General features: G+C 43.0%; 1 protein-coding gene across 3 annotated transcripts; it reads left to right on the forward strand.

Moving 5' to 3' along the window:
- Positions 1-1,099: 1,099 nt before the first annotated feature.
- LOC148031119 (phytochrome 1-like) lies at positions 1,100-66,526 on the forward strand. 3 transcript variants are annotated; one of them, XM_087684667.1, is made up of 4 exons: positions 1,100-3,765; positions 3,930-4,746; positions 64,947-65,240; positions 65,736-65,870. In XM_087684667.1, exons 1-4 carry the CDS (start codon positions 1,659-1,661, stop codon positions 65,773-65,775), a joined length of 3,258 nt encoding a protein of 1,085 aa, XP_087540793.1. In that variant the 5' UTR covers positions 1,100-1,658; the 3' UTR covers positions 65,776-65,870. The 3 variants fall into 3 exon arrangements, with proteins under 3 accessions (XP_087540793.1, XP_087540792.1, XP_087540791.1); XM_087684666.1 differs by having other exon boundaries at positions 65,733-65,866; XM_087684665.1 differs by having other exon boundaries at positions 1,102-3,765; positions 65,846-66,526.
- The last annotated feature ends 77,653 nt before the right edge of the window (positions 66,527-144,179 follow it).

Raw genomic sequence — 144,179 nt, forward strand, 5'->3', positions numbered from 1 at the left:
GCACGCGCTCACACATACATAGAGAGCAAAGGGGTGTAGCTCGATTGGTTAAGTTGAGAGTGTGGTGATTAGAAGGTCTTGGGTTCAACTCCTACATTCTACACGATCATTTAGTGTAGGTGTAGCAAAAAGGGATATTTGAGCTAGGGTTAGTGGGTTTATAAAATAAGTGGCTCCCTTGCCCTGTGTGCGTGCACACATATACAAAGTGTTGCTTGACACCATTTACCTCCTAAACACTCAAAATAGCACAACTCAGCCTTAAACTAGAGGCTAGAAAGGCAAAAAGCCACATCACCTAGTTTAATGGGGTCAACGTGGGGCAGTGTGGCAAACTTTAGATTGCTTGTTGTGTGTCTCCAAGCAAAACAAGGACGCATTATTGCACGCAAGTGCATTGCCCTTTGAGAGAGAGAGAGAGAGAGAGAGAGAGAGAGAGAGAGAGAGAGAGAGAGAGAGAGAGAGAGAGAGAGAGAGAGAGAGAGATGAAATGATATATTAATGTCTACAAAAGGCCAAAATGACCTATGAGACCATGCGTTACAATTATGTGTATGATGGTATAACTATCTGGGCAAAACATGTAGCACAAAACAAAATAGGAAAGGAAACTAATTATGGCTATGTGTAAAGAGCTCTAGATGGTACAATCTCATGTGGGTGTGGAGGGCTTAGCTCTAGCCTGAACAATAAACTCTTCTATATTGAAGAACAAAATATCCACACAGTTCAAGGCTAAGTGGATCACTTAACTAAAGTTAACAGCGACCAATTTTCTTGTTTTGCAACGTACACCACCTTGTCACCGCACTATTGTATACACGTGCCTTTCTAGGCAATGCTAACAAAGTTTTTCCCACAGATGGCCCCTTTAACCCATAGTGAAGGTAGTACGTGACATATTCATATTCAGATGGATAGCTAGGCTACCTTGAAAAATCTCAAAATGAGAAATAGAATAGTCATAATAGGAAGTGGTAGAGATATCCATATGGATAATGCTCTACGATTTGCCTTGAATTAATAATAATAATCGGGCCTTTCAAGTTCCCAACGTAGAGTACCACTACCGTCGTGTTGACGTACTATCTCGCTTTACCTGCCACCGCCACTAGGATAGGCCATCCTCTTCATGGTCGAAGCAGAAAGAACGAGTAACGAAAGTCCACGAGTGACGCCTGGTTGTTGATGATGAGAGGTTATCGCTCCCGCCATCGCCACGCCTGTACACGTGCAGTGACCGAAACCCTAGGCTTGCCACCGGCACACACGCCGCGCTCTCCTCGCAGATGTTCGCCCTTCTTTCCCTGCAGATACCGTATCTCCGCCTTTCTAAAACAAACTCATTTTTTGGATGAGGTCAGGTCATCGTCGCTCTAACCTCCCTTCCAGGCTTGTGAATGAATCTTGCAACACATGATGGCGCAAAACCCTAGCGCCGAGTACCTGGTTCGGCTCTGACGGCTGTCGGCTGTCACCGGGGAGCTGGTAAGCTCTTCGCGGCTGCTTACATCGAACTAAGTCGCAGTGGTCTGATGGAGCTGCGAAAAAACGCCAATGTTCTGTTCAGTCAGCAATTGATAGCGTCTTTCCATTCCTTCCATTCATATTAAGCGCAGGGCATCGGGGTAGAGTATCACCTGCGGTAACAGTCAGTGATGTCCTCGAGAACCATGACATACTCCTCTTCTGCTGCTGCCGCTGCACGGAGCAGCTCCTCTGTTGTGCGGTCTAAGAGTAACAGGCGGGTTGTAGTAGCGCAGACCACTGCAGATGCGAGATTACATGCAGTTTTTGAGCAGGCCCAGTCAGGTGGAGACACAGGAGGCAGCTCTTTCGACTATATGCGTTCTATAGAGGATGCACGAGATTCTGGCCTAAGTGAAAGTGTACCTGCACAAGCTGTGACAGCATACCTGCAGCGCATGCAAAGGGGAGGTCTCATTCAGCCGTTTGGATGTGTGCTTGCAGTGGAGGAAGGGACCTTTCAAGTCCTCGCATACAGTGAGAATGCTGTGGAAATGCTCGATTTGATGCCTCAAGCTGTTCCCAGCGTGGGAATGCAAAATGTTCTCTTAGGCATTGGTACTGATGCACGAACATTGTTTACGCCTTCAAGTGCTGCTGCTCTTGAGAAGGCCTCTGGTGCAGTGGATGTTTCAATGTTGAATCCAATCACAGTGCACTGCCGCAGCTCTGGCAAGCCATTCAATGCCATTGTCCACCGCATTGATGTGGGCCTAGTGATTGACTTTGAGCCACTGAGGGCATCTGATGCAGTGGTTTCTGCCACTGCAGGTGCTCTGCAATCTCACAAGCTGGCAGCCAAGGCAATTTCAAGGCTGCAAGCACTCCCAGTTGGTGACATTGGTTTGTTATGTGACTCTGTTGTAGAAGAAGTGCGAGAACTTACAGGTTATGACCGTGTGATGGCTTACAAGTTTCACGAGGATGAACATGGTGAGGTTGTAGCAGAGATTCGGAGGTCAAATTTGGAACCATACTTAGGACTCCATTATCCTGCTACTGATATTCCTCAAGCTTCTCGCTTCCTATTCATGAAGAACAGGGTGAGGATGATCTGCGACTGTTCAGCTCCTCCTGTTAGAGTTATACAAGACAAGGAGTTGAGGCAGCCTCTCAGCTTGGCTGGGTCTACACTGCGTGCTCCACATGGCTGTCACAGCCAGTACATGGCCAACATGGGCTCCATTGCATCACTGGTTATGGCCGTGGTAGTGAATGACAATGACGAAGAACCTAGCAACCGACCTGCACATCAACTGAAGACAAGAAGGCTTTGGGGTCTGGTAGTTTGTCACCATACCACACCCAGAGCTGTGCCCTTTGCTCTAAGGTCTGCCTGTGAATTTTTAATGCAGGTATTTGGTCTTCAGCTGAATATGGAGCTGGAACTTGCTGCACAGATGCGGGAGAAACACATTTTGCGCACACAGACTCTTCTCTGTGATATGTTGCTTAGGGATGCACCTATTGGTATAGTCTCAGAATCTCCAAATATAATGGATCTTGTGAAGTGTGATGGGGCTGCACTATACTATGGCAAAAAGTTTTGGTTGCTTGGAACAACTCCCACGGAGGCTCAGATCAAGGATCTTGCAGAGTGGCTCTTAGATGTTCACAAGGATTCAACAGGTCTAAGCACAGACAGTCTTGCTGATGCGGGTTATCCTGGTGCCTCTGCATTGGGAGATGCTGTCTGTGGAATGGCTGCTGCAAAAATCACTCCCAGGGACTTTCTATTTTGGTTCAGATCTCACACTGCCAAAGAGATCAAATGGGGTGGAGCGAAGCATGATCCTGAGGATCGAGATGATGGTAGAAAAATGCATCCAAGGTCTTCTTTTAAGGCTTTTCTGGAGGTGGTCAAAAGAAGGAGTTTGCCTTGGGAAGATGTTGAGATGGATGCAATTCACTCATTGCAGTTGATATTGCGAGGGTCATTTCAAGACATTGATGACAGTGACACAAAGACAATGATTCATGCACGGTTGAATGATTTAAAGCTTCAAGGTATGGATGAGCTGAGCACTGTTGCTAATGAGATGGTTCGGCTGATTGAAACAGCCACTGCACCAATTTTTGCTGTGGATGCCAGTGGCTTTATCAATGGATGGAATGCTAAGGTAGCAGAATTGACAGGGCTTCCAGTTGAAGAAGCGATGAGTAGGTCATTGGTTAGAGATCTGGTTGTAGATGAGTCAATGGAAACTGCTGAAAGGCTCCTCTATCTAGCATTGCAAGGTGATCTTTCTTCCCTTTTTCAGATTATCAAGGTTTTTGTGGGTACTGCCGATGTTAAAGCAGTATCTGGTGATATGTAATTTGTAAATGTTTAGCCTTTTGATGTATGTTAACATTTGTGAATTCTGGAAGAGCTACAGGTTTGGTGTTTCTTTTCTTTACAGGGGAAGAAGAGCAAAATGTCGAGATAAAGCTTAAGACACATGGTGATCAAATTGACAAAGGTCCAGTTATCTTGGTTGTCAATGCATGTTCGAGCAGGGATTTCACAGATAATGTGGTTGGTGTCTGTTTTGTCGGGCAGGATGTAACTGGACAAAAAGTGGTGATGGACAAGTTCACTCGAATACAGGGTGACTATCGGACTATCGTTCAGAATCCTAATCCTTTAATACCTCCCATCTTTGGTGCGGATGAATTTGGCTATTGCTCTGAGTGGAATCCTGCTATGGAGAAACTGTCAGGCTGGAAACGAGAAGATGTAATGGGCAAGATGCTGATTGGGGAGGTTTTTGGAACTGAGTTGGCTTCTTGTCGACTTAGAGGTCAAGATTCAATGACAAAGTTTATGATTATTCTCAACACAGCAATGGGAGGACAGGACTCGGACAGATTTCCTTTTGGTTTTTTTGATCGCCATGGGAAGTATGTGGAAGCACTTTTGATTGCAAATAAGAGAACTGATGGTGATGGGGCTATTACTGGAGTATTTTGCTTCCTGCACACAGCAAGTCCAGAGCTTCAACAAGCTCTGCAAGTGCAGAAACGGTCTGCAAGAACTGCATTAGACAGACTCAAGGAGGTTGCATACATGAAGCAAGAAATTAGAAATCCTCTGTATGGGATCATTTTTACACGGAAACTGCTGGAGGGCATGAATCTTTCTGAAGAGCAGAAGCAGATTATGGAGACAAGTGCTCTCTGTGAGAAGCAACTACAAAACATTCTGGATGAAGACAACTTTGAAAAGCTTGATCAAGGGTATGGCACAGATCAGACTTTTATTGTTACGCTTGCTGCTAAATATCTGTAGTCGTCTGTATATCTAGATAAGTAAAGTAAGTATTACAGTGATGAATCATTTGATGCATCCACATTTATCAATAGTTCATGGCATTTAAAAGTCTTAGATTTAGGCAATCACTTAAGGCAATGCTTACGTTTTAAATAGACTCATACAGAATGGGACAGTGGGATGTGTGTAGTCCTCTGTGCAGGGATGTTTGAATTTTGCATTTATTTGCTGGTTACACAAGCACCCTTTGACAATTCAGTATCAGCCCTGATCAAGCTCTCAACCTCATCTGTTTATTTTACCTGTCCACAAAGGGCTGATAATATGATAGCTAACAGCTCCCTGATTGTGCGGATTTTTTCCAACATATCAGAGTTATATAGCTTGTCAATTGAGGCAGTTTATTTATTTGCTGTGTCAAACTGTGACCAACCTGTGCCACACAAACTTTTGAGCCCACAACAAATTTTAAAACAAAGAATTCAATGTTTAAAATGAGTGGGCATTGTAAGAACAATGAGAAGCCACAAGGTAGTGTAGGGGAGGGATGGACTATGGTAGGGGGGTACATAGTCACAACTGACAGGGGAAGGGGATGGGGACGTATTGGGATGGCCAAAAATAGGGGATGGGGGACTGGGACGACATTAAAAAATACAAAATATATTTAAAAGATAACACATTTTTTGTCTTAACTTTGAAATTCAGAATGTGCATTATCAAGTAACATACAAAGTTGTAACTTCAACAACTATACCCAACTTGGAACCAGCTTCTTGCAATATGCAAAGAATTATGTCCAAGAACTAATGGACTAGGCTATGATACTCAAAAGCCACTGAAAGAACATGAGCTCTCAAAGGGCCTTGAATCAATCTCAATAGATGAGGGCCTAGCTGTTGGGCTTGAAACAATCCTAGTAGACAAGGCTACAACACTCAAAATAGTTCTGAAACAGTCTCAATAGGCAAGGCCCTACCATCCTTGAAAGGGACCATGTTTCAAGGCCCTAGTTTGCCCCTCAAAACAATTCTAAAACAATCTCAGTAGACAAGGCCCTACCTGCCTTGAAAGGACTAGTCACCATGGAAGGGACTATTGAAGAAGAGGACCATGAGGAAGAGGATAAAGATTAGGAAGATGATGACAAAAGTAAGAAGGGGGAAGATGATGATAATGGGTCCGTCCCAAATGCTGTCCCCGTTCTGTCACTTAGTGACAAATGCTAAAGTGACATCACTTTTGTAAGTGACGTGTCCCATCATGGATCCATTACCAGGATGGTGTCTCAACGTCCTAAGGGTATGTCTTGCCTATCACTTGTGACTATGTGGGCCATCAGTTTATTGGGTCCCCTTACCCTTTGGCTTGAGTTGCAAAGTGTAGGTGTGAAGCTTTGCCTGTTGTTTTTTAACTAAAAGCTCTCTTTGTTAGAGGTTACTTTCATAATTTGGCACCTGAAAATTTCCTCTATTAGTTGAACTTTGCTCCTTGTCATGGTGCACTCGTGCACTCAGGTTTTACCTTCATACACTTGTCATGGGCTCCCCTCTTTTATCCTTGTTCTTTGGCATCTCATCGTGAAGGTCTTGTTAGTGGTTTACATTTCATGTGTTATGCTCTTTTTAGGCTTTGTATTGGGTGCCTGTATGTGTACTTGGGTAGCCCATGTAGGGCTAGCTCATTTGTCTTGGTGCTTGCCCTAGAGTCTATATATAGTCCACTCCATTCTTATTACATTGGATTACATGCACTTGGATAGAGGGAGTTTGGAGGTACTGCTGGTTAGTGGTCACCATGTGCTATTCACTTGTGTGGCTTTTATGGTACATTTCTTTCATTGTATTATCGATTCTATTGCCAATTATTCATTTTATGAGTTCTTGTTTTCTCTATTTCACTATTGATTCTTTCATTTCCATTGCTCATTCTCCATGGTATTAGACAACCAATATTGTTGGTTTTTGTGCTTGGGCTGCTGTTATTCACCGTGGTCTTAAATTGTTGCGTTTTGCTGTCCCTGAACGTGCTGCGATTGGGCGACCTGTTATGCTGCTGGTCTGAGCTGTGTACTTTGTGCTTTTCACTATCGGAGCTTGTTAGATATGATCAATGCCCCACCCTCATTAGGTACTACCAATGATCCATGGTGCTCAAAGTTGTAAGGCCCCCATTATGAGGAGAAGCCAAATGTGAGCCCGGACATTGGTTGAGTCCTGACTTGTATATCAGATGAGGTCTATGTGACCGGATGGCAAAAAGGTGACTGTTGTGGGTCTAATCTTTGGGTTAGACGGAGTGGTTAAGCTGGTAGCAACTCGAGGCACATTGCATTGAGTTGCGTGGTAAGGGAGTTAAAAGGGGCCCCTATTGTGGGGTCCGGGGGCCGCGGAAGCGGCCCCTGGCTGGGGGGTCCCAGGGGGGCCAGCCCCCCTGGCGGGGGTCCGGGGGCAGCGCCCCCGGCCCGATGGTAAAGGGAATATTCCCTGGAATATTCCCTGGCCGACTAGTGGAGGCTCATATGGTAGGTCGGTCAGCAGGCCGACCTAACGACCTTCGCGAGCTATAAAAGCTAAACCCCTTCGCAGCCATCTGACACTAATCTTTCACCCAGTTAGAGTTGTTGTTCCAGCTAGCCTTAAGCTCTTCACCTATCTTCTGTCTAGATCGCCATCTAAGCTTCACACAGTGGAAGCGCACGGGTGGACAGAGCCATCTTTGTATCAGTTGTTTGGAGTTAAAGAATTTTACTGATTCTCCTCTTATCTGTTGTGTACTCTCTATCTCTTTCTCAGATTCTGTTCGCTGCGCCGTGTAATATTTTACATGGTATCAGAGCCCAGGGGGCTCTAGAGATCGGAGAGCGTGCAAGAGGCAAAGGCTTCAACAGCAAAGAGAAACGATGTCGACTCCGGGAAGCAGTTCTGGCGCATCAGGAAGCGGTGCAGGAGGTGGTGCTGCTGTACCGGCTATTCAAACACTGAGGATTCGTCCACCAACCTTCAGCGAAGGCAAGTTAGATGGTACAAACTACACCTTGTGGAAGTTCAAAATTACAACTATCCTTGATTCTTATGAGCTTCTGGAGACTGTGCTGGGGACTGACGCAGAACCACAGCCTACCCCCGACCCATCAAATCCTAGTGTGATGATTCCTCCGAATGCAGATCTTCTACGAGCTTGGAAACGAAGGAATGCAGATGCATTGTGTGCCTTAGTTACAAGCTGTTCTGACAGTGTTTTGACTCTGATTCAGCATACAACCAAAGCGTCAGAGGCTTGGAATGTACTAAGGAGTCAATATGAAACACGAAACCAAACAAGGATTCAAAACTTGGAGAATCAACTAGCAGCGGAGAAGTTTGCTGAAGGAGAGACGGTTGAAGCATTCATCACTCGGATTAAGAATCTGCGCGACCAGATGGCTGGCGCTGGGATACAAAAGACTAGCGAAGAGCTAGCTCGGAGGTGTCTTCGGATTTGTCCACAAAAGTTTGATGGACTAGTAACTGCCCTTAATACTCAGGTGAGACCTCAAGCTTTGACTTTTGAGGAGTTTTGTGCATTATTAATGGAGGAGGAGTTGAGGCTGAAAGCCCGAGAAGGAAGCAACAATGGAGATGCTGCATTCTCTGCCAATGCAAAAGGCAAAGGTGTTTCCTCCACCAAAAATGATGGTGACAAAAAGAAAAAGGGCGGCAAGAAGAAGTTTCAAGGAGAGTGCTTCTACTGTAAGAAGAAAGGACATGCGATTGCAGATTGTCGTGTCAAGAAGGCAGATGAAAAGAATGGTACCCTTAAAACTAAAGGGAAAGAGACAGCCAATACGGCTGAAGCAGAGTTGGAATTATTCATGGCGACCATTGAGGAAGTGTGCTCCTCGGCGCAAGAAGAATCTACCACTGACTCTTGGGTGTTGGATAGTGGGGCCTCCCGTCACATGACCAACAAGAAAGGTCTATACAGTTCTATGCAGCCTCTACAAGAATCCATCACTGTGACGGTTGGAAATGATGCTAAATGCCCTGCTGCGGGCACAGGTACTATTTCTTTTGTTGCTGCAAATGGTGAAGTCAAAAAGCTTTCAAATGTGTTGTATGTTCCCGAAATCAGGAGAAATCTCTTATCAGTTGCTGCCATAACTGATCTTGGTCATGAAGTGAGGTTCAAGAAGACAGGTGCAGAAATTATTGATAGTGCTGGCACAATTGTTGGAAAAGGAGAAAGGAGGAACAACCTGTATGAGCTAAGTGCTCTTACAGCCACCGCTGGAGTGGGCACAAGTAAGCTTTGGCATGAAAGGTTTGGACACATCGGATTTGCAGTATTGAAGGAGATGCAAAAGCAAGGTATGGTTGCTCACCTACCTACAATAACTGAATTGAAGGAACCATGTGAAGCTTGTATGATGGGCAAGCAACAGAGAAAGGCATTTCCACAAGAAAGCAAGAATAGAGCACATGCTCCTCTAGAGTTGGTGCATGCTGACTTGTGTGGTAAGATGCCTACACAGGCCTTGGGGGGATCTTCTTATTTTATGTTGATTGTCGATGACTACAGTAGGAAGATGTGGGTGTACTTCCTTCGTGATAAGGCTCAAGCTTTTGGTAAGTTTAAAGAATGGCTAATACTTGTTGAGAATGAAACAGGGAAAAGTGTGAAGAAATTTAGAACAGATGGTGGTGGTGAGTTCAACTCAAAGGAGTTTGAAGGCTTTTGCAAGAGCAAAGGGATCAAGCGTCAATTGACGACACCTCACACACCTCAGCAGAATGGTGTTGTGGAACGCAGGAATCGTACCATTGTGGAGATGGCAAGATGCATGCTAAAGGGCAAGGGATTGCCTAACCATTTTTGGGCTGAAGCTGTTAATACTGCAGTCTACATTCTAAATCGGAGCTACACAAAGGCTCTCAAGGGAAAAACACCTCATGAGGCTTACACTGGTAAGAAACCATCTGTTTCACATTTCAGAATTTTTGGATGTGAATGTTATGCACATGTTCCAGATGAGAAGAGAAACAAGTTACAACCAAAAAGCAGAAAATGTATCTTCTTGGGTTATAGTGATGAGCAGAAGGCTTACAAGTTATATGACCAAGAGGCAAAGAAGATCATCGCGAGCCGTGATGTGGTGTTCAAGGAGGAGCCGCATACAGTGGAGGAGGAGAAGGCAAGGTCTTCCACTTTATCATCAAGCGAAGAAGTAGTCCACTATGAACCTGTCCCGAGAGCTATCCCTATCCTTAAGGAGGAGGAAGCATCATCTTCAGATGATGAGGAAAAAGTTCACCAACCTGACATCACCCCACCGGAAAAGCCATTGCCGCGCTGGGTGAAGCAGCTCTATGACCACAATAATCCTATGCCTGCATCTGTTGAGGAGAAGGCAGACGGACCAAGGAGGTCTCAGAGAATAGAGGAGCAAAGGAGGGCTTCTGCTCACATAGTCAACATGGCCTTGATGGTTGAGATTATGAGAGAAGTAAAGGAGCCAACTGACTTAGAAGAAGCACTTGCAGATCCATCATGGAAGGCTGCTATGCAGGCGGAGTATGACAGCATAATGAAGAATGACACTTGGGAGCTAGTGGATCGGCCAGCAAAGCGGAATATTATTGGCACCAAGTGGATCTGGAAGGTAAAGTACAAGGCTGATGGTACCTTAGAAAAGTACAAAGCTAGACTGGTTGCCCAAGGATTTTCACAAGTTGAAGGGTTTGATTTTCAAGAGTCATTTGCCCCAACTGCCAGAATGACCACTATTCGCACGGTACTTGCAGTGGCTGCCCACAAGAAGTGGCCAGTGTACCAAATGGATGTTAAGTCAGCGTTCTTAAATGGTGACCTCAAGGAGGAGGTGTACGTGGCTCAGCCACCAGGGTTTGAGGCCCCCCATTCTGAGAACAAAGTGTGTAAACTGAAGAAGGCATTGTATGGGCTGAAACAAGCCCCCAGAGCATGGTACCAGCGGATAGATAGGTTCTTTTTAAACCTAAACTTCAAAAGATGTGCCTCAGATGCTAACTTGTATGTTTACAGGGATGGTAAAAAGTCTGTAGTGATTGTCCTATATGTGGACGACCTTCTTATTACAGGTGACTATGAAGATATGATCAACCAAACTCGAAAGGCTTTGAGTTTTGAGTTTGAAATGACAGACTTGGGCTTGCTGCACTATTGTTTGGGGATTGAAGTCTGGCAAGAGCCAGGAAAGATCTTCATCTCTCAGAAGAAGTATGCATGGGAGATCTTGAAGGCATTTGGCATGACCGAGTGCAAGGAGATAGCTACACCTATGGAGGTGAATGTAAAGTTATCCGTTGAGGATACATCAGCACTAGCAGACATTGGGAGGTATAGGAGGTTGGTCGGCAGTCTAATCTACTTGTGTAACACCAGACCAGATATCAGTTTTGCTGTTGGTGTTTTGAGCAGGTTCTCAAACAAACCTCATGAGAGTCATTGGAAGGCTGGGATGCGGGTGCTCAGATACTTGAAGAAAACTCTTGACTATGGTATCACATACAGTTTCGGAACTTCTCTTGTGGGGAACTGTGACTCAGATTGGGCAGGAGACATTGATTCCAGGAAGTCAGTTTCTGGTTATTGTTTCTCTTTGGGTTCAGGAATTTTCTCTTGGATTAGTAAGAAGCAACCAACAGTGGCATTGTCTTCTACCGAAGCAGAGTACAAGGCAGCTTGTTTTGCTGCATGTGAGGCCGTATGGTTGAGAAGGATTCTATGGCATATGGGAGTGCAGGATGAAGAACCAACTGTGCTGAGATGTGACAATCAGAGTTGCATCGCCATTGCCAAAAATCCAGTGTTTCATGCACGCACCAAACATATAGAGATCCAATATCACTATGTGCGTGATTTGATGGAGGATGGGATAGTGGAATTGGTCTACTGTCCAACAGAGGAGAATGGAGCAGATATCTTCACCAAAGCACTTACGAAGGATCTGCTTCAAGTTCATCTTCAGAGACTCGGCATTGGGCCGAGGAGATAGTTCACCTATGGGTGGACATTGAGGGGGGGTGTTAGATATGATCAATGCCCCACCCTCATTAGGTACTACCAATGATCCATGGTGCTCAAAGTTGTAAGGCCCCCATTATGAGGAGAAGCCAAATGTGAGCCCGGACATTGGTTGAGTCCTGACTTGTATATCAGATGAGGTCTATGTGACCGGATGGCAAAAAGGTGACTGTTGTGGGTCTAATCTTTGGGTTAGACGGAGTGGTTAAGCTGGTAGCAACTCGAGGCACATTGCATTGAGTTGCGTGGTAAGGGAGTTAAAAGGGGCCCCTATTGTGGGGTCCGGGGGCCGCGGAAGCGGCCCCTGGCTGGGGGGTCCCAGGGGGGCCAGCCCCCCTGGCGGGGGTCCGGGGGCAGCGCCCCCGGCCCGATGGTAAAGGGAATATTCCCTGGAATATTCCCTGGCCGACTAGTGGAGGCTCATATGGTAGGTCGGTCAGCAGGCCGACCTAACGACCTTCGCGAGCTATAAAAGCTAAACCCCTTCGCAGCCATCTGACACTAATCTTTCACCCAGTTAGAGTTGTTGTTCCAGCTAGCCTTAAGCTCTTCACCTATCTTCTGTCTAGATCGCCATCTAAGCTTCACACAGTGGAAGCGCACGGGTGGACAGAGCCATCTTTGTATCAGTTGTTTGGAGTTAAAGAATTTTACTGATTCTCCTCTTATCTGTTGTGTACTCTCTATCTCTTTCTCAGATTCTGTTCGCTGCGCCGTGTAATATTTTACAGAGCTTTGAGAATCAAAATCTTGCATTTGCTGCCTCTGCTCTTTCATTTACTGATGGCAACTTGTCATACAGCTGAGCGGTTTATTTTTCTTGCTCCAAAGATGGTTGAAACCTGTGTTTTGATTGCTGCTGGTGTTGGGCGAAGTGCTTAGTGGAGAGATGGAAGTCGGGCAAGAGTGAGCGAGAGTGTGATGGCTGGAGAGAGAGTGAGCAAAGTGAAAGTATGATTCGATAAGAGTGTACCAACAATGTGTTGGTACACAAAGAATAAAATGTATTTATACTTAGGGCATGTAAGGGTGCATTCACATGTACAATGTGCGTGTACTATACACGGGGGTTAAACCGGGCCTTTATCCCAACAACCTCCCACTTAAAGGTCCGATGTGAACCTCTAACTAACCAACTCCCACCAGTTGTATGCAATGCTCGTGCTGAGCTTTGCTTAGACTTTTAGTGAGTACATTTGCAGGGTTGTCTTGTGTTTTGATCTTGGTCAAAGTGAGTTGATCATCTTCTAGAATTTGTATGATGAAGTGATATCGCACATCTATATGCTTTGTGTGTGAATGATACATGGCATTCTTAGTCAGATACACAGTACTCTGGCTATCACATCCCAAAATTGCAGTACCCATAGACATGCCGAGATCTTCTGCAAGCGTGCTCAACCATATAGCTTCCTTAGAAGCTTCAATAGTTGATATGTATTCAGCTTCAGTGGTACTTAGTGCAACGATGTTTTGCAACTTGGAACACCAAGAAACAGCTCCACCAGCAACTGTAAAGACATACCCACTGGTGGATTGTCACAACTCTATAGAAACAGAATTTGTATCCTTTTTCATTAATTTGTCTATATAATGATTTATTAAATTTGTTTCCTTTGCACTAATTAGATATAAAGAAAAGTGCATTGGAGCTGGCTATTGATGAGTGGTCACAGGTTATGGTGGACCCATGCGGTGGGCTAGAGAAAAGATATATCACACTTCCACCTATATGGCCTGATTGGGCGCCTATGACCAAAACTCGCATATCAGGGTTAGACTCACACATAGAAAGGATTGATGCCTTGAAGTGTGGGCTAGATCCGCCAGAACAAATAGTTACAATCAACAAGATGGCATGATCATGAAATGCTTGTACAAAGTGCATGTGTGGGCTGAAAGCTTGAAATGCACATTTCTTTGCATAGGAAAGTCACATGAAGATTCTGATACTGTTTTTGCGATGTACACAGAAAAGCTTTCATATGATATCCATATTGGGGGGTCCCTAAATTATAGGAGCCTTGAATTAGCCTAAAAATACTAGTCCTAATAAATAGGGATGTCATTCTAAAAATAGTAAATTCTGTACTCTGACTGTGCTTACTAAATTTGGTTGTTTCTATTCTTGATAGTATTCAGTCCAAAAAGGAAGGCCGTAGAGAAGAGACAAGTATCAAGACACTTGTCACATAAGTTTCCAAGTGTCCCACCACTTGTCATATCTCATGACATGTGGCTAGACACTTGTCTTGTGTTACTCCACTTTTCCCTTTTGTACTAGCTCTTCCCTCTCCTATAAATAAAAGCTCGTTTTTCTTCATTCAGCATCATTTTTCTTTGCTGTAAACTCATGTACAGCACCCACAGATAGCCAGAAACTGGCCCCATCCATCCCCATCATCATTCTCCACTTCTCCATTATCAAATTCCTCCATATTCCCTCTTGTATCACTGCTGTTTTACAAGACAGCAAGCCTATTTAGCAACAAGAAGCAAGCCCTATCCATGTACTGCTGATCAACGATGGAGAAAGGCTGATTTCCCCTTTTTCTTCTCTCATACTGTAAATAAATCAGTTCTTATCATTGCATAATAGATAATGCATGTGTGTTTGTACATCTTTGCATGATCTTGTGAGAGTGAGAATTACTTCTTCTCACTCTCAGGTTGATTGTAACTGAGCTCTTCCCTAAGGGACTTGGGTTGAGTAGAAATACATTCTTTCAGGGGGGGGTGGGGGGGGTTTTTGCCCATCTTCAACCCTCAATCTTATCTCCATTACTTTTTCATTTTCATGGCTGAAATTTTGTGAGTAATTTTCATTTTCAGCTTTAAGTGTTCATTCTCTTTTATAATAAGTCTCGAAAACAAGCGAATTTCATAATTGTTAAGCATACTATGCTGTTCGGGGCGTTTACATGGACCTACGAGTGGTCATCTGCCATGTCTACATCACAATAACCCTACAAACTAAGTGCACCTTGCCCATAGCAAATACACTTTCTTTGTGTAGCTTTAAGGTATTGAATACCCTTGATAGCCTCCCAATGTGTTTTGCCAGGATTTGACATAAACCTGCTAACCACTCCCACTGCATGAGCAATGTTTGGACGAGTAGCAACCATAGCATACAATAGAGAGCCACAAGCTGATGCATAAGAAACTCCCTTTATAGCACTTGCTTCCGTGTCATCTTTCGGGCTGTTGGCTTTGCTAAGCTTGAGATAAGGAGGTAAGGGTGCCCCAAAAGGCTTAGCTTCAGCCATGTTAAATCTGTCCAGTACCTTTTCAATGTACTTTTCTGGAGATAAAAACAACAATTTCTGCATTCTATCTCTATGAATCCTCATGCCCAAAATACGCTATGCATTTTCCAAATCTTTCATGGAGAAGGCTGATTTCAGTTGATTTTTGAGAGCATCCAAGCTAGTCTTTCTTTTCCCAACTAGCAACATATCATTCACATACAAAACAAGTATGATGGGGCTGCCATCTGTATCCTTTTTCATGTACAAGCAATGATCTACATGGCTGCGTGTAAACTCATGAGATAGCGTAAAGGTGTCAAACTTTTTGTACCACTGCTGTGGTGCTTGCTTCAGCCCATATAGGTTATGTTTTAGTTTACACACCATTTGCTCTTTTCCAAGAACTACAAAGCCCTCAGGCTATTTCATGTAGATTTTCTCATCAATGTTACCATGCAAGAAAGCTGTTTTTACATCCATTTGATATAGCTCTAAATCTAAACATCAGTGAGAGTAAAAAGCACACGTAGAGTGGTCATATTCACAACAGGTGAAAAGACCTCTTGGAAGTCAATCCCTTCCTTTTGTGCATACCCTTTGGCAACTAGTCTTGCCTTGTACTTGGGTTTCCCATCAACTGTCTTTACTTTGTACACCCATTTGTTTGGAAGTGGCTTTCTTCCCTCGGACAATGACACTAGATCCCAAGTATCATTTGCATATAGAGATTTAATCTCTTCTTGCATAGCAAGCTCCCACTTATTGTTGAACTCACATGACTTGGCCTCTTTGTATGTAAGAGGCTCACCCTCATTTGTAAGCATCACATAATGCAAGGAGGGGCCAAACCTATGTGGTTGCCTTCTTACGCGTGTAGATCTACGTATCCACTGATTAACATTTTCAGGAATTGGCTCTATATCTAGAGGTATATTATTTTCAGCATTTATTGGCTGTTGTAAGTGTTAGCAGAGTATTTGTCAGCTCATGTGTGAGTCTGAGCTTGATCTGGGCTGGGCATTTTTTATTAGGTATTTTAGGTATTTTTCTGGTGTGGCATTTTATGCCAGTGTAGCATTTTATGCACCAGTCGGCCAGCTTTAATGCTGTCCGACCAGCATTATTGCTCCCCACTTTTTTAGCCTATTTATACTCAGTGGCTCCTCCTCAGTCAGTCACTTCATCTTCACCATTTGCAGACTCTGTGGAGAGAGGAGCCGGTGCCAGTGCCCACGCAGCCAGTGACTCACTGTTGTATGCGACTGTCTCGTGTTCAGATATATGGATTCCATTTCCCGTGCATACATCAGAGTTCTCATCTGTATTGTGTTCTTTTCTTTTTCCTCTTTTTGTCTTGTGTTTCAGCAGTTTATTTCAGCACATGTTTATGCTTCCACCGCTGCTCCACTTCTGACATGGTATCAGTTTTCAGGATTTGTGTTTCTGCTGTGTTTTCTTGCTGATTTCAGGACTGTTTTGTACCCCTGCTGATCAGACGACTGCTGTTGCAGCCAGGCGACCTGTTTTGGGGCTGTTTTCAGCCTGCGTTTTTTGCAGTTTTGCCATCGGCTGCTGCCTCCGCACCCTGTGCTGCCTGCGTTTTTCATCTGCAACTGCTGGCGACAGTTTTCTACCTGTTTTTCTGCAGTTTACAGCCTGCGTTTTGCTGATTCAGCATCTCTCGTGGCTAGGTGACTGTTACTTCAGGCCGTTTTCTCTGTTTTTGGCATTTTTTTACTGATTTTTTGACTTTCTGCAGCAGATTTTGTCTTCTATTGATCAGATTTTGGGTTCTATTGCATGTGAACTCTCTTTTTTTGTAGTTTGTGCTTGTGTTTTGGCTGTGTTTCCTCTCTAAATTCCATCTCTTCTCTACTTCTCTCCTTATCCTCTCCATATGGCTCCTCCGTGCACTTCCACTGATGATAAGTTACATGGACCTGATTATCTCACATGGAGTACTGTCATGAAAGCTTGGTTTGTGCAGACGCGGTTATGGTACATCGTCTGTGGAGCTACTCCTCGTCCTCTCCGTCCTTTTCCTCTTCCTGAAGACTTTGATGAGGACAACCATGAGACATCCTTGAGATTACAAGGGCGGCTTCCGGCACATTATGGAGGTGAGGCTTATGTAGCTTCAGAGAGGGGTGACGGGAAGAAGAAGTCGAAGGCCGAGTGTTACCACTGTGGCAAGAAGGGACATTTGCGGAAGGACTGCAAGAAGTTAGCGGCTTCCAGGAAGAAGGAGCAGAAGACGAAGCGGGATGTTGACTCTACCAATGAGTCCTCTCCTTCATCAGACTTCGACTCCGATCCTCCGACCAAGGTGAAGTCCAAGGCGTGGAAGGGATCCTCTTCTTCGGATCGCGGGAAGGGCTTGGTGGCCCCTTCCTCGGCTGCTTTCTAGTGGTGGTGATGAGGTCATCCCTCACGACTCTCTTGTGCCAGAGAGGGAGTGTGAGCGGGTGTTTAGATGGGGCAGCCGCGCCTCATCTATACTTTTATACAGGTGCACAGGTTCCAGAGAGGGACATCCCTGACGCATCGACTTCAGTCTGGCGGAATCAAATCCTGGAGCTGGGATTGACATCCAGGTTCATGCTGAGCTGGTTATCTGACAGAGAGCGGGAGGCTTTTGTCTGGAGCTCACATGAGGGGACACTTTGGCGGTCTGGCCAAAGGCGGGGACTCCATGGTCACATATGTTCAGAGGCATTTTTGACAGGATGCTCTTGTATGCTACTGCGAGACATTGGTGATGGACACAGAGACATGCTATGATCTTCTCTATTTTCAGGTGTTTGGTACACTCGACATCGACATCAGGTTCTCTCCGAGGCACCTTGGTGGTGGCTTGATCACCCACTACTTGGGTATCCATGGTTCTACTTGGTGGCTCTATGTTATATAGTTTCTGATCCCTTTTCATTGTACTATTGTATTGTATCAGATCACTCATGATCTGAGAGAGGGTGTTAGCAGAGTATTTGTCAGCTCATGTGCGAGTCTGAGCTTGATCTGGGATGGGCATTTTTTATTAGGTATTTTAGGTATTTTTCTGGTGTGGCATTTTATGCCAGTGGAGCATTTTATGCACCAGTCGGCCAGCTTTAATGCTGTCCGACCAGCATTATTGCTCCCCACTTTTTTAGCCTATTTATACTCAGTGGCTCCTCCTCAGTCAGTCACTTCATCTTCACCATCTGCAGACTCTGTGGAGAGAGGAGCCAGTGCCAGTGCCCACGCAGCCAGTGACTCACTGTTGTATGCAACTGTCTTGTGTTCAGATATATGGATTCCATTTCCCGTGCATACATCAGAGTTCTCATCTGTATTGTGTTCTTTTCTTTTTCCTCTTTTTGTCTTGTGTTTCAGCAGTTTATTTCAGCACATGTTTATGCTTCCACCGCTGCTCCACTTCTGACAGTAAGCCATTTTCAGCATGCTGTTCGTGCTGTACAGCACCTTCATTTTCATTTCCAGCACCTACATTTTCATAATCAACAAGCCTATCTTGCTGTCCATGACCTCCTTGTGCTCCTATTTGCTGCTCATCATCATTTGGCTAAAAAATAACCAGCTGATTATCAGTTTCAGCTTGAGGTATAGCACAATGAGGCTCATTTTCTGTAGTAATAGGTGGTTGTAAACTTTGAAACTTCACCTTTTTTATATCTTCATTAGAGGCTAAAGTATCTTTTAGCAATTTTGCCTCATTAAATACAACATTACAGCTGCGAATAATTTTCTTGGATTGAGGTGACCACACTTTGTAGCCAAATTCACCCTCATCACCATAGCCCATGAAAATGCCTTTGGTGGATTTTGGGTCAAGTTTATTTCTCAGCTCATCCCTAACATGCACAAAAGCATCACAGTCAAATATGCGTAAATGGTCATATGAGGCTGATTTGCCAGACCAAACTTCCTCAGGGATGCCATTATTTAAGGACCTGTTTGGAGAGCGGTTGCAAATGTGAAATGCGGTTTTGAGTGCCTCTTCCCAAAATTCATGAGGGAGATTAGCAGTGGATAGCATGCATTGCACTCTTTCACATAAAGTCCTATTATATCTTTCAGCCATCCCATTTGAAGAAGGGCTGTAAGGAGCTGTAAGCTCCCTCTTAATACCATTTAAGTCACAAAAGGACTTGAATTCAATCGATGTGAACTCACTCCCGTTATCAGTTCTCAAGCATTTCACATTTCTACCTGTCTGAGTGGTCACAAATGCATGAAAAGTTTTAAAGACAGCAAACACTTCACTTTTCTTTTTCAGCAAGTACACCCAAATCTTCTTGGAATAGTCATCAATAAAGGAGACAAAATATACAGCACCACCCAACGACTTCAGAGGAATACTACATACATCAGAATGCACTAAGTCCAAGACATTGGACTTATGAGAGACACCAGAGTAAAATGAATTTTTTATTTGCTTTTCAAAGTGACACTCATTACAAAAGTCAAGTTTAGAGCATTTTCCATCAACCCTCTTCAGAGAGGTAAGGACATCAAGTCCTTTTTGGCTCATATGACCTAATCTCTTATGCCGTAACTCCAATTGGTTGCAAGTTTCTTACTCAAGACTTTATAGTGTAAACAATACAAAGTGCCCTTCTTGGTTCCTTTTGTCTAGCATGGAACCCTTTTTTACTTTCCACAAACCACCACCAAACAGTGTGATGTAGCCATGCAAGTCGAGCTGACCAATAGATAGTAAACTCTTTTTAATTCCAGGCACATATCTTACATCTTTCAACAGAAGCTCTTGACCATTGTCTAAAGACAAGTGTACAGTGCCAATCCCATCAATGCTGCAAGCATGGTTATTTCCAAGATACACCTTTCCATAATTGCCTGCATTGAACATCAATTGACAAGAGTGCATCAATCACATCAGCCTTGGTAATCTGCATATTTTGCATGTGACATACAAGGGGATCATAATCAACTGCACATAATACATCAGTCTTTGTATCTGAAAGTTCCCCTATGACCATACTAGAGGCCATGTTGGCCTTTTCTTTGCCTTTGGTTACCTCAGATGCATCTATTTTGTCTTTCTTCTTCTTTTTTTCTCCTGCATTCTTCTTTCTCTCTTGTTCCTTCTTGTAATACCTGCAATCAGGTTTCTTGTGGCCCTTTGGACCACAGTGATAGCAAGTAATGTCACTCTTTTCCTTTCCTTTGCTGTTACTCCTGTTTCTGTGCCGTGCATTTGCATTTTTCTTTTCAGCCCTGCCTCTTACATTATAAGTTGAGTTGCTGCCTTCTCCACTAGCATAGGTCTAATTTCTTCATTCAAGATAGAACCCCTCACCCCATCACATGAGAGATTGGGGTTTTGTTGAGTGAAACCACCAAGGTCTTGTGAGAGTGCGCAACGAAAGAAGAACACGAACACAGAGGAGAGGAGAGAGGAAGCAGAGAATGAAGGAAGAAAGTCTGCACTGACTGAGATGAATGCTGAATACACTGGAATGGACAGAACAGTCCCTGCACGCAGCCCGGAGCGTCAGTGAGGGAACCAGGACAGACTGGAAGCAGAGGCAACACCAATGCCGGAGACGGAGACGGAGGTAGCAGTGCTGTACCTGCAGAGAGTGAATGCTGGACTGACTGGGGGGGCTGCTATAAATAGCCCCCAGCCAGCAAACTGGCCGACCAGCCAAACTGGCCGACCTGGCCAGATTTGGCCGACCAGCCAGATCTGGCCGACTATGGCCAGATCTGGTCCGACTGACCAGAACTGGTCCGACTGCCCAGAAAAATGGGCAGTCAGGGCAAAAAACAGCCCAGATTGGGCTGGAACAAACCAGAACTGCATGCTGCCTAGAGCAGCCACAAAACTGTCCTGACAGAGCTCCTCTGTCTCCTGTCAGACTCTGACAGGAGCTCACAACCAGGAGATGACAGACTGAGACTGAAGAAGAGCAGGCTAACACCCCCTCTCAACTCGTGGGAGAGTCTGAAGACCCAAGAACCGCATGTGATGAAGCAAAGAAGCCTGGGGCAACGGCTTCGTAAAGAGATCAGCTGCATTGGCCGCCGTAGGACAATAGACCACCACCAGCTCCGAATCCACGATCCGCTCTCGAACATAGTGATACTGAACCTCAATGTGCTTCGTATGAGCATGAAACACCGGGTTCTCGGCCAGAGCAAGAGCACTCTGGTTATCCACGCGCAGGTCCGTAGGTCCGGTCTGGGAAAAGCCAATCTCCGCGAGTAAGCGACGGAGCCAAACTGCCTCCATAGCGGTCGAACATAGGGCCCGATACTCAGCCTCTGTAGAAGAAAGTGCCACAATAGGCTGCTTCTTGCTGCTCCATGAGACAGCACCAGATCCAAGGGTGAAAGCATAACCTGTAGTGGATCGTCGCGAATCCACATCACCTGCCCAATCAGAATCACTCCATCCAGAAAGGGTAATCCCATCTCCATACATGATCCCAAAGGATCGAGTCCCCTGCAAATAGCGAAGAACCCGCAAGGCCGCCTGCCAGTGATCTTGGGTAGGAGTCTGCATAAAGGAAGACAATAAAGCCACCACAAAAGAGATATCCGGCCGAGTGTGAAGCAGCCAGATAAGAGAGCCGACAAGGCACCTGTAACGGGTGGGATCTGTAAGAGGAACTCCAGCTGTCAAAAGCTTGGACTCAGGGTCCATAGGGCATGAGATAGGCCGACACTCAGCCATATCAAACTCCGAAAGAAGCTCGGAGATGTACCTGTGCTGCGAGATAAAAATGCCCTGTGCCATCTGATAGATCTCCAGACCTAGAAAGAAGTGAAGAATCCCTAGATCCGTCATGTCAAACTCCTGCTGTAGAATGGACCGTGTATGCTCCACCTGCTGAGTGTCGCTCCCTGTAATGATAAGATCATCCACATACAAGATGAGGAACACCGAAAGAGAATCCACAACCCGTAAGTAGAGGTTGGGATCATAAGCGGAGTGCGCAAAGCCACTCTGTAGAAAGAAGCGGTCAATCCGCTGGTACCAAGCACGAGGAGCCTGCTTTAGGCCATAAAGAGCCTTCCGCAGCCTGTAGACATGATTCTCCTTCCCCTGCACAAGAAAACCAGGAGGCTGTGAAACATAAATCTCCTCCTCAAGAACGCCATTCAGAAAAGCAGACTTGACGTCCATCTGATAGATAGGCCAACGGTGGTGAACAGCAAGAGCCAAAAGCACTCGGATGGTGGACATCCTAGCTGTAGGAGCAAAAGTCTCAAAGTAATCCAACCCTGCACGCTGGGCAAAACCCTTGGCAACAAGCCTAGCTTTATGCTTGTCTAAGGAGCCATCTGCAAGATATTTGGTCTTAAAGACCCATTTCACACCAATCACCTTCCGTTTCGCGGGACGCGGTACAAGCTCCCACGTATGGTTTCGCTCGATGGAGTCGAGCTCGGCCTGCATAGCCTGTCTCCAAATATCCTGTGCAAGAGCCTCCTCCACAGTGGAAGGCTCGGAATCCTGAAGAATCTGTGACATAAGAGCATAGTTCACACATAGTGAACTGTTCCGCTGGGCCTGTAAACGTGCTGATCGACGGGGACCTGTAGAAGAAGCAGGAAAGTGAGTAACACCTGAATCCTGCATGAGCCGGCGATACCATAAAGGAATCCTGAGAGACTCATGCTGCTGTGAGGGAGACCGGGGGGTCTCCGGAACCTGTAAAGCACCCAAATCAGAGAGGGACTCCCCCTCACCGAGTGAAGGTAGATCCTCCGCATCTGAAGAAGGCTGTATATCCCGTGAAGATCCCGAAGTGGCGGTAGAAGAGCTCGTAGAAGACGAAGGCACATCCACCAAAGGGGAAAAGGAAGCCGAAGGAGGAGGAATAGGGGGGGTGCTAAGAGGCATCCTGGAAGGAAGTGAAGGGAGAGAAGGTGGGGGGGGGGGGGGGTCCGTCGATGATGAAGAAACATCTGAAATAGAACCATCAATCGGATCCTCAGAGGCCGAAGCCTTATCAAAGATCACATCCCTGCTCACCTCAACCTGCCGCGTCGTCGGGTCGAAGAGCCGATATCCCTTCGTGGTCGTACTATAACCAACGAAGATAAGCTTTCTCGACTTAGAGTCGAACTTCGTCTTCCTCTTTTTCTTGTCCACATGGACAAAAGCATCGCACCCAAAGATGCGAAAATGGGATACGGAAGGCTTCTTCCCAAAGAAAGCCTCATATGGAGTCATGTCCTGTAATGCCGAAGTCGGAGAGTGGTTGCGTATATGCACCGCTGTAGCCACCGCCTCACCCCAAAGGAAATGAGGAAGACTCCTATGCTCCAGCATAGATCGGGCCATCTCAAGCATGGTCCGATTCGCACGCTCCACCACACCATTCTTTGATGGTGTGTTCGGATGGGAATACTCCACCCGAGTACCATGATCCCTGCAAAACTGAGAGAAAAGTGAGAAGTGAACTCTCCACCGTGATCAGCTCGAACACCACGAACCTTGGAAGTTGTTTGGGTCTCCACAAACACCTGCCACTCACAGAAACGGGAGTACGCCTCGCTCTTGTACTCCAAGAAATAAGGCCACACATAACGACTAAAGTCGTCCACAATCAGCATCAAATACTTGGCCTTCCCAAGGGAGGCCGTGCCCATAGGTCCGCAAAGGTCGGTATGAACCAACTCAAGCGGAGAAGTAGCCCGCCTAGAAGCAACCTGCGGGTGAGGCTGCCGGTGCTGCTTGCCCCTCAAGCAGCTAGGGCACAAAGTGTGAAGAGGAGGGAAATCAGGAAGTCCCTCCACCATCTTCCTCCTAGAAGCCCGGCGAAGAGAATCGAGGTTCAAATGACCATACCGAGCATGCCAGAGCAGCCCAAGCTCATGGGAAGTCCGCGCAGCCAAGGCTGTGAGCGTATAAAGCCCACCTTCCTGTGTACCTGTCCAAAGAGTATCACCTGTAGAAGCATCCTCCACTGTGACTGCATCCTGAGTAAAAATGACTCGGGTACCTAACTGAGTAAGATCATGCACAGATAATAGGTTAAAACCCAAATCAGGCACATAGAGAACTTTGGCGGAGGAAGACCGCCTGCCAGAAAACATAGGTAAAGTCCCCACTCCTCGAACAGGAATTGTAGAATTGTCACCAATGGTGACTGTACCCCCTCTGGAACGAAGATCCTGAAGCCAATCCTGACGGAAGGTCATATGTGAAGATGCTCCACTGTTGACGAGCCAAGGCTTCTCCTGTGTGGTAGAAGCTAGGGCAGTGTCTTCCTCAACAAAGAGATGCACAAACGCAGATTCTGTTGTGGCTGGGGCCGCCTTCGAGTCCTTCTCCTTAGGCTTCAAATGGGGATACTTCTTCCAACACTTCTCCTCGGGATGAGTGCCCTTCCCAAAATGGGGACACTTGGGCTTCTTCTCCTTCGCATCCTTCTTGTCCTTGGCCTTCTCCTTCTTTTGTTTCTTCTTCTTGCCACCACCTGTGCCAGCCGTAAATGCCTTGGTGAAGCCACTGGCTCCCACCTCTTTGAGTCACTCGTCATGCTCCAAGACAAGCGGGGAAAGCTCCTCCCATAGGAGAGTCTCACGGGTCCTCGAAGTGATGAGGCTGATGTAGAAGACATCATAACGGTGTGATGGCAGCTGAGTCAACAGAATCATCGCCATATCCTCAGACGATATTAGACGACCAAGAGAGGCTAGCTCGCCTCGCATATCCTCCATCTTCGTGATGTGCTCCTTCATGGAAGAAGAACCATCAAGACTGAGCATCCGCAACTTCTTCTCCAGGGAAATCTTGTGGGCAAATGTCTTGTGTTGATACAAAGACGCAAGCTTTGTCCATACTTCTGCCGCGGTCTTTAACCTGTGAACATGTACAAGAACAGAATCATGGAGACTCATAAAAAGAAAGGAACGGGCTCGAGAGTTGAGCCTATCCCATAAGGCTGCACGGTCCATAGAGGTGCCATCGGACGAATCCACGGGGGGTCGGTCGATGGGCGAAGAAACAAGCTCCCACAGATCAAAGGTATCAAGGATGCAAGCCACCTTGCATGACCATAGGGAGTAGTTGGAACCATCCAACTTGTCTTCCTTCGGAAAGGAAGGGAGAATCAGCACCTGTATAGAGGGAATCAAGGAAGTCATTCGCACATCTGATGCAGTCTTCACTGAAGAAACCTTCGCAGTAGATGGAACCCTCTGAGATGCATGGACTAAAGAAGGACGAGTGCGAGGAGGGTCTTCCCGATGTCGAACTTCACGATAGTCCCGCCTCCGCTCAGAGGAATGATGAGAAAGAAGCTCATCCTCTGAGTCTTCAAAGCCTGAAAACTGGTAAGACATCTTCCAATCTGCAAAATACCAAAGAAAATTGTGCCGCTGACGAAATAGGACCAGCAATGTGGTCACCAACCACCAAGACGCAGGCAGAGAGTGCCTACAAACACCTGGATCTGCAAAACGCAAATAGATCTGATGTCGAACACCGGAAAAGAGACCACCAGCACCGGGAACCAGCCCAGACAGAGGTCGCCTGCAGGAAAGGAGCAGCCTGGGGTAGAAGCGACCTGCAGAGCAGCAAAACGCAGCCTCAAGGGAGGTCGCCCTGCAGCAGAAGAGGTCGCCTGGCAGCAAACGCAGGCTTGCTGCGTCGCTGGATGACGTGGCAGCCCCTGTGGACAGCAAACGCAGGCAGTACAGCCTCCTGATGCAGTTGCCTGGCTGGGATGGACCTGTTGGCAGCCGCCTGAAGCAATCGCCTGGCTGTTATGGATCTGTTGGCAGCAGCAGTAAGGTATTTCTCTCGTCCTCCGTGCTCTCAATCAGGCGATGATACCATGTGAGAGTGCGCAGCGAAAGAAGAACACGAACACAGAGGAGAGGAGAGAGGAAGCAGAGAATGAAGGAAGAAAGTCTGCACTGACTGAGATGAATGCTGAATACACTGGAATGGACAGAACAGTCCCTGCACGCAGCCCGGAGCGTCAGTGAGGGAACCATATCAGATTGGAAGCAGAGGCAACACCAATGCCGGAGACGGAGACGGAGGTAGCAGTGCTGTACCTGCAGAGAGTGAATGCTGGACTGACTGGGGGGGCTGCTATAAATAGCCCCCAGCCAGCAAACTGGCCGACCAGCCAAACTGGCCGACCTGGCCAGATTTGGCCGACCAGCCAGATCTGGCCGACTATGGCCAGATCTGGTCCGACTGACCAGAACTGGTCCGACTGCCCAGAAAAATGGGCAGTCAGGGCAAAAAACAGCCCAGATTGGACTGGAACAAACCAGAACTGCATGCTGCCTAGAGCAGCCACAAAACTGTCCTGACAGAGCTCTTCTGTCTCCTGTCAGACTCTGACAGGAGCTCACAACCAGGAGATGACAGACTGAGACTGAAGAAGAGCAGGCTAACAGGTCTCCCAAGAGTCAAGCAGTGTCATGATAAAAAAGATCGCTCTCAACTTATCATCAAAGTCCAAATTTGCAACTTTGAACTGATTTAGAATCCTTATAAATGCACTTAAGTGCTTAGCTGCAGGCTTTGACTCATCCAGTCGCATATTCACCAACTTGCGCATTAAATGCACCTGATTAACAGGTGTGGTGATCTCATAAGTAGTTTTCAGCTTCTCCCATATTGCATAACTTGTATCTAAACCCTTAATGTCTATCAGAAGCCGCAACCTTTTTATTTACTTTGACCCAATCTGCATCAAATATTAGTGTGGGTTTACCTTCCTGCAAAGCATCCTTACAATCCTTTAGGAACAAAATGCCCTGCATACGGTCTTTCCAAAGGTCAAATCCATGACCATCAAACCATTTGATCTCCATCAAACTCTTGATGTCTGAAACTGGAAGAAGTTGCAGCCATTTTATCACGAACACAAGAGTAAATACACTAATCTGCAGAAGCACAAGCTGAACCAGCAAAATACATTGGTGTTCTTTCTCAACTAGAAATAAATCTCTGCTGCCTGTGCATGAAACAACCACCACACAGGTAAAAAATGCAGAAATTTACCAAATTATGCGCAAATCCCCAAAATTTCAAGTCCAAAATTGCATAAATGTCAGACAATCTGACCCAGCTGAGCAAAACTTTGCCAATACATGAAAAGCCCCAAATTTCTGGGATCCAATGTTAGGAAATTTAGCTCAAAGGAGTAAAATTCTAACTAATTTGGCAAAATCCCCAAATTAATTGAGATCACCGCTCGCAATGTTCTCAATTTTTGACTCAAAAATCACTAATAGGCATAAGCAGAGTCAATTCTGAGAAAAGCCCCAAATTTTTGGCTTGATTTTTCACAAATCTGAGATTTGTGCCTCCATTGTGTGAACTCCCACCAAGGCAAGTGGTAATTGAAAATTAAAGGACCAAAAAAAAAAGAAAAGAAAATTGATGGGGGTTTCGTTGACCGTCGCGTGACTGATGCGATTGACATTTGTCGCTGGTTCCGTCCGTCGGTCAGGTCGTCGCCTGCCCACTTCTTGCTATGCCCAACCCCCTGTAGCCGTCGCCTGGTTCACGCTTGCTAGTCGTGTTCGACTGGTCCACTACACAAATGCCCAGTCGCCAGTCGCGTACTTGTTGCCTAGTCAGCTGCGTGTTATGTTGGCCTTTACGTCGACCTGCAACCGTCACTTGTTGGACTTGCCCGTTGCAGCTGTTGCTTGATTTCTCTGGTGCCTAGTCAGCTAGACCTGACTGGCCTTCTGCCTTGAGCTGCCTCCATGACCTGTCAGCTACGCCTTGGTCCTCGGAAGTGTGCAGAACCTTGGGCTCTGATACCAGTTGTTGGGCGGTGTACAGCTGAGAGAGTTGGAAGTCGAGCAAGAGCGAGCGCGAGAGAGTGTGATGATTGGAGAGTGAGTGAGCAGAGTGAAAGTACGATTTGATAAGAGTGTACCAACAATGTGTTGGTACACAAAGAATAAAATGTATTTATACCTAGGGCATGCAAGGGTGCATTCACATGTACAATGTGTGTATACTATACATAGGGGTTAAACCGGGCCTTTATCCCAACAACTGGTGTTGTGGGGGGGAGGATGTGGATTGTGGTGAACATTGTGTTTGTTGCTGATCTAATTATATGTATACTTTCGTGTTTTGTGTTTTGTGTTTTGCATCTTCAATTGTAGAGAGAGTCTAATGTGTTGATGGTTGTGATTTCTCACTACATTCACTTGACTTTTACTCCCATCCTAGTGTTTTTCTATTGCTTGGCTGTGTTTTTTTTTGGTGTGTGTGCATGTGTACATGCGAATAGTGTTATGAACTGTGGAAGTTTCAATTGGGCTGGTTGACCATGAGTACCCCTGGTATCTCGTATACCCTCTATTCTTTGTCATCATTTTGCATATTGCCCAATCTTTTTATGACTTATCTATTTGAGTGACTTGAGATTTCTTCACTATGGCATAACCTTGATTTTTAGAGGCTTTCTTTTCAAGCTTGGAGGATGCTTGGTCTTTGGTTTGTACTTGTAGGTTCTTTACCTTTTGCTTTGATTGTGTTTTAAGTATTGCGGATTCACTTTGCATCTCTAGCTGCTCTTATAGTCATCTTTAGAGGCTGGTGATTCTTGGCATGTTTCATTGAGTTGCCCTTGTGGTTGCTTTCTAGTGGTTTTGGTGACTCCATCTCTATGCTATCCAGATGAGATGGTGTCATGCTTCTCTTCGTGGCACTCTTGCTGCCCAATCAATGGTAGTGACCCATGCAAAAAGGATCACTATATTCTTGGTGGCTTGGCCGGTTTTGTTTGGCTATTGGACATTTGGTTGCTCCATCATCCCGTATCCCCTCGGATTGACTTGGATGGTAGGTTCATGTGAGGGAGAAAAGTTGACTTCTCTTGTGGCATGGCTAGGTAGGATGAGTGCCTTGCAAGTGTACCTATGTGGGTTCTAGCATTCCTTGATTTTCTCTACCGTGACACATATTTTCCTTGGGTACATGACTAGCCCATACAAACTTCTTTTGAGTTTACATACCATCTTCTCTTTCCCTTTTTCCACAAACCCTTTAGGCTGCTGCATATATATATCTTCATGCAGATCACCATGTAAGAATGCAATCTTTACATCCATCTGTATGAGTCCCATATCTTAAGCTGCAACCAATCCCAAGATGGTTCTTAATGTAGTCATCTTGACTATAGGAGAGAAGATCTCATCAAAGTCAATTCCGTGTTCCTGCTTGTACCCCTTCGCAACCAATCTTGCTTTGTACTTTGGTGAGGAACCGGAAGTGACCTTCATCTTGTAAACCCATTTGCATGGACGTATTTTCTACCCTTTAGGCAACTGCACCAAGTCCCAAGTGCCATTTTTCTCAAGAGATTCCATTTCTCACAACATGGCTTTATACCATTTCTTGTTGTCCTGTTTGTTCATTGCTTCCTTGAAGCAAGATGGTTCATCACAGTCTGTCAACATGACATAATCAACCACATTGTTTGCACTAGGAATGAATCTATCAGGTTGTCTAGTAGCCCTAGATGATCTCCCAACCCAATGATCATTGTTTACTGGTTGTTGAGCATTTTCAGCTTGTTGTCTTAGCATTTTAGCCTGCAAATCAGCATTAACAGCTTGCTGTCCTGGCTGTTCCTGCACATGTAGTGGCTCATTATCATGGGCAATAGCTGATTGATCATTTCCAGCATTATTTTCTGCATTTACAGGTTTATTTACAAGAGGTATTTGCTGCTGTACAACGGGCACATTTTGCTGTCCAAAAGGTATTTTTTCCCGGAATACAACCCTACGGACTTCCTCTATTCTTTCGGGTTGTTTGTGCATGCAATCTTCTCGGAAGATAACATCATTGACGTGTATTACTTTCTTTTTCTCGGGATCTCATAATCTATACCCCATTTCACCCTCGTCACCATATACTAGGAAAATGCATTTACATGACTTTGGCTCAAGTTTGCTGCGTTTTTCTTTACGAATGTGCACAAAAGCCTTGCAGCCAAACACTTTCAGATAAGCATATGAAGGTGGCTTGCCCGACCATGCTTCTTGGGGAACTTCTCCTCCCAAATACCTGTTTGGTGACCAATTAATCAAGTGTACAATTGTCATAATAGCCGCTGTCCAAAAACCATGGGGTAATGCAGCATGAGACAGTATCGTACAGACCTTATCCTGTATGGTCCGATTCATACGCTTTGCAACTCCATTTTGGGGTGGATTATGAGGGGCAGTGAGCTCCCTCTCGATCCCTTTGCTGTCACAAAATGCTTGAAAGGCTTTGGACACATATTCCCCACCATTGTCAGAGCGAAGACACTTGAGTGTCTTATCAGTTTGATTTTCAATCAATGCCAAGGATTTTTTAAAGTTGTCAAGCACTTCATCCTCGCTATGAATAGAATAAACCCATATCTTTCGTGTAGCATCATTGACAAAGGCGACAAAATATTTCTTTTCCCCTAAACACAGTCCTGGCATTTGACATATATCGGAATATACTAACTCTAGAGGAGAAGATTTCAGTAAAAGAGACTTTTTATGAGACGTCTGTGCATGTTTACCATAAACACAATGATCACAATGCTCAAAATCAGCATAACAAAGACAAGGCAAGTAACCAAAACGAGAGAGCACTTTCATTCCAATTTGACTCACAACCATGTTAGCGATTGTCAGTCATCCCCTGGCGAAGTAGGCAGCCACGTCACTGCCATGTCAGCTGCCACGTGGCAGTCTGGTACAGTCGGACAGATCTGTATCAGGTGGCTGCATTTAATGCAGCCGACCTGCCATATTTGATCGCATTATTCTTGGCTATTTATAGCTGGCAGTCAGCACATTATTCCACACTTGTGTTTTGCAGATTTTAGGCTAGAGATTCGTGCAAATTGTAGCGTACTTCGAGGTGAACAGCAGGTTGCATCGTCGAGGTGGAGACACGCAGTCCCGTGCACTGCGCCTGTGTATATATCTGCATATCTTCGTATACAGCACACCTTATACAGCAGATCTTCATCTTCCACTGTCTCTTTCTCTCTCTTCTCTCTGTGTTCACTCTCTCTCTCAGTCTTGGTCCCACGCTTTTGCATCGCTGCACTCTGACATGGTATCAGAGTAGTGAAGAAGGGCCGATTGAGTGAAGAATCTGCCTGAAGAGGAGTCTCCATTGTGACACAAGGCTGCGTTTCCAGTGTTCAAGGGTGAGCGGGAGGACTGTGCATCGGAACAAGGCTGAAGCGAGCGTGGAAAAGGAGTCCAGTTGGTGAATTTGCTGCTGTTTGAAGAGGAGGAAGGCTGTGTTTTCAGCTTTCAAGTGCAGGTTTTACTTTTTCATCGCAACCGGCGGTTAAAGAAGGTTCGAGACGCGGAAGAAAGAGCCCTAGCAAGGTGCGTTTACAGGGGCTGCTTTTGCATTTGTGCAGGCATTACAAGTGAAGATGTCTACAGAGATTGACTTGGAGTTCCAGACGATCATGGATCGAAAGGTGCTTGTCTTACCAGCTCTTCCCTCAGATCAAAAACTCGATGGCGACAATTACCGCATCTGGCACATGATGATGTTGGCTATCCTTGAGTCTTACGATTTGGCAGAGCTTGTACAGGAGATCGATCGGTCCTCGGTGAGAGATGAGTCCAAACTCTCTTCCGATGCTCGTGCGGAGTTGGCCAAGGCCTAGTCTCACCAGGACAAACTGAATGTCTGGATTCGTTCTTTCTTTTTCTGTCTTGTACTACAGCCGTGATAGCCCATATCAAGCACTTGACGGTGGCTCGGGAGATATGGCTGGAGCTTGACCAGATGTATAACCGGATGGACATCATGCTTCCAAGTCGGAAGCTTTGATAGGTCAAGCCTCTCAGAAGAAGGGGAAGGACCAAAAGAAGAAGAAGGAGGACAACAAGTCAAAGAAGGACAAGGACAAAGAATCCACATGCCATATTTGTGGTAAGACCGGCCATTGGAAGAAGGATTGCCTCGACAAAGACAAGAAGGACACCAACAAGGACTCGAAGGATTCTGGAGCGGTGGTTGCACCCTCATCAGCTGCGTTTCTTTATCTAGCAGTCATTGAGAACTCTACACCGAAGGCTTTTGATGCTGCGATGATAGCCCCCCAAGCTCGAGAGTGGATCGTAGATAGTGGTGCCTCCCAGCACATGACTCCTTCATCAGTTGGTGTTGCCCAGTTGCGACCTTCGCGTGGGCAGATTCTCATCGGAGATAGCTCTTCGGTGTCTATTGTAGGACGGGGTGAGATGCAGCCTATTCCAGATAGACGTAGTGGTACCCATACCTCAGAGGTTTTGCATGTGCCAGGTTTAGGGTATCATCTACTTTCGGTTCATAAGATTTGTTCACTTGGACTTTTGGTGGAGTTTGACAGTGATTCGGTACGAGTCCTTGATCGTGGATCCCAGAAGGTTCTCTCATCCGGATATGAGGAGAACGGCATCTATAAATTGACGTCTTTTACTGCTCTCCCTACTCTTCTTCTTACCTCTCAGACACAGTCAGAGCTATGGCACGCTCGGTTTGGTCACCTCAACTATGATTATCTTCGGAGGACGTGACTTGGACAGCTTGTTCAAGGGTTGACGGACATAGTGGTGAGCCAGCAGCCATGCATCTGCATTTGTGGAAAGCAGCATAGGGATGAGATTCCCAATAAAGCTTCGCGGCGGTCTACTTTCCCGATGGAGCTTCTATCTACGGATCTTTGTGGTCGTATGCGGAACGAGTCCTTGAAAGGGAGCTTGTACTTCATGTTGATTGTAGATGACTACAGCAGGATGACTTGGGCCTACTTCTTGGCGTTGAAGTCGGAGGCTTTCTCCCACCTCAAGGATTGGCTTTTCTATGAGGAGAACCGATCGGGCCGGAGATTGAAGACCTTGCGCTTCGACAAGGGTGGTGAATTTGTTTCTAATGAGTTTGCTCGTTTTTGTGCAGATAAAGGCATTCACCAGGAGTTTGCTAATACCAACACTCAAGAAAATGGCATTGTTGAACGGAAGAACCGAAGTGTGATTGAGATGGTGTTAGAGATCATAGCCAGGCAGGTCAGGTCAGTGCAGTCGGACTGCACAGTTGGACTGCCACGTGGCAGTCCGACCTGTGCAGGCAGTCGGCTGCATTTAATGCAGCCGACAGGCTATTTTCTGGCGCCTTGTTTTTATGCAGATTCTGGCTATAAATAGCCGACATCTCCAGTAGTCTCCTACACTTCTTTGCTCGCAAATTGCAGACCGGTGACACGCGCAGATTCCGTCTCTGTTCGCAGATTTGAAACAGGAGACAGTGCAGACTACAACGGACTTCGAGGTGAACAGCAAGTTGCATCGTCGAGGTGGAGACACGCAGTCCAGCGCATTGCGCCCGTGTATATATCTGCATATCTTTGTATTCAGCACACTTTATACAGCAGATCTTCATCTTCCACTGTCTCTCTCTCTCTACGTTCTCTCTCTCTCTCAGTCCTACGCTTCCGCACCATTGCACTCTGACATGGTATCAGAGCAGTGTTAGAGGGCTGACTGAGCGCAGAATCAACCTGAAGAGGAGTTTCTATCGCGACACAAATTTGTGTTTTCAGCGTTTGAGGGCAGACAGGAGGGTTGCACCTTGGAACAAGGCTGAGGCAAGTGTGGGCGCACAGGAAAGGAGTCCAGGTGGTGGATTTGCTGCTGTTTACTGCTGTTTGACGCGGAGGAAGTTTGAGTTTTCAGCCTACAAGTGCAGGTTTTGCTTTTTCATCGCCTCGGGCGGGTGAAGAAGTTTTAGAACGCGGAAGAGCCTTAGCAGGTTGAGTTTTCACAGTTAGAGGGGGCTGCTTTTGCGATTGTGAAGGCATTACAGGTGAAGATGTCTACAGAGATTGACTTGGAGTTCCAGTCGATTATGGACCGGAAGGTGCCTGTCTTACCGGCTCTTCCTGCAGATCAGAAGCTCGACGGCGACAACTACCGCATTTGGCGCATCATGATGTTGGCCATCCTTGAGTCCTATGATTTGGCGGAGCTGGTACAGGAGGAGATCGACCGGCCCTCGGTAAGAGATGAGTCCAAACTCTCTTCCGATGCTTGTGCAGAGTTGGCCAAGGCTCAGTCTCATTGGGACAAACTGAATGCCAGGATTCGTTCCTTTCTTTTTCTATCATGTACTACAGCCGTGATTGCTCACATCGAGCACTTGACGGTGGCTCGTGAGATATGGCTGGAGCTTGATTAGATGTACAATCGGATGACCCTTATGAAGCGGGTTTCTTTGGAGGTACAGATGCGGACCTTGTCCGTCAACAAGTCTTCTTCGCTACGGGAGCACATTAACAAGCTAAGGTAGCTTCAGATGCAGGTTCAGAATGCGGGGAAGCCGATTTCCTCTGAAGACATGGCGATCACACTATTGTCCCAGTTGTCGCCATGATTCGGTACATTTTACTCTGCCCTTATTGCTTCGGGGCAAGAGTCAACTCTTTGGTGGGAAGAGTTGGTTCCTGTGGTCTTGGACCAAGAGGAACAGTTAAAGGGACAGAATGCTTCCAAGTTGGAGGCGCTGACAGGTCAAACCTCTCAGAAGAAGGGGAAGGACCAAAAGAAGAAGAAGGGGGATAACAAGTCCAAGAAGGACAAGGACAAGGACAAAGATTCCACATGCCATATTTGTGGAAAGACTGGCCATTGGAAGAAGGATTGCCCTGACAAAGACAAGAAGGACACCAACAAGAAGGACACAAAGGATTCTGGAGTGGTGGCTGCACCCTCATCAGCTGCATTTCTTCATCTAGCTGTCGTTGAGAACGCTTCACCGAATGCTTCTGATGCTGCGATGACAACTCCCCAGGCTCGAGAGTGGATCGTTGATAGTGGTGCCTCACGGCACATGACTCCTTCATCAGATAGTGTTGCCCAGTTGCGACCCTCGCATGGGCAGATTCTCATTGGAGATAGCTCTTCAGTATCTATTGCAGGTCGGGGTAAGATGCAGCTTATTCCAGATGGACGAGGTGGTTTCCATACCTCAGAGGTTTTGCATGTACCAGGCTTAGGATACCATCTCCTCTCAGTTCATAAGATTTGCTCCCTTGGCCTTTTGGTGGAGTTTGACAGTACTACGATGCGAGTCCTTGATCGTGGATCGAGGAAGGTTCTATCATCCGGATATGAGAAGAACGACATTTATAAATTAAAGTCTTCCATTGCCCTCTCTACTCTTCTTCCTACCTCTCAGTCACAGTTAGAGTTATGGCATGCTCGGTTTGGTCACCTCAACTATGATTATCTTCGGAGGGTGTCACGTGGACAGCTTGTTTGAGGATTGCCGGATATAGTGGTGAGCCAGCAGCCATGTGTCTCCTGCATTCGGGGGAAGCAGCATAGGGATGCCATTTCCCACACAGCTTCGCGGCGGTCTACTTCACCGATGGAGCTTGTATCTACGGATCTATGTGGCCCTATGAGGAATGAGTCCTTGCGTGGAAGCTTGTACTTCATGCTGATCGTAGATGACTACAGCAGGATGACATGGGCTTATTTTTTGGCATTAAAGTCAGAAGCTTTCTCACACTTCAAGGATTGGCTTCTCTTTGAGGAGAACTGATCGGGCCGGAAGTTGAAGACCTTGCGATCCGACAAGGGCGGTGAATTTGTTTCTAATGAGTTTGCTCGGTTTTGTGCAGATAAAGGTATTCACCAGGAGTTTGCCAATACCAACACTCCTCAAGAAAATGGCATTCTTGAACGGAAGAACCGCAGTGTGATCGAGATGGCGCGCACCATGATGGAGCACCAATAAACCCCTCAGGTTCTGTGGGCCGAGGCTGTGGCTAGTAGAGTCCATATCCTTAATCGATCCCCTACTTCGGCCGTGGAAGGGATGATCTCGTTTGAGGCTTACTTTGGGACGAAGCCAGATGTTTCTTACTTTAGGGTCTTTGGGTGTGATGCCTATGTTCACATTCCCAAGGCTCACCGCGATAAATTTGACGGAGCTTCCCGAAGACAGGTATTTGTTGGCTACAGCTCCTAGTCCCAAGGCTATCGATTGTATGATCCCGTCAAGCGGGATGTATACACTAGCCGCGATGTGCGGTTTGTGGAGGTTCTGGCCATATCAACGGGTGAGGAGCATCCTGTTCTTGGAGATCCAGGGGAGAGTTGGGCTCCTCCTATAGTTCCACTGGAGCTCGTGCCTTTTGATTATGATTCTGTTTCTGACACAGAGTCTACTGTTCCATCGGACACCCCTGTCGAGTTACCACCGGTGGATATTCCAGAGTCTTCTGCTGATGGAGAGAGACGAGGGGAGGTTCGGCCTCCTCCTCGATGGGCCCGTGACACACTCCGTGATTCAAGGATCGAGGGGGTTCCTGAGGAGTGGGGACCGCAAGATGGTCCACTGCGGTCACGGTGGCACCAGGCACATTCAACGGAGCTTGTATGCTCTAACTATTGTTTGATGACCCGTGTTTTGCAGGATCGAGAGCCCACTTCCGTGAAGGAGGATTTCTAGTCCGCACCATGGAAGAAAGCTATGGAAGCCGAGTTGGAAGCTATTGAGAGGAATGGCACTTGGTCACTCGTGCCCCGCCCCCCGAATAAGAAGGTGATTGGCGTCAAGTGGGTCTTCAAGACCAAATACCTTAGCGATGGTTCTTTGGATAAGCACAAGGCTTGCCTTGTTGCTAAAGGTTTTGCACAGCGCCCAGGGATTGATTGTCATGATACTTTTGTCCCCACAGCTCGTATGGTGACCATTAGAGCTGTTCTTGCCTTGGCTGGCCATAGGAGATGGCCTGTTTACCAGCTGGATGTAAAGTCGGCCTTTCTCAATGGTGATTTGAAGGAGGAGATCTATGTTGAGCAGCCTCCTGGTTTTGAATCCTTAGATGGAAAGTCTACAGGTTGAAGAAGGCCTTGTATGGCCTCAAGCAGGCACCTCGTGCATGGAATGAGAAGATTGATTCGTTCCTCCAGTCTTAGTTGGGATATCGGCGTTCCAAAGCCGATCCGCAGCTTTATGTACACACTTCCGAGGATGGTTGTGTGCTTTTTGTATTATATGTTGATGATTTGATTGTCACAGGTGATGATACACAGCAGGTCCAAGAGACGAAGTCAGCTTTACATCGGACGTTCGAGATGACGGACTTGGGTCTACTCCATTTCTTTTTGGGCCATGAGATTTATCAGTCTTAGAGGGGGATCTTCATCTCTCAACATAGATATGTACAGGAGCTCTTGGTGTCTTTTGAGATGGAGGATTGTCGGGCCGTTTCTACTCCTATGGATCCGAACTGGAAGGCCACTTCCCATTCAGCTTCTCCTATGGCGGATGCTTCCCGCTATCATCAGTTGATTGGGTCCTTGATTTGGCTTCTCAACACTAGGGTTGATCTTTGTTTTGCTGTTGGGCTCTTGGCAGGGTTCATGAGTGAACCTAAGACGGTACATTGGCAGGCTGCTCAGAGGATACTTCGGTATTTGAGGGGGACGTCTGATTTAGGGATTCATTACCCCGCAGGGACAGATGGTTCAGATCTTGTACTTGCAGGTTGGAGCGACTCGGATTGTGCCGGTGATGTGGACCACAGGCGGTCTACTACAGGTTACTGTTTTACCTTGGGTGCTGGTGTTATCTCATGGATTAGCAAGAAGCAGCCCACGGTAGCTCTTTCGTCTACTGAGGCGGAGTATCGGGCCTCGTCTTCCACCACATGTGAGGCTGTGTGGCTTCGGAGATTATTGGAGGAGCTTGGGTACCCCCAGACTCATCCTACTTTGCTACAATGTGACAATGAGAGTTGCATTGCCTTGGCACGGAACCCTGTTTTTCATGCCCGGACGAAGCACATAGAGATCTAGTACCACTTCATCAGAGAAAAGCTTTTGGATGAGACCATCACTGTGGAGTACTGCAAGACGGAGGACAATCTTGCGGATTTGTTTACGAAGGCATTTCCCCATGCTCTACTTTGGAGACATTCCAGATCCCTCAGGCTTCTACCCTGCCCCGGCTCTGAGAGGGGGTGTTAGAGATCACAGCCAGGCAGGTCAGTCCAGTGCAGTCGGACAGGCAGTGTGACTGCACAGTCGGACTGCCACGTGGCAGTTCGACCTGTGCAGGTAGTCGGCTGCATTTAATGCAGCCAACAGGCTATTTTCTGGTGCCCTATTTTTGTCCAGATTCTGGCTATAAATAGCGGACATCTCCAGCAGTCTCCTACACTTCTTTGCTCGTAGATTACAGACTGGTGACATGCGCAGATTCCGTCTCTGTTTGCAGATTTCAGACAGGAGACAGTGCAGACTGCAGCGGACTTCGAGGTGAACAGTAGGTTGCATTGTCGAGGTGGAGACACGCAGTCCAGCGCACTGCGCCCGTGTATATATCTGCATATCTTTGTATTCAGCACACTTTATACAGCAGATCTTCATCTTCCACAGTCTCTTTCTCTCTCTTCTCTCTCTACGTTCTCTCTCTCTTAGTTCTACGCTTCCGCACCGCTGCACTCTGACAGATGGCGCACACCATGATGGAGCACCGACAGACACCTCAGTTTCTGTGGGCTGAGGCTGTGGCCACTGCAGTTCACATCCTCAACCGATCCTCCACTTTGATTGTTGATGGGATGACACCTTTTGAAGCTTACTTTGGGACTAAGCCCGATGTTTCTTATTTTAGGGTTTTTGGGTGTCATGCCTATGTTCACATTCCCAAGCCTCATCGTGATAAATTTGAAGCGGCTTCCCAAAGACAGGTGTTCGTTGGCTACAGCTCTCAGTCCCAATGCTATCGTTTGTATGATCCCGTAAAGCGGGATGTGTACATCAGTCGAGATGTGCGGTTCGTGGAGGTTTCGGCCATAGCAGCGGGCGAGGAGCATCCCGTTCTTGGAGATCCAGGGGAGAGTTGGGCTCCCGAGACAGTTCCTTTGGAGCCAACGCCTTTTGATTCCGATTCTGTTTCCGAGACAGAGTCTACTATTCCATCGGTCACCCCCGAGGAGTTACCACTGGTGGATATCCTAGAGTCTTCAACTGATGGAGAGTGACGAGGAGAGGTCCGACCTCCTCCTCGTTGGGCCCGTGACACACTCCGCGATTCAGGGATCGAGGGGGTCCCTGAGGAGTGGGGACCGCAGGATGGTCCGCGGCGGTCACGGAGGCACCAGGCGCATTCTACGGAGCTTGTTTGCTCTAACTATTGTTTGATGACCCGTGTTATGCAGGATCGAGAGCCCACCTCCGTGAAGGAGGCTTTCCAGTCCGCACCATGGAAGAAAGCTATGGAAGTCGAGTTGGAGGCTATTGAGAGGAATGGCACTTGGTACCTCGTGCCTCACCCCTCTTATAAGAAGGTGATTAGTGTCAGGTGGGTCTTCAAGACCAAGTACCTTAGCGATGGTTCTTTGGACAAGCACAAGGCTCGCCTTGTTGCTAAAGGTTTTGCACAGTGCCTCGGGATTGACTATCATGATACTTTTGCCCCCATTGCTCGTATGGCGACTATTCGAGCTGTTATTGCCTTGGCTGGCCATAAGAGATGGCTTGTCTACCAGTTGGATGTAAAGTCGGCCTTCCTCAATGGTGATTTGAAGGAGGAGATCTATGTAGAGCAGCCTCCTGCCTTTGGATCTTCAGATGGGCAAGTCTACAGGTTAAAGAAGGCCTTGTATGCCCTCAAGCAGGCTCTGCATGCATGGAACGAGAAGATTGACTCGTTTCTTCAGTCACAGTTGGGATATCAGTGTTCCAAGGCCGATCCGCAGCTTTATGTACACACTTCCGAGGTTGGTTGTGTGCTTTTTGTGTTGTATGTTGACAATCTGATTGTCACAGGTGATCATGCACAGAAGGTCAAAGAGACGAAGGTGGCTTTACATCAGATGTGCGAGATGACGGACTTGGGTCTACTCCATTTTTTCTTGGGCCATGAGATTTATCAGTCTCAGAGGAGGACTTTCATCTCTCAGCAGAGATATGTAAAGGAGCTCTTGGTTTCTTTTGCGATGGAGGATTGTCGGCCCATTTCTACTCCTATGGATCCGAACTGGAAGGCCACTTCACATTCAGATTCTCCCTTGGCTGATGCTTTCCGCTACCGTCAGTTGATTGGATCATTGATTTGGCTCCTCAACACTCGTGTTGATCTTTGTTTTGCTATAGGTCTCTTGGCGGGGTTCATGAGTGATCCTCAGACGGTGCATTGGCAGGCTGCTCAGAGGATACTTCGGTATTTGCGGGGGACCTCTAACTTAGGGATTCATTATCCAGCAGGCACAGGTGGTTCAGATCTTGTACTTGCAGGTTGGAGCGACTCGGATTGGGCTGGCGATGTGGACCACCGGCGGTCTACTACAGACTACTGTTTTACCTTGGGTGCTGGTGTTATCTCATGGAGTAGCAAGAAGCAGCCCACGGTAGCCCTTTCCTCTACTGAGGCGAAGTATCGGGCCGTGTCTTCCACCACATGTGAGGCTGTGTGGCTTCGGAGATTGTTGGAGGAACTTGGATGCCCCTAGACTCGTCCTACTTTTCTGCGATGCGACAATGAGAGTTGCATTGCCTTGGCACGGAATCTTGTTTTGCATGCCCGGACAAAGTACATAGAGATCCAGTATCACTTCATCAGGGAGAAGCTTTTGGATGAGACCATAGCTGTGGAGTACTGCAAGACGGAGGACAATCTTGTAGATTTGTTTACGAAGGCGCTTCCCCAGGCTCCACTTCGGAGATATGCCAGATCCCTCGGGGCTTTTACCCCGTCCAGGCTCTGAGAGAGGGTGTTAGCGATTGTCAGTCATTCCCTGGCGGAGCAGGCAGCCACGTCACTGCCACATCAGTTGCCACGTGGCAGTCTGGTACAATCGGACAGATCTGTACCAGTAAATGCAGCCGACCTGCCATATTTGATCACATTATTCCTGGCTATTTATAGCCGGCAGTCAGCACATTATTCCACACTTGTGTTTTGCAGATTTCAGGTTGGAGATTCGTGCAGACTGCAACGTACCTCGAGGTGAACAGCAGGTTGCATCGTCAAGGTGGAGACACGCAGTCCCGCGCACTGCGCCTGTGTATATATCTGCATATCTTTGTATACAACACACCTTATACAGCAGATCTTCATCTTCCACTGTCTCTCTCTCTTTCTTCTATCTGTGTTCACTCTCTCTTTGTCTTGGTCCCACGCTTCCGCATCGCTGCACTCTGACAAACCAACCATGCCACAAAGAAACACATGGCTGCTCGGTCATGGAAACAACATGATCACGCACACTAGATATATGAAGTGGATACAAAGTATCACTCTTGCAACGTTTGGCAATAACCCTAGATCCCTTACAGATCTTTCATTTTCCATCACCAAAGGTGGTATGAAAACCATCGTCATCTAGCTGCCTTGTGCTAATCAAGCTCTTCTTGAGCTGAGATACATGCCGTACAAGTTGAAGTGTAAAGATAGAACCATGCTGAAATTGCAACTGCACATTGCCAATACTTGCAATGTCACATGCATAGTTGTCCCCAAGATGGACAACACCATGTCGACCCCTTGTATAGGCAGGGAACCACTCATGATGAGGGGTGACATCAAAGGAAGCACCTGAATTAAGAATCCAGGTATGCACCAAAGTGTGAAGAGACAAAGAGTATGTCATTTCCACTGTCACTGTCATGAGTGACTACATTTACCTCTTCAATTTTGACATTGCTCTTCTTAGGCAGACTCTCTTTCTTCTCTTCCTTTCTATCATCTATCTTCTTGCTCTTTCCTTTTTCTTTCTTCCATTTGTAGAATTCATGTTTAAAGTGACTCTTCTTGCCACAATGATGGCATTCAATATCTTTGGTACGTGATTTACTACGTCCCTTGCTATCAGATTTGCCTTTCTGCTGTGATCTGCCTCTAGTATGCAAAGCACTGGAAGACTTATTGGATGCATTGTTTTGCCGATTCATTTCTTTCATGAGTAGAGCACTCTCTACATGAGCATATAGAAGAATTGCATTAGAATTGCTCATAGCAATCCTGAATGTATCCCAACTCTCTGGTAGAGTGCAAAGCAAGAACGTAGCCTAAAATTCTTCATCAATCAAGAACTTCAGGGCAACTAGTTGGTTGAAAATGGAGTTAAACTCAATCAAGTGAGTAGACATTGTTGTACCCTCTTTTATATGCAAATCCATAAGCTTTTTCAGCCAATACACTTTGCTTGCAGCACTCTTCTAGGTATATAGTTCTTCTAGTCGAGTCCAAATAGCATATGCAGAATCCAAGGCATAAAAAATTGATAGCTCGATGGTTGAGCGTGCAAGCTCGTTTAACTCATCTCAGTGGTCTTGTTTTATATCTGCGGGTTTTTCCCCTTTTGTCTTAATCAGCTTTGCCTACTTCTTTTGCAATAGGATATTGTAGCACTGCTTTTACCAAATTGCAAAGTTATGTGCTCCTTTAAGCTTCTTATGTGCATGCGATTACTTTGTCATTGCTGCCAGCCATGATTTTCAGCCCAAATGTGACCAAAAAATTCTGCAATTTCAGGCCCAAACTGTCACACAAGTGACCAAGGTACAAACAAGTACCAACCAGCAATAAATGACCATGTAGAAGTAGAAATTTCAGATCTGTAAGTAAATTTTCAGAAGCCTTAAACCATGTGTTACAGCATTCAGCATTCCACAACTGATTACAGTTGTTCCAAGGGCAAATGTATCACATTACATGAGAAATCCCAAATTTTAGCTGCAATTTCTGTTGTACATGTACCCACAGGCATAAAATTTGACACGCACAGCCAAAAGCCCCAAAATTTTGTGCTCAAAGCATTAACCATACATCAACACTGTCTCTGACATGCATAGAACAAGCCAATTTTGCCAAAATAGAGCAAATTCAGCAAAATTCCCAATTTTTTGAAGTGCTAGGTGTCCAAATTGCATGGATTTAAACCCACATGTACATAAAATGACCAAATGGCACACAAATTTTATCCAAATTGCAAAAGCCCCAAATTGCGGGGGGTTTAATGTGCATCAATGTCAAGAAATTTGGTAAGTTTCAGCCCAATTTTTGCATATACATGAAAAGCCCCAAATGTCAGAGGCAAAGTGTCACAAATTCTTGCAATTTTTGAGACAGATATTACGGTTGTGTCTTACTCACACCAAATTTGGACAAATCCCCAAATTTCTTAGGTTTAGTGTGCACAAATTGCAGTGAAATTGAAAAACTTTCGCTAAAATGTGAAAAGCTCCAAAATTTCGGGCCAATGTGTACAAATTTTGCAATTTCTGAGTGATTGTCTAGTTCTGCGTTAAGGTCCCCAGATTCGGGAAAAGCCCCTATTTTCCAAGTGCAAATGTACACAGATTTCTATTATGTGCTTATACACGCGAACGTCCGGTAGGGAAAGTGAAGAAAACACTCTTTTTTTTTTAATTTCAAAAAAAAAAAAACGTTTACGACAACCCGCCTCTGGTCATGGATGACTTGTCCTGTCGAGCACGTCGCAGCCTGTCCCGTTGGATTGCCAGTCGCAGCCTGTCCCGTTCGCCGCCCTGGTCCTTGGTCGCTTGCGGTTCGTTGCTTGCCTCGTCGCCAACTCATCATTAGCTTGTCATTGGTGGAGCAGCCTGGTCGCTCTCTGCATGCAACTTCTGTACCTGCCCACTGGTCAACTGCCTTCGTTAGGCACTCGAGTGTTGACTCTAATGTGCGTCCTGCTGCTAAGCCTACACACGCTTGTCAGTTGTCTTGAGACGCATACACACCTGAGCTATCTCTTGTCCGCTTTGATACCGGTTTGTAGTGACAAGAGCGTGAGGATCGAGACACTCAGTGGCTGTAAGTAGCAAAGAGAGTGAGAGAGAGTAGAGTAGTTGAGAGAGTGAACACGATTTTTGGGTACAATGATGAGTGTACCACTTTAGGTTTTTAGATAGATATAAATATGAAAGTACAAGTGCTAAGGGTGTGTTCACTCTTGAGCACATTTAAAAGGCTCGAGGGCCTTTATTCCCAACATAGTGTTAGCTAATCTAGCTCTAGGTATTTGCGTTTTGCAGCCTGGGAGATGTTGCATTTCTGCTATCACCATTTGGTACTTGGTGTCACCATTTGGACTGCTCTCCTTGTATTTGACAACTCTGACACACTTTGGCATTTGCGTTTTGCAGCCAGGCTGCTTCTTGGTATTTGAGGATTGCGCTTCGCAGCTGGTGATCATCTTTCTCATCTCCGACAACATTAGAGGATTGTGGTTCTTGCTCCCTCAATAGCTGCCAGCCCATTGCTCAAAGGATTGTGCTTTGCTTCCTTCATTGTGCAGATTTTCCGTAGGTATTGCTGCTTGATTCAGACAGGACAATGCAATTATCTTTTGAGCTTTGGCTTTGATGTATTAGCTTTCCTTCATAGCACGATTTAGTGCAACATCACCGTGTTCTTGTGTTTCTGAGTCTCTCCTCTCTTTGAGTGTTTGCCGTACAGTTTCTTTGTTTCTCCTCGCAAACCCTACTGTCTCTTTGGTCTCCTAGTCATTTTTTGACATGGTATTAGAGCCTTCTTTGTCAAAATGACTAAGTGACCAGAGAGACAATAGGGTTTGTGAGGGAAAACAGTGTGTGTACAACAAACATTGAGAGAGAAAAGAAACATAGAAGATGATGAAAGATGAATCATGCTGATGAAGCGAATTTGATACAAGGGTGCCACAACACAAAGGAAGCCCCAGGAAGATTGCCGAAGAAGCCTCTGAGTCTGCAAACGCAAGATGAGAAGGTGTCGCCTGGAGCAGGGAGGCTGTTGTCGAAGGGTGAGGAGTCTCTAAATCTGCAAATGCAGGGATGATGAAACCAGCCTTCCTTCTTGGAATGGGTGGTGATAACCTGATTTAAGAGTTAATTACAATAATAAATAAATGCACATAAAATGAAATACATACTTTACCATAACATTCTCTGACAGTAGACACCCTGTTGGCCCCAAAATCGGCGCCCCTTGCCATATTTCTTTAGCTTTCATTCAATTGGAAGGAGTACAACTTGGGATTCTTCAATCTCCTCCTGCTAACCAATTGCTCTTGCTGTCGTAAATGACCAGCAAGCCTTTTGGGTTATTTGCCCCTTGATTCACCCAGGACTTCTTCTTCAATTTGACCCTTGGCTGGCCAAATGCTGCCCCAAATCAATTTGGGATGGGTTGGCTCTTGAATTCCCTTGATAAACTTCAATTATCAGCTGCTGATTTCAGTCCCTTGAGCCTTCAATCTCTGGCATGGATCCCAAGGTGGTTGCTAAACCCTGATTTTTGCTATAAATTAGGGTTTACTACAAAAATTATAGATCAGCCCACCAAAAATGGTCGAAATCTCCTCCAAATGGCTGAGAATTGCTAAGAATGGCTGAGCATAGGCTGAAGGAGATGAGAGAATGCTGTAAAGAGAGAAAATTTTCAAATTTGTTGCGAAGAACTGATCAAAATCAGTTGTTGCCCTGCTGTACCAGCCCCAAACGGATGCATCAACAAGAATAGAAGCATCAAAGATTGTGATCTTCAAGAGAAAGTGTATCAGCAGCAATTGTCAGCTTCCCAAGGTGAAGAATATGCAATCTTCATCACCAAAATGGTCTCCAATGGTTGGGAAATGGCCCCAAAAGCTGGCAGCAACAGTCCAACACCTCTTCCTAACAGCTCCAAAATGAAAAGACGAGATTTCCCTCTCCCTTCAGCCCTATTTAGCCTTTCCTCCATTTGCATGGGAAAGTTTTGCCAAGTGGTAGCTTTCTTAATCCATTTTCAGCAATTTCTAGCCATTTAATTTTTTTCAGAATTAATTAATTTTGAAAATTAATTCAGCCCTTAATCCATGCCTAGAAAATTGACCTTGCCTATCCATAAATTAATTGGCTAGGCCATTTGCAACCCAAAGTGGTCCCATGCATTAATTGACACTTGGACAAGCATTAATCCATTAATTAATGCCTAGTCCTTAGTGTTACCATTGACACTTAATGGCCAATTAATGGTCCTGGGGGCAAACTGACACCAAAATTCACCTAGAATCTAACAAGTGTAACTTGTTACGACTTTTGCCTTTGACACCCATCTTTTTCACAAGGTCCTTCGGCCTTCAACTGTAAAAAACGTAGCTTGCACCTCACATGTGTATCTTTTAATTGCACATTTGATTAATCCTTTAATCAAATGTCAATTAAACATAAGCAAAGCATCAAATTTTCATGTTCTCGTGACAAATGAAGAGTGGTACCTACGAGTAGGGAGACAGTCGATGAAGCCTCCGTCTGCAAACGCAAGCCTGATGAGGTGACGCCAGGTGGTGAGGATGAGTCAAATGCTGAAAACGCAAATGAAGATAGCCTCTGGGAGTGAAACACCAGTTGTGGAGTGACGTCAGAAGGGTGGGAAGCAGCCAATAACCAAACACAAGGTGCAATTGCCTCTAATGAAGGTGATGCTTGTTGGAGAGAGATGCCAGATGGTGAGGAACCTCCTTGGCAGCCAAACACAAGAAGGTGGAGTTGCTAGAAGGGTGGAGGATGATGCCAAATAGGGTGGATACTGACGCCAAAAGAGTATGGGCTCCAAACGCAAGGTGTAGGAGCATAGAAGATGTTGTCGCCAACAATGGAGGATGGATGCCAGCTGAAGAGGATATAGATGATGGAGGAGAAAGTGTTAGAAGACTGACGAAGAGAGGGGAGGGTCTTTTTTTGGGGCTGCAAACCCTAAACACAAAATGCAGAAACACAAAAATGCAAACTATGGGTGAAGGGTTTCTCAACATCCCCTCTCAAACCCAAAAAGGGGAACTAGAGAAGAGTGAGGTGGAGATGCAATGCTACATGCTGAAGATTGCTCATGCAATAGGTGCCACTTGGACAATGTTCCTGGTGGGAAATTTCTTCACTTGCCCAAGTGCCCTAGTACAAAGATGATGAAATCAGGCAATGCATAGGAGGAATGTCGGACTTTGTGTGGTGTCGAGAACCATAAGGATATACCCATACTTGATCTCGGGAGGTGGCTCTATGCTGACCAAGGGACGAAGAAGATCCACCTTGTAATTTGAGAATACCACATGAAAGGAGACCTTTGAAGATAATCAAGAGGCTCAATGAGTTGTAGAACCCAAAATGCAACCTCGGGAGAGAAGCCACTAGCTCCGTGACTCCATGCTGGAAGGAATACGAAGGCCTAGTCACCAAGTTGCTGCTAGATCTAAGTAGGTCCTCTAGATCCTGGGTATGAGTAGAGGAAATGGCTGCTCAAAGGAGAGCTACTTTCCGAAAGTGAAAGGTAGTGGTGTGTGAAGAACTTCATGGCACATAGGGTCCCTCTCTCTGAATCGGAAGGAGTAGAAGTAGGAGCCTCCTCTGAAGCCGAAGAAGAACTGGAAGCCCCCTTTGAGGGTGAAGTAAGAAAATCCCCTCTGAATCCTAGTTTGAGAGAGAAAGGGAATCCACACTCATGGCTCATGGACTGCGAAGCATCTGATGACGAAGGAAGTGCCATCGGTCGTGCTGAAGAAGATATCTGGGGCTCGAAAGAAAAAGTCGGAAAGCACCCAAAAGTGGCCTCTCGAACTTGAGTGGAAGAGGGTGGAGAACAATCGCGGGCTCTCAGAAGAGTGGACTGTGGAGGAGATGTGGGCCGTGGAAGCCACTGTATCCGGAAGTGGGTGGGGGAAATCTTTGTGCAGTGGGGTGGTCTCTGGGAGGGCTTATCGCCTCATAAGGTCTTAGAGCCTTTGTGTGCTCAAAAGGACTTAGTGCGCGTTGGTTGCGGCTTATTGCCTTGAGCATTATACTCTGACAGCCGATGCAGAACGATCTCTGTGGCCCAGAAAGGAGAGGTGGCACAAGGAGTGTCAAGTGGAAAATGCATATATTCCGGGGGGGTGGGGAGCAAAGGTCAAAGTCGACAGTCTTCAGTGGGATGACCGTTTGCGCCGCAATAGTAGCACCCAATAGAAGGGCAATCTGTCGGTGGAGACACTGGTACCTGTGTGGCAAATTGGAGAAGGGAGGGTGGGAGGGAGAAATAGGATATCTCCCAATGCATAGCGGAAATGATAGAGAAATCAAATGTTGATGCTAAACCCGCCATTGGTCTTTGTTTTCTCTGATGAGGAGAATCTTTGTGGCTCTCTGAGCACCTCTGGCTTTGATACTATGTCAAAATGATTAAGTGACTAGAGAGACAATAGGGTTTGCGAGGGAAAACACAGCGTGTATGGCAAACACTGAGAGAGAAAAGAAACACAGAAGATAATGAAAGATGAATCATGCTGATGAAGTGAATTTGATACAAGGGTGCCGTAGCACAAAGGAAGCCTTGGAGTGCAGGAAGTCTACCGAAGAAGCCTCTAAGTCTGCCAACGCAGGATGAGGGGGTGTCGCTTGGAGCAGGGAGACTGCCGAGGAGCCTTTGAATCTACAAACACAAAGATGAAGAGTGGTACCTACGAGTAGGGAGATAGCCGATGAAGCCTCCATTTGTAAATGCAAGCCTAATGAGGTGACGCCAACTGTTGGGAGTAATGCCAGGTGGTTAGGATGAGCCAGATGCTGAAAATGCAAATGAAGACAACCTCTGGGAGTGAAACGTCAGTTGTGGAGTGACGTTAGAAGGGTGGAAAGCAGCTAGGAACCAAACACAAGGTGCAACTGCCTTTGATGAAGGTGACACTTGCTGGAGAGAGATGCCAAATGGTGAGGAACCTCTCTGGTAACCAAATGCAAGAAGGTGGAGCCGCTAGAAGGGTGGAGGATGATGCCAGATATGGTGGATACTGACGCCAAGAGAGTGTGGACTCCAAACGCAAGGTGTAGGAGCACAGAAGATGCTGTTGCCAACAATGGAGGATGGACGGGAGCTGAAGAGGAGCACATTGCCACCATAAACACATCCAACTGGAGATGAAGGTTGGTGCCAGGAGTGTGGAGATGGTGGTAGGAGAGGGGAGAGAGAGATGATGAAAGAGAGTGTTTTAGAAGACTGATGAAGAGAGGGTGGGAGTGACAGACTAAAGGATCAACCATAAGGGATGAATGAGAGAGTAGCCTATAAATAGGCATAGTTAGTCTAGGGTGGTGGTCCTTTTTGGGGCTGCAAACCCTAAACGTAAAACACAGAAACGCAAAAACGCAAATTGCGGGTGAAGGGTTTTTCAACATTCTTTTGGTAGTCATTTTTGACACACTTTTCACTATTATTTGTATTGTAGTGATACATATGTTTTTGGTAATCATTGCTGTGGTATGAGACATGATGATGGTTCCTAGGGCTTGTTGCTCCCTCTCATTGTACACTTTATTGTATTGATCACCCATGATTTGAGAGGGGGTATTAGTGGTGTATCTTTCATGGGTGTTGGGCTTTTTTAAGGCTTTTTATTGTGTGCCTTTATGGCAATTGGACAATCCATTTAGGGCTAGCTTATTTAACTTGGGTCTCACTCTTGAGTCTATATATGCTCCACTCCATTTTTGTTACATCAAATCACATCCACTTGGAGAGAGGGAGTTCAGAGGTTTTGCTGGTCACTAGACACGCCATTCACTTTTGTGGTTTGTATACTACATCTCTTGTATTATGTTATGGAATCAATTGTCCATTTTCTTCATTCTTTGAGTTTTGTGTTCACTTTTTCATAGTTTATACTTTTGAGTGTTCAATAGTTGTGATTCTTTTGCTTGAGTGCTCAATAGTTGTGATTCTTTTGCTTTCATTGCTCATTCTCATAGACCTTGGTTTGAAAGTTACTGTTTGTGGCATATCAAAGGCTATTGGTGCTTCCTTCTCACTTATGGTGATGACTATTGAATCTTGTCATGGTGCACATTGATGGATTTTGTTGTTGTGTGTGGTGTTCTTGCTTCAATGCATTTTGTTATACACGTGTGATTTGGATGCATCTTCAACATCTAGTTTCTTCTTGATGTACTAAACAATATCCTTTTGCATTTCGAGGTTGTTTTCTTTTTTGACATTCATGGACATGTTCTATGACTTCATTTTGGTAAGCATGCTATTCTCTCGTGTATTTAGTGAATGCATTTTTATGTAGAGTTATGTTTAGTGCTATTCTTGCTTGGTGGCGTGACTGTCTAGACTATTGGTGAAGTCTCTTCTTGCTAGATGAGACGTGGTTGCTTGCTTTGGATCATGTTTATGTTTTTCTTGAGCGCCTTATGCCTTGCATGTCATGAGTGTGGTCCTCTTAGGTTGGACTATTGTTTTGAATTACTCAAAGAAGAAAATTGGATTCGCCCTTGGTTTGCCTCTTTGCAATCATCCTTTGCTTAACACTTTTTCATGTCCAATCATTAGTATCTTTGGGAGCTTCAAGTGAAGGCTTTGGCATTACCTTCGGTGCACCTTATTGTCCCTGAGGTGTAGAAGATGATTTCTTTTTCTTGCCTTTGTTGTCCTTCTTCGGAGTATTCAAAAATTGGGTGAATTGAGGATCCTTTGCTAATTTAGCAAAGAGATTTGTTGTTGTCCTCATTGGATCTTTGAATTGTTCATCAAATTCCTCTTCACTTTACTGGTCATTAGCCTCATTATGCCTTGAAGGCCTTGCATCTTGCCCAACAACAATATTTTCAGCTTGTTGTCCATGGTCTGAGCCTCGTCTAAGATTAAGCATTGCATTTCTTTTTTCCCCTTGTGAGTGTCCATACTGAGAGGCATCATCACTGCTTGATTGCATCTCACTGCACGAAGACATATTGCTGTAATTTCTCAGCTGAGAGCAAAAATCAGCACTAGCACAAAGCTTTGGGTTACAACCAAATACCTCGGGCCCACCAAATCAAGGGATTGAGTGGTATCTCGGTTATGGAATCGTGAAACCAGCCTTTCTCTTTGGATAGGGTGGTAAAGCCTGATCAAGCACTTAATTACAACAATTAATAACCGAGCATAAATTGAAATGCACAATTTACCTTAATAATCTGAGACATTGGACACTCTATTGGCCCCAAAATTGGTGCCTCTTTCCGTATTTCTTTAACTTTGATTGCTAATGGAATGAGTACAAGTTGAGATTCCACAATCTCCTTTGCTGTTCCAAAAGCCCCTTGTTGCAATAACAATCAACAAGTAATTCGAGCCATTTGCCCCTTGACTTTTCACCCAGGACTCACACAATTGGAACCACAAATTGGCCAAATTTTGCCCCAATTTACAATGAATGGGCTGGTTGTTAGCAGAGTATTTGTCAGCTCATGTGTGAGTCTGAGCTTGATCTGGACTGGGCATTTTTATTAGGTATTTTAGGTTTTTTTCTGGTGTGGCATTTTATGCCAGTGGAGCATTTTATGCACCAGTCGGCCAGCTTTAATGCTGTCCGACCAGCATTATTGCTCCCCTCTTTTTCAGCCTATTTATACTCAGTGGCTCCTCCTCAGTCAGTCACTTCATTTTCACCATCTGCAGACTCTATGGAGAGAGAGCTAGTGCCAGTGCCTACGCAGCCAGTGACTCACTGTTGTATGCGACTGTCTCGTGTTTAGATATATGGATTCCATTTCCCGTGCATACATCTGAGTTCACTCATCTGTATCGTGTTCTTTTCTTTTCTCTTTTTGTCTTGTGTTTCAGCAATTTATTTCAGCACATGTTTATGCTTCCACCGCTGCTCCACTTCTGACATGGTATCAGTTTTCAGGATTTGTGTTTCTGCTATGTTTTCTTGCTGATTTCAGGACTGTTTTGTACCCCTGCTGATCAGCCGACTGCTGTCGCAGCCAGGCGACCTGTTTTGGGGCTGTTTTCAGCCTGCGTTTTTTGCAGTTTTGCCATCGCCTGCTGCCTACGCACCCTCTGCTGCCTGCGTTTTTCATCTGCAGCTGCTGGCGACAGTTTTCTACCTGTTTTTCTCCAGTTTACAGCCTGCGTTTTGCTGATTCAGCGTCTCTCGTGGCTGGGTGACTGTTACTTCAGGCCGTTTTTGCTGTTTTTGGCAGTTTTTGACTGATTTTTTGACTTTCTGCAGCAGATTTTGTCTTCTATTGATCAGATTTTGGGTTCTATTGCATGTGAACTCTCATTTTTTGTAGTCTGTGCTTGTGTTTTGGCTGTGTTTCCTCTCTAAATTCCATCTCTTCTCTACTTCTCTCCTTATCCTCTTTATATGGCTCCTCCGTGCACTTCCACTGATGATAAGTTACATGGACCTGATTATCTCACATGGAGTGCTGTCATGAAAGCTTGGTTTGTGCAGAAGCGGCTATGGTACATCGTCTGTGGAGCTATTGCTCGACCTCTCCGTCCTTTTCCTCTTCCTGAAGACTTTGATGGGGACAACCATGAGGAAGCGGTGCTCACATGGGACTCGGACAATGCCCGTGCTTACTCCGCGTTGCTTCGGTGTATTTCTAAAGCGGTCTTACCGGCAGTTACCTCCTGTAGGACATCTCTTGAAGTATGGCAAAAGTTGCAGCAGATGTACGAGGCACCTTCCACCATGCGGGCCGTCACACTTTATGGCCAGCTCCAGCAGATGAAGTTTGAGCCGAAAGATACTATTTTGTTTTTTCTTCTTCGTGTTACGCAGGTACAGGACCAGCTTCGGCACATGCAATCTGCTCTTCCCGAGGTGCATCTTGTCGGGACGGTCCTCTACAAGCTCCCCCCGGAGTTTGATGGAGTGGCCAATGCTTTGCGGGCGCAGACATCATCGACTCCTGTCAGTTTTACACATATGACCTCGATGCTTCTTGAGCATGAGGCATCCTTGAGATTACAGGGGCGGCTTCCGGCACATTATGGAGGTGAGGCTTATGTAGCTTCAGAGAGGGGTAACGGGCAGAAGAAGTCGAAGGCCCAGTGTTACCACTGTGGCAAGAAGGGACATTTGCGGAAGGACTGCAAGAAGTTAGCGGCTTCTAGGAAGACGGAGCAGAAGATGAAGCGGGATGCTGACTCTACCGATGAGTCCTCTCCTTCATCAGACTCCGACTTCGATTCCTCCGACCAAGGTGAAGTCCAAGGCGCGGAAGGGATCCTCTTCTTTGGATCGCGGGAAGGGCTTGGTGGCCCCTTCCTCGGCTGCTTTCTAGTGGTGGTGATGAGGTCATCCCTCACGACTCTCTTGTGCCAGAGAGGGAGTGTGAGCGGGTGTTCAGATGGGGCAGCTGCGCCTCATCTATATTTTTATACAGGTGCACAAGTTCCAGAGAGGGATGTCCCTGACGCATCGACTTCAGTCTGGCGGAATCAAATCCTGGAGCTGGGATTGACATCTAGGTTCATGCTGAGCTGGTTATCTGACAGAGAGCGGGAGGCTTTCGTCTGGAGCTCGCATGAGGGGACACTTTGGCGGTCTGGTCAAAGGCGGGGAATCCATGGCCACCTATGTTCAGAGGCATTTTTGACAGGATGGTCTTGTATGCTACTGCGAGACATTGATGATGGACACAGAGACATGCTATGATCTTCTCTATTTTCAGGTGTTTGGTACAATTGACATCAGGTTCTCTCCGAGGCACCTTGGTGGTGGCTTGATCACCCACTGCTTGGGTATCCATGGTTCTACTTGGTGGTTCTCTGTTTTATAGTTTCTAATCCCTTTTCATTGTACTTTTGTATTGTATCAGATCACTCACGATCTGAGAGAGGGTGTTAGCAGAGTATTTGTCAGCTTATGTGTGAGTCTGAGCTTGATCTGGGCTGGGCATTTTTATTAGGTATTTTAGGTATTTTTCTGGTGTGGCATTTTATGCACCAGTCAGCCAGCTTTAATGCTGTCCGACCAGCATTATTGCTCCCCACTTTTTCAGCCTATTTATACTCAGTGGCTCCTCCTCAGTCAGTCACTTCATTTTCACCATCTGCAGACTCTGTGGAGAGAGGAGCCAGTGCCAGTGCCTACGTAGCCAGTGACTCACTGTTGTATGCGACTGTCTCGTGTTCAGATATATGGATTCCATTTCCCGTGCATACATCTGAGTTCTCATCTGTATCGTGTTCTTTTCTTTTCTCTTTTTGTCTTGTGTTTCAGCAGTTTATTTCAGCACATGTTTATGCTTCCATTGCTGCTCCACTTTTGACATTGGTATCTGAATTCCTTGACAATTACACAAATTTTAGGTGCTGAATTTAGTGTACAATGCCTTCTCCTATCGGCATGGGTCTCAAGGTGGCTGTTAAACCCTGGTTTCTACATAAATTTAGGGTTTACAGCAGAAATCTTGTTGCTGTCCACCAAATGTGGCTGAGATTTGTTAGCAGAGTATTTGTCAGCTCATGTGTGAGTCTGAGCTTGATCTGGGCTGGGCATTTTTATTAGGTATTTTAGGTATTTTTCTGGTGTGGCATTTTATGCCATTGGGGCAATTTATGCACCAGTCGGCCAGCATTAAATGCTGTCGGACCAGCATTATTGCTCCCCACTTTTTCAACCTATTTATACTCAGTGGCTCCTCCTCAGTCAGTCACTTCATTTTCACCATCTGCAGACTTTGTGGAGAGAGGAGCCAGTGCCAGTGCCCATGTAGCCAGTGACTCACTGTTGTATGCGACTGTCTCGTGTTCAGATATATGGATTCCATTTCCCGTGCATACATCTGAGTTCTCATGTGTATTGTGTTCTTTTCTTTTCTCTTTTTGTCTTGTGTTTCAGCAGTTTATTTCAGCACATGTTTATGCTTCCACCGCTGCTCCACTTCTGACAAGATTTTCTTCAAACGGTTTAGAAATGCTGAGATCTTTTGAGAAATTTATGGAGACGGTGAGAGAAAGCCAAGATGAGAGAGAGCTGATTTTCTTTGTGAGAAAATCCTAAAATCAGCTTGTTGCTTGCTCCAGCCTACATTTAATGCAGTCACTTGATTAGCATTGCTGTTGGCAGCCCTTGGAAGGTGTCTCCCAATTGTCCCCTCCTTGCCTGAGGCCCTAGATGGCTGTCGTTTGTAACAAATTGTTGTTCTTTGATCGGAAAATGGACCAACAGCTCCCTCTCTCTCTTCCAAGCTATAAACTAACTGAATGGCTGAGACTCAACCCTCAAAAACGTTTTCTCAGTTTGCATGGGCATTTTTGTTCAGTGGCAGCGTTCTAAACCTATTTTTCAGCATTATCCAGCCATTTAATTAATTTTTAAAATTAAATAATCTGGAAATTAATTTCAGTCCCCTTTGACCTTGCCCAAAATTAAATGTGTCTATCCATAATTAAATTGGCTTAGCCATTTGTAGCTTGGAGTGGTCCCCAAACTCTGTTGACCCTTAGAATGGTATTACTTAATTAATTAGTACTAGTCCCTAGTATCACCATTGATATTCATTGGCCAAATAATTGTCTTAGGGTTAAAACTGACACCAAGTGACCCCAAAGCCCAGTTGGCATAACTATCACAACTTTTGCCTTTGATATCCATTGTATTCTCGAGGTCCTTGGCTTGTTACCATGAAATAACTGCCATGTGCATCACATGTGCTAAACAACCTTGAACATTTGATTAATAACTTAATCAAATGTTATTGGCAAGATTAAAGCATTTTAAAAATTCACATCCTTGTAACAAGCTAGCAAGGCATAGACGACAAGCTTTGCATCTCTCAATGGTTGTGTCTAGGGTGGTCTCCCGTGAAGGGGGTGTGCAAAGTAGGAGTACTGTTGCACAAGAGAGAGCAACAATATGAGTAGGGTGTGTACTAGTGTGGTACACACAAAGAATAAAAGAAAGTATTTATACTTAGGTATGGTACACTTGTAAGGGTGCATTCACATGTACAAGTAAATATATACATGGAAAGCGTAACAAAGGGCCTTTATATTCAACAATCTCCCACTTAAAGGTCTGAAGTGAATCTTTAACCAACTCCTACTAGTCGAATGCAATGCTTAAATTGAGCCTTTGCAATGCTCTTAGTGAGAACATCTGCAGGGTTATCTTGTGTTTTGATCTTAGTCATTATGATTAGACCATCATCTAGAACCTGTCTGATAAAGTGATACCGCACATTAATATATAAAGTACATGCAGGAAACATGGCATTCTTAGCCAAGCATATAGCACTTCGGCTATCACATCCAAGTACAAGTGTTTTGGTGGTCAGTCCGAAATCCTTGACTAGACAACCAAGCCAAATAGTTTCTTTTGAAGCATTAGTGGCTGAAATACATTTAGCCTCAATGGTAGAGAGTGCTACTATCTTTTGCAATCTAGAGCACCATGAAATTGCCCCACTAATCAAAGGTGAAAATGTACCCGCTAGTAGACTTGCGAGTATCCAAGTCACTTGCCATGATGTCATCACAATATCCCTGTAGATCTAATGTACCCTTTCCATAGCATATACATCTTCTTTGTGTGCCCTTAAGGTACCAGAAGATGCATTTCTAGTGGCAACCACACCATATATGAGTGACCCCCAAGTTGAAGAATAGGGAAAACCCTTCATGGTATTGGCTGCCTTATCATCTTTCCTAAGCTTAGTGTATGGTGGTCATGGTACACCAAGAGGCTTAGCATCAGCCATAGAAAACCTGTCAAGTACTTTGTTGATGTATTTTTTTTTGTGAGAGAAATAAGAGTTGGTGCTCTCCATCTCGTTACATACATGCCCAAAATGTGTTTAGCTGTACCCAAATCCTTCATGGAGAAGGCTGAATTCGATTGTCTTTTCATTGAATTAACTTGGCTCTTAGGCTTACCAGCAATAAGCATATCATCCACATAAAGCACAAGAATAATAAGGCTTCCATCATCAGCCTTCTTTGTATATACGTAGTGATCTGCATTGCTTCTCTTGAATCCATGTGAGAGTATGAAGGCATCAAATTTCTTATACCACTGTCTAGGAGCTTGCTTTAGACCATACAAGCTTCTCTTAAGCCTACACACCAAATGCTCCTTTCTTGGCATAACAAAGCCTTTTGGCTGCTTCATGTATAACTCTTCTTCTAAATCACCATGTAGGAATGTGGTTCTAACATTTATCTGATTAAGCTCCAAATCCATAGACGCTACAATGGCAAACAATACATGGAGAATGGTCATCTTGACAATAGGTGAAAACACTTTCTGAAAGTCAATCCCCTCATTCTGTGTATATCCCTTAGCTACAAGCCTGGCTTTGTATTTGGGTTTGCTATCTACACACTTGATTTTACAGACCCATTTGTTAGGAATGGCTTTCCTATCTTTGGGCAATGGGGACCAAATCCCAAGTATCATTCTGATACAAAGATTTCATTTCTTCGTGTATAGCTAGCTCCCACTTTTTCTTTAACTCACAAGATTGTACCTCTTTGTATGTGAGAGGCTTACCCTCATCTGTGAGTAAAATGCAATCCAAAGAGGGATCAAACCTCTGTATAGGTCTTTTGACATGTGTAGACCTTCTCACCCAATGATCTATATTCTTGGGCAATGGGTCTACATCCAAAGGAATGTCAATAACCTCATTATTTGGCTACTGAACTACTTTTTCAGGCTGTTGTAATTCATTTTCAGCATGCCGATTATGCTGCCCAAGCTGATTTTCAGCATCCCTTTGTTGCCCATTTTGAGTTGGCTCAATAATTTTCATTTGGCTCAATAACGACACATTAATAATCAAAACTAGCATCAAACGGGCCTGAATTTTCAATGGCTAATGGTTGTAGCATCAAACAGGGTTGAATTTTCAATGGGTGATAGTTGTTCAAGTGGTTGATATGCTGAAATTTCAATGGGTGAAAGTATGCAGCACCACCCAATGATTTCACAGGCATGCTACATACATCAGAATGCACTAAGTCCAAGACATTTGACTTACGGGAGACACCAGAGTAAAATGAATTTTTCATTTGCTTTCCAAACTAACAATCATTACAAAAATCAATTTTAGAGCCTTTTCCATCAACCCTCTTCAAAGAGGTAAGGACATCAAGTCCTTTTTGGCTCATATGGCCTAATCTCTTATGCCATAACTCCAAATGACAGCCAATTTCAGCAACTGCAAGAAACTTGCCATTCAAAGCTTTACAATGTAGACAATACAAAGTGCCGTTCTTGGTTCCTTTAGCAATCAGCATGGAACCTCTTTTTAATTTCCACAAACCACCACCAAACAGTGTGGTGTAACCATGCAAGTCAAGTTGTCCAACAAATAGTAAACTCTTCTTGATGCCAAGCACATATCTGACATCTTTCAACACAAGTTTTTGCCCATTATCCAAAGACAAGTGTATAGTGCCAATCCCATCAATGCTGCAAGCATGATTATTTCCAAGGTAAACCTTGCCATAACAGCCTGCATCAAAAGTAGCAAAGCACTCCAAGCATGGAGTCACATGGAAAGAGGCACCAGAGTCTATAATCCAAGTCTGAGTGACACCATCATCAACTGACAAAAGTGCATCAATCACATCAGCCTTGGTGATGTGCATATCCTGCATGTGACATACAAGGGCATCATAATCCACTGCACATAATACATCAGCCTCTGTATCCGAGAGCTCCTCTATGACAACACTGGAGGCCACATTGGCCTTTTCCTTGCCTTTGCCTGCCTCAGATGCATCTGTCTTTTTCTCTTTCTTCTTTTAGTCTCCTGCATTCTTCTTTCTCTCTTGTTCCTTCTTGTAATACCTGCAATCAGGCTTCTTGTGGCCCTTTCGATCACATTGATAGCATGTAACATCACTCTTTTCTTTTCCTTTGCTCTTGCTCCTGCTTTTCTGTCCAACATTTGCATTTTTCTTTTCAGCCCTGCCTCTAATATTATAAGGTGAGTTGTTGTCTTCTCCACTCGACTTACGTCTAATTTCTTCATTCAAGATTGAACCCCTCACACCATCATATGTGAGATTGGGGTTATTACTAAGAGAAACAACCAAAGTCTCCCAAGAGTTAGGCAATGTCATGATAAAAAAGATCGCCCTCAACTTATCATCAAAATCCAAATTAGCATCCTTGAGCTGATTTAAAATACTAGTAAAAGCACTCAAGTGCTCAGCTGCAGACTTGGACTCATCCAGTCGCATATTCACCAAATTGCGCATTAAATGCACCTGATTAACAGGTGTGGTGATCTCATAGGTAGTCTTCAACTTCTCCCATATTGCATGACCAGTGTCTAAACCCTTAATGTCTGTCAAAATATCATCAGTGACACCCATCTTTATATAAGCCACAGCCATAGTTACCTGGAACGGGGAACAGGAACGGGAGCGGAACCCCCTGGAACGGGGGGGACGTCCAAGGTGGGGGAACGGGAACGGGGGGGAATGGCACATATCTTAAGTGCCCCAAATATGCCCTGCATGATCAAGTTGCCCCAAAGAATGTCCCTCTAATTGCCCCAATACCCCTCAATGCTCCAAATTGACCCAAATGTCCCAAAATTGACTTGATTATCCCCATAGCTCCAAATTGCTCATGAATTGCCCCAATTATTCTAGTTTTCCTTGAAATTAGACAATATAAATGGATGATTACCTTGGAATTGAGAATAGGCTGAATTTTGATTGTGATTTGCAAGAGTTCATAATGCATCAAATTTGAGCTTTGCATGGACTCCTAATTGGCTTGTGGGTTGTCTTGACACTTTGAATATTCAAAAGAGAGAGAGAGAGAGAGAGAGAGAGAGAGAGAGAGAGAGAGAGAGAGATTAGTATGTGCACATTAGGCAATGGAGATAGGTGAACATGTAGTAGGAGTGTGATATAAGCAAAAAGAAAAAACATGAAAAAATGTAAATTTTTGGTCAACAGGCCTGGAATGGCCGTTCCAAACAAGGAATGATAGGGGGAACGGCAGGGAACGTTCCTTGGCCGTTTCACCTCCTCCAAGGATCTGGAACGCGTTAAACCGTTCCTATAGGCCGGAACGGCCGTTCCCTGTTTCTATGGCCACAACCTTTTTATTGACTTTGGCCCAATCTGCCTCAGACATTTGTGTGGGTTTATCCTTCTGCAAAGCATCCTCACAATCCTTTAAGAACAATATGCCCTGCATACGATCCTTCCAAAGATCAAAACCCTGACCATCAAACCGTTTGATTTCCATCAAACTCTTAATGTCAGAACTGGAAGAAGTTGCAGCCATTTTTATCACAAACACAAGTGTAAGTGCACTATTCTGCAAAAGCACAAGCTGAACCAGCAAATACACTGCTGTTCTTGCCCAATCAGCAATAATCCTTTGCTGTTTTTACATAAACCAGCCGCTGCACAGACAAATAATGCAGGAATGTATCAAATTCTGCATAAAATCCCAAATTTCCAGGTCTAAATGTACGCAATTGTCAGCCAAATTAACTCAGCTGAGCAAAATTACATCAATACATGAAAAAACCCCGATTTTTATTGGTCCAATGCTAAGAAATTTTACTCGGATGAGCAAAATTCCAACAAATTTGTCAAAATCCCCAAATTAATTGAGGTTAATGCGCACAATGTCTGCAATTTTTGACATAGATGTCACTGTCGAGCATAAACAACATCAAATTTGGGAAAAGCCCCAAATTTCCAGGCTCAAATTTGCACAAATTTGAAAACTGTGCTTCCACGCGCGAACCCCTGTCAGTAAGAGGCTGCTTGCAGGAAATTAAAAAAAATGAAGGAAAAATGCATGAAAAAAAAGTGACAAATTTGCTGCCGTTGACCGGCCGCATGCTGTTGTGACTTGGAAACTGCCGCTTGATGCCACGGAAGCTGTCGCCAGCGTGTCTCCTGTTGTCGCCTGATCAAACACGACTTGTCCTGCTGCCGCCTGATGAAAAACGACCTGTCCTGCTGCCGCCTGATAAAAAACGACCTGTCCCTGCCTGTCAGGTCAAAAACGGCCTGTCGCTAGACTGAATCTGCTGTCGCCTGTCAAAAACGACCTGTTGATTTCGCGTGAGCGAACACTGGAGATGTCTCACCCGGACTCCGAGGAGCGCGAGAACCTTAGCCGAAGCTCTGATACCAATTGTTGGAGAGCGCGGGTAGCGGAAGCGTGAAGATTTGCAGCAGGGGAAAATGTGCAGGTGTGCAGGTGAGAGAGAGTGAGAGTGAGAGTGACGAGTTGATTTAGGTGTACCAACAATGTGTTGGTACACAAAGAATAAAATGTATTTATACTTGGGGCCCGTAAGGGTGCATTCACATGTACAACATAACAATACACGTGTAAAATACACGGAGGTGAATAAAGGACCTTTACATCCCAACACTTTTGACATGTGTAGACCTTCTCACCCAATGATTTGTATTCTTGGGCAATGGGTCTACATCCAAAAGAATGTCAATAACCTCATTATTTGGCTACTGAACTACTTTTTTAGGCTGTTGTAATTCATTTTCAGCATGCCAATTATGCTGCCCAAGCTGATTTTCAGCATCCCTTTGTTGCCCATTTTGAGTTGGCTCAATAATTTTCATTTGGCTCAATAACGGCACATTAATCATCAAAACTAGCATCAAACGGGCCTGAATTTTCAATGGCTAATGGTTGTAGCATCAAACAGGGTTGAATTTTCAATGGGTGATAGTTGTTCAAGTGGTTGATATGCCGAAATTTCACTTTCTTTTTGTCTAAGTCACTAGATGTGGCAATTTTCAGTAGCTTTGATTCATTAAATACCACATCTCGACCGCGAATTACTTTTTTGATGCTTGGAATGCAAACTCTATAACCCATTTCACCTTCATCTCCATAACCCATGAAGATGCCTTAGATAGATTTCATGTCAAGTTTGGTTTTACTATCAATAGGTACATGTATATAACATTCATGGCCAAAGACCTGTAAGTGGCCAAAGCTCCCGTTTACATCGCAAAATTGATTGAATTCTTTTGATACATATTCTCCCTCATTATCTTTTCTTATGTACTTTAGTTTTAATCCTTTTGAGTGCTAACAAACGCATAAAACCTTTGAAAAATGTCCAATGCCTCACTTTTTTGCTTAAGCAAGTAAACCCATAGCTTTCTAGAGTGGTCATAAATAAAAGGCACAAAATAACAGAAACCACTATGAGTTTTTATTGACATGATACATACATCAGAATGAACTAAATCCAAAATACATGCCTTTCTAGAGACTCCATGAGAGTATGAGCTCTTTACATGTTTTCCCAAAATACAGGCATCATAAAAGTCAAGCTTTGAATTTTTCACATCAACTCTTTCTAGTGAAGAGAGTGCATGCAAACCCCTTTGGCTCATGTGTCCAAGACACTTGTGGGCAATTTATTTATGAACAAAGTGACTAGATTATTAGTTGACTTGGGTAAGCTAATTGTGGCAAATTCAATGAGCTATTGTTGGTACTCAGCTAGCTTGACTGTCAAATCATCTTTCAAAGTGATTTTGAACTCTTGGAGCTGATGATCAAGATTGATTTGTTGGGTATAATTGTGAGTTGCATAGCAGTCAACTAGATGTGCCCAACACTCAGAGGCAAGGCCAAAGTATTGGATTTGAGAGTGAAATTCTATAAGACCGTGCATCAACTTGACTATAATTATGACATCTTTGCTCTTCCAAGGGGAATCTGCCTTTAACAAGTTCCCACAAGCCTTAGGAATCCAAGACATGTTGCATTAGATTTGACCAAGTGGTAAAGTTAGGCCCAATGTCTATTTGAATATCACCACCATCTAGGAAGTAGAAACATAAGGAATGGAAATAGAACTAAATGCTTGTGTACTCGACACTAGAGTAGGAGAAGGGAAAGTAAATGAAGGTTTGTACTCCATGTCTGTCTCTCCAATAGGATGGCTAGTCCCATATGGAGGTTCCGTCCTTCTTGCTAAATCGCTAGACCCATGTACAAAATCTAAGGGTAAATAAACAATGTTGCCTTCCAATTGTTGGGCTCAATGCATGAGGATCAAATGTTACTTGGCTTGTGATATCTCATAGGGTTTGTAGACATCATGATAGTTAGATGTCTCTCCACCAGTGTACAAACCTCAATGGGCAAGTTGTGAAGCCAACTTTTGCTTCGTTCTTCGCATAGGCTAGCATGGAGACTGAACTGGTGAAGTAGTGTTGGAAGTCATCTTTGCTTTGATAGGTCTTGTTTTGATGATGAGCTTTTCGATCAAGGACCTAAGTTTATTTAGTACTTTGCTCTGGTACCATTTAAATAAATACTTGTTTGCAGGGACAGATGCTGCAGCAAAATGCAGCTGCAATGATGATGTGGCAGGTTGCACAGCAGGGCTGGACAGAAAACACAGATCTGAATGATGATGCCAGCACTCAGCAACAGCCACACAATGGAGATTGCAGGTTGGAACAAGCAGATTGGCAGCAAATGCAGCCTGTCTGATGTGGACAGCAGGTGGCAATCAGTTGCTAGCAAGGAGAGAGGTGCTGGCAGTAGGCACAGCTGTGGACAGTAGTAGATAGCAGTAGGCACCAGCTCGATTTGAGATATCATTTGCAAATGGGGTGTGTATAGCAGAGATAGGCGCCAACAATTTGCAAAATAGAAAGGGGTTGAGTGATGGGCAGCTCCCAAGTTAGGGTTTGGCTTATGGGACATACACTCTCTCTAGAAACACGGACCTTTTAATGAAACTTTGGTAATAACTGAGTTTTGGGGCTGTAATAAAGAGGTAACCAGTATATAATACATTTTTTTAGCTTAATACAGAATCCTAAGGCTATATAATAAATCCCTATTCTTGTACTACCAATTGTCAAACCATCACTTCAATCTACTTTGCATTGTTGTATGTGAAAGTTCTCCCTCTTGCCTCTGCTATCTCCACCATGGAGCCTCACCCCACCTTAGCTTCTCGTGACACATCACTCTACAGGATGAATGGGGAAGCTATGCTGACGTGTACCATGAAACTATTTCCATGCAGGACAAAAAAGGCAAGGCTACAAAAAGGCAGTAAAACTGTTCGCTGTAAAAGACAGTTGCTGCTGAAAATTGCAGCTTCTGAGGGCTGCAGATTGCCTCAAATGAGGGACTCTTTGTGAAAAAGACAGGGCACTGATGAGAGAGGGGTAATAGAGATGAAAACAAAATGAAGATGGAATCTGAGTTGCCTGCAGACTGTTATAAAGACCGTAGCAGTGATTGGCCATCTTTCAGGTCAAACTTCAGTAACAGCAATAGGGTGGTCTATGATTTGATGCCCAGATGGAAAGAGAGATGTAGAGTGGAAAACAAAGACAAGAAAATGGAATGAAAGCTGAACTGAGGCTGAATGTGCTGTAGAGTGGTGGAGTCTTTAAATAGAGTGGAACCTCAAACTGGGCTGACTAGGGAACTGGTCTGAGTCGCTCACTATGCGAGTCTTCACAACTGATAGTACTGGTTGAATCCTGATGCAGTGGTTTTCAGCGCTTCCTAAGCCCCCAGCATATGTTGGTGGCATCAAATTGCTGTGTTTTGTTGTCTACAACATGCATTAAGTCTCCAGATTGTGGCAGCAAAATTGCTTAGGGACGGTGGTCTCTGAGGAACATACTAGTCCAGCAATGTGCAGTCCAAGGCAGAGGGACCAGAAAGTTGGCCAGTTTGTCACCATAAACCCTCAAAGCTTTAGATATATGGAAGGCAAGCACAACTTGCTTTGCTAAACAATTCACTTTGCTAATTAATATTGTTAGTACATTTCAGCTCGAGTAAACCTTTTGCTTCTATCTCCGCTTTCTGAAATCATCAGTATATGGAGTCCGCTTTTGAGATGGTGTAAAAGGTCATGTAGGAAAACTCAACTGCAATTAGGTGACTTTTTCTCAATGAAGGCTGAGTGATTTGCCCGCCTGACTGGGGGCATTCTTTGCCTGCACAAGGAAATCTAATGCTACTTTTAACTACTATGAGGAAATATGGTTAATTTTTGTGGTCGATCGTGGTCAGACTTGGAGACTCTGTATGCGTTCTTTTGTTTTGAAAATGCTTATATTTATGGGTTTGATCCAGGAACGTCGAATTGGAAACTGTGGAATTCACAATGGGCACAGTGATGGATGCTGTAATAAGCCAGGGAATGATCAGGTCGAGAGAGAAGGGTTTACAACTAGTTCGTGAAGCCCATGTGGAGATAAAAAATACTCGTCTTTATGGAGACCAGTTGCGGCTGCAACAAGTGCTTGCTGATTTTCTGACGACGGCAGTGAGATTCACGGCATCGTCAGATGGTTGGGTGGGGATACAAGTCATGCCGTCTGTTAAGACTATTGGAGATGGCCTGCATTTGGTTCACTTTGAATTCAGGTTTGCCCTTTTGGATTACCTGGTTACGATCGGCCTGTGCTTTCTGTTTCTGCTTGTATGATTATTTACTTCATTATTTGTATAACAGGGATGTCGTGTCATTTTGCATATGCAATCGTGTACATCTTGGATATGGTATATATGTATGCAGGAATACATGTGCGTGTCATGAAGAGGTTATGTATGCATGTGGCTGTAGCAGCTACTCTTTAAGACATGTCAGGCACCTAGCGTCATAATGGACCATCAGCATACTTCTTTTGTCTCATAAGCAATCTATAACCCTCCACTCCAGAAACATAGGCAGTTGACAAATCGCTAGTAGTGGGTGTTAAAAGCCAATTAGTGGCTCTGCTGCCTCAGATATCAAGGCAGCCAGCCGGAACACTCCTATATTGCTGCTTTGTTGTAGGTGCTACGTTGAGCAAATAATTTATGTTTGTTATTAATTTAAACTGTAATAACGATGAATGTTTTGGCTAATCTGTGCAGCAGACTCTCAAGAATCTCCCAAATTTTTACGGACTTACCATGAATACGAACAAGTACTAAGTTACATTGTTGGTTTAAGTATGAGCATACTCACCTCCGACACCTTGTAACAGGGTTTCGCATCCAGGACCTGGAATCCCTGAGGATCTGGTACAGCAGATGTATGATCGTTCGCATGAAATTACACAAGAAGGAATGGGGCTGAGTGTGTCGAGGAAGCTAGTGAAACTCATGAATGGAGATGTGAAATATATTCGAGAACCTGGAATTTGCTACTTCCTGGTCAATGTGGAACTGCCTCTGGTGCAGAGGGATGAGGATGGCTAACTTCGAAGATTGAATTTTGAAATGGATTCCTGCTTTTGCCCACTTCTCTGGTGTGGTGAGAGAGAGCTCATTCATTATGAGTTCCACAGGCCAGCATTTGAGCTTGTGCCCTGAGGTCTATTGGCATCCTTATTATTGATGAAGTTGAGCCTCGTTGGGAGCCTCTCAGATTGCAATTGTATAGCTGTGGCTACTTACTGCTATCTAGTTGAGTTGTGTGGATACTCCTTTTGCTAAAGCACATTTTTGTAGATCTTCGGAGCAAGTATTTTGCTGCAATTTTTTGTTTAGGAATATGTTTTCTTAAGAGTGCCCAGATGTGACTGTGATTGTTTTGGAGTTCATCAGATTATTTCGAAAGCAATTGCCCATTGTGCTCTTATCCCATGCCTGTGCCCGCGCCCGTGTGCGTGCTTGCACCGGCAGACACGCGCGCACACATGCATCCATGCGTATGAAGGGTAAACGGCCATTGCCATTTTAAGGCTAAAGCTCCAAGTCTTACCTTCATTAAATTAGAAATGCATGTCCTTCATTTTTAGACTTAAGTTGATGTGCTTGGTAACATCTAAGTACTTCACTTGTCTAAGGCTTTTATATTAAAAGTGTTAAGAAAATTAAGGAGAGGGTAGGTCACTTCCACAATTGAGAAGGTAATTTTCTATAGCAAATATTTCTGCAGCAAAGTGTAAGTTTGTTTAAGACAACAGTGACAATGGCTTAAAGATTTATTGCAGGGAAGATAAAAAGTCAGAACAACATTTGGAGATTAATGACTGAATGCCGTAAAACTCATAAGAAATATAGGCTGGAGCTTGATTGGGTATGTGTTTTTGCTTGGTATCATAAAGGGAGCTTATAGATGTTATTTAAATGCTTGCAACTCTTAACAATATGATTCAAATATTTGTGTTGTTGGGTGGCTTAGCAAGTGCACTTTGTGGTTTGAGATCTTATATGAACAATGGAAGGTCAACAAACAATATTTCAAGTTCAACAAATTTCTCCATTGTGTACCTTATATTTTTATTCAGACGCTTAACCTTTGAACTAAAGTATTCACAGTTCCTTTTGATTATCTAGAATTTTGCATCTTCAATCAAAACCTCAAAATAGTGGATCACTTTGATATACTATGAAAATGCTACATTTTGTCACAGGCTCTCACTATGAACATAAGATCGCATATAGAAACCATTGAACATAGTGCAAGCCAATTTTTAAGGAGCTTATTTGGTAACAATATATCATTCGACTTGAGAAATTTTGTCGACTTGAGAAATTTTGTTAGGGATCCTTTCATAAATAAACTAGGAAGATTAAAAAAGCCATTAAAGTTTGAGTATGGTGTGACCTACACTACAAGTTGGGGCCTTAGATGCTCCCATCTTTGGCATATCCTTTCATGGAAGTAGGGAGACATACAAACACAGACACATCCCCAACTTATGTTAGATAATATAATACCTTGTGATGATCAAGTACATCAATTCAATTACATAAACTCATAAATCTTGGCTTCTAACTTAGGGGAGGGATAACCCCATTCCTCATTAAAATGATCAAACCTAACAAAACCCTTTTGTTTAAATTAGACCTATTAAAAGGTCTTATTTTAAGGTTAGATATGGGAGATGATTAAGCCAACATACAAGCATTCATAAGGACCTCGTAGAAAATCTCAAACTACATAAGAGAAATGAGGTATTTGGATTTGACGAACATGTTCTATGTGCACACCCTGCCTAAGGAATAGCATGATGCATCATCTCATCTCCAATTGACCATGAAAACATCCTTAGATTTGGTTGTTTACAAACTTCCATGTTTTGCAAATTTTACTCAAAATGCTGTTCTCTTCAGTTTGAGTGCCCAATAGGACGTTTCATTGCCAAATTGGTTGGAAGAAGAGGTTGAGGATTCCATTAGGGTTCTTGAAAAGTCACCTATATTCCTAGCAATGGATGGGCACCATGCATGCATTTTGTGGGATAGAGGAAAGGAGCCCCCAAAGGTGTTGGAGTTACTTGATGTGTATGGGCTAGAGATTGTTGCATTAGCACGACTCCCACTCATGATTGCCAAACCACGTGTTAGGAAAATCTCTACAACTCCATCCATTTATAACTTTCGCATTTAGACTCCAATTAAGGTCACTATTGTACTCAAAACAATCCAAATGATGTTAATAAGCAACCCCACATGGTTAGAATTAAAAAATTCATTCATTATCAAATTCTTTTATGGATTCTAAAGTATATTGAGTAGTTGTGATTCAATCCAATACCCCAGCCTTATAAGCCTTCAAAGGTTTGGGTGATTGGTCTACTAATCTTAACAATAGATTTCTCACCATGCCGGGGTCTCCTCATGCACCCCCACCTAGGACCACTTCCCCACCTCGCCATGAGTTTCATTGGTAGAGAAGTGTTGGACATGGGCAATGGTGGCCACACCCTTAGGCTAGCATCTTTCTAGGTCCCTTAGGGTACTTTGAGCTAGTCTAGTATTACTTAATACTCTTGGTTCCTTACGCTAATAAGTCAAGTCCATAGGCTAATTTATCCTTAGGCTAGTTAAGTTTTAGGATTTTGCTTATTTGTCTTCTATTGCATTCACACATTCACAAATTCACTTACTTTTGTTCTTTATTCATTTTAGCTTTATAGTTGTTTGGAATTAAAGAATCATATTATGAACCTCTATTTTGCAAAATCTAATCTCTTTTGCAAGGTTTTGTATTTCAGCTTAGGACTAACATGGTGGTTACATTGATCCTACCTAGGTTGGAGACATTGGTTGCTCATCATTCCTTTGTAGTTTCGTTCTCATTGGAGGCTTGCTCTTCTACTAGCATGGAGGCTTTCCCTCATGAGGTGGATCTTGCAACATCTCTTAATGCTACCACGATGGTGGCTTCTCCCTAGCTCCTCCGGCTTAGACTACATAATAGACACCAAGGCAAGAGTGTTAAAATTTTGGCCTCACTTGATTGCTATGTGGCTATGCATGCAACACCTTTGACTATTTTGAAAAGGCATCATGCCCAAAGAGATGCTAGAAGAGAAGAATGAAGAAAATATGGAGGGAAAGAAAGGATATGGCTCTTGAGAGTCAGTCTCCTTCTCTTAAAAGCTTTGGATCAAGGTCAAGAGGAAAAATAGATCAAAAGGAAACAATCTCCACTAGCCAATATGAATGATTAGGAGGATCGGGGAGGAGTGTTGGCTATAATGTAGATATTTCTCTATAGAATGGTAAAGAGAACCTTATGCTAAGCAAGGATATAGAGAAGGTTAGTTGAGAGGATTATGTACACATTTGTGGCTTGTATGATGCGTAGGTAAGATAAGGTGAGAAGCAAATTAAACATCATCTTGTTATATGTTTGGGGTTTATGGAGTGTGAATAAAAAATATTGTATGTCATGGGATCATATGTAGGCACAAGCTTGATTTGCTAACCATTTGGGAGATTAAAGTTGTTCTTTTGGGTATGAGAGAGTTAACTCTCTCAAAATTTGATGTTTTTCTTGAATAATAACTCATGGTAAGATACTAATATGGTATGAGCTAGGTTTGAATTGAAGCCCATCTTGACATGGTGTGATGAAAATATGGATTTGTAAGGATAGATAAGAGATTGAGCTTCCTTTAATTTATATTTTCAATTCATGAGGAGAAAGTATTGTCGAGTGGACTTTGCTTCTAGGTAATTTGGGGTCTTGTCACTTCATCCTAAGACATGACTAATAGAGCATGGGATCATTCTCATGGCTATGATAGGTTGATCAATGATGAAAGAGCCAACTTAGATGTACTTGTCCTTGAGCATTAGCTTTGAGATGTGGTAACTATGTTGAAGAATGATGATATGATTTATATGTGGCATCGTAGCACCAAGGGAGCTCTTGGAGGGCTACACATTTTGTATGCCATAGAGGGTGACTAGTGGCTTGATCCATACTTCAACTAAATTACAATTGCCTAAATGTAGTATTATTCTTTTACTTGTAGGACACTGTGGTAGTTGCACTCTAAATGCCCCTTTACATCAAATTTAATGTTTATTTTCTTAAAGAAGTTGCATATTGTTAAATCCAATCCATTCACCCATGCCACTACAATTAGGATGCCAAGATCATGGGGAGAAGATTCAAACTGAGGATAGAGAAGAAGGATAGACTATGGGTTCGTGGGAATGTTCTTTGCTTGCTAGAAGAAGCACCTTTCTTTTTCTTTTCTAGAGTGAGTTGATTATTGGAGATAGAAAGATGGGTAATATTGCAATAGTGAAAATTAAAATAGTAGATATAGAAAAAGAAAAAACACACAAAGTGTTTTTCAAAATTAAGTTTTGCAAGCATAATAATGACAACTAGCAACTCATTGATATTCAATTGGATAGATTCTCGATTCACGATCCCATTCACAAATCCTTTTGTTTGATCACCTTCTGTTGGAAGAAGAGTTAAATGATCCAGTCTTCTTTTCACACCTGGTTATCCAATACTCATGGAGCAACCCATTACAATACATATATGTTGCTATAGCTGGAGTGCTCCTAAAAATTGGTACTTCTACCCTTGACAAACAAGCCAACATTAAAAGCTGGTAAGACCTTATGATATCTTTGACTAGGCTTCCTATAAGCTTAAGTTTTCGAACGTGCTTTAAAAGGAGCTTGTACAGTTTGGGAAGAGGTGCGTAAAACCATAATATACCACCACTGGTATAGGCCATAATAAGCGATATTTACTAGACCCATAGCCCCTCCTTGGTTGTAAGCTTCTACAAGTGGGGATTTAGATTCCTATTGACGATAAGTAAGATATTACATAACATTTGCATATTAGTCTATTCTCTTTGTACCTCATGAAGAAACAATTTGAACCAAAAGGAGTATGCAAATGTTTTTGCCCCACAAGCACCATAATTTATGGATCTTGGGCTCATTGACTGTTCCTTTCATAGAAATTGTTAATAGGTCCAAAATTTGTTTGAGATTACCATTACGAAGATTCTTCGAAGATTTTGTTAGCATTTGGTAATCAAATTGAGTGACTATTAGGCACATTTGGGCCAATAAATCTTCACTATTGTTAGCACTAAACTTTATTTGGAGAAATTCATTGATAATGTGGTATTGTTTTTGAAAGGATATGGGTGAGATAAAGATTCAAGGAGGAGAGAAGGCTTTTAATCTGGCTTCAAGGGCTAGAAATTGAAAGGAGAATAGTCACAATGTGTGATCGGGACTTCCTTTATTCAAACTGTCATTAAAAGAATAAAGAATAAAGTGACGGGGATGGGCGCTTGCCACATGCAGTGTTCAGTAGCGAGTACTATTAGTGTAGTAATACACGGGCGGCTAGGCGGAGGCGCCTTTACCCCCAACAACCTCTCACTTAAAGGCAAATCTGCCCCAGTGAGGAGTGAAAAGAAAAAAGAAAAGGCAGTACAATGTACACCTATACAACAAGATGAGGAAAAAAATAATCTCATCCAACGCCCACGAATCTCTTGAGGAAGGCAAAGAGCTCAGTAGTGAGGCTTTTCATGAGCAGATCTGCATGATTTTTGTCAATGGAGATCTTGACAAGGTCAACAGACATGTCCTCTATGACCCCACGTATGAAGTGATACCTCACCTCAATGTGTTTCATCTTCGCATGGAAGACCAGATTCTTGGCTAGCTGAATAGCACTCATAGAATCTGAATGCAACGTAGGTATAGCATAAATCCCAAGGTCATGAACCAAACGGCCTAACCATATGGCCTCCTTGCAGGCCTTATGGCTACAACATACTCAGCCTCAGTGGTGGTAGGCAGAGCCGTACACTTTTGAAGCCTGGACATCCAAGAGACAACACCTCTAGCATAGGCGAATACATAGCCAGAAGTGGACTTCCCACTATCTACATGTCTTGCATAATCAAATTTTGTGTACCCCACAACTTCTAGATCCTGGTTGCCATAGAAAATACACATATCTGCTATGCCCTTTAGGTACCTCATGATACCCTTCACAACATCCCATTTTTTCTTGCTATGTGTAGCCATATAGCATGCCACAACACCAACTACAAAGGCAATATTGAGACAAGTGGCTATCATGGCATACATATAACTTTCCACTGTTGATGCATAAGGGATCTTGGTCATCTCGACCCTTTGCTGATTTGTCTATGGACAATCGACCTGTGAAACCTTCACATAAGAAGGCAATGGATAGCCAATAGGCTTCACGTCCTGCATGCGGAAACACTCAAGGACTTTATGAATGTACTCCCTTTGTGAGAGGTAGAGAAGTCCTTGATGCCTATCACGCTTAATGCACATATCAAGAATGTGAGAGGCTTGTCCCAAATCCTTCATCTCAAAGCTCTTCTTCACGTGAGATTTAAGCATATCTAGTTCATCATGAGCTTTCCCTGCTATCAGCATATCATCCACATAAAGTACCAAAATAAGTAATGAGCCATCATGGGCTTTCTTCGTGTGAAGACATGGATCCACAACACTCCTACTGTAGCCCTGTGACTGCATAAAGGCATCAAATTTATGATACCACTCCCTAGATTCTTGCTTCAAGCCATAAAGACTTTCTTCAACTTGCACACTAGATGCTCCTTGTTAGGTTTTGCAAAGCCCTCAGATTGCTCCATGTAAATCTCATTATGCAAATCCCCATGCAAGAATGCAATCTTGACATCCATATGATACATGTCTAAGTCAAGCTGTGTGACTAAGGTCAAAACCAAGCGAAGGGTGGTCATCTTGACCACATGAGAAAAGACTTCATCAAAGTCAACTCCATGCTCCTGTTTAAAACCCTTAGCAACAAGTCTTGCCTTATCAGCTGGCTTGGGGTGTCGAGGGGTACTTTTTAGCTTGTACACCCATTTGCATAGCATAGTCTTATTGCCAGCAGGCAAGGAAACCAAATCCCAAGTCATATTCTTATGCAAGGCGTCTATCTTAGACTGCATGTGACTATCGCCCCTGCGCATAGCCTCATCATAGGTGAGAGGCTCTCCTGTATCTGTAACCAAGACATAATGCATCGAGGGCTCAAATCTATCAGGTGGACATCTATCTCTAGTAGATTGTCTCACGGTAGGCTCTATTGCCTGTCCAACATCCTGGCCATGTGTACCAACTGCTGCTGTAAGCTGACCATCTGGCTGTGCAAGCTGTACTGGAGCATGTGGCTCCTCCTGGAATATAACCCTGCATATCTCTACCACCTTCTCAGTCTGCCTATGCATCTTGTCTTCATGGAAAACTACATCATGGCTGCGGATGACTTTTCGCGCCTGCGGATCCCAAAGGCGATAACCCATCTCGCTTGCATCTCCATAGCCAAGGAAAATGCATTTGACACTCTTAGGATCCAGCTTACTACGCTTGTCTTTGGGCACATGATAGAATGCCTCACATCCAAAGACACGTAGATGCGCATAAGATAGAGGTTTCCTAGTCCATACCTCCTCTACAACCTAGAAATCAAAACCAGTGGAAGGTGATCTATTTATGATATGCATATTTGTAGTGACTGCCTTAGCCCAAAAGCTCTGTGTTAGGTCTATATGGCTAAGCATACTGCATACATGCTCACGGATGGTTCTATTCATTCACTCAGCCAAACCATTTTGGGGTGGGGTATAGGGGGCAATCAATTGATGCTTAATACCTCTCTTGTCACATAGCTGCTCAAAGGCACGTGACACATATTCTCCCCCATTGTTAGTCTGAAGGCATTTCAGCCTATGCCTAGTCTGGTTCTCAACCAATACAAGCCATCTTTAAAACACAGCCAAGACATCTGACTTAAGCTTAATGGGATAACCCCAAACTTTACGCAACAAATCATCAATAAATGTCACAAAATACTTTGCACCACCCATAGATTGATAGGGCATGGACCCACAGATATCCAAATGTACCAATACTAAGGGCTCACCCATGCGTGTCCTACCAGACTTCTTATGCGTATTCCTAGTCTGTCTGCCCTAAAGACAATGCTCACATGAATCAAAACATGAATAGTTAAGGGGCGATAACTATTGCAAACTAGAAAGCATTTTCATTCTCTTCAAAGACATATGGCTCAAATGGGCATGCCAAAGAGATACATGTGGGATGGAACCCACTGACAAGACATGGTCAACAGAGGACCCATCAACTACAAGAGGATAGAGGCTGCCAACCTTAGGACCTCTAGCAAGCACAAGTTTGCCACACGTGATCTTCCAAGAAGAATCCCCAAAAGACACATGAAACCCATCATCATCAAGTTGCCCTCTATAGATATAAGACTGCATGTAAGCACATGTACATGATGTACATCATGTAACAGAAAAGTATTGTCAGTAGAGAATTGTAGCCGTACATCCCCAATGCCAACAATAGCAAGTGACCTGTCATCATCTAAGCGAATTGAACTAGAGACAGTGCGGTAGGAGTGGAACCACTCACGACATGGTGTAACATGAAATGAAGTACCAAAATCCAAAATCTAGCACTATGCATACATAGAGTGAACCTCGGCCAACGGAGTAGCATCACAGGAAGTAGTTGCTAGTATGTACTCCCCATCGGATTCATAAGTCTGCATGACATTTATTTTCTCAATTTTCACACTGGATTTTGCAGGCATAATGCTGTGATCAGAGGAAATTTCATGTACTTTGTCTGTCCCCTTCTCTTTGTGCTTCTCATTGCGCAACTCATGACACTGTGGGTGTATATGACCCTTCTTCCTGCAATGATGACATGCCACATTAGCATTTCTCCCAAAAGACTTGCTGTGCGACTTACCATGCGACTTAGACCTAGATTTCTGCAAGTCTTTGCCACGTCCATACCCACAGTCATTCTTTCCAGTACCATCTCTGCCTCTAATAGTCAAAGCATGTGACACACGAGAGGCATTCAAGTTCTTACGGTTGATCTCTTCCTACAGAAGAGCACTCTCTACATTAGGCAAGTTCAGAATAGTGGTAGGAGCACATAAGGTAGTGCGGAATACATCCCATGACTCACTCAGAGTCCCAAGAAAAAACAGTGAAGTAACCTTATCATTGAAGGTAATGCCTTGCAAAGTCAAGTTCTTGAGAATAGCATGGAACTGGCTCAAATGAGTGTTGGGGGTAAAGGCGCCTTTGCCTAGCCGCCCGTGTATTACTACACTGACAGTCACCGCTACTGCACACTGCAGGTGGCGGGTGCCCGTCATCGTCACTTTATTCTTTGTTCTTTTAATGACAGTTTGAATAAAGGAAGGCCCGGTCACACATTGTGACTGTTGGAGTTCCCATTTCTTGTCTCTCTCTTTCTTGCTCTTGCTCTCCTGCCATAGCTCTCGAGTCCAACCTTCGATCCGTTGCTCCCTTTCAACTAGTATCGGAGCTTTGCTTTCTGACTCTTGAGCTTGGTTTGTGGCATTCTCAGCATCCTTTCGACTCCATACTTGCTTTGGGTCTCCTTCCCGACAACCATATCCGACTCCTTCGAGCTCCTGTCACTCTCGGGCTTCCCGAGCACCTTCCTGGCATTGTTGGGCACCTTCAGGGCATTACATCAGAGGTATTTGATCATTTTCTTCAGAGTTTTACTTCAGTTCTCAGGTCTCATAGGCTGTAAATAAGTTGTGGGCAGCCATATCTCACACCTCTTGTAGCTTCCTTCACCTGGATCTTGCTTCCAGCCCATCAAGGCTTGCTAAGGCTTGGTGTAGGCCTTCTTTGGCCCTCATTTGTGCCCCCTTTGGGCCCCATTGTTGACATGTGGGACAACAAAACCCCCCATCCAGCTCACGTTTTTTTTGTGCATGTTTCAAAATCTGGCCCAAAAATCACTCTTTTTTGTCATATCTCGGGCATTCGAAACTCAATTCAAGCAAGGTAAGAGTCTAAGTTGGGGTTTTGGCATGCTTTGGACGCGATGGTGATGTCGGATTTGCCAAATTCTAATGACAGAATCTTTTGCAACAGATTTCAAGTCTGAGACAACATGTATTTGTATGCCTATGCTTGTTTGGGCATGACTACATAACCGGTTTGATGCCTATTGCATCCCGATTGATTGGGGGATTGAAGCTACATGTAATGCTATGATTTTGGCCTGATTTTGGGGCTAGAAATACACAGTTTATAACAATAAATGCATGCTGAATACTCTTGGGCTGAAGCTATCTTTCATGCTTTGACATATGCCTATTTTTCGGATGTTTTTTGGAGGCTTGAGCTTATTTCAACTCGCACTTATTGACATTAGTATATGCTTTGACAGTGATGCTTCTTGGGTTTATGCATACCCATTGCCTATGGCTTGATGCTCATGTCACGGTTGATTATCCTATGCATACGTTGAGCTTGAGTGCTCATTGAAGCTCCACTTGGATGCATTTTGGATTATCTAGAGTAGTCTTGGATATTACTTGGCTTGTCTTAGTTTGGATTGGGATGTATTTGATGTCTTACATGCTTATGGATGCTACATACGGATGCTCTACCGCCTACATGTTCGGGATGTACTATTGATGTATTGTCTTAGACTTATGTCATTGGCAATGTGTCTTGCCTTGGCTTGAGCTCTTGAGCTTGTACATATGACTTTTGTGCCAGTGGGAGCATTCTTGAATGCTTATCAGACATTGAGTAGGCGGTACTTTTATGCATTGAGCCATTACATACCATTGAGCAACATACACTTGAAACTTTGGGACTTTTTACCTTTTGGGATGATACATCATATGTCTTGGTTCACTGTATGCTTATGAGCTAAGTCTCAGTTTTGGATCCGTATCTTTGTGAACTGACATCTACTTGTGTCAAGATTTGGTAGTGGTAGGAACACTTTGCCCCGTTGGACTGGGGGGTGTGCCTACTTACTGGCAGATGTTTGTATGACATACTTGGGTGTTGGATTCATGCTTATCGACTATGCCCGCATGATGCTGGCTTTGGTCTCGGCAATATCTGATTGCCTTGGGATCTGATTTTGGCACTGTTAGCTCTCTTACTGAAATTTGAAATTTATTACAGCAAGCATATATGTATGAACTGACATGGATTTTTCATGCTAAAACACTCTGAAATGATGTACTTTCACTATTACTTGGTGGCAGCAGCTTTGGTTCCACTTTCCTTGCCATTTTTCCTCGATTTTGGTGATTTTTTGGTCATTTTCTGCAGTAAACATCAAGCAATTTTGAACTATCTACAGTCTTCCAGCCTGCATTATGCCGAGTTCATCCACTGATCATGCTATTTTCAACATCACTAAGCTTGATGGTACGAATTACTCTTATTGGAAGAGCCAAATTTGGTAGGCGTTGGTGTAGAAATAGCATATCAAATCTTTGAGGTTAAGCGGGTATCCGTCTACAACTATGCCAGATGAGGAATGGCTTGAGCTTGATGAGTTATGCAAGTCCACCATTGTATTATCTCTCATAGAACAGGTTCACTACAATGTATTTGAGGAAGAATAGAGCGCATGGCAGCTGTGGGATAAAATCAAGAATCTTTATGACAAGAAAAGTCCAACGAGTCAAATGTATTGGCTGAAGCAGCTTATGGATCTGCGCATGAAGGAGAATGTGACTATGTCTGCTCACTTGAGTAGTTCCATGCTATACTCAAGAACATGAATTTGCAGGACATCACTTTTGCAGAGGATGTCACTCCTCTTTTCTTGCTTGGTACTCTTAATGAGTCATGGGATGTATTCCACACTGCACTATGTGCCTCTATTGCTACCTTGAAATTATCTGATGTTGAGAGTGCTCTTCTGCAAGAAGAGGTTAATCGTAAGAATTTGGATGCCTCTCATGTGTCGCATGCTATGACAGTTAGAGGCATGAATGATGGATATGGAAAGCATGGCATTGGCAGTGACCGTGGACGGGATTATCAAAAATCTCAGTCCAAGTCTCGTGGGAAGTCACGTAGCAAATCCCGTGCCAGGAATGCAAATGTTACTTGTCACCATTGTGGGAAAAAGGGCCATATTAGGCCACAATGCCATGAATTGCGCAATGAAAGGCACAAAGATAAGGAAAAAGACAAAGTGCAGGATAAGTCTTTTAATCGCAGCATAGTGCATGCAAAGTCCAATGTTAAAATTGAAGAGATCAATGTTATGCAACTTGAGGATGTTGTTGATGATGATTATATCCTTGTAGCTTCTTCTAGTGCTTCACAGATGACAGAGATACACTCTATGTATGCACAGTGTTGGCTCTTGGACTCAGGTGCATCCTTTCATGTGACACCTTGCCGAGAGTGGTTTCATTCATATCGTACTGTTTCGGGTACTGTGTGCACTTGGGTGATGACATCTCTCTTGATATTGTGGGCATTGGTGATGTTAGGCTGCAGTTTCTTTCTGGCAAAAATTTTGTTATGCAGGATGTACGTCATGTACCTGCTTTGACACACAGTCTAATGTAAGCTGGACAGCTTGATGACGCAGGTTATCATGTATCTTTTGTAGACTCTACATGGAAGATCACTCGTGGAAAACTTGTGATTGCAAGAGGTGCCAAGGCTGGCAGTCTCTACCCCTTGATTGTATCAGGTTCTTCCCTTGATCATGTTTTGTCTGTGGGTTCTATCCCACATGTATCTCTTTGGCATGCCCATTTGGGCCATATGTCTTCGAAGGGAATGAAAATGCTTTTTGGTTTGCAGTACTTACCGCTCCTTGATTATGCATGTTTTGATTCATGTGAGCATTGTATTTATGGCAGGCAGACTAGGTCTACGTATAAGAAGTTTGGTATGCCACGCATGAGTGAGCCCTTGGCATTGGTACATTCGGATGTCTATGGGCCCATGCATTGCCAGTCTATGGGTGGTGCAAAGTATTTTATTACGTTCATAGATGATTTTTCACGGAAAGTTTGGGCTTATCCCATTAAGCTGAAATCCGATGTCTTAGCTGTGTTTCAGAGATGGCTTGCATTGGCTGAGAATAAGTCTGGGTATAGGCTAAAATGCCTAAGGACAGATAATGGGGGTGAGTATGTCTCACGTTCTTTCGAGCAGTTATGTGAAGAGAGGGGTATTAAACATCAGTTGATTGCCCCCTACCCCCCCTCCCAGAATGGTTTGGCTAAGCGGATGAATAGAACCATCCAGGAGCGTGTACGCAAGTATGCTTAGCCATGCAGGCCTACCACAGAGCTTTTGGGCTGAGGCAGTTAGTACAACTGTGCATGTCATAAATAGATCACCGTCTAGTGGTTTGAATTTTCAGGATGCAGAGGAGGTATGGACTGGAAAACCTCCCTCTTATGCACATCTCTGTATCTTTGGATGTGAGGCATTTTGCCATGTGCCCAGGGACAAGAGAAGTAAGTTGGATCCCAAGAGTGTCAAATGCATTTTCTTGGTTATGGGGATGCAGGCGAGATGGGTTACCGTCTCTAGGATCCGTAGGCGCGAAAAGTCATCCGCAGTCATGATGTAGTCTTCCATGAAGATAAGATGCATCGGCAGCCTGAGAGGGTTGTTGAGATTTGCAGGGTCATATTTCAAGAGGAGCCGAGAGCTCTTGCACAGCCAGTTGGACAGCCTATAGCTGCAGCACAGCCAGTTGGACAGCCTATAGCTGCAGTAGATGCTCATGGTCAAGATGTTGGACAGGAGTAGTTGGGCAGGTAGCAGAGCCTACCGTGAGACGGTCTACTAGAGACAAACGTCCACCTGATAGATTTTCAGCCCTCGATGCATTATGTCTTGGTTACAGATGCAGAAGAGCCTTTCACCTATGATGATGCTATGTGCAGGGGTGACAATCACTCCTGGGAGAGGGCTATGGAGTCTGAGATAGACTCCTTGCATAAGAATGACACTTGGGATTTGGTTTCCCTGCCTACAGGCTGTGAGAGTGCGCTGCGGAAGAGGAAATACGAACACGGAGGGAGAGAGAGAGAGAAAGCAGAAAATAAGGAAGAGAAATCTGCAATGACTGAAATGAATGCTGAATACACTGAAATGGACTGATCAGTCCCTGCACGCAGCCCGAAGCGTCAGTAAGGGAATCAGATCAGGCTGATGACGATGGCAACACCAAAGACGGAGGAGAAGGACGTCGGAGTGTGCACTTGCTGAAGAGAGATAATCAGCCAAGTATGGGGGGCTGGCTATATATAGCCAAAAGAGCCCAAAACTGGCCGACCTGCCCCAAGGGCCCTAAAAATGGGCTTAATGCAGTCCGACTGCATTAAATGCAGTCGCAAAATGCTGACATGGCACATTTGGGACCGAAAAAATCCCGAAATAGGGGGACAGTGCCTGGCAGGTGTGGGCAGCCTGGGAAATGCAGAAACTGCCCTAAAAATGCACACTGGACCCCGACAAATAAAGGGAATGCATAGAAATGCTAATTGACAGCCAGCCGAGACTGTGACTAGCCTCCTCCATCATAACACATGACAGACATGTCAGAGCTCCTAATGTCCTCGTCTGACTCAGACTGAGGCTCACAGGCAGGAGATGACAAGGCATGACAAACATGACTGCTAACACCCCCTCTCAGATCCTGGATGTGGCTGAAGGCCAAGGGAGAAATGGATCCTGGGGTGGCAAGAGGAATGCCAAGGTCAATGAAGTCCGTCGGTGTAGACTGCCGCTGAAGGAGCTCCTCATGATCCTGGGAATCCCCCTCTAAAACACTAGGGGCTAGGGAATCCACAGCCGCATCACCGAGATCGTCCCCCTCTGAAAGGGATGGGGGGTACGAGGGAACCACCGGAGGAGAAGGTGGGGGATGGGAAGAAACCTGTGGAATAGAAGGTGCATAAGCAGGAACGGGTGTAGCAATAGACTGCCTTGGAGGACCCTGCATCAAAGAAGGGGAATGGAGCCTGTAAAGCCCGCTCTCCTGCCAACCTGTAGATAAGACAGCTCCTGTAAGAGAATCCTCAATAACAACGGCATGCTCGGTGAAGATCACTCGTGTGCCAAGCCTCGTAAGGCCATAAATTGAGAGGAGGGGAAGATCCAAGTCCGGAACATGTAGGGCCTGTGAAAGGAAGCTCGTAGGTCGGTCTGTAAACAAAGGCAATGTGCCAACACCACTAATAGGCACCGATAAAATGTCACCAATAGTGACTGAACCCTCTGATGGACGGAGATCCTGTAACAAATCACCTCGGGGAGTCATATGACTCGAAGCACCACTGTCCACTAACCAAGGCGGCGCAGAAGACACTGCAGCCACGGAAGAAGGATCCTCCTCCAAAGCATGGATATGAAGGAACATTGACTCATGGGTAACAACAGGTGTAGAGGCAGAAGAAGGCTCCGATGTAGATCCACCCTTCGCTCCCGGACGAAGGTGAGGGTACTTCTTCCAACATTTCTCCTCGGGATGTGTCCCTTTCCCACAGTGTGGGCACTTCGGTCTCTCTGAATCAGAGTCAGAGCCTGAAGAACTGTCCTTCTTCTTAGCCTTTGACTTCTTCTTCTTCTTCTGTCCTCCTGAACCTGCAACAAAGGCTCTAGTGGAGTTGGATCCATTAGCACTGACCTCTCTGAGTCGCTCGTCATGCTCCAAGACAAGCGGGGATAGCTCCTCCCATAGAAGCTTCTCACGGGTCCTCGATGTAAGAAGGCTGGTGTAGAAGACATCAAACCGAGGCGATGGCAGCTGAGTCAAAAGAATCATAGCCATGTCTTCAGAAGATATCGTCCGACCAAGGGATGCAAGCTCATTCCTCATATCCTGTAATCTATTGATGTGGTCCTTCATGGAAGGACTATCATCAATAGCGAGCATCCGCAACTTCTTTTCAAGAGATATCCGGTGGGCAAACGTCTTCGGCTGATAGAGAGACGCTAGCTTCTGCCACACGTCCGCTGCAGTCTTTAACCTGTGAACATGAACAAGGACAGAATCCTGCAAACTCAGAAAGAGGAAAGATCGGGCTCTAGAATTGAGCCGATCCCATAAGGCTGCACGATCCATAGATGTCCCATCTGCGGGATCCACCATAGGCCGGGGAGTAGGAACAGAAACAAGCTCCCAAAGATCGAAGGAGTCCAAGATACACTCCACCTTGTAGGACCATAGAGAAAAGTTGGAGCCATCCAACCGGTCCTCTTTGGGTAGCTGAGGAAGTATGGGTACCTGTATAGGGGGTACCAAAGGCTGCATCGTCGGCCCACTGGAAGGGGATTGCCGAGATACATGAATAGAAGGGGGACGGGAATGAGGAATAGACTCCGTAGGACGATCTTCGCGATAGAAATCACGCCTCCGTTCAGATGAGTGTTGAGACAAAAGCTCGTCATCTGAATCATCAAAACCTGTAGACTGATGATAAGACATCTTCCAATCTGCAAAATACCAAACACCAAAGAAAACTGTGCCAATGCCGAAGAATGACCACTAGATGGGTCACCAACCACCAGAAGAATCACCAAACTCCAGGAAATCAGGTCGCCTATCACCAGGAGGTGAAAATGCAGCTGTGTAGGGCAGAAAATCTGGAGGGAAAGTTGCTAGGCACCAAAACGTAGCCGAGAAAAGAAGGGCCAACTGGAGATGAGCCACCAGGAGGGAAAACGACCACCTTGGATGCAAAACGCAGCCTGTAGGGGAGTCGCCCAGCTGAAGAGAAGGCCGCCCAGTTGAAAACGCAGGGAGAAGGAGCTGGTTGATGATGTGGCAGCCTCTGGAAGGGGCTGATGCAGCAAACGCAAATATTCAGACCACCTATGCAGCAAATGCAAATATTCAGACCACCTGGAGGGGCCGCCTGGCTGTTGAAGAGAAGGGGGCAGCAACAGATGAGAGGTGTGGTCTCTCTCCAGTCGATGAAGACCTCCGTGCTCTTAGTTTGGCGATGATACCATGTGAGAGTGCGCTGCGGAAGAGGAAATACAAACACGGAGGGAGAGAGAGAGAAAGCAAAAAATAAGGAAGAGAAATCTGCACTGACTGAAATGAATGCTGAATACACTGAAATGGACTGATCAGTCCCTGCACGCAGCCCGAAGCGTTAGTAAGGGAATCAGATCAAGCTGATGACGATGGCAGCACCAAAGACGGAGGAGAAGGACGTCGGAGTGTGCACCTGCTGAAGAGAGATAATTAGCCAAGTGTGGGGGGCTGGCTATATATAGCCAAAAGAGCCCAAAACTGGCCGACCTGCCCCAGGGGCCCTAAAAATGGGCCGACTGCATTTAATGCAGTCCGACTGCATTAAATGCAGTCGCAAAATGCTGACGTGGCACATCTGGGGCCGAAAAAATCCCGAAACAGGGGGACAATGCCTGGCAGGTGTGGGCAGCCTCGAAAATGTAGAAACTGCCCTAAAAATGCACACTGGACCCCGACAAATAAAGGGAATGCATAGAAATGCTAACTGATTGCCAGTCGAGACTGTGACTAGCCTCCTCCATCATAACACATGACAGACATGTCAGAGCTCCTAATGTCCTCGTTTGACTCAGACTGAGGCTCACAAGTAGGAGATGACAAGGCATGACAAACATGACTGCTAACACAGGCAAGAAGGCTTTGCCATGCAAGTGGGTGTACAAGCTGAAAAGTACCCCTGGACACCCCAAGCCAATATACAAGGCTAGATTGGTAGCAAAGGGTTTTAAGCAGAAGCATGGTGTGGACTTTGATGAGCTCTTTTCTCCTATGGTTAAGATGACCGCCCTGCACTTAGTCTTGGCTTTGGTTGCTCAGCTTGACTTGGATTTATACCAGATGGATGTCAAGACGGCTTTCTTACATGGGGACTTGCATGATGATATTTATATGGAGCAGCGTAAGGGCTTTGCAGAACCTGGTAGGAAGCACCTAGTGTGAAAATTGAAGAAAAGTCTTTATGGCTTGAAACAGGCACCTAGGGAGTGGTATCATAAGTTTGATGCCTTTATGTAGTCACAAGGCTACAGCTGGAGTGCTATGGATCCGTGTCTTTACACAAAGAAAGCTTGTGATGGTTCTTTATCGATTTTGGTACTCTATGTGGTTGATATGTTGGTAGCACGAAAAGCTCATGATGAGCTAGATGCTCTTAAGGCTCATCTCACGAAGAGCTTTGAGATGAAAGATGTGGGACATGCAACTCACATACTTGGTATGCACATTACACACGACAGGCATTAGGGACTTCTCTACTTGTCACAGAGGGAGTACATTCATAAAGTCCTTGAGCGCTTCTGCATGCAGGACGTAAAGCCTATTGGTTGTCCATTGCCTTTTTATGTGAAGGTATCACAGGCTGATTGCCCGCAGATAGAAGAGCAGAAGGCCGAGATGGCCAAGATTCCCTATGCATCCGTAGTGGGCAATCTTATGTATACCATGATAGCCACTCGTCCAGATATTGCCTTTGCAGTTGGTGTGGTGGCAAGCTATATGGCTACACCTAGCAAGAAGCATTGGGATGCCGTGAAGGGTATCATGAGGTGCCTGAAGGGAACTGCATATATGTGTATATGCTATGGCAGCTAGGATACAGGAGTCGTGGGGTACACTGACTTTGATTATGCAGGACATGCAGATAGTAGGAAGCCCACTTCCGGCTATGTATTCACCTATGCTGGAGGTGCTGTTTCTTGGATGTCCAGGATGTAGAAATGCACGGCCCTTTCTACTACAGAGGCCAAGTATGTTGCAGCCACTGAGGCGTGCAAGGAGGCCATTTGGTTGGGTCATTTGTTGACCTTGGTATTGATGCTATCCCTACAATGCATTTGGATTCTATGAGTGCTATTCAGTTAGCCAAGAATCCCCGGTCTTCCATGCGAAGACGAAACACATTGAGGTGAGGTATCACTTCATACTTGGGGTCATTGAGGACAAGTTTGTTGATCTTGTCAAGATCTTGACTGACCAGAATCCTGGAGATCTGCTCACAAAAAGCCTCTCTACAGAGTGATTTGCCTTCCTCAGGAGGTTGATGGGCATGGGATGAGATGACGTCTTTTCTCATCCTGTTGTACATGTGTACATGTTGTACTGTCTTTTTTCTTTTTCTTTTCACTCCTCACTGGGACAGAGTTGCCTTTAAAAGTGGGAGGTTGTTGGGGGTAAAGGCACCCTTGCCTAACTGCCTATGTATTACTACACTGACAGTCCCACCGCCACTGCACACTGCAGGTGGCGAGCGCCCGTCACCGTCACTTTATTCTTTATTCTTTTAGTGACAGTTTGAATAAAGGAAGGCTCGGTCACACATTGTGACTGTTGGAGTTCTCGTTTCTTGTCTCTCTCTTTCTTGCTCTTACTCTCCCGCCATAGCTCTCGAGTCCAACCTTCGATCCGTTGCTCCCTTTCAATGAGTAGACATCGTCATATTCTCCTTCATGCACAGGTTCATAAGTTGCTTCAGCCAATACATTTGACTTGCTGGAATTTTCTTGTCATAGAGATGTTGAGATATTGAGCTCCACTTGTGATATGCCAGGGTGACCGTTGTGCATTTATGTCACCGACTTGTCAGTTGGATGCGGTTGGTACACCGCCCATGAATAATAGCTAGATGACAACTATCCTTATCTACTCTAGTTCGTGGCTTAGTTAGTATGCTACCTTAGTTAGTTGAGTTTAGTTTGAGACCCATATATAGGGTTCTTCTATTTCTTTGTATGAAACTTCTTTTTGGCTTACACAACTAAGAAGAGGAAAACTGTTTTCAGCCTCCACCTTTGTGTGTATTCCCCCATTGTGCAAGCAAGAAAGCTACAAGTGAGACTCCTTCCTTCTCTCCCACAATTTTGACATGGTATCAGAGCCTTGTTCGTGGTAAGGAGCTCAAGAAAGTAGACTAAGTTCGCGGTGTTCTGGTAAGAGGACCAGTGTTGCTTTCATTTTTCTGGTTTGGAAGCAAGTCTCAGCAGGTAGCACAACCGAAAAGTGCAGGAGTGCATTGTCTCAAATTGAGACGCCCTTCGCGGTGTGGCAAGAGGGCAGTATATGTTGCGGGACATGGATTTAGCCCTTGATATCCCTGTTTTTTTGATTTGAGGCCATTTTGGGGCCTATTTTGGAGGCGGAAGTTTTTTGCACGCACTCAGGAAAAGGCCCAGTTTTATGCTGTGTGACCACTGTTCTACATGTCGGTGAAAAGTTACTATAGAAATTGCATCGTATGCCTGTGCGCAGAGACATTGGGAGTTACAGAATCATCCTTATTGCATGTTGACGCAAAATCGTCACTAAAAAGTGACTGTGTGGTCAAGTACCACTTTCGTTAGTTTTGCAGATTTGCCCTTGTGAGGCTAAAGCTGTGTTTTTTGCAGTGACAGAATTTTTTGCAGTGTTCTGTAATGGCGTCTGATTCTCTTTCACAGATTGTCACTGAAAAGCTTGACAAGAACAACTTCCAAGCATGGAAGTTTAGAATGACGAATTTCCTTATGGGAAAAGGATATTAGAAATTTGTTGCAGGAAATGAAGAAGAACCAGTTCTTCTTGATGTTCCCAATCAACAGCAAATGCAAGCATTTAAAACATGGCATGAGAGAGCCAGGAAAGTTATGTACTGGCTGTCTATCAGAATTTTAGACTCTATGATTGCGCATATTCAAGATGCAAGTACGCCAAAGGAGGCATGGGATACTTTGTCAAAAATGTATAGCACAAATACGCAAGCTAGGAAAATGTAGCTCAAGCAAGAGTTGCACAATGTGCAAATAGAAAATATGAGCATCAATGACTACCACATGAAGGTGAAGAAGATTGCAGATACACTTGCTTCCATTGGGTCACCAGTGGAAGATGATGATTTAGTTTCTGTGACCTTGAATGGTCTAGGAAATGATTATGCATAGTTCCAAACATCCATTTCCGTCTGTGAAAGATTTTCTGATTTTGAGGAGTTGATTGCTCTTTTCTGAGGAGCAGAGAAATGGTGGTGCATCTTCTTCAGGAGGAACTTCAAAAGAAGCTGTCTTCTACTCAAATGCTGGAAGAGGTAGAGGCAGAGGTAGAGGAGGCCGATTTGGAGGCCATGGTAGAAATCAGAATATGCAGCAAACTCAAGAAAACCAGTCCTATGGAGAAGGACGTGGTAACTCTAGAGGCAGGGGGAGCCAAAGAGATCGTGGTGGATGGCAAAGAGGCAAAAATGCAAACAGTAATGTTGAATGCTACTACTGTGGTAAAATGGGTCATATCGCTAAAGACTGCTATAAAAAGCAGAATGACATCATGAATGGAAAATTGCAACAAGGGAATTATGTATCTTCTAGTAGATAGGGTGATGACATAAATGAGCATTTGTTTATGGTGCAGTACATGAACAATTCTGTGACAAGTGCAGAAGAAAGCAACGATGTATGGTATGTTGACTCAGGTGCATCAAACCACATGACAGGTCATGTAGAATGGATGGAGGATGCAAGGAAAATGGAAAAACCAGGATTTGTGGAGACTGTGATGATATTGCACATCCTATTGTGCAGATTGGAAAAATTCCTTTGTCTATGCATGATGGGAAAAAGAAATACATGTCTGATGTATTTCATGTCCCAAATATCACCAAGAATCTGGTTTCTATTGGTCAAATGGTTGAGCAGGGCTTGCAGGTCAGATTTGATCCTCATGGATGCTTTGTTGAGGATATGAAAAATAAAGGTCGCTTGATATCAAAAGGAAAGAAGAAGGGCAGAATGTTTACATTAGATGCAGACATGCCTGAATTGAGTGCAACAATGTTTGCACATGGGACCGGTGTAGTTGCAGATATTGATATCTGGCATAAACGCATTGGTCATGTTAATGTGCAACGACTTAAATCAATGCAGGTCCAAAATATTGTTGCAGGATTGCCTAAATTCAAGGTTGCAAAAATGCATAAGGTATGTGAAGCATGTCAGTTTGGAAAACAGGCAAGGAAACCATTTCCTAGACATGTTCAAGAGAGTAAGAAGCCATTGGAATTAATCCACTCTGATGGGTGGACTATTAAAGCTGCATCTCTTGGAGGCTGTCATTATTTTGTCACTTTTATTGATGACTATAGCAGAAAAGTTTGGGTGTAATTCATGAAAAAGAAAAGTGAAGTTTTTGGGCATTTCAAAACTCTTAAAGCTATGGTTGAAAAAGAAACAGGCCCGCAAATAAAATGCCTAAGGTCAGATGGAGGGGGAGAGTATCTGTCAAATGAGTTTGCAAGGTTCCTGCAGGAGCATGGCATAAAGCAGCAATATTCATGTAGTCATACCCCACAACAAAATGGAATTACAGAAAGGAAAAACAGGCACATTGGAGAGGTATCTCGTGCCATGCTCAATGAAAAAGACTTGCGAACCTGGAGCGTCCTCTAGCAGTGGTTCACATTCTTGGCCATGGACAGGCAAATTGAGATCAGGAGAATCTTCTCAAAGCAATGCAGATAGTAGTATGCAGGTATCACGAAAAGGAAAAGAGAAGGTAGATCAGCCCATGTTTGATGTGAATGCATGCCACTCTTATGTGGATGGTGAATCCAGTGGCTCAGAACATAGCATTCATGATGAGTTGAGTATTTCTTCTATTGTTACACCTGGAGTAAGGAAGACCACGAATGTTTTGAGAGCACCTGGGAGTGAACCTACTTTGCGTAGGTCTACCAAAGTTAGGTATCCTGTGGATAGGTTGAAATATGATGGATTTACAGCCATTCACTATGCATATATGGTCAAAGTGATACAGGAACCAGAACCCACTTCTTTTGAGCAAGCCATGGGAAAAGAAAAATGGGAGAAAGCCATGGATGAAGAAATGGATGCCTTGGAAGCAAATGCTACATGGGAATTGGTACCTTTGCCTAAAGATAAGAATGCAATTGGTTGTAAGTGGGTTTATAAGGTGAAACACAATGCATATGGTTTTGTGAATAGATACAAGGCAAGATTAGTAGTCAAGGGGTATGCACAAACATATGGTATTGATTATGAAGAAACATTCAGTCCGGTTGCAAGGATGGCAACCGTAAGAGCAGTCATTGCTATGGCTGCATCAAAGGAATGGTCTTTACATCAGATGGATGTAAAGAATGCCTTCTTCAATTGTGATTTGCAAGAAGAGGTCTATATGGAGCAGCTACCAGGTTATGTGCATGCTGTTCATCCTGAGTTTGTTTGCAGGTTGAAGAAAGCCTTGTATGGCTTGAAGCAAGCACCTAGAGCATGGTCTGACAAGATAGGACAGTATCTTGTCACTATTGGCTTTCAGATTTCCAAGGCAGATTTTTCACTTTATGTGAGAAAAACAGAGAAAGGTATTATGCTACTTGTCATTTATGTTGATGATTTGATTATGACAAGTGACAGTGATGAAGATATCCTTCATGTGAAAATGCTATTGAAGCAAAAGTTTGAGATGAAGAATTTGGGAGAGCTGCGTTATTTCTTGGGCATTGAGGTGATTAGATCACCAAGTGGAATATGGCTCTTGCAGAGGTAGTATGGATTAGACATGCTGTCCAAATATGGGATGACAGGCTGTAAGCCTATTTCAGTTCCTTTGGAGCAGAATGTGAAGTTGAGCACAGATGCAGGTGAGCTTCTGGAAGACCCTACTATGTACAGACGCATAGTAGGAAGTTTGATTTATATGACTATTACCAGGCTAGATTTGAGCTATGCTGTTGGATTGGTAAGTCAATTTATGCAGGCTCCAAGGAAACCACATTTGGATGCGGCTAGACGCATACTCAGATATGTGAAGTCCATATTGCAGTATGGACTATTTTATGAGACTGGGTTCAGATATAGTTGCATGGATACACTGATGTTGATTGGGCTGGTAGTATTTCTGATAGACGATCTACCAGTGGATATGTGTTCTCTTTTGGAAGTGCTGCAGTCACTTGGAGCAGCAAGAAACAGCCTACAGTTGCCTTTTGAGCACAGAGGCTGAGTACAGGGGTGCAGCAATGGCTGCATGTGAGGTAGCTTGGTTGCATAAGCTACTTTATGATATGCATCAGCCTACAGATGGGCCAGTTGTCATTTATTGTGACAACATGAGTAGTATACACTTGGCAAATAACCTAGTCTATCATGCTAGAACAAAGCACATTGAGGTGCATTATCACTATGTGTGGGAGAGGGTTTTACTAGGTCTTATTGATCTAGTTTATGTCAACACAGAGGATCAGGTAGCTGACATATTCACGAAGGCATTGGGCACAGAGAAGCTGCGCAAGTTCAGAGACCTGCTTGGTGTGTAGGAATTGGGATTGAGCTCGAGGGGGAGTGTTGAGATATCGAGCTCCACTCGTGATATGCCAGGGTGACAGTTGTGCATTTATGTCACCGACTTGTCAGTTGTTGCAGATGCGGTTGGTACACCGCCCATGAATAATAGCTAGATGACATCTATCCTTATCTACTCTAGTTCATGGCTCAGTTAGTATGCCACCTTAGTTAGTTGAGTTTGGTTTGAGACCCATGTATAGGGTTCTTCTATTTCTTTGTATGAGACTTCTTTTTGGCTTACACAACTAAGAAGAGGAAAACTGTTTTCAGCCTCCACCTTTGTGTGTATTCCCCCATTGTGTAAGCAAGAAAGCTACAAGTGAGACTCCTTCCTTCTCTCCCACAATCTTGACAATAGATTCTTGATTTTATCCCAAAGCTGCCAAGCACTCTATGCTTCCTCAACCAAATTGTAATGCACATGTTCAGTGAGAGACAATATGAGGGTGGACTTGCATAAGTCATCAAGCTCATCCCATTCGTTATCAGTCATAGTTTCAGGCTGCTCACCATGCATCCTTAGTGGATTTGTCTGTGATTTTTGCACCAATACCTGGAAAACTTGGCTCTTCCAATAGGCATAATTTGTACCATCAAGCTTAGTGATGTTGAAGATAGCACTGTTAGTGGAAGAAGATGCCATACTGCAGTCCAAAACAATGCAGACAGTTCAAAACTACTTGTAGTTTTTTGTTGTAAACAACCAAAATACCACCAAAACCAATGCAAAATGACCACAAACTGATAGTTAATGATGCTGCCCACCAAGTACCATCAAAAGTACATAAAATCAGGATGATTCAGCATGAAAATTCCATGTTAGGCCATGCATAACTGCTTGATGTAAGAAATTACAGCCAGGTACAATGAGAGCAAACTATAGGCAAAATGAATGCATCAAGTCAACCACTGACTGTCAAAGCATAACTAGCATCAAGCAGGCATAAATCACCATGTGAGAGTCATACAGACATTGAGCAAACACCCAAGCATGTCAAATGAATGTGTTAGTAAGCTGGCACACCCCTTGTGTAATAGGGCAAAGTGTACACAACACTGGCAAGACCTGCCATAAATAAGTGTATGCTCAGGGAGTGCAAAGCCCAAATCAGCCCAAGTACATCTGTGAGGACCACGGCATATCAACCATGCAACATCCAAGTGTAGATCTCAGTCTCAAGTGTCTAAATGCTCAAGTAGCATAAACCACCTGCTCAATGTCTGTCAAGATATGGAGCACTGGAGCTTCAATGGTGTTGCCCCCTTTCCCTTCTTAGACCTGTAGACTTATAACCAATATGAAAGACTAAATAAAATGAAGAAATATCTTTGGTGCAATGCCTTGAGAGTGCCCAAAGGGGCCAAGAAGGTGCTTGGGAAGCTGGGGAGTGACAGGAGGTCGAGAGAGTCGGCTATGGCTGCCAGGAAGGAGATCCAATGAGTGTAGGTAATCAATAGGAAGCTGAAGATGCCACAAACCAAGCTCAAGTAGTCATGAATCCATGCTTTGATACCAGTTGAAAGGAGAGAAGGATCGAAGCTTGCTTGGAAGAGCTATGGCAGAAGAGCAAAAGCAAGAAAGAGAGAGAGACTGAATGGAAACTCCAACAGTCACAATGTGTGACCGGGCCTTCCTTTATTCAAACTATCACTAAAAGAATAAAGATTTAAGTGATGGTGACAGGCGCCCGCCACCTGGAGTGTGCAGTGGCGGGTATTGTTAGTGTAGTAATACACGGGCGGCTAGGCGTATGCGCCTTTACCCCCAATAGAAATTTTATTATGCTTGGTCTTCCTTTTGATCCTAATGACACGATTTTCCTTAGCTATTTCAACATGTTGATATTCATTCATCTTCAAGAATAGATGATGATTGATACTTGTAGGATTCAACTAAAATCAAGTTGGGAGTTTGAAGGAAAGGTTTTGCTTAGTTCTACTTCAAGGCTCTCAAGCATAAGAAAAATGACATTATGGCGATTGAGGATGAAAGTGATGAACATACTCCTCAAGTGTTTGATATTCAAAGTTTAAATTTTTTTGTTCTTCTACTTATGTCTAGAATGATGGTGGAGCTCAAATCCAAATACGAAGTATAACTATATAAGAAATCTATGGGGACCCATCTGAGAGAGGAGTTTGGAATAGAGCAGGTGAGAGGGTTTTTCACATCACAAAATGATGCCACTATAGTAGAGCTAAGGTCTATGGTGGAAAGCGAGCTCTCTAGACTCAAGGTCATGCAAACCTAGGGTATATCTGGTCTCCTATATGTGCATAGCATGTGGAACTAATCCATATGGTGAAGGCAGGAGAGTGATAGCCATGGCACACAAAGAGAGAAGGAAGGAGAGCACAAGTGTAGGGAAATAGATAATGAAAGTGAAAATGAGTTCGGAGTTATAGCTTTTATGTATCTAGGGTTTTAAATAAATGTTCTTTTTTAACCTTAAAGTTTCAAATTAAAACTCTTACATTACGTAAGGTGTTGGGTTAAGTCCCGCAACGTTCTTTATTTCAATACTTTAAAGTCACCGTTAAAATTACTCATATAGACAAACACTTTGTTCTACATTATTATATCCTCAAATATACTTGGATCGCTGTGAGTACATTCAAGTTCAACTAGAGAAAATATAGAAATTTTAAAAGAAAAGAAATCTAAAAGACCTTCAAAATCCCTTGGATCCAATTTAATATTTAAATTTGAAAAATGAGTAGAAGAGACGAGCTATAATATATCATTATGCAAAGATAATATTGCATAGATTATAGAACTCTAGCCTGTAATTTAATTATGATTTTAACCAATATGATTGACTAATTATAATATGTATTATCGCATGCTTGGATCATAGTAAACTAAGATGATCTAAATTGAAATTTCTCAGAAGTTTAAAAAATTTCAATATTTATTTTTTATAAAAAATTTTACAAGGATTCCACTATCTCGAGGATATATGGAGAAGCACATTGTTTACATGTCATGGATTGCTTAGTACTACGAATCCTGACTTTTCCATTATCTAACTTGGAATAGAAGTTGCAGAGGGGATCATTAATTGGATTTCTTGTCTCAGAAAAGAAATGGACCAATGGCTCTTTGCACTAACTACAAAAGGATTATGCCCATTCCATAAGATAACCACATCTATGAGAGCTGTATGTATCTCATCTCGGGTATCTTGATCCAAGCTGATCCACTCCCCTTACAAAATTCATTATCTTCTATATTGAAAGCGAATGCATAGAGTTTGTCTAGCGATGAAATATGTGTAATAAAAACAAAAAGAATGGTAAGTAAATGCAACTAAGAAAACAATCCATCTAAGCAAGACCTATGTCAATTAAATCAAGACATTCAAAGTAGTAAAATTTTTTAATCTAAATGTGAGATCAGATTGGTTGACCTTGCACTCAATCATCTCATCAAAATGTTTTCTTTTGACTTTCCAAGTCTCACCCAATAGCTGACTCATCCATTCCTTGGATGGACACTTGCATTGATAAGTAATCTTTGTTTTCTTTAGAACATCACATGAACCAAACAAATGTGCAAACAATGAGAATGGAATAAACCAACTAAGATGCATATATTTGGAGCTTGTGGTGGGTTTCATAGCACTATTGATGTCAGATTTTATCTTGGACTTACATGCTCCTGACAACTCCAAGCTACCAATCAACCATTCATCACCACTAGGTAGTGGCAGCAGTGGGACATGTTGCAATCTTTGGCTTTCTACTACATACAATGAATTATAAAAAAATATATTTTGAGTTGCAAGTTGACTTGCAGAGTTATTATCATAAATCAAAGAACCTATGTCTTCATGCCAAACATGTATCTTGCCGCTCAAACATTCCACATTCTACCATTCATGCAAAGTTGATGGATATAGAGCTGTTAGTAAAACAAGATTGAATTAGAATACTGCAAAGATTCTTGAAAATAAATCTGATGAAAAAGAATAAAAAATAATAAAATTTAAAAACTTACTTTTTTGTTTATAATTTGCAATGTAGTTATTGTCATGTACAAAGATTTGTTTGTGCATATAAACATGTTGGATCAACACTTTTGTTATTGTACTTGTTGCATTAAACACTTTTTTGAACTTTGAAATTCTATCTTTCCAATGTTTTCTAGGGTTTGCAACATTCTTATGCCTGACCTTGAAACTCCCTTGAATACTTGGGTGTATCAAAACTTATGGTACTTATCACAAATTCAATTACCGCCACTATCTTTCCTATTGAAGACCTCCATTGCAAGTATGTTACTGATCTTTTTCCTCCGTGAAGACATCTATAATAACCAAATAGAAAAGTTACCTATTAGCATATGTATAATTTACAAATGTTCTCTCCAAATGAAATGAAATTTAAATGGAGCAATTAAAAAAAACATTGTACTTGTAATTATTTTCACAAAGAAGCCCAGAGATGTTGAACAAGAAGTTGACTTATAACAAGACCATTGTTCTTTCACTACAAATTCCTAGAGTATAAAAATAAAATAAATATTGGGTCAAAGCATATATATAACTTACATAGGCTTTGAAAAAAAAAGAGTTGAAACTTAACCATGGAGCAATAGAAAAAAGTGGCAATATACTTGTGGTTCTCTTTTGTAAAGAAGCCCAAATATGTTGAAGAAGTTGAGTTTTAAAAAAATCATTTTTCTCTATTCTCAGAGACTCTTGGTGTAAAAAAACAAAGGAAAGCTCAATATGCATATAGCTTGCATAGATTTTATCCAAACGAGATAAAATTTAACTATGGAGCAGCAAAAAAACAAGACAACATACCTGTAACTTTGTTTACAAAGAAATCGTAAGATGTTGAAGAAGAAATTGAGTATTCAAAAGCTCATTGTTCTTGACTGTAAGAGATTCCTAGAGTACAAAACAAAAGAAATTACATGTCAGAGAATGCACATAACTTGCACAGGTTTTATCCAAACAAGATAAAACTTTACCATAGAACATCCATTGAAGAGAACAATATACCTGTAAAGTTTTGTGAAGAAAATCTTAGGGCTTTAGTAGAATAAGCTCTACTCTCATAAAACATGTGAGACTAACTCTGTGTTTGTGTAGAGGAAATGAAATTTCACAAGGTTACAGATAGGGCAAGCAACAATGAGACAGTAAGATTTTGTTAAGAAAGAAGGCGTGGGAAAAAGATATGATAAATTTGAGTTCTGCCTAAGAAAGAGGGGGAAATTGAAAAGGGGAAAAATAAAAAGTCAAACATTAAAAAAAAGGAAAATGAAAATTAGAGTCACAAACTTCCAAGAAGTGTCAGCATTGTATTCCCCATATTTCCCCTTATTTGATTATTGAGGGCCAAGATATGGCTAGAAGATTCATGTTACATGAATTTGGAATTCCAACTCTCTCATTGGTTAGGTCTATATTTGTTTATTCAATCCTTAAGGGGCAAAAAAGAGAGTCCATATTTCTCCTAATGAATGTGGCGCTTGGGTTTCAGTACTTTTTTTTTCTTAGACGACTGGCATTGCTATTTGCATCGCAAATTGCTGTTGCTATCCATTTCCTTGTAGTGATGGGATATATCTTGTCTTGTCACATGCAAGCATCTCACAAAGTCCATGGCATTGCTATGAAACGAGCTCTTCACTACCTCAAGAATACCACACATTATTGCCTCACTCATGACTATGGGGAAACTAACATGGATTTCTCTATCATGGCTTTGTGGATGCATATTGGGTAGGGCAAGAATTACAAATGCATAGCATTTCTAGACACTTGTTCATCCTTGTAGAGAAGCTATAACTTGGTACACAAACGTCAAACCACATTGGCACTTTCCTGGATGGAAGTTGAGTATATTGTGAGATCTGTGGGAGTACATGAAGCACTCTAGCTTGGCCAACTCTTGGATGAGTTTCAACTTCCTCTAGCTCATCACACTACTCTCTTGTGATGTGATAAGAAATTAGCCAATCACTATGGCACATAGCTCTTAAGTCTCAGATTTTAGCAAGCACATCAAGATCGCATTTCACTTTCTCAATGAAGTAAAAGTCAACGATAACCTCTTATATCTAAAGCACATGTCTACCCACAAAAATTTAGCAGATTTTCTCACTAAAGGTGGCCCATTGAAAAACACTCAATGTAAGGGGCATAGGAACCCTCCCCTTAAATATTAAAGGAAAAGGGATTTTTTTTCTTTCATTAAACTCAAATTTTTTTACTCCCCCCTCTCTCCCTGCCGACAGCAGTCAGGGGGAGGGGGAGAGAGAGTGGGAGTGGTGGATTGGGAGGGGAGGCATGCAACCTCCAGGTGGAGGGGTAGCCATGCCACCTTTCTCCTCCCGGGCTTGTCCCCTCCTCTGGAGGATACGGAGAGGCTATGCCTTCAAGGCCTTGCTGACCTTTCTCTCCAGCTACCGCACAGGGCCCTTGGGCCTTTGCTAAAAGCCATTCCCTCCTCCCGTTAGCAGAGACTGCACCAACCCTCCCTGGGCCCTCATACCGTAGCCACCCCCATCACCTAGACTACAAGTGCTCGCCACCTCCCTAGGCCCTTCCAAACGGGGTCTCTCCTCCCCCTTGCGATCGACTGCAACAGCAGCTTTGCCGGTGGCTACTCCGCCACCTAGTTCCCATGTGTCATTTTCCCCCCGTCAAGACGGTGCAGGCCATCTAGGGCCTTTGATCCTAGTCAAAACCCCCCCCGCCCCCCCCCCCCCCCCCCCCCCCCCCCCCAATTACGTGACGTCGCGGGTCCCTCCCTAGGCCCTCAAAATAAATGGCCACCCTCCGTGGGCCTTCAAAATAAATTGCCTCCTTGATTGGGCCGTGAAGAGAAGAAGTAGAGGGTGGGAGAAGAGAAAGAAGGTGAGAGAGAGAGAGAAGAGGAGGAAGAGGGAGAGAGAAGAAGGTGAGAAGGAGTGGAAGAAAGAGAGAGAAAAGAAGGAGGAGGTGGAAGAGCAAGGAGGGAGAGGGAGAAGAGAAGGAGGAGTAAAGAGAGAGAAGAAGGAGGAGAGGGTAAGAAGTAGAGGAAGGAGAGGATAAGAGGTAGAAGGAGGAGAGGATAAGAAGTAGAAGGAGGGAAGAAAAAGGAGGGAGAGAAGAGGAAAGAAGAAGTGGGTCGAGAAGAAGAAGGAGGTAGAAGAGCAAGAAGGAGGGAGAGAGAGAAGAGAAGGAGGAGTGAAGGAGAAGGAGTGAAGAAGAGGGAGGGAGGAAAAGAAGGTAGAGGAAGAGGGAAGTAGAGGGGGAGTAGCAGAAGAAGGGAACGAGTAGGAGAGAGGTAGAGGAAGAGAAAGAAAAAGGGAGAGAAGGAGTAGAGGAGAAGAAAAAGGGAAAGGAGAGAGGTAGAGGAGGAAGAAGAAGAGGTAGAGGAAGAGAGGTGAGAAGTGGTAGAGGAAGGAAAAGAGGAAGGAGCAGAAGGAGAAAGAAGTGGGAGAAGGACAAGAAGAGAGGTAGAAGAAAGAAAAAGGGGGTAACCGCTACGAGTCACCCAAACCACTCTCCTGGCAATGAACCACATCCGGCGGTCTTCCCAACCGATTGTGTCTAACCGAAACCGTTAAGGTTCGGACTACCCAATCTTTGCAAGGCGAATGGCTCCCAAGAAGAAAGTCACGTGAAGCATAGGCGCCCAAGCCACCGGTAATACTGGAGGGATGAGCGGAACAACCAATGCAGCGCACACGAATCAAGCCCAGGTTCTAAGAGTTAAAAAAATTTAGGAGTTATTTCTCATAGAAGGGATAATGTCGTGCATAAGCCTTTTTTAATTCTAAGAGCTAAGTTGCATGCGCGAAATGGTAGAGGTTGATTTCCCATAAGATTTTACGCATGTAAAATGATAAGGTTAACACCACACCTCACAAGAAATGATAGATTTTACTCACATAAAATGATAAGGTTATCGCCTTATTTCACATAAAATGATAGCTTTTTAACCAGTTCAGTGCATGGATAGTCATTTAGAATTCACATTTCGCAATCATGGTTAAAAGAAACATATGAAATGTTAATTTTTGTTCATAGGATATACTTGCATCGTTAGAAAATAAAACCCTAAACTTCCATAGACGCAAGTCACATGTGATTCGGTGCATTAGAGATAAGTACTCATTACTAGGAATAAAGAAAGATAAAAGCCGTTTTTAGGGGACAACTATACTAAATGCACAACGTGCATTATGGTTGGGAAATCCTACATAGAACTGCACTAAGGGAATTGGAAGGATCGCATGCATCTAAACCGCATCTTGAAAGTTTAAATGAGAAATCATGTGTTTCCATGTGTGTTAACTAAGCTTGGCTAGAATTAGAGATTAAAAGACCCTAGGTTGGGTTGTGAATAAGGTATGTCCATTGCCTTGACTGACCAGTTAATGCTTGAGTTAGGGACTAAGATACCCTAAGGAAAAAACACAAGGAAAAGAAGCAAGAATAAGCCAACTTACCAAGACCATTTGATATTATTGAAATTATTGGAATCTTGCCAAGTCACGGAAAGACCCAAGATCGGGTGCTGGGAGTATCCAGGGAAAAAAGAGAGTCACACCTTAACAGTCGGTCGCTCAAGCGACTTTCGAAATGTTCGTGCTTGTACTTAGGTGCATTATTTGATATCTTTTCTCAAGGAAATAATTCAAGGAAAAACACTTAATGCTTCAAGTTGAAAGCCTGGAGGGAGAGGCAGGAACAATTACCTCCGACTATCTTCCTGGCCCTATTCAAGGGGGTTGTTAGCCGCGCTGAGTGTATGGACCTAACTCGTCGCGAGAGGTCTCTCCGTGGGTACTGCTTGGAGCGGGAGGACACTTGGGTGCCAGAGGAGGCTTTGGCTGTAAATCCCTTGTCTCCAGATCTCGTACAAGAGGCCGACGTGACTCGAGATGGGATCTCGAGGCCCGTGTATTAGTCTACGGGCGAAACTTGGAACAACGATAATGTAGATTGCTGGGATGGTCTTCGGGCATGATGTTGGATGTAATTCGGAATTATGATAAATAAAGAACAGATGCTTGAGAAAAAGGAACTTGCTTTACAATGTTTTTGTGTCAGTGCCTAAGTTACATGAAGGAACCCATGATTAATTTGTTTAATTAAGGGAGCTGATTTTGCATGTAAAAACGTAACGTGTTAGGTAATTAGATAACTAAAGAAAACCGAGGAAAGTGTGGTGGACGTGACTTAGGTTCATCCTAAGGAAGGGTGGTCCCAGTTAGCTGGGAACTTTTCTCAAATGTTGAGATAATAAATACCTAGTATCAGTGAATGTAGAATCTTTGCTTTATTCTATTTTAGGGCAAAGGAATGGGTCTATGCCGTTCGGCAGAAAGGTTGAGACTTTGCTGGTAGGAAAGGAACCCTGACCTCAGGTCGATCCCAAGTGGAAACAGCTGGACAATTTCGCTTGGGGCAAACTCGGGAAGACGTAGATCACAAACCATGTGCCATTCCTTGTGAGTGCCAGGCGGTGCCTTCTAGATCCTCCTCTTGATGGGCTGCTAAGACGTGTCCCATAAGTGGACCAAACAGACACGTTACACTCAATTTATACAAACCTTCTAGCCCTAAAAAGCCAACATGTTACTAGCTCCTTTCTCTTTCTATCATCCTTTTTAATTGAATGTTTTATTTTTTGGTCTCTTATTCTTTCTTCTATTTAAGGGGGAGAAGCACACACACTCTAAATGATTGAATGTCGTTTTAGGGGTGTTAACTGTAAGACGAATAAGGTGGAAAATCTGGAAAAGCTAACGTAGAAGACAAAGGCCAAGGCAAAGTGAAACGGAAGATGAAGGCGCGCTAAGAAAAATCTAGAAACACGAGAAGCGCAGAAAAGTCCTAAATAAGGGAAAAAGGCGCACAAGGAAAAGCGCAAGTCAATACTTTTGTAAAAGAGCGCAAGCGTATCATGATTTAATTTAAAGAGTGCGGAGCTCTCACCCGTGCAATTTGTAAAGGTAGATGGGTGGTAGGAAGGAAGCTAGAAAGATAGAAGGACAATGGGAAAAAGGGCATAGGCTTCAGCCGGCCATGTAAAAAAGGGGAAAAGGGGATGACTACCCAAAAGGGATTTAGGGTTTTGTATCTAAAGATGAAAAGTGAATGAGAAGCTCATTCTTGTGTGTGGCAAAAAGTGGCTCTCCTCTTCTTCTTCTTCTTCTTCTTCTTCTTATTTTTGCTTGCTTAAGCTTGTGCTTGAGAGAGGGAGTGTGAGAGTGTGAGAGTGTGAGGGAGTGAGTGTATGAGGGTGAGGGACCATGGGGTGGAGAAGCTCTCCATCTTCTCCTCTCTTCTTCTCTTCTCTTCTCTTCTCTTTTCTTGCTCGCGGTGATGGAGCTTGGAGCGTGGAGCTTGAGGATGGAGCTTGCTTGAAGCCTATACTTGGATTGTGGAGCTACCGGAGTGTGCGGGAGAGGAGGTAACTCGAACGGCATGGAGCTAAGCTCACTACACTCGTAGATATGGATGGCGTGTCGGCTATGTGAGAGGTATCCATTAGTGCTCGGCTTGGAATGCTTGAAACAATAAGCGGTCCGTGGGTCTTGGCGATTGAGCGAAGGCTCCCACATTTTGGTTCCATTCTGGGACCAACGTATTCAAGCCTTGAGCGCTTGCGCGCTTCGAATCGAGCATCAAAGTAAGGGTTTCCCCCCGAACCGGTGCTTGAGGTAGATAGGTAGGAAGTGAGGGAGTTTGAAGAGGTATTCGATCTCCTTAGCAAGTAGGTTTTTGGTTTTTTGGATTTGGAAAAGTATATTGGAGTAGGGTAGTTATTTGCTTTGTGATTTGGGTGCATTAGGGTAGGAAAAAACAAAGAAAAAGAAGAAAAACAAGCATCAGGGTTTCTGCTGTCATAATAGGGCATGAGGGTTTGATTCGTTTGCCGATTTGCATTTTGGAGTTTATTGGCTATTCTAGGTATATAGAAATCTTCCCCTCCATCCATAGCTTTGATCTGGAGGTGTGTATGACAGATCGTGACCTGAATCGTGTGATTTGGGCGATTTATCGTTGCACCTAGAAAAAACGTGCTGCGCTCAGCTTGTCTGAGTGACGGTGATTCTGGGCTGAGTCCCAGAATTGGCCCTTGGCCTACTACCACTCGGACCACTTGACTCAGCCCTCTTGACCACTCGACTCGGTCCTTGGCCACTCGATCCTCAAACCATTCGACCACAACCATTCGGACGCCCACACTCGGCCCGTCTGAATTGACCACTCGAACTACCTTGGAATTTGGCCTCGGCCCACTCGGCCCTCCAGACTCTGCCTCGACTCACTTAGCCCTCGGAAAACTAGGTTTGGACTAATCGAATTTGGCATTCGGACAGTTACATATGGCCCCTTCTACTCGACCCTTGGACGGGCCGAATCGGGCACTCGGCCCCTGCAATTCAGACTAGGTAGGCGTCAGACACCCTAGATTTGACCGATCCTACTCATCTAGGCCTGAGCCCCCAGCTACGCTAAGGCCTAGGCAAACTCCTAGAACCTTGCACGAGATAGCAATGGAGCAAGACCTTGCTGAACATAGAAGTGTCACCAAATGCTAAAATGAGTTGGATACCAAGCTCAAGGTGTTCGCATGTGTCTATGTCCTGGCAGACATGTGCACATTCCCTAAAGAGCAGCTTGCAGAATACTTGCCATTTCCCTTATCCTAGGAAGAGCAAGAACATCTTGAAGAGCACTATAACAAGCTCTTGTGTGAACGCATGCGACTCATCTCTGGCAAGGAAGCCGATGAATTGCGCTTAACGGTCACGTTCAATGATGCGCTATGCCAACCAAATCTCTTAGAGATAGAGAAACTAAAGCGACTGTTGAAGGGCCGAAGTCAATTTGAACAACGTTGGTGTGAAAACCGCACTGTAATGGCCAAATTAGGAGCTCAGATCATGAGAGTTTCTGAGGAGCGATTGGCCAAATGGCGGTCTCAAAGAGACCCCACCTATGTGGCACCAACCTCCCTTCGAGTGTTGACTGCCATTCGGGGTACGGACTTGGCTGAACCAAGCCAAGCAAACTCTCTGTTTAATAAGGTTCTCACTGAGGAGGAGTTACATGTTGCTAGTAGACTCGGGCAAGGTTCCATGCTACTCGATGTGGCAAAATATCTATCGGTATTGAGTAAGCTACCACGAATACTAGATGCATGTGCCACGCTCCAGTACAATCTCGAGTTCTACAATTGGTTTCTATTCTCGTGAAGTGACATGGATTCGTAAATATATGTATATAAACAATGATTTTTGTGTCACCTTGTATAGACACTATCAACATACACAAGCAATAATAGTCAAGCGCAGACAGAAGAGTTAGGGCCAACAGGCTAAACTTGTCCGGGTCCCCCTCTCACATGACAGTTTCCACCTTCGACGGAAGGGCATGCACCCCACATTGCCACCGTGGAAAGCCTTGACTAACATTCTGATGATGTAAGCAGGGTGCAGTCCCTTCCTATACACCTTTCCCTTTCCGGTCTATCCTTCCGAGGATAAGCCTTGCCCCAAATCCATGGCCACCAGGCGATGTAACGCAGCATGAGCCAAGATATGCTAATGGTGGGAGGCTAAGTCAACATCATCACGGGGGCCATTCCGCTACAATGAGCACATCACGTTCCACCCCTCCTCTTCTAGTCATATGTGTTTGATAACCCACACTGAAATTCCTCCCATGTGAACGATCTTATTCCGTATCAAGGCCTAACCCTTGGATTTCATCTTGCCGGGCCCCCACAAGGAAAACATGGAGAACCACGGGTAGCTGGCTTGCAGAGATGCTCTTTGCGGACAACAAGAACATGCAGCACATGCCCCTCTGCCGGTGCGCTACGTGCCCACTCTCAAAAGATATGTGAAGAGATGAGGACCTAAGCAACACCGCCCCAGAAGAAGGCCAAAAAATCCTCAGACCAGGAAAGTCAAAGTTCAATGAAGCGCGCAAGACGTGGCAACACCAGTTGCACAAATCCCCAACGTACGCTCAAGCACCAGATGCTCAAGGGCAGAAAAGGTCGCCCGAGATAGGGAAGAGTTCAATGAATTATTTAAAGGCATTTTGGAAACAGTGGTGGCCGGGGACTACACCATTCATGTCCCGGTCGACATATGCCCTGCCTAACCTCAGGGAGTCCCGCACCAGCACCACCCCAGTCACCTAACCAATCCGACTCGCCCTGCCTAGTACAAATTGAATAAGCCCCTATGATGTACAAGTAGCTTGACAAGTTATCAAGACATAACTTTTTGTCTTCTGATGGGGTAAAAGGGCAACTCCCCATTTGTACAACTTCTTCTGCCTATCGCTAATGTATGCCACGTCTTGGACAAGTAATTGCATGGGCATTGCAATTAACATCATAGCATTTCGAAAAGTCATGTCTTAACATAACTGCATCTATTGAATTACTTAATGAATTAACGCATGTGCTCTCACGAAGTGACAAGTGGATGCAGGGTAACACAGGTCTTCGTGCAAGCGTGTTCAACGCCGGGGTCACCGCAAAACCAGCAACTATGCATGAACCGCAACAAAGCCATGCTGCTGAATGCAAACAATCACCCTTGCGAGTGCCCACATCGCACGAACCAATGCATAGTCATGGGCTACACTCTGTTCTTGGGCCAAGCTCTACAGTGAGCTCACGATGGGTGTCGCTGCAATCATATTGCAACAACGGCTCCCCTAACAACGAGGCTAGGGCAAAATCATCACAGTCATATCCATGTCCTGAGCCTCCGAGGCTTGACATGTCCCGACCCATTGAAAGGTTCATAGTCTCCGCATATTGCAATGGTTGTACTGTGTAAAAAAAAAAAAAGAGAGCACCCATGATCACAGCATTGCACCTAGGGGTCCTCGAATTAGGTGCATCTAGTGACCTTGGTTGGCTGGCTCTGTCCCTAGTCCCCTAGCCCCCTAGCATCACCCACAATAGTTCAGGGCACATCAAGGGCAGGATAGCCCTAGGGAGCTTATCTTGCCTGTGGTTAGACCTGTCACCCTGAACCATTCACACAATTCCCTCTTACACTTTGCCTTAAAACCATAGCAATCAATTGGGGCCCGCACTGCACGAATGGCCCTACATAGTCCATCGTTCTCATTGCACCAGCCCCATGTCTACCACCTAAGGATAGTTCACTATCCCTGTGTTCTATCCTGCTACGTTGTGTAATCACAATGCAAAGGATGTCTCATATACCTCCACGTGTACTTCTTCTCAACATGGACAACTTTGCTTCATCCACACATTGTCATGAGAAAATAGTCCGTGGTCTTCTAACTATGTAATATCTAAGTATGCACGAGCACTCACATAATATCTGCACCGAAGTATCTACACAGTTTGGGTCCTCAAGTGCAGGACAATACTCTCAGCTTGCTTAGAGTTCGAGTTGTCTCCCAAACTAATCAAAATATGTCTTGTGTATGATAAGAAGACTAGCACTACCCCTTAGGGAGAGACCACATGAGAGGTTTTGTTGCAGGTATTGAAGCCTCCAACGAAATGTCGATCGCTCTTTAGAGACACCCAACTCTGAATGCTTATCCCTTACCATCCTACAAGCCCGCAAAGAATCGTCATGTGCAGAATCCCCAACAAACCAACACTTGTGCTGGCCATCAATGCAATCCCCAACAAAGAACAACCCACCACCAACTCCAACAACCCTTCCACCAGCCACCTTGGCCACCAACATGCCCCAAGGACCTTCTTCCACACCACCACCAACACTCCTCCACGGAAACCACATGCGTCCTTGCCACCCACGTCTTCGGTGCAAGCTACAGTCTGCTACCTACGATAGTGAGTGCCACGAGATTGGTACTCGTCTAGGAGGGGGTAATGTTAACCGTTAGACGAATAAGGTGAAAAATATGGAAAAGCTAAAGCAGAAGACAAAGGCCAAGGCAAAGTGAAACGGAAGATGAAGGCGTGCTGAGAAAAATCTAGAAACATGAGAAGCACAGAAAAGTCCTAAATAAGGGAAAAAGGTGCACAAGGAAAAGTGCAAGTCAATACTTTTTTAAAAGAGCGCAAGTGTATCGTGATTTAATTTAAAGAGTGTCGGGCTCTCACCCGTGAAATTTGTAAAGGTAGATGGGCGGTATGAATGAAGCTAGGAAGATAGGAGGACAATGGGAAAAAGGGCCTAGGCTGCGGCCGGCCATGTAAAAAGGGGGAGAAGGGGATGACCGCTCAAAAGGGATTTAGGGTTTTGTATATAAAGATGAAAAGTGAATTAGAAGCTCATTCTTGTGTGTGGCAAAAAGTGGCTCTCCTCTTCTTCTTTTTCTTCTTGTTCTTTCTTGCTTGAGCTTGTGCTTGAGAGAGAGAGTGTGAGAGTGTGCGGGAGTGAGTGTGTGAGGGTGAGGGACAGTGGGGTGTAGAAGCTCTCCATCTTCTCCTCTCTTCTTCTCTTCTCTTCTCTTCTCTTCTCTTCTCTTGCTGGTGGTGATGGAGCTTGGAGCATGGAGCTTGAGGATGGAGCTTGCTTGAAGCGTACACTTGGATCATGGAGCTACCGGAGTGCGCGGGAGAGGAGGTAACTCGAATGGAATGGAACTAAGCTTACTACATTCGTAGATATGGATGGCGCGTCGGCTATGTGAGAGGTAGCCATTAGTGCTCGGCTTGGAACACTTGAAACAATAAGTGGTGCGTGGGTCTTGCCGGTTGAGCGAAGGCTCCCACAAGGGGGAAAGTGTGAAAGGTAAGACTAAGAACCCTCCTAGAATCTTTGTAGGAGCAAATAGCCATGTTCGCACCTACTCACCAACGATGTAGCATACCTATAATCATAGTCTCTTGTGTAATAGGGAGCACGTGTAACAAACTGTATGTGAGTCTATAATACAAGTGTGTGATTCAATTTCAACTCTTCTTTCTTTCGTACTCTCTACCACTCTCACTATATTATCATTCTACACTTCACTCTCTCATTCTCCTCTACTATTCTCATTTGGACGCTAAGCTCATAGACCACTCGAACACATTTCTTTCTCTCTCTCTCTCTCTCTCTCTCTGTGGTTAGAGTTGATGCCCCACCTAGAGGTATTCTCTCCCTCTTTACATCTATCATCATCTATTGCTAAGACTGTCACTTCTAACTATCTCTCTCGCCTAGAACTTTTGGTTGTGGATAAAAAGTAAGCTTGTGGGGTTGCGGTATGTGCAAACTCAATGCTTTTGGCTAGGGCCTCGAAAAACATTTCAAGGTCACACAAAAGTTTAAAAACCTCATATTTCCAAACATTTGAAGGTCACACAAAAGTTTAAGACCTTCCCTTTCTTAAATGGATAAGGACATTTATAAATTAGAAAGGGGGTTCGTCTAACATTCATATTTTGATTTTTAACATGTGATTGGGAAAAAGACCACGCGAGAGTTGACTCAAGAGAGAGAGAGAACTGGCACTCCCTTTCATCTTTAAGACACCTGGTTCCATGTCGCCTGCCTCATCATTGCACAAGAATGTGACACGTGATGACCGTGCATGCATGTAGGAAGGACCTACAAAATACAGACAAACTGAGGACATGAGTTTAGACTTGGAGAATGAAAAGCAAGATTACAGACAAGCTCTGATATCCAATGTGGTGGATATGGCGGAAGTGGAGAGGACGCTGCGCTATGACCAATCTAGAAGAAGTGTTGATTGCAAGGCCAAGATCGAACAAGGAGCTAAAGTCCATAAAGCAATCATCTCCTTGTCCTTTGAAAAGATCAAGCAAAGCTACTCTGATTTGCTCTCTACTGTTGCTTGCCTGTACTTTTTGGGGAGACCCCCGATGGAGGAAGAGTTCACCTGATGGTTTGAAGGCACATACCAAGGCAAGGCCACTCTCCTTCAGTTCCGCTTGATTGGAAAAAAATTCTATCTTGTCATCCTTGCCTCCAAGCCCCCGGAGCGAGATTGGTTGCTTGCCTCGCAGTCCGTTGGCTACCATGGTAACTTGGTCTACACAACACTGCCATGGTCACCCACATTCTCCCCTGAAGGAGTATTTATTCATGAATGCCCTGTCTAGGTTAATGTTATGGACCTACCTCCTTGGCTAGATGGAGAGCTGGCTTCCATTGCCTCATCACTTGGGAAGGTGCTCTACACCCCAACCACTGTCAATGCATGGGGACTCCTCCACAACGACCATCAGTTCTGCATCCTGTGGGACTACAGGAGCCATCCATTGGAGTTCCTCCAGATGCAAGATGCGTCAGGGATGGAGATCACCCTTGCATTTAAGTTTTGGGCATTCCTTGACTCATGCTATTTATGTCATGCAAGTGTGCACTTCGCCAAAATGTGCTCCCAACGTCACACTGAGGGGAAAAGTGAGGAGGACAAGAAGGACAATGCACCCCAAAATCCCAATGCTCAGCCGCAAACAGACAACAAAGGGAAAGCTTCAAGTCCAAACCCCGGCAAGCAAAAGCAAGGTGAGCCCCCTGTTGGTGTCCAGGCCCTTGGCAAGGAGAAGGCTAGTTCCTCGAAGGCAGTATCCAAACCCATAAATCATACCTTGACACAAAATAAGGAGGACTTTATGTCAAGCAAGAAGGGCAAAAACAAGAAGAATGGCAAACCTTCCATTAAGTAGCTTGCTCATTAGCCTCTGGTGGATCACAAATTCTATGCTCCCATCAATGATCATGAACTCATGGACTCCCCTGATGTATTGTGCTGAATAGAGCAAGTGGTCACCTAGGCTGAAAGTGATCTCCTGGAATGTAAGAGGTTTCAGTTCGGACCTACGCAAACAAGTATGCTATGGAATAATCAGAAAACACAAACTACATGTGATAGCATCACAGGAAGTGAAAATGGATGAGGAGGCTATTAGCACTATGATTATCAATGATTTCACTATCATGCACGACCTCAGAGGCAGAGGCAAAGGTGGTACTATCCTATTAATACACAACTCACTCAAACCTTGACATGAATGGAAGTTTGGAGATGGAAGCGCGGTGGCAGCCAGAATAGATGCCAACAGCACAGAACTTACACTCATCGTTGTGTATGCAGCCAACAATTCAGCCCAGTGTGCCAAGCAGTGGTGACTAATGAAGGAGCATATTGGGGATCCTGCACTGTTAGCTGGAGATTGGAATATGATGGCCCTCCCCACCGACCGCTCTCATGGCACACGGTGTATACTCCAAGAGGAACTGGAAGCATGGCGTATGCTTTAGATCTCGTGCAAGCTGAGAGATGTGGCCACACTTGCCTTAGGCACATCCAAAGTTTCCTACACGTGGTATAATCGCCATTTGTGGTGTGCATGCAGGCTTGATAGATTCTATGCCAATCATGGCGCATGGTGGATGTGTGGGAGAATTAAATACCACATGCTAAGCAAGTTAACTGCGTCTGACCACCTCCCGATTCTAATCTCTTGCCGTCTTGTCTTGACAGGGTGCATGCAGAATGGTTTGCCGCCATTTCACTTCAACACATCATTTCTGAAGGATAAAGCCTTTATGGGTAGACCACAAGAGTCCTGGGAGATGGCCCAAGACTCCTCCCTAGCACCAGAGTTTAGATGGCAAGAATGCCTGAAAGCTACCATCAAAACTGTGAAAGAGCATGGTCATATGATCGCAGCGAGAAGGCAGATGGACATCCAAGCTCTTGTAAATGCCAGGGAACACCTCCTGTAGGTTCTAGCAATGGTCCCTGGAGACCTTACCACTCAAAGCCATCTAAGGCAAATAGAGTACTTCTTGAAAACATAGGAGGAATACTTAGTTCAAACTGCCAAAACCTTGCTTAGGGGCCAGTGGGAAAGGTTTGGCGATGCGCATAATGCCTTCTTCTTTGCATCACTTAGCATACCAGAGAGACCATTACAAGGATTGAGGATGAACATGGAACACTCCACATTGATGAGCACACCATCTTGAGACTCTTCGAGAAGCATCTGTCCTCCATAGTAGGGGCGAAGCCTGAGCTACCCCTTGACTATGACCAACACACTGCTAGATACCTAGAAGGATTTGTTATCCCCAATGCACCAGCCGACTCTCTTGCCTTAGACAGGCCGCTCACTCTGGTGGAAGTCCATCAAGTTGTCTTCAAGATGAAGAAGGGCAAATCTCTTGGTCCTGATGTCTTGCCATCTGAGCTCTTCCAAGCCCTCAAGACATCGTGCGGGGAAGACCTGCTGGACATGATGAACAACATTCGGAAGTCTGGATGCGTCACCTGAGAAATCAATCAAGGCCTAATCAAGTTGGTGCCTAAGTCTCCTATGAGAAATAAGGTAAACAATTGGCGTCCTCTTACCATGCTTAATTTCAACTATAAGATAATGTCTGAAGCCCTTGCCCTTAGAGTCAAAAACCTAATGGGCAAGATTGTACACATGAGGCAGTACGGGTTTGTGAATGGAAGGAAAATCTAGGATGCAGTGTTAAACCTTTTGTTCTTTGTGGACCTGGGCTTGACACACAAGTCTGATTTTGTCCTGATCAATATTGACCTAGACAAAGTATATGATAGAATCAACTGGCATTTTATCAAGAAGGCCATGGAAGCATTCAAATTTGGGGTTGTATTTCCAAATATGATCACTGCTCTGTTCACCAATGCTATGGCCTCCATCAGCATTAATGGCTCAATGACTCGGCCTTTCTCCCTTAGGAGATCGATTCGCCAAGGGTGCCCTGTGACCACGCTTTTGTTTGCATTAGTTATTGACTTGCTCCTTCGCAACATAGACAAGAGAGTGCATGATGGTACCATCCGAGGGATGCCCTTGCCTGATGGATCATGCTCACCATTTGAGTTCTTTGCAGATGATAATGGACCTCTGGTGGGGTTGTAGAGAAAAGATTAGTGGATGAATTGATGGATGCATTCAATGCCTTTGCACTACTCTCCTCTTCGGTCACAAGCAGAAGTAAGATTGATTTCATCCCTCTTACTCTGGGGGACCCACAAAACTTGATGCTCGATTATGGATTTAAGGTGGTAAGGCTAGGGGAAATTGTACGGTACCTCGGAGCTCCAATAGGGGTTGGCATAACCCCTAGTCAAAGGTTTAAATGGTATTAGGAGAAGATCTAGCAGAAAATGGCCAAGTGGATGAATTCATCCTTGACGTTGGCGAGGCGAATCACCGTGATCAAGAGTGTTCTCTCTTCACAGACAGTGTACATGCCATCCCTCTTTGTATTTGGGAAGACACCTGGGGCAGGTCGAAAAGATGTTTAGACAGTTTTTGTGGAAGAAGAAGGAAGGCCTTGTAATGCACCAAATCTCATGGGACCTAATCACCTCAAGAAGGGATGAAGGGGGTGCTGGTATAGAAGCCCTAGCAAACAAGGCCCTTTGATTGGTATTCAGAGTTCTTACAAGGCTGAATGACAACCATCCATGGTTAGCGGTATTGAAGACATGGATCACGGCCTCCAAGGAAGTTGAACGAGCGTGGACTAGGGTAGCCTAGACCAACGTGATCTATAATTACCAGAAAATGATTCACATCCTGCAATCAGCAACATCCCAAAGTCTAGTAAGAAGCTCGCAAGCTGTCATCTCACAATCTGATTGGTCTCCTAAATTTAGCAGTCAGGACGACGCGGCCCTTTCCTCGTCAATCTGGCTTAATCCCTTCCCATTTGATCCTCTAGGATCACCTGTACTTCGCAATAGATCTCTTGCAAAAGCATTAGCTACTAAAGGCTTAAGATTCTGGTCACAACTGTGGGATCCTACCCGTAATGATTGGTCTCCTTTTAATCCTGTCAGAACCACCTTTGGCATGACAATCAGGGAGTTGCTCTGGTTACAGATGTCCTTGAGCAGCTCAGAAATGATTGGCCCACTTCACCGGTGTCCAGGAACACACCGCCCTTGCTTGCCCTAACTAGCTAAGTGGGCAAACAGCTTATCTAATGCAAGTCTTTGAAGGACTTTAGCCCTCCCTCTATGGCTATCCCCCTCACATTAAAGGACAAATGGAAGAAATGTAGCCCCTTGGCCATTCTTGCCACTTGGCAACGAAGGGTTAAGGGAGTATGGAAGAACACACCAATACATAGGCTCAATTGCTTCAGATGGAGACTCGTTATCAAGAAGCTCCCCTTAAGGGCAAGGCTAGCTAGAAAGATCCCCATCTCTCCACTTTGCCTACTCTGCAAGAGTCATGAAGAGGATGAAAAACACTCTCTATGGGATTGCCCGGTAATCAAACCCCTTTGGCACAGAGTGAGGAAGTGGCTAAAGGGTGTAAACCTTAAAGTTGAGTTTGGATTTGCCACGGTCTTCTTTGGTGACAAGTCTAACTTGGATGAAGCTACGTGGAGATTGATACTGCTTATTGCAACAATAGTCATGAAGCATATCAGGAGTAGAAGAAATAGTATACTTTTCAGAAGTGCCCAAGTCATCAACCCAATCAACTGGTCTGAGTCCCTTCATGCTGAGCTGGTTATGATACTTAGAAGTGTAGAATCAGAGCACGGGATTTTCAAACTTTTTGGCAAAAAGCTAGGCTCAATGCCCTGATTCCTTATGTCGGTCAATGGGCAATGGCCTGAAACGCCTAAACGGGTGATGTAAATATTTCTTTGCTTATCTGAATGAAAAAAAGTGCATTATAAAAAGCATTCAGATTTTGGCGAGCTGGAAATGTTTGTGACCAATGATTTGATGCTGACGGGATCGAGTCTCAAGTTCCGCTCTCTCCGGTAGCTCAAAACGTCTCACCAAGGAGCATTAAATTTTTTGCGACGACATATTTGAGACCACTTTGAAAAAAGTTAAGAACTTAGAAATATTTCCTACTAGCAAGGAGGAAGTACGTCACCTTGTGCCAATAATATTTTGAAAATCGCCACGTGTTGTCCTGCAATTCGCCGCACGTATCGCTCTCTCCTCGTCTGCCGTCGCAAATTGCAATATCGCCCCGCAGACCAGACCAGCCCTCGAATTCGGAGCGCGGCCCAGGACTTGAAACTTGACACATTATCTCTAATCCATGTGTTGTGGGAAGCTGGTATGCATAAATTCTTCTGAGGTGCGCTGCTTCTTTTGAGAGTCTGCCAACCTTCAAAATCGATATATTTTACGTCGAAGCTTCCCGTGCCATCCATAATATGGATGTTCAGAGATGCTACTTATTGAGTTGTGACGGGCGACATGCACGTTAAATTTGCTCATATTAAACTCGGAGACTTTGGTTGTACTTATATTGTTGAGAATGCACACGTCCGACTAATCAACATGGAGCCTATGATCGGTACTGGGCCTATCCCGCAACTATTAATGTGACCAACTCAAATATTGTAGCAATTAGAAGGTAGAATTTCCTCCGCGATGTTGGACGTCAGCTGCTGGACGTGCTATAAAGCCTGATCACATCATGGGTCATGCATTCTTATACGGTCACAGTAGCTGTTAGCCGATCACATAAAAGATGGGCAATTCATGTACCACGAAAGAAGCCTGCGACTGCGCAGAAAGTTGCGTTGTGGCCAATAATATTTCTGCTGCTGCGACCATCAGTCCCGACTTGCGAACTCGTGCAGATGAAAAGAAGTTCGTCACCGTTCTACGTTACCAGGGCCGCAAAAGTAACAGCAACAATGCTACTGACGGTGATGATGGTGGCAATGATCACAAGGGCAGTGATATCGATGAGGACCTGCGTATAGAGCTGCCGTGCAAGGCCGCCGACTTGATGCTGGACCACGTCGGCTTCCTCGTCCATCGGCTCGTGGCGATCACTTGTTTCAGCGCCCAGCCCTCGGAAGAATCATCAGGTTGCAACACAGGTAGCGACTCGACTTCATCCTAGTATCTCTCTAATTAGACGTAAGCTTGTAGGATTACATGTGCCGGAGGATAGCAGTTGGTGTGTTTCGTGATAACAAGTGCTGGCCGCGAGTGCGCAGCGCACTAGAGCAAAACTACTTTTATTGCCCAAAGTAAGAGTTGCAATCTTTACTTATAACTGCACAGCCTCTTAGAAGTCAAAATTTTAAAGCCAAAAAGATTGTAAAAGCACCTCCTTCGCTGCCAACTAAGATTGAGGTCAATTAAGGTGTTAGAAAAGTATATTCTATGTACCTCTAATTCCTTAACTCGAGAAACCTAGAAGTATAATTGCTCAAGAGCGGCTCTTGAGTCACCATGCCATTGTAAAGCATATGACTTAATAGGTTTTGCTAACACATGCTTACACCTCCACTTACTAGGCACTTTATGTCACACTTTCCCATAAGCCACATAACAACTAAGACTCAGGTCGATGGTGTTATAGAGGATACAATGTTTTCAATCCACATTTGGAACTTCAACTTGCGCTTGATATTCATTGTCTAGCAATTAGGCATAAAAGTCAACTTCCCTATTAATCAGATCGAAGGAGACGATCGATTCCTTTTTCTGTAATTTTTTCCTTGGTTCTATATGGTTTTTGTTTTTTTGATTTGTGATGTGATAGTGCTCAAGGATGGAGATGCAACAATTGTAAGACTACAAACAGAAGTTTTATCGGCTGACCAAGATCTAGAAAAAGAAGAGATCTACATACTTGTCCCATCATCCATTAAGAGACTCAGTAGAGAGGAGTTGGATCTTATACAAGAGTGTTCTTCAATGCAAGTATTCTTTAAGAAAAAGCAATGTAAAAACCAAAATAAGAAGAAAATGCCAAGACAAACGAGCATGGAAACAGATTGCACAAGTAAGTACAACACATGTTTTACTTTACCTTTACATAGACCATCATACATATTACATGGAAGGAACTAAATTTATATATTCAATATGTAAGTCACTTAAATGATGCACAAAGCTCCGTCTATGAAACACCACAATTGTTGGTATATACTTAATGATGATACTCTTGTTATCTTTTTTCATGTAGGGGGCCTTGATCATCATCCACCTATCATGGAGCCAATCAATCCATGTGGAAGAAAAAGTTCATCATGGCATCCAAGGTTAAGTACCATCCTTGAAGATGGATTTTTCTAAATTGATAGCTCTTGTGCATAGTTCTCCTACTAGAAACATTACTCTCGTGTTTTCAACTACAAGATTAAAAAATTCATGACTAGGGAGACTTTAAATTGTATTTCTAGGAAGATAGATCCTATTCCTAAACTAAGAGCTCTTGTGGACAATTTTCCTACGACCAACATTAATGTTATGATATAGGCTATGAGATTAAAACATTCATCTCTATAAGTTAGTTTAGGGAGACTTAAAAAGGTATGTTTCTAGCACATTCTATAATTTCATTATGATTTTTCAAAACCTTAATTAGATAAGATTCTATGCCATGATTAAGTACAATTATTCTATACATATATCATATTATGAAAATTTCTATGAAAATAAAACGTTTTTAAATCTTTGAATTTTCTTTGTCTATTTATTGCATGAAAGACTTATTATTTATGGCTCTGTGTGACACTAGTTGCAGTATGAAAGGTAGATAGAAAAGGTAGATAGATGGTAAGGAACTAATGTGTTTTGTATTTTGATAAGAAAATTATTGGGTAGAGTTAGGAGAATTAATTTTTTGAGTAGAGTGTGCCATAGTGCATGTGTTTTATTTATTTTTGAGCACTTCATCAACACAAGATTATTATATTTTTGTAGACACTTTCTAGCACATACTATTTTTGTTGTAAAAATCTTAGAATATGTCTATAATTTGATATTTATAGGCAAGAGCATATCATGCAAGAAAAAGAAAAGAAAAAGCCCCAAAAAAGATGTCCTTTCAATGTATTTTGGGCATAAAAGCTAATTAAACTCCATAAATACATGCCTGGGGGAGGTGCTCACCCATGCATGGGGGAGATTGTACCTATTGATTGTATTGTGCATTCTTTCTCTATTCTCTTCTCTCTTGAAATTTGGGAGTTGATTCAATTTTTACTTAATATTTTCTATTATATAATGAAGGATTACAACATAGCATGCATTTCATTTCATTGTACTTTTTATGTACCATTTACTTATGTATTTTTCACATATTGAATCATTAAATTGAGCTTTCATGGACGTTGCCATTCTTGCACCTTTGCATTGCAAAACCAGGTGTATATAAACAAGAAATATAATGCCCTTGGAATAATTCCCATTCATATATGCAGTACACACATAATATCTTAACTTATAGAAAAGCAAATGTTGTTAATGCATATTTATAGGGATGCCTTATATCTAAAACCCCTTGATACATCAAATTATATTTCACATGCATGCATAGATAGGCACTACTATTCCCTTAACTATTCTTTAGCAAATAATTAACCACAAATTGAAAGAAAACAAAAAGGAGGAAGAGAGAAATCGAGATAAGAGTGCATGATAAGATAATGTGTATCATCTACCCTAATATAAGGGTGGGCACTTTCCTCATGCATGTACTTATGGATTTGTATTTCCTAAATCTAATTTAAAAAATCATGAAATCATCATTTTTAGCTTTTTTCTTTCCTTAGTGTAATAAGTGGGATACACATCGACTAGGGTTTAGACACCCCGTCACACTGAGCGGGGTATTTAAGGTGTAAGAGCCCCAGATTAGGGCAACCAGTTATTATCAAGATCATACTCTTCACCTTCATCTCTAGCTTCCATGGCTTACTCCTTCCTTCTCACCTCTTTTCTCTCTTTCTCTCTCTTCTTCTAGTCTTCTTCCCTCTTCTTCTTGTTCTCTTTCTCTCTCCTCAGCTCTCCTTCTCTCTCCTCTCAGCTTCTTTCATTAAAAGTGGTATGAGAGCTTCAATATTTGTTCCTTTTCCTCTTTCCCCTTTCTCCCTTTTCAAATCCCAAAAACCCTAGATACTTAGCTTACAGGTACAGGTACTGCAAGAAGGACTGCAGTTAACTTCATCTTTTTGGAGCAAGTAGGAGCTATGGCTTGAGACTCAGACATATCTGGAGATAAAACGGTTAAAATAGTAGGTCATCACTTCTTTTCATTCAAATTTTAAGGGTTCCAGGCCAAGTTTAGAGTCCCAGGAGTTGGAAGAGGGTAAAACCTCAATCACTTTTTCCCCCAGCCCTCTTCCTCTCTCTTCTCCTACAAGCTGCCATGGCTGCCAGCCCAAAGAAACCCCAAAATGTGACCTGAGGATGCTCCCCGACATCAACCAGTCCCAGGACTCCTTCCCTGACCCCCCAAGCTACTGATCAAGTAGTGGACTGAGGGGATTTGCTGCCCAGAAGGCCTACAGGACAGCCCCGTAATTTTCAGTGCATTTTGCGCTGGCTGTCCTGCCCCTCCCTAGTCCTCTGCCACTCCTCCTCTTGCTGCCCTCCCCTCCTTGCCACTCCAGGGCACTGATTCAGCACATTGGTCTTCCCCCTTGGCACTTTTGCTCTTGGAACTTAGCCCCAAGATGGACAACAGTTGGACTGTTTGAAATAGTTTGGGGTAGCCATGGATTCTTCAAGCTGAAGCCATCCCTGACCTTGAGAGCTTGCACCCCACAAGCCCTTTAGCCCGTGAAGGATTTCTCTTACCCAGATGAAGACATTGAGCTCAGCATGCATGGGAGCCTTGCAGGTAGCCATGAAAGCTTCACTTAAAGCTTTCCATTCTTGAAGCTCAAGCTCGGGGATAAGCATGGGAGCCTTCTTCATCAGCAGGAGCATTCAAATGTTGAAGCACTCTTCCACGGATGCCCAACCAACAACCGGACTTGATCAATGGAGAAAGTGGCATCATGATGATTTGTGCTTCAACAGTCTGCCCAAGCATTAGAGAGTATGCCATTCTGATCTTAATCTCTCAATTTAGCCACTTGTTGAGCTTAATCCATTGTTGGAGAGGTTCAAGATTGCATACAAGATCATACCTCTTCTTGAAATACATTGTAATGGCTGACATTAACCCCCTACCTTGTCTTATGATCTTGGATGAATAATAGCCATTGTAAATTGGGTAAGTAGCAGCTAGTGAGCCACTGGACTACCAAGGTAACCCCTACCCCAACCTTTATCATTCCTTGCATCTCATGAAAAGGCCCAATGTCTTCTTTCCAATGCATCTCATGCTGAGTGCCTATTAAAAATGTCTGCCATGTATACTCCGGATGAGGAAAAAGGCCGATGCCAGGCGAGGTGGTAAGACAAAAGAGAGGAGACCCTCCCTTACCACTTAAGACCCTGAAGGGGCGCACAACTCGGCCGGAGGGAACTTTGCCCACCTCCTGGTGATTTGGAGCCCAATACTTGTTTGCACGTGCATGTACTTCCATGAGCTCCACTTCCCTGCCCCAATCATCTCTCTTGGATACCCCACAATGCTAATGGCACCCATGTACGACACTTGAAGTACATGCAGTCAAAGGAGATGTATGGCAGTGAATGTACTTATGCATGAATGGCAAAGTTGATGGGTATGCAATGATGCTTAGGATTATGTTAAGTATGCTCAAGATGCTATTGATGTGGCAGATGTGGCCCCTTGAACTATGTTCTATCCATGTAAGACATTGGTACTAAGGGACATGCAGTGTTTTTGGTCACAGTCCTGGAGGACTGTCACAAAGATCCTATTGCAAAAAATTCTGTCCTGAATCTGGGGGTGAACCCTATAGCTCACCTCGAAGAGGGCTTTGTCCCCTCCGGTTTGAATCAAAAAAATCCCCAATAATCGGAGCTACAGTGTGAAAGTTATGTCCATTTTTGTGCACTAGGGTCACTGTGGATAGGATGTAGACCGCTCCAGGATAGGCACTGTAAACCCCTTACAGAAAATTCTGATCATTTTTTGTCATAAAGCTTAATATCTCATCTCGAAGAAGCCATCGTCCCCTTCGACTTGAGCCCAAAATCTCATCAATCGGAGTTTCCTACAAAGAGTTATGCCCCTTTTACTGATAGTAGGTCCTGTGGACTGCATCTAGATGGCTGGCCAGAAAGGCAAAAGCAAGGCCCAAGAGGAACTCCAGAGGGAGATTAGAGACTCCCGGACCTCCGTGAATGAGGAACCAAGCTCAGCGCAAGATTACCATGGTGACATATAGGAGGAAATGCCTGAAACGGACCCGTATATCCTTCTCAATCACACCCTCTGCCAACATGAGCTCCGTCATATGGAACGCCACAATGATATGGTCACCAACCACCACCAAATGATGTCCAAGTTTGATAAAGCGATTGAGAACATGGCCATCTCTAACTCAAAGACTCAACAGACCTTGGAATAGCTCACTGCTCTTGTTGCTCAGTTAGCGACCGCTTCATCCCAAGAGAAGACCAATGACTCTAGACATGAGTCTAGACGCCCTCCACATCAGGAACCATCACATGGCCCACAAGATATACTTGGCGCTAAGGGAATTTCCCCTTCTACCTATGAGATCGGGGAACCCTCTCATACGCATGATGAGCCCCTATTGAATTTCTCTGTGTCCACCATATCGGCAACATTCACTTGAGGCCTTCTCCCACCTTGGGTTGAATTTCACCCTCTCTACCTAGGAGCCCCCATGCACCCCATATGAATCAGCCCCATCAAGGACAATATGGTATAAATGGCCAGCTTGGTACTGATGGACAACATGGTTATAATGGACAACATGGGCTTAATGCACCACAAGGAATGTATGGACAACAGGGTATGTATGGCCACCACGGGCTGCATGAACATCAAGGATTTCATGGGCAGCATGGCCCCTATGATCTGCGTGACAAGGTCATCCTAACAAAGTACAATGGGCAATCCTCCTCACCATCTGACCTAGAAGGATGGATGTCCAAGTTGGAGTCCTACTTCAACATCTACCCCTGCATTGATGATCAGAAAATACTTTTTGCTTCTCTCCATTTGGAAGGTTTTGCCCACACCTGGTGGCGCTATATCAATCGAGAAAATCAATAGTTCATTGATTGGGAAGATTTCAAAATGCATATGGTCCAAGTTTTTGTGTGCCTTGTGGAAAAAGAACGGTTGGCAAGACGATGGTACACTCCTGACCAACGTAACCTCACTATACATGACTACACCAATCAGTTCATGAACTTGACCATGCATGTGGAATGTAAACGCCCCGAACAACGTAGTATGCTTAACAATTATGATATTCGCTTGTTTTCGAGATTTAATATAAAAGAGAATGAACACTTAAAGCTGAAAATGAAAATTACTCACAAAATTACAGCCATGAAAATGTAAAAATAATGGAGACAAGATTGAGGGTTGAAGATGGAAACCCCTCCCCCCCCCCCCGAAGGAATGTATTTCTGCTCAACCCAAGTCCCTTAGGGAAGAGCTCAGTTACAATCAACCTGAGAGTGAGAAGAAGTAATTCTCACTCTTACAAGATCATGCAAAGATGTACAAACACACATGCATTATCTATTATGCAATGATAAGAACTGATTTCTTTACAGTATGAGAGAAGAAAGCGGGGAAATCATCCTTTCTCCATCGTTGAATAGTAGTACATGGATAGGGATTGCTTCTTGTTGCTAAAATGGAAGAAAGAGCTTGAGAAGGAGGTGCTGTAATGAATTTACAGGCTTGCTGACCTGTAAAATAGCAGATAGAAGAGGGAATATGGAGGAATTTGATAATGGAGAAGTGGGGGATGATGATGGGGATGGATGGGGCCAGTTTCTGGCTATCTGTGGGTGCTGTACATGAGTTTACAGCAAAGAAAAATGATGCTGAATGAAGAAAAACGAGCTCTTATTTATAGGAGAGGGAAGAGCTAGTACAAAAGGGGAAAGTGGAGTAGCACAAGACAAGTGTCCAGCCACATGTCATGAGATGTGACAAGTGGTGGGACACTTGGAAACTTGTGTGACAAGTGTCTTGACACTTGTCTCTTCTCTATGGCCTTCCTTTTTGGGTTGAATACTGTCAAGAATAGAAACAACCAAATTTAATAAGCACAGTCAGAGCACATAACTTACTATTTTTAGAATGACATCCCTATTTTTTAGGACTAGCATTTTTAGGCTAATTCGAGGCTCCTAAAATTTAGAGACCCCCCCAATATGGGTGTCATATGAAAGCTTTTTCCATGTACATCGCAAAAACGGTATCAGAATCTTCATGTGACTTTCCTATGCAAAGAAATGTGCATTTCAAGCTTTCAGCCCACACATGCACATTATACAAGCATTTCATGATCATGCCATCTTGTTGATTGTAATTGTCTGTTCTGGTGGATCTAGCCCACACTTCAAGGCATCAATCCTTTCTGTGTGCGAGTCTAACCCTAATATGCGTGAGTTCTAGTCACAGGCGCACAATCGGGCCATATAGATGGAAGTGTGAACTATCTTTTCTCTAACCCACCGCGTGGGCCCACCATAACCTGTGACCACTCATCAGTGGCCAGCTCCAATGCACCTTTCTTTATATCTAATTAGTGCAAAAAGGAAAAGGTAGAATTTTAATTTAGAGAAATGCGATATCTAGATGAAATCTCACTTCTAGAGTTGTGTTTAGAGGAATGGAGGTCAAAATTTAGTAATAGGGAGTTATATATGAAACAAGCCTTACCTATAGATAAGAACCAGTGGGATGAATATGAAATGACTAATTGGTTTTGGGAAAAGATAAGTCTAAGTGTCTTTATTGTTCTAACATATTAATGGCTTAGTGGTTAGTGGCTAAGTTCTGTGCAGGTTTGATTTGTGAATCACTACGTGATTGTCTTCACAATTATCTTGGAGTTGCAATATCCATGTACATAATAGGTTTTTTCATATCTAGTTTATCTCTTTATTTTCATTTGAAATAAGGGAAAGTTAAAAATATGACTTGATTGAAATCATTTAGAGTTTTTTCAAACCTAAATACCTACAGAATAAACACAAACCTCAAATTTTTCAAACAAAAATACACCGCAAGAAATATATAACCAATTCTATCTATATGAGAGTCCACCCACATGGGATGGGGCTTTCACACTAGAGAGTGATTGAAAGGGGGTGATGTGTGTGCATGACATAGTGAATTTCATTGTATGGAAGTGTGATTAGGAATCCAATAGAGTTTTTTTCCCCTATCCTTTTGTCGTTTTTCTAGCAATATGTGGGGGTAGTTGAATAACAAGGTTCTCTCCACGAAATTTTGACTAGGAGTAGCGTGGATGAGAGATATTGAATTGATGAGTACCTTTGCTTATTATTTGCCCAGCCAGAGTGACTAGTACTATGTGATAGATTAGATTCCTAGTGCAAATTTGTTGAGTTGAAATGTTTGACTGTTCAATTAGGTGATGCATTCTCAGTCTTCTAGTTGATCCTTTATAAAAACAAAATCTAAATTCCAATCCAAATAATAAAAGTTCGGAAGAGTCTATATATTTATTCTTCGGTAAGAAAGAAAGATGAATAAAAAAGAAAAGTAAAGGGAAAAAAAAACCCGCCTTGAGACAGCAGGGTTAAAGGAAGAAAAAAAAACCAAAAGAAGATAAGTATCGCCTCTGAGATCTTGGTAGGCTATAGGGATTTCCTTGACGGGTGCCCTACGTCCGATGCCTTGTATCTCTTTGGGGTGGGACCTTTTGGGACGGAGAATCAACATATATACTCTTTTGGCATTGAACAAAAGCCACTACCATTAAAAAAAAAAACAAAAAAAGAAAACTATGGACAGTTGTTATAGTAGAACATGGAGGGTTAGCAACTAAACCATAGGAGTCCTATTTGGTGTCGTAATATTAGCTTGCTTTATTTGGGTTCTTTGTTAGGAATGGACCTTGTCCGTGAGGCTATTTCGGATGCAATATTCCTAGTAGGATAGTAGTGTGGCATTTTCTTGCCTAGAGGGATTATTGTTGTTTAGCGGCTCTAGAAAGCTTCCTAGTTGGCATATTCTATGCACTGGATGAAGCTAAGTTATGCACTTAAGTGGGGAGAGTGAGTAAGGGAATGTTAGTGTGTACAAGTTTTTACATAACTTAATTGAATATTTGCTTTGCTGGATTTATAATATGACACCAATAAATATTTTCCTATCTTTTCAGTGTCTACTAGTTTTCTTTGTGTGGTTTTGGCAGTTCTTGTAGCTGTGCTCATGAGGATGCTTCGCAATTAAGAGAGGGAGAGTATTTTTCTTTTGAGGTGGCATCATAGTGCTCATGGTAGCTATGTTCACGATGCTGGATGTTCGTGATGAAGATGTGCTTATGAGGACACTTCGCAATTAAGTGGGGGAGAAATGACAACACCTAGAAACAATGCCTAACATTGCAAAACTTTTTAGCAACATTGTATACAATTGACACATTGTTACCAACTTTTCACATTAATTTAATGCATATGCAATCATAATTTTGTCTTTGGAGGACGTGTCTCTATAGTCCGGCAAGTGGAAAATCCTAGTTCAAAGGAGTTTTGTGCTAGAGGGTGGACTTAGGAAAATACCAAGTAGAATTTGATAGTTTTATCTAACCAGAAGGGATTATTTTCGATTAATTGTGGAACCATGAGTATTTGAGTTAATATTAGGAAAGGAGGGCAAGCATTTTGATAATGGAAACCTCATAGGCAAAATGAAAGAGAGGGTAGTCATATAATGAAGGTGGAAAAGTAGCTAACATTTTAGCTTAGCAAAAAAATATTATGTAAGAGAGGATGCTAGTTGAAAGAGAAGGGGGGGGGGGGGGGGGGGTGTTCTTCTATGTGTTATGGTTCTAAAGGTTAGGAAATGAGTTTAAAAAAAAACCATAACTAAAAGAAAAAATGTTGCATGTGGATTTGAAGAGGTTATGACCAAGGAGAGGGCGCCCTCATCCTGGGGGGCACATCATAGTGGGAGATGAAGAGAAGGAGAAGGGGAAAAGACTAAGTGGAAGAGGAAGAGGAAAGGGAGAGGAAGTCCAAAAGCCAATTGGAGAAGAGGAAGGGGAGGAGTTAGTGGAAGTTGAAGAGTCATAATAAGGAGAGGAGGGGGTACCATCCTATAAAGAGGGAGAGAGAGCAAACTAAAGAGAGAGGAGGGTGCCATCATCAAGAAGGGGACACTATCATCCTGAAGGAAGTGCCATCAATTCAAGCCATCCAAGCAAGAGGATTTGAAGAAACAATTGAAGTTGGAGAGAGCAAGAAGAGAGAATTGAAGCCCATACCTATCCCATAGCCATTACCATGTCTTCTCCTTCTACCTCCATTTTGGAGCTTTTCTCTTTTCTTCTCTCTTAGTCATCTACATAAAAGCATGGAAGCTAAGCTCGTAAGCTTGGACTTAATCAAGATTAAGTCATAAAAGAGTTACAAGTGGCTATTTCCATGGCAACAATGCAATTGGCCAATTGATCTCTTAGGAGAGGGAAAATGACGAGCTCACTGTTGGGAATGATTGGATAGACTCTCCTTGGTTGGACTACAAAGGATACGGCTCCCAAAGATGCAATTATGAATCTCGTACTTCACGTAAGTGCCTTACCTTGTTTAACATAAAAAAGTAATATTGCCTAAATATTTCTTTATTTTAGAATTTTTATAAAATGTCTTTGAACCTCAATTTCAACTTTGGATAGCTTTTAGAATTTAATTAGGTCTTATTTTCATTTTAAAAATAAAAAACTGTTAAAAATGCTTTAAAATGGCTTTAAAATGATATAGATAAATTTTTATAAAATATTTGGTAAAATAATTATGAGATTGATATTTTTTTGATGATTTATGTATTGTTGGAAGTATTTTAAATTTTTTCTTTAATTTTTGAAAAATATTTACTATATCTTAAAAATCAGAAGTATTTATTTTGGATGAACATTATATTATTTTTTTGATAAATATCATGTTTTTAATTCAACCAAAAATTAGGATCTTCTATAGAAAACCTAAGAATATAGTTTTGACTGTTTTATGAAAAGTTCTTAGGATTAGAGAAAAGGAAAATTAGTTTGATGTTATTTGTTTGAACATTATTAATATAAAATATGATGTGTCTAACTTTATGCAAATTAAAAGTGTTGACGAGGTATTAAGTTATACCAACATTGAAAAAATAAAATAAAAAAATAAAATTAGAGTTTATGGAATTGAGAGATGTTAGTTGATTTGATAATAAAAGGAATTAGAAAGAACCATAGGGTTTGTGCTTTGAAGTTAATTCCCGAAGGGATTAAAATCCTAGGGTTAGTATTTAAGTGTCCAGTATAGAAATAGAGATGAAGAGCAAGATTAAGCAAACTTACTGAGTTTTCAATATTAAATTAGTTGGACTACTACAAACGAGTGTCGTAACTATTGAGGAAGGCTAGGATAAATCATAGAAATTAGTTGTCAATATCACCTATTCGGTGCAACAACTCCTAGGAGTTGGCTTAACAACCTGGTTAAAAGTGGCTTGGTCTTTGGCCAGTCACCTACTATAACAATATTTAAAAATGACTTTAGAAAATCGATGAAGGGAAAACTTGTCTTAGGTTATGTCTATAAGAAGCTTTATGGGGTAGACTAACACCAAGAAAGAGTCCTATTTGTGGTCTAGATCTCCTTGAGATGGTCATAACTCTAGTGGGTAATCTCTAGGGAAGTAATGTTTGTTGAGTATGAAAACTTTTTTGTGTATGGTTAGCATAGATGATTGTGAAGAATCTACCTTGAAATCATAGAACATGCATACCTTTTGTTGTTTCCTAAGTGCTTTCTTAGCACATCTATGGTTGATTAAGGGAAACAAATTGGTTTCTAATCACTAGTTAAGGAGATATGTTAGCCTTAAAAATAAAATGAATGGTGTGTGCGCATGTGTGTCTATGTGTGTGTATGTGTGTGTGTGTGTGTTTTGTGATCATCTATATCCTTGAAAATAGGTTAGCTTTGAAAATAAAAAGAATGGTGTGTGCATGTGTGTGTTGTGATAATCTATATTTTTATTATGTTATCATGTTTAAAAGGTGTACCCAAAGATGATATTTTATAATTATAGTGGTTTAAATAAGAAGTTTCACATTTCTTTATATGAACCCATAGCTATTTCTAAACCCTTGATTTTCCTTGTTCTATTGTATCTAATGTCATGGAATGAAGATCTAACATTGTATAGTGAAGGGGTAGTTTCTATAGGCAACCTATTCATTAAATTTTTTGAGATAAAGTCATGTGAACTACTATCATCATGTAGTATAGTGCTTATTGAGTCTTTAACAAGACATTTCATACAAACTAAAGCATGTAAAGTAATAGGCTCACCTACTGATTGTTTAACTTTTCAAGATACCTCTTGTTGTAAGGAGTCCATATGTCTAATCAAGTGTGTAGTTTGATAGCTCTTTGATGTTGTAGAGTTTGAATATCGTAGAAGAGAGTTTGGTGCATGCAGCTTTTTCTTTTTAAAAATTTCTTAGAATTCATATGATTCTTTTGTTATTCCAACTGATAATACGATAATGATTATTGGAAATTATTGGACACTTTTCTCACTTCTTGCAGCTAAATCCCTTTATGGTTTATAGTACAAAGATTAAGCCATGTCTTAGGTCAGTAGATCTATTTGTTGAGATATGTGTCATTACTATCACTAGCAACCACTGAGACCCTATGGACTACTTATCAAGTAAAGCATTTTAAGGAGTAGCAATGGATACCTCTCATATAGTAATGCACACTCTCACACAAGGATGTATTGAGCTTACTATTGAATCCAATCACTGTAGTCCTCTTCCTTAAATCCTTCAATGTGATTCATAGCCCTTAATTGCTCTAGGCTCATCCTTCACTTTATCCTCACAGTATATCTACTTGGTTCCCTTTATCACATCATTGGTTGCCTTGCCCTTTCTTCTGGCCACCTTTTGCCCAGTCACATTGAAAGCTTGATCACCTCCTCCGCTACCCTTGGTGACAGTACTAGATCAAGTGATCGAGGGTAGGAAAAGATGAATTTGAATGGTTGCAACAGCTTTCATATTGCTCCCATAGTGTCAGTTCTTATGCTCAATTGACAAGCAAGCACTTTTCACGTTGAGGGATAGGGACTTTAGGTAGCACTAGTAGTTGAGGCTTGGCACTAAGCCTTCTCTATGATAGCTCCATCAATTTCCTCCTTCTACGCCTCATTTCCACAATTATCTCTATGGTAGTGGAGTCTTTGTCATGTGCTTCTTCTTGCGACTTTGGTTGTGGGGGTGGACATGGCACATTAGGTTGCTCTTTCTCATCATTCTCTTACTCAAAATCAGGCCCTTCTTTAAGAAGACACACTCCTTATTAGGGGGACTATGCTTGTTGCTCTTGTTCCCCAAATCCTAGCAGGTCAAGCTCTTGCCTAAACAACATTACCTTGATCAGATATTGCCTTTGCTCTTCCATACTTAGGCTAGTAAAGGCCCTGGTGGGTGTGTTTTCATGGAGACTATATCTTAATGCTCTCCTTGTGAGTTTAATTTCCTTTTGAGCCCATCGATTGTTTCTTCTCCTTTCGCTTGAGTGATATGCAACACAATATTTAAGAAAGCATGTTGCTCTACTAGCATCTCCATCTCTATTGCTTCCGCTTTTCCTTGAACCATTATGTGTTTGCTCTCCGATAGTGCCTGACACTCTACTAAATCCTTGATTCTAGCATCGTTCCTTTTTTCTACCCATCCTTCAGTTTTCTCTTTCATCTATTTGAGACTTTGGTTTTACTTTTGTTCTCTTTCATCTATTTGATACTTTCATCTATTCAAGACTAGTTTTGCTTTTGTACGAGGATGGTTATCAATTGTTCTTGCTCTTTCCATATCTCATGTATTTTCTCTTTGTCTTGGCCATGGTGTCTCACCTGTTCGGATGCCATGCTCATGGAGATAGCCTAGAGTTGATCTTGCAACTCTGCCATCTTATTCATAGCCTCATCTCTTTGTGTCTTTATGGTCTGCAACTCTTGTCTCAACTTATCTCACTGCTATTTCAACTCTTTGTTTTCTAACTCCACATGTTTGTTTTCTTTGGAGTTAAAGGCACATAGTTGCTCTAATTCCATATGCAGCTTTTCCTTTCTTCCTCTCGTATAGGTCCCACAGCACCTTGTCTTGCCTCAAGGCCTCTTTGAGCATCGTCACAACACCTTGTCTTGCCTCAAGGCCTCTTTGAACATCGTCATTTCCCTTGTGAATATCATCATTTTCCTTTTTTCTAGTTAGAAGGCTACAAAAGCATCCTTTTCTACTTCTAGCTTGGCAAGCGTAGATTTTCTCTCTCATTCATTCTATCATACTAATTGTGGAGCTCTTTCACTAGCTCAGCATACTCCTCTGTGTTGCGGATTGCTGATAGTGGGTGATACCTTAAGGCATGTCATCTTAGGGCCTTGGTGGGATTGTGCATCAGCTACTGCTAGTCTCTTAGCTCCTATCATTGGGGCCCCTTCTAATGCTATTGTGCCAACTCATGCACTTTGCCTAGTAGGTACTACACCCATGCCATCATGTCACTTTCATTGACTACTACTTCTGTGGCTCCTTGTGTTGAGGTGGTTGTGATAGCCATGATTGATAGTAGTGCATGCATGGGGGCCTTTCCCTTACCCTCTACCACTAGCATTTATTCAACCTCCTCTACAGTAGCACTTATTCTCAGCACATTTTCATGTGTTGGGCTCATCATGCCTAGTTCTTGGGATTGGGAGGTTTTTTCTACTGATCTTCTAATGGCAATGGCCACCTACTCCTCCTCCTCCTCCTCCTCCTCTCATATTAACCTTTCTTCCTCCTCATCTTGTTTCTTTTTATGTTCCTCTTCAAGTCTCCTTGACTCTTCTTCGACCTCCTCTGCAAGTCTCTACTTTCTTCATTAGTGGTTCTGGTTTTCCTAATGGGAATCCTTAGCATAATTATTCACCCTTCTTCCTAACTAGACAGTGCTGAGCCTTGCTTCCCCTACTCGTTGATGACCATTCTCTCCCTTGAGGTTTCTTATTTTGAGTTTGGTGGTCAGCTTCTCTCTTCTTAGCTGCTTGCTTTGCTTCTTCCTACTAAACTTTGTTAGCTTCTTCTTCTTTAAGGTTTCCTCCATAGAGAAAGAGATGGGAGAGCTCACTGTAATGGGTGAATGATGCTCATGGATTGGTGATTGTTCTAGTGTTTTATCCACTTCCTCTTCTATGTCCATCTCTCCCATGGCCTCTTGTATAAGGGTTGTTAGCACTCCTTTGAAACCTATATTCGATGCCTTGGATGTGGGTTTTTTCCTTTCTAACTCAACCTTCATCATTTGCTGGGAATTCTCTACTCATGGCTCTTGAAGCTAATGCTAGTATCTTGGCTGATGCTTGTATTATTGTTCGGACATAGGAGTTCAAATTTACTTCATCCAATGCCTTGGCTGCAATAGTCTCGAGTAGTGGTACCCCTATTCTATTTGTGAGTGCATTGTACCTTTGGCTCGAGAAGAGAGCATGCACCATCTTAGCTTGCAATCTAATAATGGGCTTGGAGATGTCTACTAGAATGATTCCATCATTTTTGTACACTTGTTGCTTATTCATCCCTAGCATACCATTCGCATCTCTCTTTGGCCTCTTTTTTGGCTTGTCCACTAGCCCTAGAGCTTTCTCAACTAACTTTGGGCTAAGTACAACTTCCACACTCTTGGTTACAATTTGAGAAATTATGTGCACTTGTCATAATCTATTTGTTGGCCGACCTTCTCGAGGTACTTCGCTAGAATGCATTGCTTGATAATCTGTCTGCTCATGTTCTCAATTGCCACAAGTTCTTCTAGGTTGTGTATGCTTCAATATCATAATTGGTTGAAAATATGCATCTCCATGGTTAAGAGATATGTGTTCCATTCTTCCTCGAAGAATGGGAGCCCTGCCATTTGGAATCCTATCATAACACAATAGCTCACAATGAGTTCTCTTTGAAGGATAATTTTTTCTTAATAGCTCACAATGAGTTCTCTTTGATGGATAATTTTTGTTTTAAAAATGAAGTGGTTAGAAGAGAACATGATCAAATAGTGAAATGTATAAGCCAAGGAATGAAAGTTTTTCATACCAATCAATTCATAATTTCCACACAAGAACTTTGTAAAGAAATTTTCACTAAATGAAAATTCAATTCATCCTTCTCTTTGGAGTTCAATCATTTTTTGATTCATTTTCATCTTTCATCTTACTTCGCCTTTCACCTTAATCTCTCCCCTCTTGGAACAAGCTAATCCCTGGATTGGAGAATGAAGGGACAAGAGCATTTGTACGCGCTTGGTATGCTCTAGTGTTTCAAGAGACAATCATAGAAGTTTGGGTTATACTCCAATGTAGCATTGTGGTCCATGTCTTGTGGGTGAATGCCCACATGTGTGATATAGGTCAATACATTAGTCAAGAGATCACCTGAGTTCATTCTATCAGCAACATGAAGTTCTTCTTCTGTTAGGATCCTATCAATGTATGGATGCAACATGACATTGTATTATAGTGGTTTGTTTTATGTCATGGCTAATACTCTAAAAAAAGTTGGGGCCACGTAAGTGGGGTCATATTCAAAAGCCTTGATGACATGTCTTTGCTCTACATTGGTCATGATTTGACAACCCTCTTGTTCCCATTGGATACGGAGAGTGTACCATTTCTGTAGGAAATTGGATTCAAATTCAACTAGCTTTTTTATCTCATCAAGTTCATTGGGTGATATTGAAACTCTACTTTTCTTGAAGGATGTAATCAATTATTGGTTTAAGGCTTGTTCTCTCAGGAGATTTCAACGGCAGTGGCAATCAACTCTTCTACAATCATGGGAGTTTTTGTGAATATCAATTCAAATTCCTCCCAAGAACAAGGCAAAGAGTGCATGCCATTTTCTAAGCACTCATAGCTTCTAGCAAATAGTGTGAAAGTTGAGTCCAATCATTTGATACAAGTCACTAAATCATCTCCATGTTCATGGCCATATCAGATGCCAATTCAAGAATGGATTAGTGTTGATAAGCTGGTTTAAGTCCTATGGGGGTGGTTGGGGTTTGACTCAACTACATTGCTTAGCTATGGTTGCCTTTGCTACTATGAGATAGTCATTAGAGTGTTTGTTATCTATCACATGTGATTGATCTTGTGGTTTAGGGGACGTTTGGTTCTCTGATTATATCATGGGTGGTGCATTGGAGGTATTAGGGCAAGGGCTAATGGTAGTGGGTCTAAGTTTTGGCTGATAGACCCATTGAATGTTCATGGATTGAGCATCTTTTTGCTTGCTCTGATTTTTACCTCCTACTAGCTTATGTGTATGTGTATGTTGGTTGGAAGGTTGTGATGGATGGGAAAGTGTGCCATTCATGGATTTTAGGAAGCCACACTAGGGTGTTGCTATCATAGAAGCCTTAGGCATGTAATAGGGATTTTGGCACCCATCGTGATTTGATCCTTTGCCTATTTGTTGTAACACTAGCTTTTTCTTTTAGTTCGGGTGTATGGGACATGAAGGGTATGAGATCTTGTGGATGTGGCCTTAGTAGGCTGTGATTTATGTTTGGGAACCCACTTGGTTATTTGGATTGCAGCTTTGGTTGTGGCTTCTAAGTGTTGTGAGTATTTTACATTGGGTGTTTGTGTGGGTTCACTATCCCTCTCCTTAGGGTTAACACTAGGTTTAACTACTAGTGGTGTTATGGGCTTTGGATAAGTCATGGTATCCTCATTGAAATCCATGACTATCCTAACATTGCCTATGGCAAGGTGGATGTGCAAAGAGTCATAATTATTGTTGCAATGAATCTATTTCTTGAAAGTGCAACCCAAAAGTGATTCCTTGCCAACATCTTTTATGTTAAGCAGTACATAAAAGATAATCAGGAGGCTCTCAATCTCAAGAGTAACCATTACCTTGCACTTTCCTAGTAGTGGATAGAAGTGTTTCTCCAAACGGGCTATTTGACATTGGTTGGTTACACTTGGGCTGACCAATGACCTCAAAGAGATGGACTAGCATGAGGGTGTTGCATAATGTGCTCTTAGTGGCTCCTCTTTGGGCTTGGTGATCTAGAGTGCTCTCACGTGCTTGTGATTGTGTGGTTTTACATCTCCATGGGCTTATATAGCCTCCATGAGAGATTAGATTAAGATAATCTTCTTGATTAATATAATCCTAGATGATGTATGGCATCTTTGACAGTATGGAGAATAGTGGATGGGACAGGTCCCCACCTTGGTCATCATGCAATAAGCCAAGGGTGGTGGTAGTAGACAAGCTAGAGAAAGGAAGCTAGATTACAATAGGTGGGTACCCAATGCACATTATTATAATATATTTACAAGAATGATAAAATGGAAAGTTGATGTGATAAGGGTGAAAGAGAGAAGAAATTTGCTTGCATCCAGCAGTCTGTGCCTTCGTAACTTCAAATTGGTGAAGAATTTGAAAAAAGTTTCTTCTGCAACTTTCTAGATCGTCGGGCAAGCGGGAATTTTCTTGAAATTTGATTTTCCTTTGGATTTATTAAAATTACTAAAAAAGAATTCCAAAAGATGCTTTGACTTTAATTCCTTATATACATATAAGCATGTGACAAAGGGGATCCATGCTTGTAAGCTTTTTTGTAAGATCCAAATGACACCATGATGTGGACATTGACTTGTGTACAAGGATGAGGTATCCTCTAATGATGGTGATAGATCCCAAAACTTGGTGATGCAAGTGGAACCCAAGTTTAGTTGGAGGTTAGTCCTTTGAAAAAATCTATGCACTCACTCAACCCCTAGGTGTAATCCATTTTCACCACCACTAAGATAACCCATCCCTTTTACCCTTTACATTGACATCCCTCCTAAGAACTTGTTTTTCACTTGCTAGAATTATCATAACCGAGAAGCAATGTAGCATACCTAGTACTTGAAGAGTAAACCCAAATTGATAAGATGTAGGGTTTAAGCTATGGGTAAGGCTCTTGATAGGGGTTTTGGCCAAATTTTTTGGTAGACATCCGGTTAGTAAAAAACTTGGATCATTAGCCCTCCCCTTAGGCTAGAGGCATTCATGTCTCTAGCTTACTAATGATGGTCCAATAGAGTAGGGAGGTCTGCATCCCCTCATTGGTGGCTCTTTGTCGAATGACTGCTCTAAAGTGTCCCTAATTCTTTGAAAATAAGGCTTGAGTTGCCATCCATTTACCCTTGTCTTGTGAACCCTCCCATCCATGTCACCTAGCTTATAGCTACCATTTGGATATCTCCTTATGAGCATGAATGGCTCTTCCTACTTGAACACAAGTTTAGCATCATTTTTGTTATCAAAGAGGTTATCATAGCATAGCATAAGTGATTCTTCCCTTATGTGTTTGCTAGCCAGCTTCTTATTAAATGTCTTCCTCCTCTCTTTAGCCTGCATGGAATAGTGTTGGGTTGCTACTTCTCTGTCTAACTCTAGCCTCTCTAGATCCAAGATCCTTTCCTCTAACTTCTTGTCTTGATTCTTCTCTTGACTGGCTACTAAAACACGTAAGCTGCCAGTTCTACCGCTATAGAAAGCAAAGCCTCTTGGCCATAAACGAGGTAAAATGGAGTATATACAAGTGAGGTTGAATGAAGTCCTATAGGCCCAAAGAGCTACACTCAATTTTTTATCCCAGTGCTTGGGGTGCATGTGTACTTGCTTGGTAAATATTGTACAAATCAGCCCATTCATCTTTTTAACCAAACCATTACACTTTGGATAGTATGGAGTAGAATGCATGCACTTTATTTTTAGCCTTTCCATTAGCTCCCCCACTAGATTAGCCCTAAAACCAGAACCCTAGTACATATATAATTTCTAAAGGTGTTCCAAACCTACAAAAAATGTTTTCAAACACAAGTTTCCCCACTTCTTGGGCTGTGATCCTACTAGTTGCTGAAGCCTCAACCCACCTTGTCATGTAGTCCACACCCGTTATGATGTATTCTTTGTCAGATTGAGTTCGTGGGAGTGGTGGTGGTGGAGCTAGGGGAGGTGGCCTCTGTATAGTATTTCTAAGGGGGTGTCTCCAAGCCGCTTGCTTAGTGCATGCCATGTCTTCTATGAGAGAAAACTCAAAACTCAAAAGTGAAATGTGTAAAATGAGGTGAAACTTTAAACTTATAACAAAAATTTCAAAAAACCCTTAAACCTGAATTAATGTATCCATGCTTTGGAAAAATATGCAAGAATCTGCATCTCTATAAGACTTTCATTAAACCAAAACTAAGGGGTCACACTCGTAATGCAAAGCTTAAAAATAGATGTGCTTGGTCTCCATCTTCGCTTCTTATGTGTTGGAGGACATGTATTACTAGATGGAGCAGTAGTGGGAGGTGGAGCAATTGGAGCATGTGGACCACCATTTTTGGACAATGGCGAACCATAATTATTGACCACACTAGGGCCACCATTTTTGGACAGAGTAGCACCACCATTGTTAGTTGCAGTACGGCCACCGTTGTTGGCCACCAAGGGACCTTTGTCACTCACAGTACACTCACTAGATTTGGAAAATTGTTGAGCTCTTGCTTTTGTAGGCGCCTTCTTGATAGCAAGCTTGGAACATGCCATGGTTGTGATGACGAAGGATAGAAAGGTAGAGGGTAGAGTGAAGAGTAATGGGAAAAATGAAAGGAGAGACTTTACTTAAGTACAAAAATTTTAAACTTATTATGGTATAAATGAACTTTAAAATTAAAAAACGTAGTTCAAAATTGACTTTGAAAAACATAGTGACAAACCTTTGAAATTTTAAACAAAATTTGCAAGATATCTCATGTTAAAGATAGGAGTATTGATGTGTCATATACAGGGTACCTATGCTCTCTTGTGGACTCTAAATGCATCATATCTTGCTTTTCTCGCTTCATATATTGCCCTACTTATAAATTCTGCTTGAGAGGTTTTGGACTTCTTTTCTTTTTCCTCGTATCGTATCTCTAATCTCCTATACCACCATCCTAATAATTGCCTCATAGGATTGGAATCATTGATGCAACCTCCATGATCAATTGCCTTTTGAAAAGCACACCAAGCTTGCCAATGAGATCATTCCATGCCTTGAGTTGACCATATTGCCAAACTTCCTTGATTTGCAAAGTATGGACCATGTGCTTCAAGTATATGCTACACACGAAGAGAGATTACAAACACAAACTAATTAGAAATGATGATATTATTTTGTAATGGTGACAATATTGACCATGTAGTGTGTTATACTATTTGTAATCCATGCCTCCACCATGGACTTATGAAATTTAGCAATTGTATCTTTAAATGTATTGGCATCACCATCCCTAAACCTCAACTTTTGTAAGAGAGCTACTAATCTATCTAGGTTTATCCACACATCTACCTTTGCAATCCTTGTTTGTCCCCCATTTCTCCAATCTGGAATAGCAAGGTGCAACTTTTTTCATGCTTCATACTTCTCTGGTTGTTTTACAAGTATATTCCCTTCCTCATCTTGAGGTGGAGATATAAACTTCCTAGCCTTGGGTCCGCCAAAGCATGGTTTACAAGGGATATTTCCACTCTTTCTCGATTTTTTCTCTTCCTTTTTTATTTCTATACTTGGCCCCTGTGCAATCCAACTTCAGAGAGGACTTGTTCTACCTTCTTGCATGTAGCATCAACTTCTGACACACGCTGCATCTTGTATGCAAAGCATATATATTCATATACTAGCTTCTCAATTATTCTAACCAAACAATGAAATGTGCAAAAGTGAACCCTTGTTAGTGGTATTTCCAAAATAGGGCGCGAGTTTGGATCCATTGGAACTAGCATTCCATTTCTCATGAATTTTTTATCACGTGTTGGAGCACCTTGTTGTCATGCCTTGGCAAGCCATTCTTTCTTTCCATCTTTCCCTTTCTTCCTAGTTTGCATATAGTATATGCATGGAAATTTTGCATTCGCTACATTTGATAAACCAAACATAGACTTCAATGTTTTTTAATCACCTACAAGATGCCATTCAACTTGATAGTCCCCACACCCCTCGATGTGTGAAATTGCTCCATTATTTTGCTATTGAATAACAGTGGGTATATTAGTGAGATTAAAAAAAACTTTAAGTACTTCATGGTCCTCCTTTGGTACTTCAAATGCTGGAAGCCACCATATTTCATTCTCTAACTATAATTGAAGTATAAAGGATGGTTTTCATCGATGTTGGGATCCAATGCTCAATTCATAAGTGTTATACTCACACGTTCAAGTTTCTTCCCCTTAATAATCTCACTCTCATTAAGTTTGCGGACAATCTTGCATCTACATTCTTCCATAGACATATTGTAGAACTTGACCATAGTAATCTGAACCCTACATATATCCAATACAAAGTTGTTGGATGCATTCAATACAAATGCAACTTCTTTGAAACCATACTTCAATATGTGTGTTATTTTCAGATGCCTTGGCTAACCAATTAATTTTAAAAATTTCTCATTTAGTTGTGTTCAAGTCCTCTTCACATGAAATGGTTTTGGTAGAGGCATTACTTGCTTAGTTTTGAAGACTTGCTTAAATCTTGTATCCAATTGTTAATAGAGCATACTATATGACTCAAAACTCATTCCCACCTTGTTACATCATCTCTAAGTATCTGTAGTAGTAAAAAAGTTGCTCATATCCCTAAGATATTCACTTGTGACGCCATCTACAATGTCCCTGAATTTACAATTTTCCAATGCTTTTTTTACCATATCCTTGCTTAGGACTTTGGCAATAGTATCATTCTTTGCATGAGGGAACATATTTCTCATTGTAGTATATTGAAGCATATATCCATCTATGATATTGTCCACTTCCTTTGGTTAATTGGTGAATTGGTTTAACTAATCGGATGCGCTGACATGCTTCTTTGGTTTTTAAAGTGGGCCGAATCTCCAAAGTTTTTGTGAGATTCCTCTTTATGTTTCGATTCTCCTTCTCCAAGTCCATAACTTTAGACTGTAACTCAATATTTTGCATGTGTGTAGCATTCATAGCATCTTCAATGACATACATTGCTTGTTGTAGGCTCTAGTTCTCGCTATCCTTCTTAGCCAATAATCTATCATTTTCCATCAAAGACTGCATATGCCCTTGTAATCTTGTCTGCATATTTGTCAAGGCTTGATGAACCCCTACTAATCCTTGTGTGACAAGTCTGCATGTGTATCCATACAATCCTTCATTGCCTTCACAAATGAACTTTACAAATGATGTAATCCCTTCAAATTATGGTGGCCTCTGAGTGGCTGGATCGGATGGATAAATGCACCCATCAACCCAAAGGTCTACGTTTATTTTCCCTGCATTTCTTTCTTGTTGCATCCTATATCTTATTGCATCATCCCTTTCTACAGTTCTTTTGAACATTGGTGTATATTCATCCTCCAATTGAAAGTGAATATCTCTATTTCTCTTGGTACATCCTGTAAAGAAAAATATATGCCAATTTTAACATTACACAATTACACCCCTTTGATTAATATTAAGCTAAGGAGGCAATGCCAATTTTTTTAATCAATAGCAAGAACGTCTAAATATCTGGGAGCTGTAGTTCAACATCAATCCAACAGCATGCAGCTAATTCTGGACTGGCTCAAATCACACAATTACACCCCTTTGATTCACTATATCTATGTTCTTTTTTACCCAATTTGATATTGTCTCTTTTCCTTGATTTCAGTCATGATAGATCCTAATCAACCCCTAATTTGCTTATAATCTTAGCTTTTAATCTACCTCTAATCAACATCCAATCTTATCTTCTGTTCTATCCAAAATATTATATATATATATATCTCTCTCAAGAAGAATTGATCAAAGATATTAAAACACATTTATACTAAAGCTTGGCTAGTGGAGAGCAATAACATCATCTTATCTTCTACCCTAATTTACTCTTTGTCACTCTATCACTTATTTTCTTAGTTCATCTCACACAATCCTCTCCCTTCCCCTCTTCTCCCTCTTTCCCTCTCTCTCTCTCTCCCCCTTTCTCTCTCTCTCTCTCTATGAATTGACACTTAAGGATTAAATAATAACTATGAAGAATAATAACATCTTAGGGATTTAAAAAATAAAGATACCTCCATTATCACTTGATTACTTGTAGTATAGAGTGTTGAAGAGGAAGATATCTTATAGCATAGTATTGAAGAGGGAGATTGCTTGTAGCAAGGCAAAGAGTGTGTAGATAGAGATTATTTGATTTCAGCAAATGCTATCAAAACCGCTCCTGAGATTTCTTGTAGTAGGGTAGAGAGTATTGTAGATATTACTGAGTGTTGCTTCAGAAGAATTCATATGTAAGAAACCATATTTTAGAGGGAAGGAGAAGAATACACAAAATTTTAGACAAAACTAGAGCTTTGAGAGGGAATAAAGAAATGCCCAGAAGTAGGCATATACTTGTCCAAAAATGGTAAAAATTTACAAGGAAACTCTCAAGTCAAAAAAGTATCTCCGATAAAAAAATAATCTTAAAATATGATGTGCACGTCATTTTATATCTTTTTTTAACTTTTGCCCTTTTAAGAAGCAAGAATGAGAATGATTCTAATATATTTTCATGTTGAAAAGTCATGAGGGCATTAAAGAGTCGTATTTTTTTAATTATGAGGATTTTGAGAAAAAGTAACCTTATCCTATAGTTTGAGAATAAAATAATAGGTGAAATCTATTGAAAATAGAATACGAGATTTGCTTGATTGTAGAAGATCTCTTATTCTAATATTATTTTGGAATCTCTTTTTAGAGACAGAGAGGTAAGAGAAACCCCTTAAGGGGCAAAAAAGAGAGTCCATATTTCTCCTAATGCATTTGAGGTCGTATTGTGATATGAGATACTACATGTCGACTAGAAAATCTCCTAGGTGGGTCAAGGTGCTGGTTGCCTATGTTCATGCTAGCACCTACCATGTTGGTAGTCTCTTGAACCACTAAGGTGTCAATGAGGGTGATTAGTTCAGTTAAGAAAATGTCTCTAATTGTGGTTTGGACCTTTCATCACTCAGTTATTAGGTGGTTTGAGGTTGCTCAATTCATAGTGTTGGGTTTCTTGGTTTGTTTTCGTGGTCCCAAGGGTTTCGCAAGTCCTACTAGTGGATTCGTTTCTTAGCTTAATTCCCCTTTAGTGTGTCCCTTATTAATTAAATTACTTCGTAAGTTTACATTTGCTCATACACTTGGATGGTGCAATGCAAGCTGAGTTGTGCATAATCAAGCTTTCAACTTTTGCACCTAAGTGTCTACAATGCAATGTGCAACCTTCAATGAACTCATTCATATACACACAACTTGCCAGTCAGTTCCGTATGGTTGTAGCACTTTTATGCAAGTTGCAATCACACATGGCAATTGATTTTGATCCTCTATGGGGTCCTCATGGGTGGTCTTCCCAAGCAGTCAAATAGTGTCTCTATTGGGAAGTAAACTACAACAAACAACTGACTTCCTAATTTAATCAATTCTTGGGGTTCTCAAGGTAAATTCTAGTGTCACTCAGCTCTATGATCATAGGTGCATGTTTGGGATCTAGCTAGGATCACTTAGTAAAATTAGCTCATAGTCTTTGGTATGTTTGGGGGATTTGGATGGTCCCTAAAAATGTGTTCTGGTTCAGGTTGTCTACAAATTCGGACATCCAAGTTGCAGGTTTTTATCCATCTAAGTCTTAGACTTTCCATCCGAGTGGTCGATTTGGAAAATCTAAGTGGTAGGGTCTCAAATAGGGGCACCCATATGTGTCCAAGTGGGTGCACCTGAGTGCACAATTCAGCATTCGAGTGAGAGCTGTTTGAGGGGACTTTTAGTTGTCCAAGTGGACCGACTCGGTCATTCGAGTGGGATTGTCCCAGTCTGAGGCAAGATTTGTCTAAGAGGAAAAAAGTGATTTGGGCATTCAAGGGGCTACTTAGTAGGGCTTGGTTGTCTAAGGCCTAGGGTGCCATCCAAGTGGTGAGAAAACACACCAAATGACAAAAAACAATGAAGAATGACTCAATAAATGCCAAGTGCACCTAGCAATGATCCTGTCTTTATTATTCAATCATCAACAACAAGGAAGGTTTTGAGCATACTTGGAATCATCGAGAGTGATGATACAACGGGTTTCTATCGATGTTGCTCTCTTGACTTGTTGCTCTCCCCTAACCTGCTACTCTCTCTTAATCTCTCACATACTAAAATGAGCTCTCCCACCTTCTCTTCTTTTAATGCTCTCTCTTTCTTCCCTTACTCTTTGTTTTTCTTCTAAGGTATTCAAAAACTATTTTCTTTTCTTTCCCTACTTCCTAATTATTATAGAAACTTGACTTTTCTTTCTTTTTCCTTATTTCCTCAACCTTATTGCATCCTACTAATGAAAAATACCATACCACTAATCTAATGTTCCTAAATCTTCCAAAAACTAAACTATTCGGCAAAGGATATTGAATATCTTTCAAGTCCCTTGCTCCCTACCTACACTGAGCATCATTTCGGAGACAAACTCCTACCTTGTCGCTTGATTTGGAGTGTGAAAGCACTCAAGCTTGAATCCATTTTCCCCAACAATGGAACCAAAATGTCATCACTATCACTAGCAACTATGAAGTCCATATGGATTGCTTATCAAGTCAAGCGTTTCAAGCAAGTGGCAATGGCTACCTCTCATATAGTTGTACACACTCTCACACAAGGATGTAGTGAGCTTACCATTGAATCCAATCATTGTAGTCCTCTTCCTCAAATCCTTTGATGGCTCTAGGATTCAAGGCGTAGCTCAAGCAAGCTCCATCTCCATGCTCTAAGCCAAGCTCCAACATCCATAGTTGCGTGTGTGAGAAAAGAGAAGAAAAGAAAGAGAAGAGGAGTTGTCCATGGTCCCTCTCTCTCACACTCACACTCTTTCTCTCTCACTCCTCTTCCTCTCTCATGCATAAGAAAGAAGCAAGAACAACAATAAGAAGAGAGCTAGTTTACACACACACACACACCAAGAATGAGCTTATTCATTAACTTTTTGGGTTTTATACATGCCCTTCTCCCCTTGGGCACCCAATCCATTTTCATGATTGGCCATTTGTCTTTGGTCCTCTTTTCTACTATTTTTCTATTCTTTACTATTATTATGGCTCCTTTACATGCGCCTTTTCATTTACAACTTGGGAGGGAGCCTAGCACTCTTTTACAAAGGACTAAAATGCGGTTTATCTCTTGTGTGCCCTATTCTTGATTTTTAAAAAAAATCCATGCTTTTTGGTTTTCTTTTTCCACCAGGCTATCTTCTTGTGCTCCTTCTTAATCCTTCTTTACACCTTGTTTCATTCCAAGGGTTAACAATATGCATTAAAGGTGATATCTTTGGCTCAATGATAACAACTTTTGTATTTTAAATTTATGGCCAATCAAGGTGATGGATTGGCATTTGATGGGCACTTTTCTTTCTATTTTTACTAATGGGCACCACTATGATATTGCTAGGTCTTAGTCTCTATTATTTATACTTCCCATCTTAGTATTAAAATTTTCTTATAAACTCATCTATAGCTCAAGAAAAGCTAGCTAATAAGAAGACATAGGATTAACAAATTTCAGAGAGATTCTTGAGAATCGAAAGAAAAAGGATGTGCCTATTTTTTAAGGCAATAGTATCTAGTGGGAGGTTTGTTTATCCCTATTAACTTTGAGGTATGGTCATGCAAAGGCTATGTAGGTTAGATAATTAAGGTGATTAACATTTAGCATTTTAGGAAACTAAAGAGTACCAATGTTAGGACCTAAAATGGACCTGACACTGGCTCTAGGGCTCTACTTGGGCCTCCTAAGCTCACAAAACCACCCTTAGGGCCTTGTGGCCATGAGCATCTGGAGGTCGTACATTTCTCTAAATAAATAATGTGTTTGCATCGACTGCAATCCAATAGTTTTCATTTTCCAACTCCACAGAGAGAGTATCCCAACATAAAGGTGATCAACATCTCGATTCACATACAAAAAAAGCTCCCTCTAATAAAATGTTGTGGCTCCTATGGCTCTCCTACACCCCGAGGATTGGCCCCAAGATGCACCATCTTATACATAGAATATGAATGTAATAGAATACTCTCATAATATAAACCTAATGATTTAGGAGATTGTATATATTCCTTACTTAATTGATTTTCCCCAAGATATCACATTAACCTATAGCAATAGGGAATCTTACACTCTCAACGCTGGTTATCACCTAAACATGCAATTGCTATGCATCCAATATTTTATCTTTTGATACCACAGCTCAAACAACTTAACTAAAAATTAGTCAATATGAATTGCAGAAACAATCTTGTCATGATTTCTTTTCAATTGCGTCGTGCGTTGTTGCTAAGGAATAGCACTGACCTAACCCGTGCTAGTAAACCTCTTAAAATTTATATAAACCACATCCTATATGCTAAGATATGCAAAGAAACGAGTAAGTTAATCAAATATATTTCTATTCTAACCCCACATCCCCTATTGTTTACATTTATATTGCTTGCATAAATGTAGGGAGATTTTGTGATAATTTTTCATAGAATGAGTCCTAAAACATATACTTTAACATATAAATAAAGGAAAATTGAGATAAATCCTCATGCTTCACCTTCATTATACATTCACAAATAGTCTTCTAAAATTTCATAATTTTTTACACACAAAAACTAATTTCTCTTAATTGTTTCCTTTATTTTACTATTTTCATAAAGTTTTTCATTTATTTCAATATAAATTATTGATTTTTTTGAGTTTTTTGATTTGTATGACTATGAAAAGTGTTATCCATCAACATATTGAATTCCATGCCATGTAAACATCATTTGAGTCCCAAAACCCAAAAATAACCTAATTTTTCATTAAATCGCGTGTTTCGAATTTTACAATTTTAGTGTTTCTAATATACAAAATGGAAAATGAATGGTTTTTTGACATTGTAGACATCAACAAATATGTTTCAATGATTTGCAACCTTTTTCTCATCATATACACTAATGATTCATCAAAAGATTAAATAACAATCACTTGAAATTTTGCATACATATGTCTCATATTTCAAGGAAATGGAGTCATTGACGCAATTTTCGAACCGCAGACACTTCCAAATCACCCAATCTACTTTCCATTATGCTTCCAAACCATCATCCATCATTGATTCATCAAATCAGCCCCCTCTCTCTCTCTCTCTCTCTCTCTCTCTCTCTCTCATATACATCCATATGAACAAGGAATAAAGAGGATAGAGAAATAGCAAAGAGAAAGACTAATTTTTTATGTTGCTAAATAGTACACCATTTTGCATGAGAATTGGAACAATGGAGATGAAAAAATGAATTATCTAATGCCTAAGCATAGGATGAGAATCATTATAGGCCTAAAAAATCAAATTTTTAGAGGGGAAAAGGAGGCACCGAAAAAAATGCATCCCCCCTTCTCATGGCATTTCATTTCTTGAAGTTTTGCTCTTCTTTAATCAAAGTTAGACTAATATCTCAAATAACTAGTTTTAAGGTAGTCATTTCACACTTGTTTGAAGTGGTTCCAACCCAGTTGAGGGGGCAAACAATCTCAAAATTGCAATTTGATTGAACAAGCAAATTTCTGGCATCAAAATCTATTAGCCTAGCCTTTGTCACATGCTTTTCACCTTCTAGATCCAATAATTGATTCATAATGCCAAATCGTGCAGCTATTAAATGGCAAATCAAATAGAGTATGATTGACGAATGGACACTTGTATTGGATTTTTGGCATCAAAATGCATGTAGAAAAACTCTAGCTTCTTGATTAGTAACCATCCTATTTTGCACCAAAAATGTATCTTTTACGCATCTCAAGGTATTTTCGCACTTGAATCCTAACTTTAAAAAATTTGCTCTCATTAGTGACCACAGGATAGGGCGACTCAGCCTGTCAAATCCATGAACTGATCTGCACAAACAAAGACCATAAAGAGCATCAAGTTGCTACAAAGAGAAGACAGAACAGAGCACAAATAGAGCTCTCATCCCATCTCCTGACAAAATCAAAGTATGAAGTCCACAAGGAATAGGCCAAGCGTAGTCTGACAAAGGTCTAGAGCTGGTCGTTAACCAACTGCTTTGACACAGAACGAAGGAAAGGAACTATCAAAGGAGTCATCCTAAGTGGTGGTACCTGACCTAGGACACTGAATCATGAACTCCTACTAGTAGACAAGGACTCCTATAGCCTAGTCTATTCCTTTTTACCACATTTTTTTCCTTCCATATTTTATACTCGAGCATGTAAAAAGGAGGAAGCTGAGTGTATTGTGACCTAAGGAGAACAAGACATTGGTATCAGGTCCTGTCTCGGTCCAAGCTCTCGCAAGGTGACACTAAATTATTTTCGTCATCTGCTCACTTTTATTTTCTCTCCAGCTATCTTTTTTTATTTTTTGGCTAAAGACCTCCCCTAGGAAGACAATGCTGAAAACGAACCCTTGGCCTGCACATAAATCATACTGAATCACAAAACTAGACCAAGAGGATGGACTACTCAGACCCTATACTACATGCATCAAATTATTAGCTTACTCTCTTACATAAATAGCAAAGGATGTTCGATGAGTATGCCATTGAATGATCTAATCTATCCATGACAAAATAGGAAGATGGTCAATCGCTACCTGACTCATAACCCATACTAACCATCGATGGTCAAAATAGAACATGTTAGCAAGCAATCTCCACAGTAGCCTTGGACTAACATCAGAAGGCAATTGTAAAACCCCCTCAAGGTCATAGTTAAGGAATACATCTTTAACAAAGGCGTAATTAGCTAGGGAATTTGTAAAGCGATTCCACTATCGTGATGGTCCATCCTTAGAATGGGATCTTTCACACTATAGGTCCCATTCAATTGGTTGATCACTAACTGCCAGTTGTCTTTCACCAATAACTAATAAATACTACCACATCAAGCTAGATTTGATCCCATAATCAAGGCCTTCTATTCCACCATATTATTCGTAAAAGTAGTGCCTATATACAC

The sequence above is a fragment of the Lygodium microphyllum genome, chromosome 9 (genome assembly GCF_053477565.2).
Source record: "Lygodium microphyllum isolate KBCC chromosome 9, Lygodium_microphyllum_v1.1.10, whole genome shotgun sequence".
In the NCBI taxonomy this organism is placed as follows: Eukaryota; Viridiplantae; Streptophyta; class Polypodiopsida; order Schizaeales; family Lygodiaceae; genus Lygodium; species Lygodium microphyllum.

Bases quoted from the DNA above. Each gene is read 5' to 3' on its own strand.
- LOC148031119 (XM_087684665.1), top strand. From the start codon at position 1,659: ATGTCCTCGAGAACCATGACATACTCCTCTTCTGCTGCTGCCGCTGCA. The intron at 4,747-64,946 runs GTATGGCACAGA...GGTTTGATCCAG, and splicing joins TTTGAAAAGCTTGATCAAGG to GAACGTCGAATTGGAAACTG. The intron at 65,241-65,845 runs GTTTGCCCTTTT...ACCTTGTAACAG, and splicing joins TTGGTTCACTTTGAATTCAG to GGTTTCGCATCCAGGACCTG.